The sequence below is a fragment of the Mesoplodon mirus genome, assembly GCF_964341445.2.
Source record: "Mesoplodon mirus genome assembly, chromosome: 11".
In the NCBI taxonomy this organism is placed as follows: domain Eukaryota; kingdom Metazoa; phylum Chordata; class Mammalia; order Artiodactyla; family Ziphiidae; genus Mesoplodon; species Mesoplodon mirus.
In genome coordinates this window covers 95146648-95278353 of record NC_138987.1, presented here as the reverse complement: position 1 = coordinate 95278353, position 131706 = coordinate 95146648, and the positions used below count along the sequence as shown (strand labels likewise).

Sequence of the window (131706 nt, the reverse complement as noted above, 5' to 3'; positions counted from 1 at the left end):
AAATATAAACATTTTATCAATAGTGATCATCATCCTATTTGCTTTTCTAAGGAGATGGGATGTTAGAATCTATTTTTATGGAATTCTGAAAATTAAAAAGATCCATACTCTTACATTAGTATAACTAGGACTCCACAAAATTCAAGTGTGTGTGTTTTGAATAGAGAACTGGTTTAAACTATAAAATTCAATATGAGGAGAAACAAGCACTCCCCTGTGTGAGGTATATTTAGTTCTTGACATACATTTTTGTATATGATCTGAAAGAGTGAGAAATGAAGATACCGTACATGACAGTCCTTAGTGAACTATAAAACTACAGATTTGTAAGATATTAAAATTCACTATTTACACTATTTACAATAGCCAGGACATGGAAGCAACCTAAATGTCCATCAACAGAGGAATGGATAAAGAAGATGTGGTACATATATACAATGGAGTATTAGCCATTAAAAAAAAAATCGTGCCATTTGCAGCAACATGGATAGACCTAGAGATTGTCATACTGAGTGAAGTAAGTCAGACAGAGAAAGACAAATATCATACGATATCACTTATATGTGGAATCTAAAAAAATGGTACAAACGAACTTACAAAACAGAAATAGAGTCACAGCTGTAGAAAACAAACTTAAGGTTAAGGGGTGGGGTAGGGATAATTTGGGAGACTGGGACTGACATATACACACTACTATATATAAAATAGATAACTAATAAGAACCTACCATATAGCACAGGGAACTCTACTCAGTACTCCATAATGACCTATATGGGAAAAAAATCTAAAAAAGAATGGATATATATATATGTATGACTGAATCACTTTGCTGTGCACATGAAACTAACACAACATTGTAAATCAACTGTACTCCAATAAAAATTAATTAAAAAATAAATAAAATGCCAATCATGATAATATTTATTTATTTTTTATGGCTGCATTGGGTCTTAACTGCAGCACGCAGGATCTTTGTTGAGGCATGTGGGCTCCTTGTTGTGGTGAGTGGGCTTCTCTCTAGTTGTGGTGTGCGGGTTTTCTCTTCTCTAGTTTTGACGCGCAGGCTTCAGGGCGCATGGGCTCTGTAGTTTGCAGCACACAGGCTCTAGTTGAGGCACAAGAGCTCAGTTGTTGTGGCATGCAGGCTTAGTTGCCCCGTGGGATCTTAATTCCCTGACTAGGGATCGAACCCATGTCCCCTGCAATCTAAAGCAGATTCTTTACCACTGGACCACCAGGGAAGTCTCCCAATCATGATGATAGACTATGAGTGATATAATGCCAGGTCAGAGTAAAATGTAATAATAAATTGTGTGAGCCCTTGGTAGTTGGTAAATGCTTGCTGAATTAATATAAAACTCTTCTGCTTCAATTTGGTTTCCTCTCTCGTTAGAAACTTTATGCTCTCTCCACTTCCATCCTGCACTCCTACACTGCCATAAATAAATATCTTCATTCTCTGCCAGCTTAATACGGAATAAATTAACTTACAATAAATAATAAATGACTTTTAAGAAGTCTCTATGTTACTTTTCACAGGCATAATTATACTTTTTGGATATATACCAAACCTATATTTTGGCCAAATGCCTAATGACTAAGTATAAAAATCCACATTTGGATGAAGCAAAATCACCATTGTAGTTTAAACTTCTGGAATAGAAGAATAAATCTGAAGCATTATCAAAACTTTATTGTTGGGCTTCCCTGGTGGCGCAGTGGTTGAGAGTCCGCCTGCCGATGCAGGGGACGCGGGTTCGTGCCCCGGTCTGGGAAGATCCCACGTGCCGCGGAGCGGCTGGGCCCGTGAGCCATGGCCGCTGAGCCTGCGCGTCCGGAGCCTGTGCTCCGCAACGGGAGAGGCCACAACAGTGAGAGGTCCGCGTACCGCAAAAAGAAACAAAAAAAACCCAAGAAAAAACAAAAAAACCCAAACATACTCATTAAAGAAAATTAAGGGAAAGACTCCTAAGATGAAAACAAGTTAACTATAAACAAATTATAGAAATATTCTAAAACAGTGCATGGCTTGTGTGCTTGAAATCTGTGTATATATTTTCCAAGTAAACTCTCCTTATTGATTCTCCATTTTTTCCCTTCTTTTAAAACTTTACACAGGCTACAGTAGGTGTTTTAGAATGTCAACGCCCTGGGAAATACTTCAGATAGTACATAATACTAGATCACACACTGTTAAGTTTTATTACTATTTTTTCAATCAGAGGGCACCCTTATTATAAGAAATATGTTTTTGAAAATCTCAATTTAAAACTCATTTAATTCATACTTATCTTGTTAAAAGATGACATGTGTTTTTGTGTACTATTAAGTATAGTCCCCATGTATCCAGAGCATCAATAACGTATAGTATACTCAGTTTGCTAACTTTAAAACTATGAAAATGGAAATATTTTTGTCGGTTTAAAAATATGAGGAGATATTTTCATTAAAGTTATACACACAGAGTGAGATTTTAAAAAATATATGTATTTTCCCATCACACTCTCTCAAAATCACCTAATTCAATTTTATATGTCATAGATATTTCTAGTAAAATAATGACCAGATAGCACAAAATTATCAAAATAGGACAATAAACTTCTTTCTTTATGGGATGACAGCAACTGTCAGTATAAACATAATACTCCTTTCTAGCCAGAGGAAGTGCTATCATTTACTCTTGTTAGTAAAGGTAACTGCAAATAAGCTCCACTTCTAATGCAATGAAGTTTAGAGGCTTGTTTTAGGAGCTTAAAACATCTTTCAAATTTTTGATGAAAAACTTTTTTCTCTATTTAGGTGCCCAATGTCTTTACAGATTTACCTGTGAGTAAATCTTTCAAGAAAGAAAATTGCTTATTGTCTTAAATTTTGTGTTCCAACAAGAATAAACACTTTAAACCAATGCAATGAAACTCCTACTGTAGAATTACAGGACTCCAGGACTATTACTGGTGATTTTCTTATGGGAGGGACCTCCTGCAACCTGAAATCATGTGAGGTAAAAATCTACTCCCAATTTCTTAAGGCCCGCTTTGTTGTCACTGCCTATAAGCTAGCAGGCAAATAAATGGTTATCCTGTCCTTGTTTCTGATCTCTGAGTTAAATTTCATTGTTTGCTTTTTCTTTGGTCTTGGCAAATTTGGGCAGAAGTGATGACAGCACTCAAACTAGGTCAGACTAGGTCCTGGAATAGCATTAATTCCAAATGTAGGATATTTCTGTGCAGGATAAATACCCAATGTGAAGCTGGAACACATACAGTCAAAAAATGCATCTAGATAATTTATGGGTCCTCTCTTTAAAATAATCTAAATGGCTAACTTTGCAACAACTTAGCCATCAATAACTTCCCATAAAATTTTTAGCCTGGATTGATGCTGTGTCTTTTGTAATTTCTCAGAGGGCCAGAGAGAGATGAAGGTCTAGATATCATACTGCAGATCTTAGTCACATAGGAAGCTACAACAATCTAAATGTGCTTTGCAATTTTAACACAATGCAATAGTTAATATCACAATATACTTTGTTTTTAAAAGCAACATGACACTGGGTAAACTATGAATATTCGAAGCATTATATCTCAAACACTAAAGGTCAATTTTTTTGAAAACTGAATATCCTCAATTGTGTAAGACTCTATTCATCTTTTGTGCTACATTATAACCCAGTGTCTTAGGCCCTCTGCTAGAAAATAGATGGGATGAGGAAAAAGAAACTCATTGTAATTAAGTTTTTATGTTTCTGGGCTGTTGGAAGTAGGCAGAGGTTGAAAAGACTCAACCTTTTCAACCTCTGCCTTCTTCAGCTCTTAGCAAGAATCCCAGAAATCTTCCAATTTTGTCCCTAGCCTTATTTCTTGAAATATTTCCTATCAGGAAAGGAAGCATATTATCAGTTAATAATGTCAGTTGCTAAGGATAATCTTCTTCAGCCTGTTTTCATCATTGTATAATCCCCCAATCTACAGAAAATAGCTCTTCAGCTCCATAGCCCAGGCTCTCCTGTAACTCTTTTATTCATTTGAACTTGTTTTCCTCCCTTCTGTTTTTTTCTCTTCACTGCAAATAAGTCTATCCAATTCTCATCTTAAGGCACGATTTTGAATTAATTCTACCTCTGTGCTTTTTCATGTGCCATTCATCTCATCAGAAATGTCTTCTTTTGACTGTAGTAATCTGTGCCTAAGAACTTCTTCTAGACCAAGGAGATGAGAAAAGACTTCTCAGCTTATTTCCATGCCATGCTGATCATTCTATCACTGGGCAATTCTTTACACACTAGAGTTCTCTTACCTGTTCTTGATACTCTTTATTGCTGTTTTACTTATAATTCAACTGTCAGCTTATAAATTTGTATATGCTGTCACTGAGTGATTCCAAAACTTGATTATTAAAATACAGTTTCCAAGGCTCCCCACCCCAGACTTATTGAAACTAAATCTCTAGCCTTTATGCTACATAACCTATATTTTCAAATCCCTTTGTTGAGTATGATTGACATGCAGAATGCCATATATTTAATGTTCAGAAGCTAAGTATATATCTGTGGGAAAAAAATGAAATGTTTCATGAATTTGTATGTTCTCCTTATATAGGGGTCATGCTAATCTTCTCTGTGTCGTTCTAATTTTAGTATATGTGCTGCTGAAGTGAACACTTCAATCTATATTTTTATTTTATATTTCAGGCAAACTTTGTAATGGATTTTAAACGACCGATTTGCTAGGCATGTATTGTGTACCATCAATTTAGATATCCTATAAATTATATTAGTTGAGTGTAATGAAATTTAGATGCACTCACCTTTCTGCCCAGGCTTGTAGATGGGTATCTGTATGAAAAAGACCATATTTTCTCGGGGCCTGATTGCTACCAATCTTCTCTCTTCCTGACTGAGCGTTGCTCTTTTAACAGAGAATGTAATGAAAGCCAGTCTGGCCTGAGGAAACTAGGGAGCAAATAAATACAAGATTGCTGTCTGTTTTATCAAAAAATCCCTCCCACTATGTTTTGGCAGCACTAAAAGTTTTAATTCATAACTTGTCGTATCTATTTTTTGAATAACCAATCTTGTTTATTTCTCTTGTTTTGTCACTTTCTTGTCTCATCTCATCATTTAAATTAATTCTTTTCCTTTCTTAAAACTTTCCTTCTCTGCATTGGAATATTTCCTTTTATCTACCTTCTTCCTGTCAACAAATTTCTGTCCTAAAATCAAATGGCTTTGGCTCATCCCCTTGTCACCATCTATGACTATACTTACATCATCCCAAACTGAGGACTATATTATTCTTTTAAAATTAAAAGAAGTTTACACACACAGAAAAATAGTCTGATATCTGTCTGTGGAAAGTCAGTTATATGAGTACATTTTGTACACCTGCAATATTCTTTTCCCTATGAAATAGAATGAAGTATTTATCTCCAAGTTGATACATTTGAAGAAATCCTGTCTGGTAACATTCTCTTCAAATATTTTGGTCTGGATCTCACCATAGTTGAGGGAGACAGTCAAAAAAACAGATTCTGTTTTGAAGATTGAAAAGCTATGCGTAAGCTTTACCTAAAGAGCTTTCTTGTAGAACAGAAAGGACGAGCAGAACATACGGTCTACAAAATTTAAGCAAGAACATTGAAATTGAAAGTGTCAAAGCAATGTTTAGCTACTTAGCAATTATTTTGTTAACTGAAGGATTTTGGAATTTAAGAAAAGTGCATTTTTTAACAATTTTATTTATTCATTTATTTATTTTGGCTGTGATGGGTCTTTGTTGCTGTGCGTGGGCTTTCTCTAGTTGCAGCGAGCGGGGGCTACTCTTCGTTGCGGTGCGCGGGCTTCTCATTGTGGTGGCTTCTCTTGTTGCAGAGCACGGGCTCTAGGCACATGGGCTTCAGTAGTTGCAGCAAGCGGGCTCAGTAGTTGTGGCACGCGGGCCTTAGAGCGCAGGCTCAGTAGTTGTGGCGCACGGGCTTAGTTGCTCCTCGGCATGTGGGATCTTCCCAGACCAGGGCTCGAACCCGTATCACCTGCATCGGCAGGTGGATTCTTAACCACTGCACCACCAGGGAAGTCCCAAGTGCATTATTTTTTAATGTTAGAAATACATCAGAATGCTGAATCTGAGGACTTGACATTCATGAAACAGAAGGATGCTGGCCTATGAATTACATTTTGCCGCCCCAACAAAGGAAATCCCAATAACGAAGCAGCAGTTGATTAAAATCATTAGTTTTATAAAGGTTAGCAGTGTCAGTCTCTTCATATGATGCTTTCCTCCAAATTGATAGTGCAAATTTCATTTCAGATTTGCCCACTCTTAGTTCAGCTTCTTTCCTCAGCAGCCCACTGATGCCTCTTCTTCAACATAAATACAACGCTAGAGCTCTTAATTACGTTCTGGATATTTACTAGGCAAACATGATAGTGCCTTTCAAGTTTGGAATTTACCATATGAATTAATATATTTTTGATTGTATCATGAAATGGTAATATTGCTTAACAGCAAATTACTGCAATAAAAATGTAATTAAGCTTGAGCTTTCAATACCAAGCTCTATTTGGCTTCCTCATGTAATGGTAAAACCCTATGCAATCATTTGCATTTTTGGAGAATGAGAGATGTAGATAAATGAGAAAAACACCCGGAAGTATTCTCATCCACATCAGGATCAAAATAGAAGTCACAGACTGTACTCACCAGATCCAGGCAGATCCAGGTACAGTGTGCTGGGAGCTCAGACATTCTCACTGGCAAGAAAAGCCTGTTGTGGAGTTTTATAGATCCATTCAGCCGCTTTTGTCATTCTTAAAGTGTAACACTTGTAACCTCGTTGGATATTTTCTTTGACTTTTGATCACCTCCCAGAACATGTCTATTACATGCCATTAGATGCAAAACTCAAATATCACCATCTCATTTATGAAAAAATTTACATTGACACTTAGACTTAAAACATGACACCTGTGGGTGAATTCTTCAAGCACAAATTAAATCTCATTTCTGTAAGTTCAATTATCACAAATGAATTTATATCTCACTACACTATTATTTCCTGGTTGAGCTCTAAATTTGTGTTGAAAACTTAGTACCCATTTCTGGTTGATAATAGTTCCATAGAGTTATTATTATGGGAGCAGTTTACAAGTAATGATAGAGAGTGACTTAAGGAAGTTGAGATTGAAAAAAAATGAATTATCTTGTATTTTTATAAGTAATTACTGATTTATTTTCTATATGATATATTTTTGCATGCCAAATATATTCTGAATATTCTAAATTAAGAGAAAATAAGTACCCCTGGACCTCAAATTTTTAATGTAACGAAGATAAGAAAAATAAAGATAACAACCGACACCATTTATTATTGTTGGAATTACCCTTTATTGCTCCAAATAGCTTATGAATGTAGCAAGGTACATAAAGTGACACTTATTCATTAATTTATTCAGCAAGAGAAACTGTCATCTTGAAGACATTCTTAGACTGTTCCTTTGAAATGGAGACAGAAAGTCACCTATGTAAACATAAGGCAAGCTGGCACCCACTGCTGCTTGGCAAGAATGCAACACAATGTTCACTAGTTGCTTTTTTCTTACTTCCTGCCCTCCCCCCATTACTTTTTTGAGGTTGCATCTCTTTTTAATTCCTTGATAAACAGAGCTCAGGGAAGTGGTGCAGCAATTTGCTTTAGAAACTTAAGAGGACTTCCGGGAGATAAAGAAACCACCTTCATGTTCACAGTTAGGGAAACTTGTTGAGATGGATTTGTGTGGACTTAGGTAAGCCTTTATCAAGGTCTAGTGATCTGTAAAATAAAGGTCTCCTGGCAGAACACTGAAGTATTACTTTTTTTTTTTTTTGCATTACATTCTCTTTTTTCGTTTTCCAAGAATATTGCCAAGTATTTTGTGTTACTTTATCTCTAGGAATTTGACTCAATATGAAATACTTGAAGACAATCTCATGATTGCTGTGATTACATTGCATATCACAAAGGAATCTTCTGCTGAGCTCTTCTCTAATATTGCCCTTTTACTGTAAATGGCAGGAAATCCATTCCACACTACCAATAGACCAACTCTTTTTTTCCTCTAAAATGCAAATTAATTATACGTGTCCTCTTTAAAAAATTTTGAATGGTCCATAATTACCTACAGGATAAATCCCAAACTCATTAGTAAGTTTCTCCTTAAGAAAGTTCTTAAGGTTTCCAAATTTAGCATCCACCACTTCTCCACAGACACTTTTTGTCTTTTTTCCATGAAAACATTAGCATTTTCCTACGTGAGCCACACATGTATATACATGTGTTAGATGTATATACCTGTGCCAAATACTCTGCCTAGAATGTCTCTCTCCATCATGACCTTTCTGCCAGGAATATACCTCCTGCTTCATGATTCACTTCAAACTTTCATGAATACCCAGATAAAATTACTTGGTGCTGCTTTGAACTCCCGTAACTTAGGTACATATCTTTTTTTTTTTTTTTTTTCTGTACGTGGGCCTCTCACTGTTGTGGCCTCTTCCGCTACAGAGCACAGGCTCCGGACGCGCAGGCTCAGCGGCCATGGCTCATGGGCCCAGCCTCTCCGTGGTATGTGGGATCTTCCCGGACCGGGGCACGAACCCGTGTCCCCTGCATCGGCAGGCGGACTCTCAACCACTGCGCCACCAGGGAAGCCCAGGTACATATCTTTATTACAGAATTTCATGTTCCACTATAATTGTTTGCTTTTATGTTATATCTGCACTAAGCTGTGAGGATCTTAAAAGCACTGCTGGTATGTTTTATTATGGTTTTATTACGGTTAACTTCCAATAGCTGGACTATTATAGGCCCTTAATGAATGCTAATGATATTTGAAATCTTCAATAAATGCAAGCGTCTTTTGAATCCAGTCTGGCTTTTAGCCAATTTATAATGTGTTTGAAGTAACCACTTTTTCTTCAGTTTTATTGAGATATAATTGTTAACACTGTATAAGTTTAAGGTGTACAACACAATGTTGACATACATATATTGTGGAATGAGTACCACAATAAATTTAGCTAGCATCTATCATCTGATATAAATGCCAAAAAAAAAAAAAGAAAGATTTTTTTTTTTTTTGTGAAGTTACTCTTAGGATTTATTCTCTGAAATTTCAAATATACCACACAGCAGTGTTGACTATAGTCATCATGTTGAATATTACATCCCTAGTATTTATTTACCTTATAACTGGAAGCTTGTACTGTTTAACCACCTTCATCCAATTTACCTCCCCTGACTCCTGCCTCTGGTAACTACAAATCTGATCTCTTTTTCTATGAATTTGGCAATTTTTTGTTTGTTTTTAGATTTCACATATAAGTGAAATCATACGGTATTCGTCTTTCTCTGTCTGACTTTTTTTCACTTAGCATAATAATGTCCTCAAAGTGCATCCATCTTGTCACAAATGACATGGTGTCTTTCTTTTTTTGGCTGGGGAATGTTCCATTGTATGTATATACCACAAAGAACTAAGTATTCTTAATCTCCAAACTTTTAAAGCAGAAACCCATTTCTTGGGGTGCTTTCTGTCCAAGAATCAGACACTGTTTTTTTGACGCAGAAAGATGCACCTTTCCAACCAATAATGCCTTCTGCTGGGTCCCACTGTTGCACATGCCAGGTAATTAAAAGGATTAAAGCTAAACATCATCTGATATTCAGAATGTGGTCAACTTAATGAGGTATTATATTGGTATTTTTTTTCTTATTGTATTTTCACCCAGTCCTTTCTAAAAAGACAGCCTCGTACTATATACTTCTTTATCGCAAAGGTTTTGGCCAAATCTGAAGAAAATTGTCTCTATCACTTGACTATGTCTTCATACCTTTAACTACTACTTCTCTATATCACAGATGAGAAACAGTTTCAGATTGGTGATCACTTATGTTATCCCAGATCGGTGATCACTTATGTTATTCCTTATGAAAAGCAATACCAAAAGTCTACTTCTCTCCATGTTTTTCCTTTACTGGTTCCATGAAGTTTCTTTGCCCCTTTGTCATAACACTCACTCAAAGGTGTGACCCTAAAATAATCACTTAATATTTGAAGAATATGCAAACAGTCAGTTATGTATTTACATCTAGAACATCTTTGTTAATCAAGATGCAGAATGTAAATCACACCAGCAGTGGGCATATCTGGAAGTCAAATGTTTTCTAAGACTTTAGTAACATGTTACAACTTGGAAGTCTAAATCTAACATCAACAACAGGAAATTTAGCGCAAGGAATTTCAAAAACACAAATTAATTGCTGTACATGTTTAAATTTGTTGAGTGGGAGAAGAAACTTGCATAACACTCCTTTTGAATAAGGTGAATTGAGTTTATATTTACACACAAACATGCAATCTGATTTATCTGATTAGGTGGAGATAATAATAATTGTTAACTATTTGAATACATACTCCTCTGATAAATATATGTATACTACTTTAAGTTCACTAAATTGACTCACCCATATGAGAATTCTCTAGATTGTCAATTAGCAACTAAAATTTGTTGTATCTACTCTTAGAATTTTCTATCTGGGGCTCATGTTTGGAATTTATTTTGGTTTATTTTCTCTTTCCATGGAATTGTAATACTTAGAGAATGATTCTCTTAATATTATTTACACTTGCTTCTGATTGTAATTCAGTTGCATCTGACTGAGAGTGATTGTGCTGATTGCTGGGAGGTGTCCCCATAGGACTTCCAAAGTGAATTTTGCACAGTAGACATTGTGTGTGTGTACGTGTGTGTGTGTGCATTTGTGTATCTCCTTAACACACCCTCAAAATTTGGAAAAGTCATCTAGCTTTTTACATGTTAAATTTAAATGAGAAATAAATAGTATTAATGACAGAAATATATATGTACACAAGAACACAGACATACACGTTTTTTAGGGTAAATGCTATGAATATGAATGTTATTTCCATAGAGAATGCAGAACAATTGTTTCTGATTCTGTTCATTGCATGAGGAAATCCCCTTCTAAGGTGGGAAAAGATTTTGCCATTTACTAGAAAGGAAGGATTTCATTAGTAAAGTTAGGGGTGTGGAGAAAGTGGATAAAATGATGGCTTGGGTTTTCCATCAGGCAAAATTGGTGTAACACTTCCAGCATATGGAAACCCCCCCCCTTTTCGATTCACATAAACACCAGCGTACATTTCCTCATCCTGTAAAGCACAGATATATTTCATCATGAAGTATAAAAGTGTAATGTTGGGATAAGTCCTCCTAACAGTTACTAGTAAGAAGAGTAACCAAACAAAATCTAAATTAATGTACTTAATTTCAAAATCATTGCTCTAGTCAAAAATGCATTTCGGATGCCTTTTATGGAAAATGTTTTCAAAATATATCACCACTTCCCTTTATGAAATCAAAAAAACAAGTCCAGTAACTATCAAGCTGAAATATAAATAAGACATAAATACAAGTCTCTGTATCTTGTGAATATATTACAGTAATATTTTTTGTGCTTTGATTTCCAGTTGATATTCACACATTTAATATATAAAGACATTTTATATCCAGATAATTTTGTCTACAGAGAAAAATGATTGAAGATTATATAGGCAATGTATACTCTTAAAAAGTAAGTAGGTAGTACTTACTTGTGAAAAGTAAAAATAAAAGAGAGAAAAAAATAAATTGTTTCCAATCTTGTAAAAAAATATCCCAAGTTCCAAACTCAAGTTTGGAGTATAATTTTTGTTCTGTCCTATATCCTTCTCATCTTTCAGGCTTCACTTTCTTTAAGGTATGGTTTCTTAGGTAGTATTTATAATTTTTAATATTAAGAAGATAGAAAATTTCTGGAAAGAACCCTAATCATTTTGCAACCTTTGGTGATAATCACTTTGATGACAGAGATATTGCTTTGCACAACATTCAGTGTTATGCAATTGTTTCCTCTTGGTTAAAGGCTAAAGGGCAAAGGGAAAATGTGCCTGGAATTGATCATGGGTTGTGTAATGAATGAGAGCATGTCCTTCCCTCTGTGGAACATGTTCTTGACGAAAATTCTACCCACAACCCCAGCAGGAAGACACATCCTGCAGCAGATGGTAAGCAATGCGCCTCTGTCTTCTCCCTTCAAACCCCTCTTTGTGTGAACATCCACAGGAGTATGTACCTGGGTGGGGCTGCGGAGCAAGCTCACAGTGTTCTCTTTGGAATTACCTTTACCTAAAAGAATAAGGTTTCTGTAAACTTGTTTTGATTTTGGCATCAAAGTTGTCACAGCAAGTTATAAAAATTTCCAGAATCTTTTTGCCAGCAGAGGCCGACTTACTCTTCCAGGCAGAGTGAGGTTGGGAATGAATGCACCCTGCTGGGAAAGCACTGCAGCAGATGCCACCCCTTTGCATCAAAAGTTATAATTTTGTTGTAGCCAAAAGGAACTACATTTACTCACCCTGTATTTTAAATATTAGTGTATTAAGAATGTAGTTTGTGTGTAGAATTTTCCTTCCATTCCCTGGATGGAACCTCACAGCCTGCTTTTGGATTCTGGTTCTATGACTTACCAGACAAATGGCCTCGGATGAGGCACATAAATTCCCTGTGCTTCCCTTTCTTTGTCTATGAATGGAAATAATTATAATAGCAATGATTTATAAGTTTATTGTGGGGATTAAATAAATTAATATATTTAAAGTGATTAGCACAGTGCCTGACACGTAGAAAACATTGGATATATCCCTTTTGAGATGGAATATTACACACACACACACACAGCCCAAAGTCCCAGTCATGGAGACCATTACTGTGAGCAATGGATGATTCATGTCAGCCAGGCATCTTACCGGCCCCTCTCCAAATGATTTCCTAGGATTAGTAATAAGAAAGAACTTTAAAAAGGAGATATCGTCGGTTCTATATGAAGATAAGATAGGAAAACAGAAGCAAGGAATTGGAGAAAAACATGAATGATAAAGAAAACTTTACCAGCTGTAAGTAAAAGAATGCCTAACTAACAGAGATTTTAAAATACCAAACATTTATTATCTCATTTGGCACAAATTCTGAGGAAGGTGGTACCTTCCTCAGAATAGAGCAGAAAGAATGGAAAAAGCTTTGATATAATTGTGTGTGTGTGTGTGTGTGTCTGTTTAAGAAGATGTCCTTGGTAAACTAGACCACCATTGAATAGCTCATGGAGGATATATAGCTCTGATTTGGATGAGGCTAGCGTTAGCAAAGCAAAACATGGTATGGCACTTGCCCCTCTTCCCTCTCCACACAGAAGTACTTGGACATAGGAATAACTCATTCCATCTATCATGTTCTTACAGTATAGTAATCACACTTTTTTTTTTTTTTTTTTGCGGTATGCAGGCCTCTCACTGTTGTGGCCTCTCCCGTTGCGGAGCACAGGCTCCAGATGCGCAGGCTCAGCGGCCATGGCTCACGGGCCCAGCCGCTCCGCGGCATGTGGGATCTTCCCAGACTGGGGCACGAACCCGTGTCCCCTGTGTCGGCAGGCGGACTCTCAACCACTGCGCCACCAGGGAAGCCCACCACTATATTTGTATCACCCATGGCACCACCTATGATTTCTCCTTCATATTGCATTGTATTTTAAATTGATGATGCAGTATTTGTCTTCTCTGCTTAAATATGACCTTCATGAGGGAAGACACTAAAAATCTATATTTTCTTTTGACTGTATTTTCTGTACCTAGGACCATATATCATATGGTAGTTGCTCAATAAACATTTTTCAACGAATAAATTATATTATGGCAGAACTGACCAAGCATCATTTATTCAATTAATAATTGTGAATTTTATTTATTTTTTTTAATAATTACTTTACCTTCTTTGATGAGAATAGGTTTAGGGAACCAAAAAGAGAAGCAGGGAGACCACTAAGAAGGCTGTAAGGGAAATACACATCCAGGTGATGGTAGCTTTGTACTAGGATGGTAGCTGGGAAGATTGAATGAAGAGGAGATATTTAGAATATGTTATGAAAGTGAAGTAACCTGGAGTTGCTGTGAAGAATGAAAGAAATTGAGGAATGAAGAACGAATCCTTTATTTTTGCTAGTGCTATTGAATGAATAGTTAAAACAATTTCTGAGATGGAGTGTGAATGAGCAGAGAATTAAGAGTTCTACTTTACACATGTTGTGTATAAAATAAAAATGCTTTTTTTTTCCAGATATAATGTACAGATGTCAAGTAGGCAATTGAATAAACTAGTCTGGAGTACAGGGGAAGAATGGGAGCTGAAGATATAAATTTGTAAAATGTGTGCCTCACTGGCATATAGTTAATATTCATATCAAATATTGGCCCAGCTGAGCCAGATTCTTTTAATAAAATAAAATATTTTAAATTAAAAAAATTACTTTAGGCCAATATTTTCTCGTATTGGAAAAAAATCGGGTTTTTTTTGAGCCTATTAGGGCTTAAGAACACTAATATTTATATATCTCAGAGGTCTATATACTATGCTTTGACCATAAGAATCTGTACCTCCCCTATTCTTTTCAGATTATGTTAAATAAAAAAATATTATAGATCATCAGATATGTTCCAAGAACTGGCCAGAATGCTTGAAGCACAAAGATGATTACAACATGATCCCAGTCTGTATTAGCATGAAAATATGAGCCATTGTGTTTTTTGTTATTTCAGTTACATAATCTTCTTGTGTTATTGTAGCAATTCCCATTATATAACCAAAGTACCATGCTCTAAGCACAGTGTTGTCTTAATAAATGTTCTAATCAAGTTGAATTACATGTTAACAAAACTCACTAACATTTTCATTGTATATTCAATTCTACCTCTTCTCCTGCCCAGGTCAACCAATATAAACTCATGGATGAATTACATCTAGAAGTGATCAGTCCTATCCTAAATAGTTAAATGAGTAACATGAGATTTTTAAGCCAAAATTTCATTTTGATGGGTCTATTTTTTTTTAATGTGTTTGCAAGACTGTCAGTCTACACTACAGCTGTACTAGCATGTTCCAGAAGTAACCTCAAGAGGAAAATAATCCTGTTAGATTATGTATAGATGAATAGTTCTATATAAATTTTGCCAGAATGATATATTAAGTTTAGGCAAATAAACATACACAGGTTATCATAAGAAATTAACTTAACAACTATTTTAGGACTAATTTATCCTGGAGGATCCATAATAAGTTATTTTTATATGGAGATGAATGTGTGAAATTTTAGCTTCAATATTTTGATAGTGAAGAATGCTGGTGTGTCAGCAAAGTACATCAAAATAAAAGGTATAATTGAGCAAAGTAAAGATATTTTATGAACAGTATATACCATGAAGACTTACTTGCTTGGTATTTAATACTGGCATTCTAAGAGATAATTAACTCCAGGTGCTTCTTCTACACAGAAGAACTATCAGCACTTCTAACCTAAACACAATTAATTGGATGAAGAATTATTGAATATTACAAAAAAGTTACACAATAAATATTCTCCATATTTTCTTGAGATCCTTTTTTTTTTTTTTTTTTTTTTTTTTTTTGCTGTACGCGGGTCTCTCACTGTTGTGGCCTCTCCCGTTGCGGAGCACAGGCTCCGGATGTGCAGGCTCAGCAGCCATGGCTCACTGGCCCAGCTGCTCCGTGGCATGTGGGATCTTCCCGGACCGGGGCACGAACCCGTGTCCCCTGCATCAGCAGGCGGACTCTCAACCACTGTGCCACCAGGGAAGCCCTTGAGATCCATTTTTATTGGATCATTCTTATCTGGGGATTAGGAACTTGAGAAGCTCAGAGCCATTATCCCAGAAGACCCAAGCTAAATCTCTACATCTAGTACACTATGGTTATAACAAATCCCTTTTACTTACATAAAATATCTTTGTCTTTAAATCTGTAAATCTATAAATCTATATGAATCAAACCAATGCAAGTTAAGAAAATTACTGGTTTGACTTGTAACAAATTATTGAGGCCAACTGTATGTAGAATTGGACTGTATCAGTCAAGTTTTTTCCAGCTAATGTGAACAGTAAAGGAATTTATTGAAAGGTTGTTAAGGAACTTTTCTTTTCTTGATGTCCCTTTTGCTCACAGTGAAGCCCACAGGTCATAAGAATCTTCACCAGTTGTGTGGTCTTCAGTTCATAACCTGAGGAATCTGATTCATTGATGGTTCTACTTGAATGTGGAGTTGCACCAGCCTCATGTTTAATATAACGACAGAACTGTGGTACATGGAGGGGCTCCATGAGATCATCATGGTTCCATGCATACTCCTGCCCTCATTGTTTATCAGTAAATCTATTGTTTTTGAGAGTGTGTATGTGTTATACCAGAGGCATAAACAAGGGAATCTCCAAATGGCCAGATAACAGCTTCCAATTCAGTGGAATTCGTAAGTGAATAATAAAAATAAATTTCATTTCTGGGTTCTAAAGCATCTAAACCAGAAAGGCCCATATTCCTGAAAATGGAAAATAAGTACTTTGTAATAGCCACTGCCAAATCTACATGTTGACTCCCAGAGTCATGTATTCTATCTCTGGAAGGAAGAGGAGCAAGCCCTTCCATATCACTCATTCCTAAACCTCCATCCCCCAATATATCTTTTTCTAAATCAATAATCATCTTGCAACACATTTGTTAAGCTTCATAAAATGATGTAGACCCTTATCGCGGGCCATTTGGTGGATGTTTTCATATACTTAGGTAATTTTCCCACATATGTGTTTCACTTCGAAGAATTTCGAAAACTCCATTCCCAGATTATCTTGACACCAAGAAGCAGCTAAGTGATGTTGGTTCAATCAATCCCATGCATTGTTATGAGTCTTGGAATCAGAAGTGAGTGAAATGAGGAGGTGGTGGGGGAAAGTGTGAGTGCAAGTGGGAACTTCTAATTCATTGAAGATAAGATAAGCAGAACTTTTCCCATCTAGTCCAGTGTGTTCATTCCACCACAGGAAGCCAAGGGTGGGGATTCTGATCATTGCCAGGCATTATCAATTATAACCAGACACCTGGGAACTGGATAAATAAAGAGGAGACAGATCTGGGCTTCATTATTTCTACTATGAAGCCAACTTGGATCAAATCTCCAGTTGTCCTTGATACTCACAATTCTCCACTCTTATCTCAGGTATTATTAAAGAGGCAGTATGCAATATTTTATAAAATATTTTGGTATTTTTATTTCCCAAAGCTCAGGTACTTTAGTATTCAAGCAACAAATGTTTGGGAAAGCTAGGAGGAAGATTACAGGTATGTGTTCTCCACCCTAACTGAGGAGGGAACCAATGGAATTCATGTAAATATGGATGGATCAAAATTCAGCAGTCCACATCAAACACTGATGAAAAAAATAATTAAATAATCTCCTGTTCGCCATTTATGAAGTGCCCATTGAGAGCAAGTATTTGGGGATCACATTGTACTGCTACAGTCTATACTGGGCTGACTACTTCTGAGAGTACTTGTAAAATTAAAGAAAAGGAATAACAAGTCCAGAACTCTAAATCAAGTCTTCTTTTCATTTTATTTTAATTTTTTTACTGAAGTGTAGCTGATTTACAATGTTGTGGCAATCTCTGCTGTACAGCAAAGTGACTCAGTTATACACATAGAGACATTCTTTTTTAATATTCTTTTCCATTATGGTTTATCACAGGCTATTGAATACAACTCTCTGTACTATACAGTAGGACCTTGTTGTTTATCCATTCTAAATATAATAGTTTACATCTATCAATCCCAAACTCCCAGTCCATCCCTCTCCTTCCCACCTACCTTGGAAACCACAAGTCTGTTCTCTATGTCTATGAGTTGGTTTCTGTTTTGTAGATAGGTTCATTTGTGTCTTATTTTAGATTTCACATATAAGTGATATCATATGGTATTTGTCTTTCTCAGTCTGACTTACTTCACTTAGTATGGTAATCTCTAATTGCATCCATGTTGCTGCAAATGGCTAAATCAATTTAATCCCTAAATCCCTAATGATGTAGTGAATTAACTTCTCTCCTCTGCATTCAGAATCGTGCTATGTATGTGCCATCCTTGAAAGTACTGAGAAAATAGTCACATAAATCATTCTCTCTGGGACTTAATCCTCTCATAGAACCCAGTCGAGGAAGGATGCTCTAAAGTCTTGGCTTAAAATAAGCACTGAAGATGACATCACCAAGATGGCAACATAGGAGGTTCCTGAATTTCCCTCCTTTCACTGATGCAAGAAATATACAGTTGATTTTCAATCAACTCCCTCTGAGAAAAATCCAGAAACTAGTTGAGTAACTCCTACACATAATATAGGGAATTATCAACATAGTTGAATACATTAATTAATATAAACGATTGAACATTTTTGGTTCAGTGCTTACAGACAAACAGGAATTTGTGTACGAGATAATTAATATGATTTGTCTGTTCATTAAGGACATCTTACACTTTATTAAGATGGTAATATAATATAGACATTTTTCTATATTAACAATATAATATAGTTATATTGTAATATAATATAGACACTATTCTATTTAAGATACTTATAAGAGTTGAATGTATTTTTATTTTTAGTTAAATTTATCACCTATTTGTATATTTATATATTTTATGTGTGTAATTGCATATGTGGAAATGTGTTAATAAATCCTTTACTGCAAAGTTTCACATAAATGGTACACAAGGGAAGAATTAGAATTTTCCTTTTTCCTGTAAAATGACTATTTTTCTGTGCCCAGATAATAGATACTCTTTTTGTCGACCAACTTATGCTGTTAAACTTGCTCTTGATGTATTTTAACAAAAATTTCCTATTAGTCTTTGCCTCTTGTTGAAATGTGTTTTTAAAACTCAGTGTTCTATTTATAGCTCATTTCCTTTGGCAATAATCAATTTTGTCTTTCTCATATTTAGGTCCCAAATTAGGAATAACAGAACCGTTAAGATATCTTGTTTTGTATAATCAATTTTGGGGTCTTGGAAAGGCCCCCTGGCAACACATTTGCTCCTTTATTTTATTCACAGAAATAAGGTAAGAAAATAAAAATGTTTGCCAGTCTCAAAATTTGATTATTTCACACTAATGTGAGAAGAGTTTTGTTTACCAAACTTAAGTTAAAAGAACTGATAAATCTGGAAAATGTACATCTTCCTAGATTTATTATTATAAATTAGGTAACAATATAAATATGTTATAATAATGGTGTACTTTTAAGATTTAAAAAAAGATAGTCATGTTTGAGCACAAAGAGGGGTATAATAATTATTTACAAAAAGATTTTGCTTCTACGATTCTAGATTTGAACACTCTTGTCAACTGAGGACACTTGGAGTTATATTAAAGTCTTCAATTATTTGTCTTCTTCACCACTGCAACATGCTGAACCCAGGAGAGCTCCTTCCTCTGCTTAAAAAGGAAAATCCCTCAATGGATTAATCTCTGTTAGAAAATTATCTTTACTTTTGTAAATTCCCTTGTATAATCCTGATTTAATTTTGTTTTATAATAGTTTACACCTAAAAACAAAAACTTGAAATTATCAAGCAGGCCATACAATTACAGATTCAAACTCAGTCATGGAATGTGAACCTCTCCCCGAATTTAAATCAGTCCATATGACTGAGTCAGTTTTCTTCATCTGGGTCTTCCAGGTAAAAAGAGATAAAGGTCAACATTTAAGCAAATAGTAATCACATTCCAGTATGCTTGGTCATTGCTTGTTTTGAGAGCTACCTTTCACTGAGAATGTCATGAAATAACTTTGTAAGGGTTTACTTTTTGCTTAAAAACTTCATTGTTCCTATCTTCAATCTTCAGTGAAAAGTACAGAGAATGAAAGGAATTCAAAAACTGAAAATTGGCAAAGCTCTCAGAGACTTTAGATCTTCCATGGTCTAAGGCATTGGCTGTAAGCCTTGATGATATGGACCCCTGATGATATGGACCCTCTCTGATGGATTAAGTACTCTATGCATTAGGGTACTTCTCTATTCAAACAGATATAACTAGATGCAACCAGTCTTATTAAACAGGTGCAAACAGCTTTGTAAAAATAATCACTCAAGCACATCCCTTCATAACTCAAACACGGAAACTTAGTCTTCTCAAAGAAACCCCATAAAAAATCCACCCCTACCCTTTGAAGGAAAGGACCTTGACAGGCACTGTAACAACTAACATAGCAGTAAAACTCCAAGGTGTTGATCCTTAGATGCGTGTTTTCCAATTAAGAAGACACACACAATCTTCTCTTAATCAGTGGATATTATCTTCTTCCGATTGCTGAGTGTCTATTCCATTTGGAGACTTTAAATTGAGGATTCTTCAGTGTCCTGTAAAAGCAGATAGTTGCAGGGAGTAGAAAACTTCTGCCCAAGATGATAGAACAAAATTAATTTTCTGGTTCCCCATTATCCTATTTCTTTATTTCCTCTTCTCTAACCTTGCCTACTATTGTATTTTAGCATCTCATATTGACCAAATGAATGATTTCTCAACAAGTTCCCTAAGGGAGCTTTTCTTTTTCTTCTTACTGTTGACACCCTATGGTCTTCTGTCACTCAAGGAAAAATAAAATGATACTGTGCATAATATTCAGACAATAGCTACCACTTGTAATTATCTGATTGGCAGGTCTGTTATGTCCTATCTGTTCCTGCTGTAAACCATCTGATAGCTGTTCCTTTAAAATGTGCATTCTCAAATAAAAAAGATGTGGTATATATATATATAATGGAATATTACTCAGCCATAAAAAAGAATGAAATAATGCCATTTGCAACAACATGGATGGACCCAGAGATTATCATACTAAGTGAAGTAAGTCAGACAGAGAAAGACAAATACCATATGATATCACATATATGTGGAAACTAAAATACAACATAAATGAACATATCTATGGAACAGACTCACAGACATAGAAAACAGACTTGTGGTTGCCAAGGGGGAGGGCTGGGGGGAGGGAAGAATTGGAAGTTTGGCATCAGCAGATGCAAACTATTATATATAGAATAGATAAACAACAAGGTCCTAATATAACACAGGGAACTATATTCAATAACCTGTGATAAACCACAATGGAAAATAATATGAAAAATATATATACATATAACCGAATCACTTTGCTGTATAGCAGAAATTAACACAACATTGTAAATCAACTATACTTCAATAAAATTAAGAAGAAAAAGGCAAAAAAACAAGAAAAAAATGCATTCTCAACAGGGGTGACATCACCCCCAAGGGGGCAAAAATTAGTTCTTATAGGTTGAAAATATCTTATGTATAAGCATGTTTATAAACACAGGATATAAACAGGTACACAGCAATCTATACCTACAGTAATAAAATCTCTTGGGTATGGCCATTAGAAACAAAATGTCTAAAAAGGCTAGTCAAGGAACAAAATTGAAAAAACATTGAGAAGCACTGTTAAAATATTTTAGAAGGTAGATTTTCTTTACAGGTCTCATGTGGTACTTAAATTACCCTTATGTTGTTAATCTCAACTGTTAATCTTATAAAAATTCAACCTTTAAACCATCTGCCCCCCACCAACAAAATATTTCTATTTATCCTTTTTTTTTCTTTTGGCCTTTTTTTTTTTCTTTTCACTGTGCAGCTTGAGAGATCTTAGTTCCCTGACCAGGGATTGAACCCTGGGCCATAGCAGTGAAAGTTCTGAGTTGTAAATACTGGACTGCCATGGAATTCCCAAAGTCATTGTATCCTTATCAACTGTGCAGGAAGTATTTAACTCTACTCAGAAAATCTGGCCACCTTAAGAGACCAATGATGGATTCTCTCCTATTAAAATGAAGGAACCTTATACTACCAGTCAGGGCTGTGCCCATCCCGGGTACCATTGTTTGTGTGGACATCATTTTTACTCTTAAAAGTCAACAATTCATCTTTTAAAATTAAAAAAATATATTGAAATATAGTTGATTTACAATGTGTTAGTTTCAGGCATACAGCAAAGTGATGGTTATCCATATATATCTATTCTTTTTTAGATTCTTTTCCCTTATAGATTATTACAAGATACTGAGTATCGTTCCCTGTGCTATACAGTAGGTCCTTGTTGGTGCAACAAATCATTTTAAATCCTTTAGCCGAATTGAGCATAGCTCATGATTTTTACCTTAAGGAATTCTCAAGGGGGTGTTTGTGTTATAGCAAACACTTCTTTCTGTACTTCATAAAAAAATACAAACAATCAAGTAAGCAGCCCATGACTAAGCTAAAAGAAAAAGCCACCTGGCTCTCTGAAATGAACCTAGAAGGATATTCAGACATGTTTTATCGGTCTGGGTTTAATGGTCTCGGTTCTGGGCTTTGTGGTCTATTTCAAGTACTAAAACAATTTTGTTGCTGATAGTTGTCTGTGTTGCCCTTGACTCTTTGCATCTTATCCAAAGTCTTAGGTGCGATTGCACATCCATGGTTACATCACATGATTCAACAACGTGTAACAGCATCATGAAGGACTAATTCTAACTACAAACAAAGTTCTCGGGAAAATCTCCTGATTCACAGAATGTTAGCAATGGTTAAGATCTGGATATCACAGATTAACGTCCTATAACTTGCATTCATCTGCCTTTAACCAAAAGCAGGGAATTAAGACAGAAAAATATGTCCCTGAGAGCTCTTAGCTGGTGTTCTCTGCTGAACATAATTTCACAGAATACAAACATTGCACAAGGTCACTCTGGGACCACGATAGAGTGAGACAAAAACAAGGTCACTCATTAATCATCTCTAAGCACAGACAGAAATCAGAACACTGTGTAACTGCAAAAATAACCAAATATTTCCCTCTCTTAGCTCACATCAGTGACTGCTGCTTCTTTTCCATTTATGGTTTAAGTCTTGGTATGTTATTCTTGTCCCTTGTATTAAAGCTGTTAAGAAACCTTCAGTGACTACACAGGGGTGTGCGTGTAAAAAGAATTTTAAAACTCCAAAAAGTATACTTAAATGGAAGTTTTAATAAAGGCGAAAGATCTGATACCACAGGAGAAAGAAAACACAGGCAAATATCTGGAAGGTCCTAGACATACAGGCACATCTTCCAGGGTCCCCTTTCTATCACACAGGACAAGCTTTGTCTCTAAAACATGAACCACCAAGATGTGTGTGTAATATCTCAGCCTCTGGGAAATCAAGGTACATGTTTGTTAAGAGATTTTTATTTCCCCACTGGTCACACAGCCAAAACCTGTCTATGTAACCAGGTTTACCTGGTACAGAACATCAATCTATACATTTTCAGCAAAAAATGTAGTCAAACTGATATAGAGCACATGCATATATTTTTGACACATTAAACCTCACCTTATAAATCATTAGTTCATCCATCCCTATCCTGCCCATGTTTTCTGGTGTCCCTGGAGGTAATCATAGAGTTACCATAAAATAGCTGCAAGTTAGCACTGTCCCTATACAATACTCAATAACCCCACGAACCAAATTGCCCAGTGAACCAAAATGCTGGTTTCTGGCATCATCCAATCCAGAGCAAGCCCCACTTTATCAAACTCTCCCCCAAATTTCCCAGCACAAGGCCAAGTCCTGTAACAGATGCTTCCTGATCCCTTCCTACTGATATACTCTGCAGTGTGAGATAAAGTTGACTTACAGCTGAACTGGACCAGAAAAGCTGGAGCCTTATCCCTGGTAATTTATGGTGGTCCGACTTTGACTCTTGGATAAAAAAGGGCAATAGAATTTATAAGGTACTGTTCAAAGTGTGAAACTCCTATGTGACCCTTAGGCCAGTTTGTTAATGGATGGTTTCCAACTGGCGCAACCAGTTAGACAGCCTCACTTGACAATGTGACTGTGGGAATAAGAACCCAGATGGGAATTTCCGTCTGGAGCTTTCCCAGAGCTATGATTCCTTGCATAGATCTTGGTAGTTCAATTGCCCCCGGAAGTCTCTAGCCTACCAAATATTTGCCTGCATTCTCTTTCTCATGCTCCACTGTATCCATGGCCTTTAGATAAAGGCTTTACATAAGTATGCTCTATGGAGTCTTGTGATTGCTTTCAAATATCCAAACTGGCAAAAACCTTGCACTCATGGATCCTCATGGTGTGTAGGATCCCTTGTTTACAGCACATAGTAAACTCAGATTTAACTCAGACCTGTTTTTTTAATTAATTAATTTATTTATTTATTTTTAAACATCATTATTGGAGTATAATTGCTTTACAATGGTGTGTTAGTTTCTGCTTTATAACAAAGTGAATCAGTTATACATGTACATATGTTCCCATATCTCTTCCCTCTTGCATCTCCCTCCCTCTCACCCTCCCTATCCCACCCCTCTAGGTCGTCACAAAGCACCGAGCTGATCTCCCTGTGCTGTGCGGCTGCTTCCCACTAGCTATCTACCTTACGTTTGGTAGTGTATATATGTCCATGCCACTCTCTCACTTTGTCACAGCTTACCTTTCCCCCTCCCCATATCCTCAAGTCCATTCTCTAGTAGGTCTGTGGCTTTATTCTCATCTTGCCCCTAGGTTCTTCATGACCTTTTTTTTTTTTTAGATTCCATATATATGTGTTAGCATACGGTATTTTTTTTCTCTTTCTGACTTACTTCACTCTGTATGACAGACTCTAGGTCCATCCACCTCACTACAAATAACTCAATTTCGCTTCTTTTTATGGCTGAGTAACATTCCATTGTATATATGTGCCATATCTTCTTTATCCATTCATCTGTCGATGGACACTTAGGTTGCTTCCATGTCCTGGCTATTGTAAATAGAGCTGTAACAAACCTTTTGGTACACGACTCTTTTTGAATTATGGTTTTCTCAGGGTATATGCCCAGTAGTGGGATTGCTGGGTCATATGGTAGTTCTATTTGTAGTTTTTTAAGGAACGTCCATACTGTACTCCATAGTGGCTATATCAATTTACATTCCCACCAACAGTGCAAGAGTGTTCCCTTTTCTCCACACCCTCTCCAGCATTTACTGTTTGTAGATTTTTGGATGATGGCCATTCTGACTGGTATGAGATGATATCTCATTATAGTTTTGATTTGCATTTCTCTAATGATTAATGATGTTGAGCATTCTTTCATGTGTTTGTTGGCAGTCTGTATATCTTCTTTGGAGAAATGTCTGTTTAGTTTTTCTGCCCGTTTTTGGATTGGGTTGTTTGTTTTTTCTGATACTGAGCTGCATGAGCTGCTTGTAAATTTTGGAGATTAATCCTTTGTCAGTTGCTTCATTTGCAAATATTTTCTCCCATTCTGAGGGTTGTCTTTTCATCTTGTTTATGGTTTCCTTTGCTGTGCAAAAGATTTTAAGTTTCATTAGGTCCCATTTGTTTATTTTTTATTTTTTTATTAGTTTCTGCTTTATAACAAAGTGAATCAGTCTGTTAATATACTATGGTACAAAAGAATATACATCTGTTCCCATATCCCTTCCCTCTTGCGTCTCCCTCCCTCCCACCCTCCCTATCCCACCCCTCCAGGCGGTCACAAAGCACTGAGCTGATCTCCCTGTGCTATGCGGCTGCTTCCCACTAGCTATCTACCTTACGTTTGGTGGTGTATATATGTCCATGCCTCTCTCTCGCTTTGTCACAGCTTACCCTTCCCCCTCCACATATCCTCAAGTCCATTCTTAAGTAGGTCTGTGTCTTTATTCCTGTTTTACCCCTAGGTTCTTCATGACATTTTTTTTTCTTCTTAGGTTCCATATATGTGTGTTAGCATACAGTATTTGTCTTTCTCTTTCTGACTTACTCAATTTTGTTTGTCTGACTAGCTCAATTTTGTTTCTTTTTATGGCTGAGTAATATTCCATTGTATATATGTGCCATATCTTCTTTATCCATTCATCCGATGATGGACACTTAGGTTGTTTCCATCTCCGGGCTATTGTAAATAGGGCTGCTATGAACATTTTGGTACATGACTCTTTTTGAATTATGGTTTTCTCAGGGTATATGCCCAGTAGTGGGATTGCCGGGTCATATGGTAGTTCTATTTGTAGTTTTTTAAGGAACCTCCATGCCGTTCTCCATAGTGACTGTATCAATTCACATTCCTACCAGCAGTGCAAGAGTGTTCCCTTTTTTCCACACCCTCTCCAGCATTTATTGTTTGTAGATTTTTTGATCATGGCCATTCTGACTGGTATGAGATGATATCTCATTGTAGTTTTGATTTGCATTTCTCTAATGATTAATGATTTTGAGCATTCTTTCATGTGTTTGTTGACAGTCTGTATATCTTCTGTGGAGAAATGTCTATTTAGGTCTTCTGCCCGTTTTTGGATTGGTTTGTTTGTTTTTTTGCTATTGAGCTGCATGAGCTGCTTGTAAATTTTGGAGATTAATCCTTTGTCAGTTGCTTCATTTGCAAATGTTTTCTCCCATTCTGAGGGTTGTCTTTTGGTCTTGTTTATGGTTTCCTTTGCTGTGCAAAAGCTTTGAAGTTTCATTAGGTCCCATTTGTTTATTTTTGTTTTTGTTTCCATTTCTCTAGGAGGTGGGTCAAAAAGGATCTTGCTGTGATTTATGTCATAGAGTGTTCTGTCTATGTTTTCCTCTAAGAGTTTGATAGTGTCAGACCTGTTCTTGTTAGTCTTAGGCTGGTAAGCATCAATGAGGGAAATCAAGGTAGAAATCTCAGCACCAAATTAGGTAGACATAATTTATATCAGTGGAGAGCAAATATCTATACTACATTCTACTTGCTGAACAAAAAGTTTGGAGAGAAAACATGTGAAACCATAGTACAGATGGTACAGTGGTTTGACAACAGTTTTTTGACTTTACTATGGTACAAAAGAAATATGCATTCAGTAGAAACACTTCAGTTTAAAATAGGCTTTGTTTTAGATGATATAGGCCAACTATAAGCTGATGTAAGTGTTCTGAGCATGTTAAAAGTAGGCTGGGTTCAGCTATGATGTTTAGCAGGTTAGCTGTATCAAATGCATTTTCAGTTTATGATATTTTCAACTTACAATAGGTTTATTGGGATATAGCCCCATCATAAATCCAGGAAGATCTGTATGTGGCTATGTTTAAATGCATACATTAAGGCAAAATGTTTGGGGATAGGGCTGGAGAAAACTGAACTGTTCTGCATTTTTAAAAAAGACTTAAATGGTTTTTTCTTCTTTGTTTTTCTTTTCTTTCTTTTCTCTGAATGACAGTAAAATAGGATGTCTAGAAAGGGTAGAGAAACACAGCTAGCTGGAGGGTAGAAACTAAGTAAAAATGTAGCCAAAGGAGTATTTTCTTTTTTTATTATTTTTTATTTAACAAATTTAATCAGTTATACATATACATATGTTCCCATATCCCCTCCCTTTTGCATCTCCCTCCCGCCCTCCCTATCCCACCCCTCCAGGCGGTCACAAAGCACTGAGCTGATCTCCCTGTGCTATGTGGCTGCTTCCCACTAGCTATCTACCTTACGTGTGGTAGTGTATATATGTCCATGCCGCTCTTTTGCTTTGTCACAGCTTACCCTTCCCCCTCCCCATATCCTCAAGTCCATTCTCTAGTAGATCTGTGTCTTTATTCCTGTCTTACTCCTAGGTTCTTCATGACATTTTTTTTTCTTCTTAGGTTCCATATATATGTGTTAGCATACAGTATTTGTCTTTCTCTTTCTGACTTACTCAGTTTTGTTTGTCTGACTAGCTCAATTTTGTTTCTTTTTATGGCTGAGTAATATTCCATTGTATATATGTGCCACATCTTCTTTATCCATTCATCCGATGATGGACACTTAGGTTGTTTCCAGCTCTGGGCTATTGTAAATAGGGCTGCTATGAACATTTTGGTACATGACCCTTTTTGAATTATGGTTTTCTCAGGGTATATGCCCAGTAGTGGGATTGCTGGGTCATATGGTAGTTCTATTTGTAGTTTTTTAAGGAACCTCCATACTGTTCTCCATAGTGGCTGTACCAATTCACATTCCCACCAGCAGTGCAAGAGTGTTCCCTTTTTTCCACACCCTCTCCAGCATTTATTGTTTGTAGATTTTTGGATGATGGCCATTCTGACTGGTGTGAGATGATATCTCATTGTGGTTTTGATTTGCATTTCTCTAATGAGTAAAGATGTTGAGCATCCTTTCATGTGTTTGTTGGCAGTCTGTATATCTTCTGTGGAGAAATGTCTATTTAGGTCTTCTGCCCATTTTTGGATTGGGTTGTTTGTTTTTTTGTTATTGAGCTGCATGAGCTGCTTATAAATTTTGGAGATTAATCCTTTGTCAGTTGCTTCATTTGCAAATATTTTCTCCCATTCTGAGGGTTGTCTTTTGGTCTTGTTTATGGTTTCCTTTGCTGTGCAAAAGCTTTGAAGTTTCATTAGGTCCCATGTGTTTATTTTCGTCTTTATTTCCATTACTCTAGGAGGTGGGTCAAAAAGGATCTTGCTGTGATTTATGTCATAGAGTGTTCTGTCTATGTTTTCCTCTAAGAGTTTGATAGTGTCTGGCTTTACATTTAGGTCTTTAATCCATTTTGAGCTTATTTTTGTGTATGGTGTTAGGGAGTGATCTAATCTCATACTTTTACATGTCCCTATCCAGTTTTCCCAGCACCACTTATTGAAGAGACTGTCCTTTCTCCACTGTACATTCCTGCCTCCTTTATCAAAGATAAGGTGACCATATGTGCATGGGTTTATCTCTGGGCTTTCTATCCTGTTCCATTGATCTATCTTTCTGTTTTTGTGCCAGTACCACACTGTCTTGTTTACTGTAGCTTTGTAGTATAGTCTGAAGTCAGGGAGCCTGATTCCTCCAGCTCCATTTTTCATTCTCAAGCTTGCTTTGGCTATTCGGGGTCTTTTGTGTTTCCATACAAATTGTGAAATTTTTTGTTCTAGTTCTGTGAAAAATGTCAGTGGTAGTTTGATAGGGATTGCATTGAATCTGTAGATTGCTTTGAGTAGTAGAGTCATTTTCACAATGTTGATTCTTCCAGTCCACAAAAGAGTATTTTCTTCCAGAGCCCTCCAAATATAAAGTAGAATAAAAAACAAACAAACAAAAAGCTTGCATAAGTATTAGAATCTAGAAAAAATATCTTCCATGCATGCATATATGAAATATAGTGCAGAAAGTTTAAAAAAGAAACATGCCGAGAGGCTAGATCGTGATTTGATGGTCTCAATTTAGAAGAGCAGTAGACAGGTGATATGTTCGAAAGACTTTTTCATAATCCCACTAATATTTTTTTAATTATAGGATAAAAGGTAGTACAGAAAACAAACAGATCGATCGGGGATGCCTTTGGGTTTTAACCCACACAAACTGAAAATCAGTAAGTAGTTAAAGCTCTTTTTTAAGAGAGATTGATAACCATTAAATTGCCTTTAAATTAAAAAAAATTTATACAATTTTAAAGGCTACTTTACATTTAAGTTATTACAGAATATTGGCTTTATCCCCCATATTGTACAATACATAAATTGCCTTTTTATTTTAAGGAAAGGTGGGAGGGCAGAGATGGGACTGGAGGATGGGGACAAGCAGGTAAGAATACAGATTTACTCTCCAGGAAGAAAACCAAGCTGGTATCTACTTCCATGTGATAATATATAACAGAAGACTGCAAGGGAAAATCTATAGTTTTTTGTTTGTTTTTAAAATTTTTCACCTAAGAATGCTACACTCAACAAAATTAAAAACTTATTAGTGGACTTATTGAAGTATGTCACATAACATCTTTCCTGGAAAAAAAAAAATCACCATTTGACACACTTCCTCTTTCTTGATAACACTTCTTCACTTGCCTAGCAGGGCAATGCCTTTTGTGATTTTCCTTCTCCTCAGTGGTGTCTTATCCACAGTCTTTGTGGATCTCGCCACTTCTTCTCAATTGTGCAGTTGGGCTAAGTCCCAGCCCCTTCTCCAGCAACATTCCTTCTCTCAGTGGTCTCATTTAATTCCGTAATTTTATATGCTAATAACCTCCATAAATCCAGCTTTCTCCTTCCCAAACTCATGCAGTGAGTTACATACCAGGAATCTTGAGTTGGATAGCTAATGGACATCTTGATCTCACTCATCCAAAATGGAGCTGTGAATCTACCCCCAAACCTGCCTTACCCAAAGCTTTCCTCCATTTCACTTGAAAACATCTCCCTTCCTCTTGCTCCATAAAATCTGGAGTCACTGTCAACTGTCCTTTATCTCTCACATCCCACACCAATCTGTCAGCAAATGCTGTTAATTTCACCTACAAAATACATCCAGAACCTAAGTACCTCTGACTACCCCCAAGGCTATCACACTGCTCTGAGCCTCCATCATCCCCTCCCTATTTTACTATAATTGCATCCTAACCTTCCTCTTTGATTCTGACTTTGCCCTCCATAGTCTGTGTCCATACAGAAACCAAATCGATCCCCTAAAACTAAAATATAAGCCTGATCAAGTCCTTACAGTTCTAAACCCCACAATGGCTTCCCATTTCCCACAGAGGAAAAGCCAATGTCCTTACAATGACTTCCAGGTATCACATGGTCTCACCTTGTCACCTTGCTGTGATGTCATTTCCTCAGCTCCGGCCATTTTCACCTTCTTACTGTTTCTGGAATGTGCCAGCTGTACTTTTGTTTTTCTTTAGCTCTTCCTTCTCCCTGGAACCCTCTTTCACTGTGGTATTATTGCCCAACTCTCTTATCTGTTGGATATTCTATTGGCTAAATCTCTCACCCATTTCTAGCCTTTGCTTAATATGTCTGACCTTGACCATTTTATTTAACACAGCAGTCCACACCTCCATCCCACACATCCTTCACCTTTTCTTACCTTTCTTTCCTCTCCTAGGTACTTATTACTTTTTATACGTTTACTTATTTTTATTGCTTATCGTTAATCTGAGCATTAGAGAATGTAAGCTCTATAAAGTCCGGGATCTTTCTATATTCTGTTCACTGATATATCCCAAGTGATAAAAATATTGGTGGGCATTGTAGGTCAATCACTATGCAATGAATAATTGATCCTGAACTTTAATGTAATACAAGTATAGATTAAGAATATTTAAAGAAATGTTCAAAAAATACAGAGTTAAATATTTTGTCATTATTTTAGGAATTACTAAAACATTTTAAGTCAAAAACTCAATAGTTGGAAGAAAGAAAATCAAGCTTCTAAATAATTATTGAACTGAAAAGAATTTCAAACTATAACTACAGAGTATTTATTTAAAAAATGATGTTGTCAGCATACATCTAAATGTATGAGATGTGGCCAAAGCCCTACCCAGAGCAAACATTATTGTCTTGAATGCTCTTATTATTGATGAGCAAATTAAATTTCCAAGAGATCTACTCACTTATTCAGGATCACAGAATTCAGGTGGCTGGATTAGGGCTTGAACCCATTTGTTTTCTCATTGCATGAACTCTTATTTAGAACGTACTTTTAGAAAAATAATAACAGCTAACCAACAGCTTCTTGGACATTCTGTCTCATTTTATTATTTTATTATTATTCTAAAGAATGGAAAATAAGAAATGAATTGGTGCTGATATTAAAAGTCATATAGTGGGGCTTCCCTGGTGGCGCAGTGGTTGAGAGTCCGCCTGCCGATACAGGGGAAACGGGTTCGTGCCCCGGTCCGGGAAGATCCCGCATGCCGCGGAGCGGCTGGGCCCGTGAGCCATGGCCACTGAGCTTGCACGTCCGGAGCCTGTGCTCCGCAACAGGAGGGGCCACAACAGTGAGAGGCCCGCATACCGCAAAAAAAAAAAAAAAAAAAAAGTCATATAGTGTTCCCATACACACTGAGACAGGATTTCACAGATTGACGTGTTTTGTTGAAAACGTGAATACTATAATCACTTAAACAATGAGGATAGGAGCCCCTCTAGACCAGGAAGTTCTTTGTTTTGTTTTAGGTAAACGAAAACAGGTGGTTATAGCAGGTATCTTTAGTGGCAACCGCCTCATGATTTGAAGTTGGAGATGGAGGAACAATGTAAATTACACTATCCCAGTTATCTATAGCTGAATAACAAATTAGTTAGTGGCTTAAAACAGCCACAGTTATTATTATTATTTTAATAAATTTATTTATTTATTTATTTTTGGCTGCATTGTTGGGTCTTTGTTGCTGCGGGCGGGCTTCTCATTGTGGTGGACTCTCTTGTTGTGGAGCATGGGTTCTAGGAGCACGGGCTTCAGTAGTTGTGGCTCACTGGCTTTAGCAGTTGTGGCTCACGGGCTCTAGAGCACAGGCTCAGTAGTTGTGACTCACGGGCTCAGTTGCTCCACGGCATGTGGGATCTTCCTGGACCAGGGATCGAACCCGTGTCCCCTGCATTGGCAGGCAGATTCTCAACCACTGCACCACCAGGGAAGCCCACACAATTATTTTTTATTGAATATATTTAACATATAACATTGTAAATTTAAGGTATACAATGTATTACTTTGATACATTTATATATTGTAATATAATTGCCATTGTGGCAATATTTATTACATTACCTAATTCTGGGACATTATTGTTGTCTGTATTCATCATAGATCACTGTGGCTTGTTTACTATTTGTCGTAAGTTTGTACCTTAAACGTCATCAGTCTTACCCTCCACCTCCCATTCCCTGGTAACCACTATTTTATTCTCCGTTTTTTTCTTTTGTTTTCAAGTTTAACTTTCTTAGATTGCACACATGAGATCCTGCGGTACTTGTCATTCTCTGTCTGACTTATTTCACTCAGCACAATGTGCTCAAGTTCCATCCGTGTTGTTGCAGATGGCAGGACCCCCTTCTGTATTGTGGCTGAATAACCTTCTAACCACAATGGCTGTGTTATCTCTTACAGCTCTGACAGGGCTCAACCAGGGGATTCTCCCTTTGGGTTTCTAGTGCAGTTGCAATCTGATGATGGCCCTGGGTCTGCAGTCATTGCAAAGCCTTCCCCACTTACACGTTTAGCAGTTAAGGATGGCTGTTGCCTGGAACTTCAGCTTGGGCTGTTGTCCAGAATACCACTATGTGTTGTTGTAACCGAAAGTGGGTTCCGGCTGCTCCCATTTCCTTGAGACCAGTTCTCAGAATTGCGGCAGTTTATGTCATGGCTACAGTCTGGTCATCATGTAGTTAACTTCTTCAACCTAGTGGGAGTTTCAATATCTACAATAGCCACTCAAAGGCTCAGAATATTATCTATAGCCCTTGAGGAGGAACTAAAGGTCCTTGACTTTGTCTAATGATTAAACTATTATTGTTTGGTCTCCTTTGACTATTTTCATTTGTTTCTGCACTTTCTTACTTCTCTGATTAAACTTATTCTTTGGCTCAAATTTTTCCACAGACAAAAGGCAGGCTGAGGGCGTGGTGGTGGGGAGGACCATAGAGGGTCCTGCTGTGTTTCAGTCTCACTTCTTCTCAGCTTAGAGGCTGAGTTCCAAAAGCAAGCATCCCAAGAGCTTCTCAATGTAGGCGGAAGGTACACTGATTTTTACGATGTAGCAATTGGTCGAAATAATGTTCAAGGCCATTGGCTGAAATCATGTTCAAGGGCAGTGGGCACAGACCTTTATTCTCAATGGCAAATGTCAAAGAAATTGAAGGTCACATTTTTAAATTGACACTAAAATTTTGAGGGAATAAGCAAATCACTATCCATAATGCAGTACATTCTATAATAAAATTGGCCTAGACTCTTCAAAAAATGAATGCCACAGGGAAATGAAAAAGAGCAGACAGACAATTCTTTAATGAAAGACACCAAAGTAATGTTGAAAACAAGACAACAGGCCCCAAATAGATTCACTTGTGCTAAGCTCCATGTTGCCAAACCAAGACTTAACTGAGACTTAATTACATGGCTTCCCTGGTGGTGCAGTGGTTGGGAGTCCGCCTGACGATGCAGGGGACACGGGTTCATGCCCCGGTCCGGGAAGGTCCCACATGCGCCTGCGCATCCGGAGCCTGTGCTCCGCAACGGGAGAGGCCACAGCAGTGAGAGACCCGCGTACTGCAAAAAAAAAAAAAAAGACTTAATTACAGTTTTAGCTCTCCCAGAATTGGAATCTTTTTTTTAGATGTTGGGGGTAGGAGTTTATTAATTGATTAATTTATTTTTGCTGTGTTGGGTCTTCATTTCTGTGCAAGGGCTTTCTCTAGTTGCGGTGATGGGGGGGCCACTCTTCATCGCGGTGCGCGGGCCTCTCACTGTCGCGGCCTCTCTTGTTGTGGAACACAGGCTCCAGACGCGCAGGCTCAGTAGTTGTGGCTCACGGGCCTAGTTGTTCCGCGGCATGTGGGATCTTCCCAGACCAGGGCTCGAACCCATGTCCCCTGCATTAGCAGGCAGATTCTCAACCACTGCGCCACCAGGGAAGCATTGGAATTGGAATCTTAAACCAGTCAATTAGGAATTGTCTGATCAGAACTAGTTAGGTCATCTGCATGATAGATTCCTACAATCCCTTAAAGGAAAGTAACTTTGCAATAACCAATCTACTTTTTTTTTTTTTTTTGCCTACAACAACTTCCTTGTTCCTGCTCCTTTCTGCATATAAAAGTCTCATATTTTGTAAAGCTCCTTGGAACTCCTTTCTATCTGCTAGATTGGATACTGTCTGATTTGAATCAATTTTTGCTCACCCTCTTAAAATTTTTTATATTCCTCAGTTTATCTTTAAACAGTGACAGTCACCAAATGCAAAGTGTAAACTTTGATTAGATCCCGGATTGAGGAGGCCAGGGGTTCTAAAGGACATTTTGGAAAGATTTGGATGTAAAATATATCTTAGAATATATATTCAATTATTTTGACTTTCTTAGATTTATTTATATACGTAACTTACTATTCAATGCATTCAGAAAAAAAAGGTAATAGAAAGCAAGAGAGAGAGAGGGTAAAGGATATGTGGGAAAATTGTAATAATTGTTAGATCTAGGTGAGGAAAATACTGGTGTTGAACGAACTGTTCTGGAACCTTTTTGTAAATGTGAAACTTTCCCCCATAACTGTATTTTTAAAGTTGCAGCTGCACATTATAGTCACAAGGTGGCGATAGACTCACTTTTGAATTTGTATAAGGACACTCCTGTGAAAGGAGCGTCCAGAAAAACATATTTCTTAACATAACATCCTCAAATGCTGGCTCTAGGAGGAAAAATGTAAAAATCCCAGAAGGCAAAAATCACTGAGAAAATTCACACCACAGCTGAGTAGTTAAGATTCAAATAAAAACGCTGGAAATTGGAGGAAACACTGAAGTAGGAAGTAGCAAGGACTGATGTTTGCTTCAGGGAAAAACCTAGTTCTAGTCCTGGCTTCATCAAGGTCTAATTTTGGGACCTTACTCAAGTTGGCTATGAGTAGCTCTCACATGTAAAATTAGGAAAATATCTGAAGAAAACGTGGAGAGCAATCTCAGTCAGAATTGGAATTCCATTTAGAGATTTTGTCTATTAGAGGTCTTCACTTAGAACTTTTTAGCCAGGTAGAGGTTACATAATTCCTATAGTAGAACACTGAAACTTTCCCATGAAGCACAAAGGATAAATCCAAATCACATTCTGATTATGCAGCATTCAAAGTTTATTTATTTATTTATTTTTGTTTGTTTTGTTTTTTGCGGTACGCGGGTCTCTCACTGCTGTGGCCTTTCCCGTTGCGGAGCACAGGCTCCGGACGTGCAGGCTCAGCGGCCATGGCTCACGGGCCCAGCCGCTCCGCGGCATGTGGGATCCTCCCGGACCAGGGCACGAACCCATGTCCCCTGCATCGGCAGGCGGACTCTCAACCACTGCTCCACCAGGGAAGCCCTCAAAGTTTATTTTGAAAGGACTCTAATAGATTGTCTTGATAGAGAATGCAATTTGATTCATATACCTGGGTGATCATATTTGGGTTCTAGCCCTATTAGTGGATCACCTTTTAAATGTTGACAAATCATTCTATGCTGCTTATATTATCATTTGAAAAATGATAATTTTAGAAAAACTGCTCCTGTAACTCAGCCACCTTGCTGAGGTTCCAGGCAATCAGCAACCACATACATGAGTGACAAAGGCTTTGAGCTAACCCGAGTCCCAGTCAGCATCTCATTCCAACTGCACTAGAGACCTCAAGCAAGAACCACCTAGGTAAGCTCATTCAGTAAACAAATTTGATTTTATAATTATTTGTTTATTTTTCAGGAAATATTTATTGAACATCTGCTATGTGCCAGAACCATGCATTGGCTAACAATACTAAGAAGGTTTTGATCTCATGGAGCTCATATCCCCATGGAAAGGGCCTAATAATAATAATAGCAATAGTGGTAATCAAATAATAACAATAATAAAATGATAAGTAGATAAATAATTATCTAATTTCATATATTATGAAGGAAATAAATAAGGTGTTGCAAAGGGACAAAATGGATAAATCTGATTGATATACAACTTTCTTTTTTCTTTTGTTCTGTTTTGCTTGGTCGGAAGGAAACAAGTGTAGCCACAAAAACAAACAAACACACACACACAAACAAAACCAAGTAAGTCCACAAGAGGGCAGAATGGAGTTAATCGCAAACAATTGCAGATGTAAACTTTTAACTTGTCAAGGGGTAAACTAAAGGCTATGACCACCAGATCAGGTTACTTCATGAGTTTATAGGTGTTTAGAACTTAAAATTTTTTTATAATTATCTTTTTACTTGTACTTCTTGGATTTTCCTTTCCCACACTGCTTGGTATGAAAGCCAAAAGTTATTCTTTATTACCCATACTAGCATTATAAAGGAAAAGAATATGATTGCTGGCTACCTAAACATCTGTGGATCAGAAAAAAATGGTTAAAAAACCCCTAGGCTTACCACCATAACTGTTTTTCCATGATACTTGGGGTTTTTTTTGTTTGTTTTTTTTGTTTTTTTGCGGTACGCAGGCCTCTCACTGTTGTGGCCTCTCCCGTTGCGGAGCACAGGCTCCCGATGCACAGGCTCAGGGGCCGTGGCTCACGGGCCCAGCCGCTCTGCGGCATGTGGGATCTTCGCGGACTGGGCCAGGAACCTGTGTCCCCTGCATCGGCAGGCGGACTCTCAGCCACTGTGCCACCAGGGAAGCCCAGATACTTGCTTTTTTTAAAACTTGAAGTACAGTTGATTTAGAATGTTGTGTTAGTTTTGACTGTACAGAAAAGTGATTCAGTTATACATATACATATATTATTTTTCAGATTCTTTTCCATTATAAATTATTACAAGATATTGAGTATAGTTCCCTGTGCTATACAGTAGGTCCTCGTCGTTTATCTATTCTATATGTAGTAGTGTGTATAGGTTAACCATGATACCTGCTTTTTAGCCCTCACTGTGTATATTGAAGAGCTCTGTGGAATGGGTGGGGCAAGAAGGTAAAATAGAAGGAAATAAACTTCAAATTCAAACACATGGCATAGGAAATAAACAGAAGGAATCTCACTGGTCCAGTCTCAAGGTCCATTTAATAAAACATACATAGGCCATTATTATGCCCTTACTCTTTTAACTTGAGTCAGAGGCTTCTCTTCCCTTCATTTTTCTGTCTTGGTACTTGTCCAACTCTAGCCAGGAGAGAAGTGGAGCCAGCTTTAAGATCATAAAAAAGACTAATTATAATACAGCCAAGAGAACTAAATCCTATTTTAGAAAAGTGGGAAGAAATAGATTTAAAAATTGTGAGAGCCAGAGAGATTTGAGGAAAAGTTCAGAAAGAAATTAACATTTGATTCAAGATTTCCACAATTACTAGGCTTTTTCGAGGCAAAGAATAAAGGGATTGTGTGATGAAAAGAGCATCTCACATGTATGGGACAACCATGAAATCATAAAACATCAGGATGTGTTTAGAGAGTGGTCAGGAGCCTGCATCTGGAGCATGGGCTGCGTAGAGGAAATGTAGATTGCAGATCTTGAATAACGTAGTAAGTTGACATGGCTTGGCATGGCAGTGAATTTATTGTCAATAAACGTTGACTCAAATACTGCAACCAAAAAATTTCCTTAGACCCAATATTTTTTAATCTGCATAGACTATAGTTAGACATGCCTTCCTCATGGAACTGTATCTTTATAGTTTGAGTTTCAGAGATGATCTCAGCAGTATCATATCCAAGAGTAAATTTACTTGATTATCTAATACTGCAATAGCAAATGACAGTGTAAGAACCTAACTTCTTGGGCTTAGTTTCATTGTAAAAGGTTCTTGCAGGTGTGTGTCTTAGGGGTGCTTGATTTCAGATCTAACAAGTATAGGAGAAGGAAAGCGCCATATTTGGAATGAATTCTGGACTAACTGGATGCACTTAGCTTTGTCCTGAAGGTTGCTTTGAACATCATTCCAAAGAGGTAGGAATGTACATGGTCAGTTGTGGGAATATTTTTTTTAAGATTTCTCTTCTTCACAGGTCTTTTTCCCCAAAGTAGCAAACACTTCAAAAATCTCACTTTTATCCTATATTACTTTGTAATGATACTCTTGTCTAGAATGTTTTCCTAAATAATTTATTTCCTAAGTAATTGGCACAAAATGAATTATACTTTGAATTTTTGATGTGTTCAAAATTTTATATTAATGAATATTGTAAATCAACATGCATGGAAAACAGGAATTAAAATTTTATTTTGGTCATTATAGTATTACTTGAATTTATATAATTATATAATTACTATACAATTATATAATTATATAAACATATAATTTATATAATTCAAGTTGGTATTGCATTATCAGAGTAAGTAGATGTCTATTTTTCAGGAATTTTATTATGAGTCTCCTTGTAGGATAAATTCAATATTATCATTTATTTGATTTCCAAAGAAAATCTGGCATGTGTTTTTAAAAAGTGAACACTCAAGAGATCTATCAGAATAAACACATCTCTTCTGTAACTTCAGCTTCCCCAACTGCAGAGTTGAAAAAAAAAATCACATTTTCCATTAGAATAATGAAAATTTTGATTACATATTTCCTACAGTGTGAGCCATAGAAAGAAGGAAACATAGAAGGAAAATAAAAAAGCAATGAGGAAATTAAAATGGAAACAGTTAAGGTCCCTTCCCAAACTCCTTTAGTAATGGGTCTCTGATATGAGTCAAGAGAATGGATTTTAATCAGTGTTCTGCCACAACCCAGTTGTGTGATGGTATTGAAAAAAAAAAAGCATAGGCTGTGGGAGAAACAGAGGACTTCAGAACTCATTTACTAAAATTTTTCTGGAGGTGAGCGAAGGCATAGAGGGGATGGATGAAGTCTACAGGATTAGAAACCATTTCCCTTAGCTGGTCTGGGCTTTGTTCCATAGAGAATCACTGTCTCTTAAAATGAGGTGTTTTCTTTATGTATCTGTTTTCTCATTTATTGAATGAGGAGATTAAACTTGAATGTCTGTAAGACTCACAACAGTTAGAATTCTCAGTGTTTGTTCCACTTTGTACCACAAAATGCACATTAGGCCATGCTAAGAGTATATACAGTTAAAATGAGAGAGACCTGAAATGGAAATTAAAGAATTGGAGAGGGGGGACCTCCCTGGTGGTGCAGTGGGTAAGACTCCACGCTCCCAATGCAGTGGGCCCAGGTTTGATCCCCGGTCAGGGAACTAGATCCCACATGCATGCCTCAACTAAGAGTTCCACCTAATAAATAAATAAATAAAGATTAAAAAAGAAAAAAAGAAATGGAGAGGGGATATATAGTCAAGTGGCAGAACATACTTTATTTTTGACAGGTTTTAGTTCTTTTTCACAGATCCATTTATTTTCTGTAGCACAGTTCTCGGAAAAAATTTTTGTCCTTGAGAGGTAAGCACAACTGTTTTCTTCAGCATCACCAGTAATTTGTAATCTGTGGAGCAGAAGAAAAGCCTTTCTTTAGTGTTTGTGATTTTCTCACATAATTCTCCTCATCCAGCCAGTATGTTCTGTAAGTTTCAGGAAACAACGAAGTGCTGGTTATTAAGCATGGAATAAGTACCCAGTCACAAATATAATGATATAAACTTTTAATAGAAAGCTAATATAAACCTCTGGAACTTGCAAGCTCATCTTCACTGGAAAAGAATTGTTCTAAAAAGAAATGTCATAATGATACATACAAAGAAGAAGCTTTGGAAACTGGGAATTGAATCTCCTATTAACATGTTTTATGAAAATTTCCTACTTTCACTGAGCCTCGATTTTCTTAAATATATAGGGTATATATATTTGAGGAGACATTGAGATCATGTATATGAAAGTGTGATCATGCTTAAACAAAGAAAGTGTTCAGTAAACGTAATAAGTACGTAGATACTCAGTGTCTACAGAATTTGAATATATCAATAGCCAGAAAAGGAGGCTCAGTACATATTATATGTAGTAGGAGGTTCCCTTTTTTCCCATTCCAAACAGGTTGGTGAGTGTCTGCTACAATATACGTACTATTAGTTCCAAAGAAGCAGAGTCTTGTGGCTCATTGCAGGTGGGGTATGAGTAGCAGTTAAACAGTGGGATGGCAAGATAGAGCTGGGGTGCCAGGATGGGGTGTGTGCAAGACATTCACCTATTTGTCCCAAATAGAAAGTGAAGTGGTGGCAGTGGGCAGGGCTCCATCACAGTTTTTCTTTGTTCCTTTGTTCCATTTCTTCTTGGAGCCCCTCGGCCCTGAGAAGCCAACCTGATTCTCTCGTAGTGTCTGACACCCTAGTCAAATCAGAATTTCTCTTGACCAAGCTATTGCAAAGGTCCCCTGTATTTTATCTCTTCCACCCTTCTGGTCCTTTCTTTGATTTTCAAGATAACTTTTTTACCGCTCATCTGGCCAAGTCCCCTTCCAAAAGGCCCTAGGTGACTTCCCAGGCCTTCTTTGACCAGATCTCTGCCTAGTTGTCTAACATTATCTCATTTAATCTCCAAAACAGTCCTGTGAAAAAAATTATTAACACCCTTTATGTTTTTCTTTACCTGAAAACCAAGGTAGAGAACTAAAATAAAAGCAGAGTCTAACTGATGCTCTTTCTACTATAATATGATACCTTCCAGGTTTACCTGCTCACTATCTTAATCAAATCATCATTTTTATCCTCAGAATAAAGTAGAGTGTTCAATCGAATTTAATCCATCATCTTTGCCTATATTTCTGCTCATAGACACTTCAGAGTTTTCCAGTTTTATTATAAACCTTAATAAAATAAACATAATGGCCCAATAAGAAGCATACACACACACAAACCAAAATTAACCTTTACTATGTACAAAAAAATAAAAATAAGTTAATATCAGAGTTGCACTTATGTGTAAGTAAAATATAGAAAAAAATCCCTAGAAAAACAAAAAAATCAGAGTGTAGTTTATTTACCAAAATATGTTTGCCTTTTCATACATTTATTCTAGTCCAGAACACCTTATTTTAAAATAATCTTCATTTTAAAGTACAGCATCTAAAAGAATATTTTAGAACATGGGTCAAACAATGTCAAAATGTGCTAATTAAACCAACGTTTCTTTTAATGTCTAAAAATTTTCCACACAATAAATCATTACTATATTTTAGATAAACTTGAACATGATCCTGTGTCCTGAATTTTAACCTCTTGTTTTTTGAATGATAAAAGAAATCCATTTTAACTGTTATTTATACAAATGTGAATAAAACATTCACAGACTCAAAAAATGTAACACAATATCATCTGTTCTGAAAAACTCATCAAAAGTTCTTTTCAGAAACTTGGTTGAATGTCTGCACACTTTCACTTTCTAGGGGAAAACAATGTCCTGCCCTTTGTTGTACAAACAACGATGAAGTCCATTAAGAATTTATAATTTAACTGTAACATCAATCCTCCTATAACACCGATGGTTAACTTGACCATCTTACACAAGAAACTATGAGACAACCAAAAAAACGGCAAATACCTCTTCTGTGGCTTATGCAGATTGACTACATCTCTTCAAACAACACTCCTTTTACACGGCTGGTTAAAATAAGCTACAATACTTGTTACAATGTGGGTAGTTTCTCTCTCAAATGTCTGGATACCCCACGCTGATATTTACTATATTTTTTCCTCTTATATTCATTGTGCCAATGCTGGTTGTGACCCACTAAGGTATGTGGTCCCACAGTTTGAAAAACGCTACTTAAACGATTCTTCCAGCCGATAGCTTCCAGCTAGAAATTTCTTAATTTTTAAATGTTATTTTAAAAACTGTTTCGTGTGCCCCCGCCCAAAGGAGTTAGTCTCTTCCTTGTCTCCTAAAACTCCATTGCTGGTAAAAATATATATTGTTGCAAAGGGTTGATGTCTTTTCATATGTGGAACTTTTCAACCAACTTCAGAATCATTCTTCTCAGACTATTCTGATCCTCCTGAACATTTCTAAACTAAATTAAAAGGATAAATCTCAATCTTCAATAACAATGTTACTATCTTGGCATGTAAACCTGATGTAAATTGAATATTCAAATTAGCTTATCCAATACTCACATATTAGAATTTAAAAAGGATCCATTTACCCACTTCCAGTTCTTTTCTGATAATGTAAAATTTAATCCAATCCAAAATAGGATTCCTCTTTTGTCTATCCGGTTTTGTATGAGCCTCTATAAATGAAACAGAAGACATGACTGAATATTGAATCTTTTTATCTATTACTGGTTTGCATCCTTCTACTCATCCTCTGAAACCCAGTTCAAGTATCACCTCCTCTCTGAAGCCTTTCCTAACTCCCCATCGGAGTTAATTATTCCTTATTTGTGATATTTCTGTCTGTATATTTATATATATCCCAATATTTGTATTTATGTTGTTGTATTCATTAAATTATATTTATTTTGCTTACATGTCCATTTAGTGTCTCAGATTGTGAGCTTCCTGAAGTCAAAATTAATACTTCCATCTGCATAGAACCCTCTAGGCTAAAGCACGAAGATCCTGATATGGTTAGAAGCAAGGGCTAAGCCCTATTAAAGTATTTTACTTAATTATTTACCAGCTCTTCCTGATCTTCAATAAGCAGCAGACGGGATTCTTTTGTGAAACAGTCGGCTAGACTGTCATTCCAAGGTTTGTAAGTGTCATAAAAAAGCAAGCATTTATCTCCGATTAGTTGCCAATTTGTTGGGCACTTTAACAGAACTGGTCTCTCTAAAGTAAGAAAGAGGAAGAAGAATAAATGTTATGTTTCTAACCTGCCCCCCACCCCACTAACACTAATCACACATGCACAAGTCATTATAAATTCAGGGAAGTCGTTGATCATCACAGTGAGAACAATGAATTTAATATAACTTTGAGGGTTTTGAGACCTACTGTTCATTCTGGTACTAAGAGTTGAAAATTAGTGACAAGTTAAAACCCTGACAAGTTCAAGTCCACACAAAGCAGATGCCGGTACAGTCAAAACTCTTTCTGAGATTCCTTAAATTCATTACAAGTGTTCTTTCTACTCCATGATGACAATATCAAACTTATCTAAAAAATGTCTACTTTAAACAACATGTAAAATGAAAAGCAAATAACAATTCATTTCCATAAGTTAATGGCAAATACCATGGAGAAGAATTATAAGAAAATTTCTAATTGCTGAATTATATATTTGCCTATTAATGGGATCTATTGGATAACATTTTCCAGAAGGATTTTCATAGTTTCTTAAAATTTCTGTTATGTACGAATGTATATAACAAATGATCACATTCTGTTACAGTCACTCAACAATAGTGTCTTTATTAACACACACTACTTAATAAGTACATGGACAAGATCAATGTCTTAATGTTTAATACAATAAATATTAAATAATTCATTGTATGTTGTGTTCCATTAATTAACTTCGGACCAGAGTTAGCTGCTTGACATATTCATTAAAATCATCAAATATCCCACTTAAATGCATATTTTACTTTATAGCTTGGTTTTTGGCTATTAATTATTGAATATCCTAGCAGCAGTCTCTCATAAGGCAGTGTTATCTGTTGGCTAAGATCGTAGGCTCTGAAGTTAGACCACCGAAGTACAATTCCCAGTGTCACCACTTAGTGCCTGTATGACCCTGAATGAGTTGCCTAGCCTTTCCATGCCTCAGTTTTGTCAAATATAAAATCAGAGCGATAATACTATCTTAATGTATGGGTTGTTATGAGCCTTAATTAAGATAATGCATGATACCTATCAAATTTTAGCCATAACTCTTAGGAAAGTCAAGCCACAAAATATACCTGTTGTTTCCTTCCTGTTCTCTTGAGCCTCCATGCTGCTTTTTTCTGTTGATGATTTTTGTCTCAAGAATATCACTAATAAATCAGGAGAAATCATTAAGAAGATTAATGCTGAATGGTACAGTGAAATGGATATGTTATATTTATCACTTCAGGAAATTTTTATCTCAACAAGCTTGAAATGAACAGAAGATAAGAGCAATAGCAGTGTAGTAACAAAGGGTCTACTTAGAAGACAACATAAACAAACACACACATAGCAAGTGAACACACACAGACATTGAGTTACCGGCTTCTACTATATAAGTAAGCTCCCAGGTGTTACTTAAACTCTTAAATTGCTTACACTCCTTGCCTCATGTTCCATCTTCAGAATAAGTATAATTGTGCCTACCCCATGGGAGAGATGACCTAGGACAATCTGAAATTTAGTAGGCACTTAAGGAACTGTAAATAATTGGAAATTTTTATTTTCTTTGTTACTGTCATGGTTTTATCATAACTGTGACTTTTTAAAAGTTCTTGGAGCATATGTGAAATCCCCCACGAAGCCTATCAGAACAGTTAGGAAGAGAAATACGACAAAGGATGAAGTTTGCTTAGTAGGTACTGGCTGAGCACTGTTAGAACACTGTTTTGTAACTGTTTTTGTTTCATGGGTCTTCCACTAAATTTGGGGTGGCCAAATGTTAACATACTTTAATATTTTTGGTAAAGTAGAATAAGTAGAACAAGAAATAAATGATCTTGCATCACTTACCTGAAACACTCAAGCCAATCACAGTCAAGGCAAGAAGAATAATCCCAGCACAACCAAGTTTCAGAGCAAATTTATGCCAAGGTGGACCCTGACAAACATCTGAGACATTAAGAAAATATACTTGATTAACTCAGTTGAGTTCATCTAATACAAAAAGCAGAGGTTGTTTGAATCACATAAGAAAGACCTAGATTCAGGTTGGGGGTAGGGGCAGGAAAGGACATTTATCAGTCATCTTAAAGTAGGGTCCCACAAGATGGAATCTCAGATCCAACTGAGAGTTTGCTTATAGATATAATAGAAATATTTATGCCTGTCTTGTGTATGAAGGATTGGTATAAGAATCAAATGAGATAGATGTGACGGTGTTTTGAAACATGCCAAATGCTATACAAAAATGAAACATATACCCTACTGTAGGAAGTAAGTCCAAGAATTTTGTCCAAAAAGGAAGGCCTTCATTCATTCAAGATATATTTGTTGAGGCTCTGTTTTATGCCAAACAACATGTTAGGTGCTGGTGGAATAACACAATCCTATTCTTAGACATGGATTTCTCTGCTTTACTGTTGTCTGGAACAATCATCTCCAATTTGGACCAAATGGAATTCAAGGAAGAGTATTTTACGAGCTTGCATGTTATTTTCAGTATTTCAATGAATATAACATAACATGAACCTGTGTCTACAACATTGCATAGTGTAAAAGATGTCAAATACCTTTGCTTTTCTCTGTATCATGTCAATAACAATGTACTGTATATCTCATGTTCATCAAAAGTTGTGATTATATTAATTAAAGTGGGATCATAAATTAATCATAACCTTATCAATGGATTTTATAGGGAAAAATAATCAAAGAGGAACTTATTAATGTAAAAAATTATTGGAAAACACTGAACAGCAGCTTTCAAAATTATATCAGCTCCGACAGGAATTATTCTGGTAATTTGTACTTTGGTTATTCTACTTGAAATTGTGCTTAGACAACTTCTATACCTGACTTAATTATAAGACCCCTTTTATTCCCATTTGGTTTATAATATGTTATATATATTACAATTATAAATTATTTTCTAAATTGTATTATTAGAGCCAAGGGCCTTTACAAGTAAAGGTTTAGTAATTTAACTATATCTATCATTTATTTATGTTATCTATTCCTTTTTATATTTTTTCTAATATTCCTCAATATAAAGGAATACATGCTTTGAGTCACCTGTTAAAAGCTTTAGTATCAGATATGTTAAAATGTTGTCTTTATTCTCATTAAATGTTCCAGATTGACCCACAAATCCATTTCTACTTTAGTTTTTTACACTCTCCCTGGCGATTAAGTTGTGTGACCCAGTTTTCAGACAACTACTCATGGTCTCTTCATTAGGACGTGGACATTCACAAAAGAGTTAGCTCTTTCTAAAATGTCCCTGGGGAGATGGAATTTAAGATAACTAAATGTGATAAAAGATTATGGGAGGAAACAGATAATAGATTAGATTTCAGGTAGTGACACCTGGATTATCATCTGGAGGGGAGAGATAAGAGTAGACAATTAGAGGAGCTCCAAGGTCCTGGGTGTACACTGAAAATGGGAGAACCAGACTGGAGAATATTGACCTAGAACTACTAATGCAAGCTCGTGTGACACAGAGCAACTAAACTTAGTGAACCTAAGACTAGTCCTACGTGACGTTTCCTCACAGGTGTATATACTATTCTACCATTTTTTCTTCCTCAGCCCTTCCTCCCTTGAAATTTTGAAAGATGGAGAAAGCCCCATATAGTCACTATTTTAACATTTAGTACCAAAGGATAGCAGTGGTTAAGAGCAGAGGCTCTCAAATCTAGCAGATTTGTATTAGAGCATGTTACTTCGGGCAACGTAACCTTCATAAACTACCAATTTCCTCACCTGTGAAATGTAGAATAATACTACTTCATGAGGTTTTGGAAAGGGTTATATGAAATAGTTCTTCTAGAGACGGTGTGTGATACATAATAACCGTGCATCTAAAATTTAAAGAACTGAGTGGAGGGTTCTGTGTTGTTTTTCTGCTGCACTACATTAGAACTAATAACAGCAATAGAGTTATTGCAGCAATAGAGTTACAATAACACATTGAAGAGGCCAGGTAAACTTTAGTGATCTGGAAGTACCCACATAAGGCTAGTTTTTTGTTTGGATATAAACAGTATGCCAAATCATCTCACTTTGTTTCTCTAAACATTTCCATGGCTTTCTCTCAAGCAGATCTAAGTCTGTACGTCTGTAGAACAGCCTACAAATCCCTATTCATTCCGGCTTCCCTTTATGCCTCTAACTTCATCTCCTGCTGTTTTCCATGCAGACGTGCTCTGTCATTTCACACTAACCTATGAGCTCCTCCTACAAGATGACAGGCATGTTCTTATCCCACGGATCTTGCACCTGCACTTGTCCATCTTCTAAAAGGCTCTCCTCCCAGGAGGCATACCTTTGTCTCTCAATTCTTTCAGGTCTTGACTCAAATGTCATCTTGTCAGGCAGGCTTCTATGATTATTCCATTTGATATCATACCCTCTCCAAAAGCTAACTCTCAATTCCATTTAAACATATTTTCTCTATTGCACTTAATATTATCTAACACATATATGTATACATATATATTCTTAGTTATTCATTTATTTGTAAACCTTCCTAGTAGTATAATATAAACACAATAAAGGAAAATATTTTTTCACTATTTTGTTCACTGTTGTATTCTCAGCACCTAGGGCATGGTTGACACAGGTGCTTATTTTTGGATGAATAAATAAACTCTAGAGGCATTTTTGCCAACACCTATCTACTTTTCTAAGAGACCAAATCCCGGGCCATAAACCAGATTCGTCACAACTCACATCTCTCTCTGGTTTTCCTGACTGCTTTTTTTTTTTTTTTTTTTTTTTTATTAGTTTCTGCTTTATAACAAAGTGAATCAGTCATACACATACATCTGTTCCCTGACTGCTTTTGATATAATCACTAACACTTACCATTTTGGCTAAACTGTTTAGCCAAAGGGCTTAGTGGTAGTTTCACAATAATTGTAATATCAGATCAATGTGTGGAGAAAGAATGTCACCTGCCATTTCAGTAAACAAAGGATGTTGCGACCTTAAAGCCACCAGCCAGTGCAGCTGCCTGGATAGTAAAACTTGAGGGAATTCAGGATGAAGAAAAACAGGATACTGGCCCTAGATAGTTAAGATGCATGTCAAAGGAATTATCTCAATAAGCCCAGACTTTTGCATCTTCCCACATATAGAAAAGCACTAAAATCATTAACTTGAGGTGTCTGTTTTTGTGATTAGCAGTAATCTTTTGATATTTACCTACTTTTTTTTTTTTTTTTTAGCAAAAGCTCCTGTATATCCCAGCTCCTCCCTTACCTCCTGGGGACATTTCCTCAGAACTATCAGAGAGACTGCCTTGTCAGCTACAGTTCTCTGTAAAGCCACCAAATACATAATTCTCAACTTTTAGGTCAGGCATTTTTTTCAGTTGACAAGCATTTTGTAGTCACACATTTTGTTCTGACTTTATTCTATGTTTTCTCAGATTTACTTTTAGAATGATATTTTGTGGAATAATGACTACAATTAGAATAGACAAATTTTCTGGCCTCATTGATTTGGGATCACAGAGAGTAGCTTTTAAGGAAAATCTCGCTGTCTTTCTCTATTTTCATTCTCCAATATCTTCCAACACCATCCTGCTTTCTCTCCACTTTTTAGATCTGAATAGGGAACAGAAAGCCTTTTTATTTCCCATCAAAAATAACCGTGGCTTGACAAATTCTCACTGTAGTTATCAAAATTCTCCAGTTTCCCGTAACCCCCAAATGAAGGGTATCATGAAACTATTTGATAACCCTAAGACTTTTCAATCTCCAATTTAGAACATTGATAGCTTAATACTTTCAAATTATACCAAACCATCCTAAAAAGATACAACCCACTTGCCAAGCACACTATGGAAGGAATATCAGGTTGGATAAAAATTGCAATATTATTGATGTTTAGTAAGTTTAGTTTGACTTCAGAATGTAATACTATGTCCTGATGATTTTATACATTTTTTTTTTCTGCTTAATTTGTAGTTTCTCTTCATCTATCCCCAGGACATGGAATCCATCACCTATGACCTCACATTAGAATTCCCCATCTCTTTCACTCAGAATACTAACTCCTCTGACATACAGAAAATTGCCAACTTCAACAAATATGAGATAAGTGCATCAGTGATATTCTCCTGTGCCTTGTGGCTTAAATCCTTCTAAACTGTTATACCTTTCAATTTAAAAATCATCAGATTGTTACTATATTCAAGTTTTTGATCTTGAATATAATTTTCTTTCAGAACATTTTTTTCCCTTCCTTTTGAAGGGTGAAGGATGTTAATCATTGAGCCTACACTTTGTATTCTGAAAGGAATGCCACAGATGCAAATGCATTGGAACTTAATCACAGTATTTTATAGAGGGATTTGAAATAAGGTAGGTTACTATTACAGCAAGGTAGTAAAAAAAATCTCTAAAAATATTCATTTGTTAAAAAAAAAACAAAAGCAAAAACAACAAAAGAGGGACTTCTCTGGTGGTCCAGTGGTCAAGATTCTGTGCTTCCATTGCAGGGGGCACAGATTCTATCCCCAGTCAGGGGGCAAAGATCCTGCATCTGTCATGGTGTGGCAAAAAATAAAAATAAAAAAATAAAAAAATAAAAATATTCCCTTGTTCATGCATGTAAAATATTTCTTCAGGATCCTTTAGCCAAGGCTCAGTAATAGGAACTATATTCATTTTTCACAAAAGTATCTTGATAAAAAAGAAATCTATAAGGTATGTGCTTTTTTCCACATTTGTGATTACCTACAGACAGGCCATGCTATATCTATTTAACATTAATATGGCTGCTGCTCATCTTCAAAGCCATGATTTAAAGCTACAAATTTAAGAGAAAAATCTATCTATGGAAAATATACAGATGCCAAAAGGAAAATTAAAGCCACTTACTCTGAGGAAGAGATGGGGGTGATGAGCGTTCAAGGCCGGCATTCCTGGATACTTTTAAATCAGCATATATCACCTGCCTGTCCATTGCAAAGAGAAGAATGTGGCACTAAACTTGTGTAAAAGAAAAAACTACAGTTCTATGAGGCAAGAGAAGCAAAAGGAAGTGCTCAGCCTTGAAAAGCTTTATTGTCTTTCTTACCTACCCACACTTCTAGCAGTGGGTTTTCTCTATAAATTAGTGAGAAAATCCACTTACTGGCTGTCCAGTATACTTAGATATGTAATATCTACTTTGTTTAATTAATTGGCCTGTTTGACAGAATTCTGGGAAGGTTTGTTTGTTGTCTTTGTAACCATCATCTTTGAGTACTTTTCTCAGTGCCAGGACCAGCGTGAGGGAAATGAAGCACTCTCATTTCCCTCCAAAAAAGTCAGGAATCAAGATAAACAATATTAAATGTAACGCTGTAAAAAGTAAACACTAATGCAAAAAAACTGCAGGATGCCTTTCAAAAGCTCTAAAGTCTTCCTGAAATATTTGTGCTCCCCCTAAAAGAGGCATAATGTGGAAAATGGAGTTGTAAATGTGGAAAAGGCTGCTGAATAATACAACAGAGAAAGCAAAGAGCTAAAGATCAAGACTACTCTTTGCTTAAAATAATGTTTTTAGTGCACTGAAGTTTAATTTCAAGTTATGAAGCATGACTGTGACCACTAGGAATCCACAATGGCCATGCTAGAAACAATTGATTGAGGAAAAAGTGTTCCCTTCAACCAGAAGCTTGCAAAATTATGTGAGCTCCAAAAGTATAAACTGGCTAGAAATATAAACCAAAGAAGAGCTTTCCCTTGTCCATATGTAGTATGAAATATATTGATGGATCCTTTTCTTTGTTACAACTGTCTTCACAATGATCTTCTATCACAAAAGATCCTTACTATGAAATCGTTATTGTATACATATAAAATAAATCCTTCATGAGAATTCACACCTGGAGAATTTTTCTCATTATGTTAATGCATTCATCGATCATCTAATTCCCTACATGACACTTTCTAAACACAGCATATCAGAATTCAGAAATTTACTGTCACTATTATAGATAGACAATAGACAGAGAGATAGATACAGAATATACACACACACATACACACGTGCATGGGACATATATGTTATTAAAGTTTTCAGAGGATAAAGGATTATAAGTAACTGAGATTTAGGATGTGGCAATAGTAGCTATAATATTGAATAGCTTAAGGAACAATAAAGATAGATTACTTTTAAATTTTATTTTATTTATTTATTTTTGGCTGCATTGGGTCTTCGTTGCTGCATGGGCTTTCTCTAGTTGTGGCGAGCGGGGGTTACTCTTTGTTGCGGTACACAGGAGTCTCATTGTGGTGGCTTCTCTTGTGATGGAGCACGGGCTCTAGGCATGTGGGCTTCAGTAGTTGTGGTGCATGGGCTCAGTAGTTGTAGCTCGCAGGCTGTAGAGCACAGGCTCAGTAGTTGTGGCACACGGGCTTAGTTGCTCCATGGCATGTGGGATCCTCCTGGACCAGGGCTTAAACCTGTGTCCCTTGCATTGGCAGGTGGATTCTTAACCACTGCACCACCAGGGAAGCCCCAATAAACATAGATTTTGATAGATTTTTGATTTTTACTATGTCATCTATCGTGACATTGAGATTTGCTGAGTTAATAGTGGGAGTTTGAGTGGATAGGAAAATAGAGTAAAATAAAAACAAAGGTAATTCTGAATATGAATAAGTACAATAGAGGCTGTATTATGGCTACGACATGGAGAAAAGAGTGATAAGAGAATCATTTGTGCAAGAAGGTGAAAATACAAAAGGCAACAAGTGGTGATCGTAAAACAAGATAATCCACTCTAGACTTAGAAAATGGTGACTTTAGTAAGATGGCAGACTAGGAAGCTATGCCCTCTTTATCCCACAGAGACGCTGAGTTAACAACAGTATGTGGACAGAATACCTTTGTGAGAGCTCTAGAGACCAGTTGAAAAACTACAGCACCCAGGCCTTTGCAAAACCAAGAAGAGATTCCAACAAAAGGGGTAGGAATCTCAGCATTTGGTGTGGAGACACCAAGAAGAAACCTGGTATAGCAGGGATCCTCCTTTGAGATAAAAACAAGAGTGGACTGTATATCCAACAGCCTGGATTGTCTGGTGGCTACTCAAGGGACTGGTTTCTCTCTTGCCTGACACAGAGTGCTTATAGGACCAGAAGAAGTTTGGAAGCTAGTGAAAGCTGAGGCAACGAGATGCAGAGCTGCAGTTCTGCAGGCAGACATGGGGAAAGCAAGAGGTGAGAAAAGGTTTGAGAAGTTCAGGAACCTCCAGCTGGGCTAACTGGTGAAAGGTCTTACTCTTCACAAAGGCTCTATACAAAGCCTAGGAGTGCCAATCCCAGAAAAAAAACACACACACACACACACACACACACCACAGAAACATGGCCCAATCAAAAGAACAAACAAAAGCTCTAAAAACTGAAACTGATTTAAAAAAAAAAAAAGTCAGATCTATGAGCTGCCAGACAAAGAATTTAAAGTAATTGGTGAGAACATAGAGAAACAACTTAATGAAGAGAATACTATGAATAATTGTATACCAACAAGTTGGATAACCTAGAGGAAATGGATAAATCCCTAGAAATGTACTAAGACTGAATCATGAGGAAGCAGAAAATCTGAACAATTCAACAATGGGTAAGATTTAAATAATATTAGAACACCTCCTAACAAAGAAAAGCCCAGGACCAGATGAATTCATTGGAGAATTCTACTTAATATTTAAATAAAAATTAACACTAATTCTTCTGAAAATCTTCCAAAAATCTGAAGAGGATGGAACACTTCTAAGCTCTCTGAGACCAGCATTACCCTGATACCAAAGACAGATAAAGACACTACAAGAAAAGAAGACTTGGTTGGGGTCAGAGGCAATGGCGCAGGACCACGAGCGCACCGGCTGGGCTGCGGAAGAGGAGCCGGCGCCCCTCGGGAAAGCTGACTGTAAGGCCTCTGAGGTAAAAGAATTCACAGCTGAGTTCTTAGAGAAGGTCCTTGAACCATCTGGATGGCGGGCAGTCTGGCACACTAATGTGTTCAAGGTGCTGGTTGAGGTCACAGATGTGGACTTTGTAGCCTTGAAGGCAGTGGTGAGGCTTGCTGACCCGTACCTCTGTGAATCTCAAGTCAGCACTTTTACTTTGGAGTGTATGAAAGAGCTCCTTGATTTGAAGGAACACCAGTTGCCCCTGCAGGAGTTGTGGGTGGTATTTGATGATTCTGGAGTGTTTGACCAGACAGCACTTGCAATTGAGCATATCAGGTTTTTCTATCAGAACATTTGGAGGAGTTGGGATGAAGAAGAAGAGGATGAGTATGATTATTTTGTTAGATGTGTTGAACCTCGATTGAGATTGCATTATGACATTCTTGAAGACCGAGTTCCTTCAGGACTTATTGCTGACTATCAAAATCTGTTGACTCAGTGTGAGGAGAGTTACAGGAAATTTTTAAATCTGAGAAGCAGTTTGTCAAATTGTAACTCTGATTCTGAGCAGGAAAACATCTCCATGGTGGAAGGGTTAAAATTGTATTCAGAGATTGAACAGTTGAAACAAAAGCTAAAACTCATTGAGAATCCTTTGCTGAGATATGTGTTTGGTTATCAGAAGAATTCTAATACACAAGCAAAAGGCATCCGTGCAAATGGCCAGAAGGTCACCCATGTGGTCTCCTCCCCCATGATGACTGGTCTGCTGCAGTCCCTGCTCAGGGATAAGCTTTGTCCAGAGCCTTGTAAGGAAGAAATAGAAGTTCAGTTCCACGGTGATCCATTGTCTGCTATAAATGCCTGCTATGAGGGCGACACTGTTATTGTTTGTCCTGGCCATTACGTGGTACATGGTACATTCTCCATTGCTGACTCCATTGAATTAGAAGGATATGGTCTACCAGATGATATTGTGATAGAAAAGAGAGGCAAAGGAGACACTTTTGTGGATTGTACGGGTGCGGATATTAAAATCTCAAGCATAAAATTTGTTCAGCACGATGCTGTGGAAGGAATCCTAATTATTCACCATGGCAAGACTACATTGGAAAACTGCGTATTGCAGTGTGAAACTACAGGAGTCACAGTACGAACATCAGCAGAATTTTTAATGAAGAACTCAGATTTATATGGTGCCAAGGGTGCAGGTATAGAAATATATCCTGGGAGTAAGTGCACCCTGAGTGACAATGGGATCCATCACTGCAAGGAAGGGATCCTCATTAAGGACTTCTTAGATGAACATTATGACATTCCCAAAATAACCATGGTGAATAATGTCATACATAATAATGAAGGTTATGGTGTTGTCTTGGTGAAATCTACAATTTTCTCTGACCTGCAAGAAAATGCCCAAGATGAAACTGAAGAAAATAAAGCATTTAAAGTTCAGACAAGTGGAGAGGCAGATGTAGCTGAAAGAGTGGATCTAGAAGAGCTGATTGAATGTGCAACTGGTAAAATGGAGCTTTATGCGAGAGCTGACCTTTCAGAGCAAGTCGAAGGCAATTGTGAAATTGTAAATGAACTAGTTGCTGCCTCCACACAAAAAGGCCAGTTGAAGAAGAAAAGGTTGAGTGAACTGGGGATCACACAAGCTGATGACAACTTAATGTCACAGGAGATGTTTGTTTCAGTTGTGGGGAACCAGTTCAAATGGAATGGGAAAGGGAGTTTTGGCACATTTCTCTTCTGACCACTGTGATGTAAATAGATAGCAAAATATTGGATTTTGCACATGCTGCACCCAAGAATCACTGCTGCTATCATACTTTGCTTCATGTCTATATTTTGTATCTGATATATTCGATTGGGTTTGAGTGAAACATAGATTTATTTCTGTCTGCAGGTGTTGCACATAAAACACTCTCTTTATAAAGAAGGTCATAAAAATATAAAATAGAAAATATTTGGAGATTTCTTATCTAGAAAGTCTTGCTTTTTCAAACACATAGTTCTCATATTAAGTCTATTATTAACTTTCCAGTATAAATACACTTTAGCACTTCAAAGAGGAGGAACAAAAGCAGGGAATGCAAGATGAGCACACAAAAATGCAATAGGCATCAATGTGCAGTATTCTTATAGTTGTCTTTTTAATCCCAATTATAGTGAGTCTGATATCCATGCTTTATTTGCATAATACATGTCTTAAAAGCTTTTATGATTGGGAGGTTATCTCCCTTATCAGGCTTATTATTGAGAACCTGAGTGGGAATGCCTTTTTATGTTGAACTATGTAATCATCAAAACAGTAATAGCATAGCAGGTTTGAAACAGAAATGAAACGTGTTATTCAGAGCCAATGCATACATAGAGCATTTTCACTACTGCTGAATATGAATGATTAAAAAGAAGGTGCTTTTCTTTCACCAACAGTATTCTGATCAAATTTCTTACATAGTCAAAATGATTACCTATACAACCTGTATCAGCTCTGTGTTCTTGATATCATATTGTAAAATACAGCTTTTAAAAGTATTTATATTTTTAAAAAGTATATGTGACATTGAAATTCCTATTGATTAAAATTATAATGATGAAATAATAAGTTGAAAAAAAAAGACAATAGACTAATATTCCTGATGAATATTAAAACAAAACTTTTCGACAAAATACTAACAAACTGAATTCAACGGCACATTAGAAAGCTTGTACATGATGACAAAGTGGATTTATTTCTGGAATAGATGACTGGTTAGCATAGGAAAATCACCAATGTAATACACCACATTAACAGAATGAAAGACAAAAACCACATGATTATCTTATCTGATGGAGAAAAACCATTTGACAAAATTCCACACACTTTCATGATAAAAACACTCAACAAACTAGGAACAGAGGGAAACTACCTCAACATAATAAAGGTCACTTATGAAAAGCCCACAGCTAACAGCACAATCAATGGTAAAAAATGGAAAGCTTTTCCTCTAAGGTCAAGAACAAGACAAGGACGCCTGCTTTCACCACTTCTATTCAGCATAGTATTGGAAGTCCTAGTCAAACCAGTTAGACAAGAAAAAGAAATAAAGACTTCTAAGTTGAAAAAAAAAAAAAAAGAGAAGTAAAATTATCCCTGTTCAGAGAGGAGATAATCTTATATGTAGAAAACTGTCCAGACTCCACAGATGCAAAAAACTGTTAGACTAATAAATGAATTTGGCTAAGTTTCAGAATAAAAAGTCAATACACAGAAATCAGTTGCATTTTTATACACTAATTAATGATCTGGAAAGGAAATGACATTAACTCATTTGCAATAGTATCCAAAAGAATAAAATACTTAGAAGAAACCTAATTAAGGAGGTTAAAGACTTGTACACAGAAAAGTACAAAATATTGCTGAAAGAAATTAAAGAAGACATAGAAACATGAAGAGTCATCCCATGTTCATGGATTGGAAGACTTAATATTGTTAACATCTGCATACTAGAACTACCATATGACCCAGCAGTTCCACTCCTGGGTATATATATTTAAAAAAAGTGAAAACACTAATTTGAAAAGATACATGCACTCCAGTGTTTATAGCATCATTAATTACAGTTGCCAAGATATGGAATTAACCTTTACAGTTGCCAAGATATGGAATTAACCTAAGTGTACACCAGTAGATGAATGGATAAAGAAGATGTGGTATATATATACAATGGAATACTACTCAGACATAAAAAGAATGAAATTTTGCCATTTGCAACAACATGAATGGACTTGGAAGGTATTATGCTGAGTGAAATAAAAAAGACAAATACTGTATGATATCACTTATAAGTGGAATCTAGAAAATATAATGAACTAGTGAATACAACAAAAAAGAAACAGACTCATAGAGAACAAACTAGTGGTTACCAGTAGGGAAAGGGAAGGCAAGAGGGGCAAGGTAGGGGTAGGGGATTAAGAGGTATAAACTACTATGTAAAAAATAAACCAGCTACAAGGATATATTATACAACACAGGGAATATGGCCAATATTTTATAACTATAAATGGAGTATAACCTTTAAAAATTGTGAATCACTGTGTTGTACACCTGAAACATAAAAAAATTTTGTTTGTTTGTTTGTTTTTTTGCAGTACACGGGCCTCTCACTGTTGTGGCCTCTCCTGATGCGGAGCACAGGCTCCGGACACGCAGGCTCAGCGGCCATGGCTCACGGGCCCAGCCGCTCTGCGGCATGTGGGATCCTCCCGGACCGGGGCACGAACCCATGGCCCCTGCATCAGCAGGTGGACTCTCAACCACTGCACCACCAGGGAAGCCCTGAAACATATAAAATTTTATGTCAGCTATACCTCAATTAAAAAAAAATGTGTATACTATCCACAGTGATGTTCAACACAATCCCTATCAAAATCCCAATGGCATTTTTTTTTCATAAATAGAAAAAAAAGTCATTCTAAAAGTCACATGGAATCTCTAGGGAACCTCGAATAAACAATTCTGTAAAAGAAGAACAAAGTTGGAGGACTCAACTTCCTGATTTCAGAACATATTACAAAGTGACAGTAACCAAAACAGTGTAGTAGTGGCATAAAAACAGACAAACCAATGAAATAGAATAAAAAGCCCAGAAATAAACCTCCAGGTATATGGCCATAGGATCTTCAACAGCAATGCCAAGACAACTCAATGGGGAAAAGACCATCTCTTCAACAAAGGATGTTGGGAAAACTAGATGTTTACATGCCAAATAATGAAGTTGACCCTTATCTTACACTATATACAACAATTAACTCAAAATGGATTAAAGACCTATAAGAACGTAGTACCTATAACTACAAAACTCCTAGAAGAAAACATATAGGAAAAGCTTCATGACTTGGTAATAATTTCTTTTATATAATACCAGAAACACAGAAAACAAAAGTGAAAATAGACTAATGGGACAGCATCAAAGTTAAAACATTTTGTGCATCAAAGAACACAATCAACAGAGTAAAAAGGTAACCTACAAAATGGGAGAAAACATTTGCAAATCATATGATAAGGGGTTAATATCCAACATATATAAAGAACTTCTATGACCCATCAACAAAAATCAAAGAGCCTGATTAAAAAATGAGCAAAGGATTTGAATAGATATTTCTCCAAATTGATATCCAAATGGTCAACAAACATATGAAAAGATGATCATCATCACTAACCATCTGAGAAATGCAAATCAAAAGCACAATGTGATATCAGCTCACACATGTTAAGATGATTAATATTTAAAAAATTACAGAAAGTAACAAGTGTTGGCAAGATGTGAACTTGGAACCCTTGTGCCTGTTGGTTGGATAGCAAAACAGTGCAACCACTATGGTATTAAAAATAGTTTTAATAAACATAGTTTCTCAAAGTTTAAAAATAGAACTATTAAATGATCCAGTAATCCAACTTCTAGGAATATATTCAAAAGAATTGAAAACAGAGTCTCAAAGAAATATACCCATGTTCATGACAACACTATTCACAATAGCCAAGAGTTGAAGCAATCCAAATGTCTATCAACAGATAAATGGTTAAAGAAAATGTGGTATATACATGCAGTGGAATATTATTCATCGTTAAAGCAGAAGGAAATTCTGTCACATATTGCAATATTAATGAATCTTGAGGCTACTGTGTTATGTGAAATAAGTCAGTTATAAAAAGACAGTATATTATTCCACTTATAAGAGGTATCTAAAGTAATAAAATTCACAGAAACAGAAAGTAGACTACTGGCTGGAGGGAGGGAGAAAAGGGAGGTACTTAATGGGTATAGAGTTTCAGATTTGCAAGATGAAAAAATTCTGGAGCTCTGTCTTACAACAATATGAATATAATTAATACTGTTTAACTGTATGCTTAAAAATTATTAAGAAGGTAAATTTTACATTATGTGCTTTTACCACAATAGAAAAAAAGAAAAAAATACAAAAGAAAACTTTCATAGCTGATGGAAAACTAGCGTTCAGTAATGATAAATAAGGGAAGGGAGGGTATATTGTCTAAAAATATTCGAGATGTAAGGGCAGTGTTTTCAATAGGATCTCTTCCCTCTCCCCTACCAGAGGATAGGAAATGGTCAATTGTTAGAGGAATGCAATGGGGCAATGGAGATGGGAGATGGAATAAAAGCCTCTAAGGATTACAATGTATAGCAGGGTCACCGCACTTATGTCCTAGATTGACACATTAACCTGTGTGCACCATGAACTAGCTTATTCAGATATGGAATCACAAACAAAATGATTCCTGCTAAATTTAAACAATTAAACAATACTTAATGCCTTCTAAGAAATATTTTAAATATTAGAAAATTAGATGTGGTTTCAGAGAAGATAAATAAATTCTAACCACTGAAGAATTCATCATGTAGCTATAGAGTATCACTTTGCATGACCTGCTCACTCATTAGCATCTAGCTGTACTGCTTAAGTATCAATTTTTGGTTTAAGTCTCAGTACTTCATTGTAAAATCAAATACATTTTATCCCTTCTTCTTCTGTGTTCCTGCAGATCTGGCACACAAAACATATTTGTGATTTATTTGCAATGTGGTAATATCAACTTATGTCTGTTTTGCTATTAAAGGGAAATTTTCCCTTGAATCATGACTGTTTTCTCATGCCAGAGAATAATTGTAACAGAGAAGAATAAACCTGACTTCATATTGGATCTATTCCTTTAGCTCTAACCATTATGTCCTATTGCCTGTGCTTAGTCATGTTGGCTGTGCACCTTTGAAAAGGAATGTTGCCTGAAGTATACAGAATATCCCTTTCTCAAGGCTCTGCCTCCCAGGCTTGACCTTTAAAGCTATAACATTTTTCATTGGTATAGAGATTAAAAGTTACAAAACAGAAAATAACATTTGTCTTGTTGGAGGTTTATAGGAACATCATGGCCAGACCTATGTGGACAGCTGCAAAAACAAAGGATTATCACATTGTCTCTGGGGTCTGGCCAGCACCAACAAGTCTGCAGCAAACAGCAACCCCCCTCCCCTTTTTGTATAAAAGAAGCCTGATATCCAATTCGGGTAAGATGGTTCTTTGAGACGTTAGTCCACCATCTTCTCAGGCTGCTGGTTTTCTAAATAAAGTCACTATTCCTTGTCCCAATACCTTATCTCTCGACTTACTGGCCTGTTGTGCAGCAAGCAGTACAAGCTTGGACTCAGTAACATAATTACATGGATATATATTGAAGGAATAAATGAATGTGAGCTGTATTCTACGCTTCACATTTGCAGTGGGGAACAGATCATACTGCAAAAATTAAAGACTTCTGAACACCAACTGAACCTACTGATTAACACCAGACCAAATACAAACTCTTCCAAAGAGTAAATGTACTTTCTCTAGCTTGTTCCATAATGGATTATACCAATATTCAGAACATTTTCAACATTTTGATGAGAAAAAGATACTGCACAGAAATTTTTTTTGTTTAAGGTTCAGAAATTTCCACTGCAAACAAAATTAGGTCAGTTGCCTTTATGCACAGGAAATACTTACCACAAATATCTCCCTAGAGACATTTAAGTATTTACACCTATGGTCAATAAGTGTGTCAGCTAGCAGAATCCCAATTTAGCATTTGCCTGAAGTTCAGTCCCTAAAATGTGTATCAATAGTGTTAAAACTAACTTTTATAATCTAAGAATTGCATTTACTTTTAGAGTACACAGTTCTCCTACTGTTTCTGTGTTGTTAAATACAGAGCATGTAAATGGAAGATAAGGCAGCTGCTAGAAGTTAAATTCTCAAAGTCCTTTTATAACGTGATCTGATCACCTTCTCATGAGGTTACTCATACAGTCATTCAGTCTGTGTTCATAAAACATCTACTAGGTTCCATTCCATATCATTTGTTGGGAGGGTTTTGTAAGTAAAATTCAAATATAAAGTACATATACACAATACAAACTTAGCAACAAAAAATGTAAAGTACAATCTAGGTCTTCAGAAAATAATAAAAGGGTGGGGTGCATTTCCAGCTAATATTGTGTGACTGCTGTGTTGGGGATGGTGGTAAAAATAAGAGAATTTATCTAAGGTGGAAAAAAAAAGTCTTAAAGCTAGAGGCCAAGAGACTTGGGTTTTGAGCATCATGCAATGTCAAAAATTACATAAAACAATTCTCTGTGTTGTTTATCAATAAATATTTATAGTGAATGCATGAAAAGAATGCATGTAAGTTATCTGTACCAATCTCAGATTAGATGTTCCTTCTGGGAGAGAAGAAAGGAGAAAAATGGCTTTAGTTGTATCTGTGAATTTTATTTGTTTATTTTTTAACTTGATATGAAGAAACTATGGGCAAAATTGTCAATATATGTTATGTGTGAGTCACATTGTTTTGAATCACTTTATCTGATTTTTTTTCATTTTAAGTCTCCAATATGCTCTTGGCCATAATTTTATTTTCAATATCTTTAGTCATTTTGCTTACATGAATTTCATGATCAGCAATTTTTATTTTATACAAACATCAACTTCAACTAGTGTGATTTTATCCCATTTATTTTAGTTCTATAACATATTACCCATTATTTTATCTCCTTATGTGTGTGTGTGTGTGTGTTAGACTTAACTTTTGCTATATGATCTATATTTTCTTTGTGTACTATATAGGTGTGCATTCTTCTTTTGGAAATTTGAAAGTTTTATAATCTTATTAAGGTCATCAATAAGCCTTTCCTAGAAAAATCAAAGTTGGCTGAACAAGCTGAGGGTATATGGCTGAGATACCTCTTCAGTTGCTTGATGGACTGTTGAAGTGGGAGTATCTGCATGAAGAGAGGACTAGTGTTTTATAAAACATAGATAGCTTCTCATTCTGCAAAGTGTCACCCTTCTCCTGCAATTTCATTTTCAAGCGATCAAGAACTTGTAGGACCTGCAGTTTATCTGTAGCAGGATTTTCAGGCACTTTGAATTACTGTCTTCAATCACTTTTTTTTTTTTAATGAGTGAAGGTTTTTTTTGTTTTATTTTATTTTATTTTTGGCTGTGTTGGGTCTTCGTTTCTGTGCGAGGGCTTTCTCTAGTTGTGGCAAGCGGGGGCCACTCTTCATCGCAGTGCGCGGGCCTCTCACTATCACGGCCTCTCTTGTTGCGGAGCACAGGCTCCGGACGCACAGGCTCAGCAGCCATGGCTCATGGGCCCAGCCTCTCCGTGGCATGTGGGATCTTCCCGGACCGGGGCACGAACCCGTGTCCCCTGCATTGGCAGGTGGACTCTCAACCACTGCACCACCAGGGGAGCCCCTTCAATCACTTTTAAAGAAACCTGGTCAGGCGGAGGCACCGGTGAGAGGGCAGGCGGGCAGGTTCAGCGTCAGTCCTCCCTCCTGTCTTTGATTCTATGTTCCTCGGGGGTTTGCATTAGTGTTTTCACATTTGAAGTAGCAGTCACCCTCTCCAATCTTTACTAGCTGCCTTCAAGTGAGAGATACTTTTGGTTGGTCCTGCTTATATGTTGAGGCTTTCTCCCATCTTGTATGGACACACTTCCTCCACACTTCCTGCTCCCTCTTCTGGCAGAATTCTTAAGCTTCTACGCCTTGTCTCCACCTTACAACACACCAGGCTGACTGTTGGTAACCTCCTTTTTCTCTTCTAGAAGGTGGTGCTGTAGCTCAAGATTGTGGTTTCTCCCTTGTGCTCAGACCATGCCCTGTTTTCTGTGCATCCTCTCTGTCTATCCAAGCTTGCTTCCAACACTGCCCTCGGGAGCACACACAAAGAACGAGCCACAGAGTGGGAGAAGGTGTGGGTTTGGCACTTGGGGCATTGAGGGTGCCCACAGGCAGTTGGGGGCATCCTCAAGTGAAGTTCTCCCAGAAGCTGTTGGGTGGGTCTCCTGCTCGAGTCTAGACCACAGTCAGTAGGCATCCCTTTAATGCCCTCTGATATTCTTATCTGCCTCTTTCTTTCATACTCTGTGGTCGAGAGCCGTTATGGCTGGGGAATCCCGGTGCTCACTCACCGACCGCTGCCTCTTTTCCCCTTGGGAGGGATTCTCAGCCTCCTTCTTATCTAAGCTGTGCCACCTTGAGGGAGGGGTGATGCTTGTAAAGTTCCTCTTACCCATTTCAGTGGTTTTTTGTTGTTGTTTGTTTTTTGCTCCTACGGAGTTCTAGAACTTCTTTAGAAACCTGAACATCTATAAAGGCTCTCTTGTCCAGATGTATCTGTGCAAGTCGGCATTTTCCAGAGGTTGGAGCCTGTTCCACAGTTTTATTGGGGTATATCTGCCTGTTACCCAATGCAGAGGTACTCTTCCTGAGTACCTTGGTGTGTGGTGCTGTGTACCACAGCTCCCACAGAGGCACTTTTGCTCACAGATAGATGCCAAATTTTAGAAGTTAAAGAGGGGACAGAGATCACGGGTGTCTTATGGCACCAAAATATCACTCTGTAAGTTTTATAATTTAAATTAATGTTCTTAATTTTTATATTTGTTGGTTGATCAAAAGTCTATCAAATGAATTCCTGCTTTTGTCAGAGGAAGAACTTAGTCACATTTATATTTCTTATATTTGTATCCTTTTTGGGGGGTAATAATAATTTCATCTGTGGTTTAGCCTCAGGTCTATACTTCATCATATACAGTGTAATATTAATTATGTGTTTACTTAAACTTCAATATTAAGTAGAGTCATTAGCCCTAGTGGGGAATCTAGAGTTCCAGTAATTTTGTACAATGTCTTCACATTTTTTGAGATTTTTATTTCCAACTATCCATTGGTTGTCTGGATTTCTTTGTTAAGTAGTTTATTTTCAGAAAGAGTCTATATATGTTGTATTCAGTAAGTTCCTAATGTTAGGCTTTGATTTTACATTTGCATGAGAACAGGATGTGTATAAGAGCTTGGCTCATTTGCTGTTTTCCTCAGACAAGGTAGACATTATTCTTTTATTTTCAGCCATTGATGGGGCTGTGACAAAGTCTAAGGTGAGGTTGATATTCCTCATTAGAAGCAGGATACTTTTTCTTTATACCTAAAAATAAGGGACATCACCAGGATGTGCTTTTTTTCTATTAATGCTCAGATTTAGTTGTCCTCTTATTTGGGTAGAGTTATCTTCTATTAATGCTTAACTTTTTTTCTGTGGTGTTCTAGTCTTCAGAAATACTGATTTTATACTTGTCAGATCTCTTCATTCCTTCTTTCATAACAATCACCTTTTAAAGTGCTTTTACTTGTTTGGCAGAGTCAATTTTACTTCATGATGTTTCTACACAATATCAGAAGGCATTCCTTTGTTTCTGATAAGGAAACACCTTTCACCTTCCTTTTCTGTGCTGAGAGATGCCAGCTCATTTTTCATCTCTGTATTATGTCTTATCCTTTTAATTTCATCTGTTATAAGCATTTTTTTCAGTCTAAGTTGTCCATGATTTCTTAAAGAATGAAGAAGTATTTTTATGAAATTATCTTATTTTTCCTGAAACATTTATTCAAATACAAATTCTTGATCTGCTTTTGGATTCTTTTTATCCTAATTGTGGTGGGGATGGCAGTAAAACGGTGCAAAGGGAGCATCTATGCATAGGTCCCCTGTAAATTATTTCTGGAAATTGGCTGTGTGTGGAGGAAGCTTTCTAAGCCAGTCATTTGTTCAAAGATAGTTTTGGAAGTGATGGGTATAGTAATATGGATGGGTCAGGAATTTTCAATTTTACACCAGGTATAATATGAAACTGTCAAAGGATTTTGAGGAATAGGTAAACTCTATATGCACACATGGAGAACAATGCAAGTAGAATCTGGGTGGAATACAAAAAAAGGGATTATACAAATAAATGTAATACCATTTTCAAATAACTGATAAGAAGAATCATTTGCTCTAAACACCCATGTAGAACTCTTTAATATCAGCTGATTTTCAGAAAATATTTTTCCGATGGTATTTAAACAGACTCCACCTTCAGACCCCTGAGTGAATTTTTAAAATACATAATATATCATTTAGGAGAAAAATATTTTAAGCACTAACAATAATAACATTCTAATTCAGAAATTTCATCAGTCTAGCTCAGTATTATCTATGTTTAATCCTCTCCTAACTGCACTCTACATTTTCCCTGTATTTGTTGACCCATGTTTGATGGTTTTATTGGCTTTATTACTGTTTCAAAAATTACATCCAGGGCTTCCCTGGTTGCGCAGTGGTTGAGAGTCTGCCTGCCGATGCAGGGGACATGGGTTCGTGCCCCAGTCTGGGAAGATCCCACATGCCGTGGAGCGGCTGGGCCCGTGAGCCATGGCCGCTGAGCCTGCGCGTTTGGAGCCTGTGCTCCGCAACGGGAGAAGCCACAACAGTGAGAGGCCCGTGTACGGCAAAAAAAAAAAAAAAAAAAAAAAAAAAAAAAAAAAAAAAAATTACATCCAAAATTTCACAGCTTAAAATAACAAGCATTTATTATATCACAGCATCTGTGGCTCAGGAACCTGGGTGCAACTTAGCTGGACATTCTGATGTAAGGTTTCTCAGTCAAGATGCCAGCCAGGAATGCAGTCATTTCAAGGCTTAACTGGAGGAAAATCTGTTTCCAACCTCACTCACACGGCTGTTAGTTGGCCTCAGGCCCCTGATGGTTGTTGGCTGTATCAGCAGTTGTTTCACACATGGACCTCTTCATAAGGTTACAGGAAATAAAGAGTAAGAGAGTTCACACAAGACAGGATTCACAGTTTTTTTGGTAACTTAATCTCAAAAGTGGCATGTATTCATTTTGCTGCATTATAGTCATCAGAAATTAGTTACTAGGGCCAGTACAGATTCAAGTAGAGGGGATTACACAAAGGCATGAACATAAGGATGCAGGATCATTGGGGGCCCCTAGAGGCGGTCTAGTGCAATTCATTCTCTGACGTGCAATAATTCACATCTCTCCTACATGCAAAGTACATTCACCCTCCCAAGATTCCCAAGCATATAATCCCACTAAAACATTAGCTCAAAGTGCAGAATCTTATCAAATAAATCAGATTCATAAGTGGATGTTCCTTTGGATGTAGTTCTCTGAGCACAGTTTCTGTAGAAATATAGATCAGAGAAACTAAAGAGACAAGCTATTTGCTCCCCACACACCCAACATACAAGGGTGGGATATAGAATAAGAACTATAGACATTCTTGTTGAAAAGGGGATAAAGTGGTAGGCACACAGGAGTGGCTGGTCCATAACAATTCTAATATCCAGCCAGCCAAACACCTGAAGCTCTTTGATTATGTTTCAAGATGTGGGAATAATGCTCTGTGTCTCTCAGCTCCACCCCCTGTGTTCTTTGTTCACCTGCTATGTCATCCTTCTTTTATCACAAAAGGTAGCACATATTTGTAGCTGAGAAATGTTCTCAGCCTACTTCACCAGAGTAGAAATTTGGGGGTCCAACTTTATTGTCAAGAGGCAATAAAATGCCTCTTTCATTTTATATTGTCGCTGACCTTTCAATCCAAATTGGTAGTGTTTCTGCTGATATCATTCTCTCAAAAACCTTGTGCATCTCCTGTGACTTTCATTAGGGCAATTGCCATTAAACAACAACAACTCAAACCTTTTTCTAACTTGGACCCCTGCTGACACACTGAGGGACAATGCTGTAAGCATCCTAGAAGTCCTGTTGTTTGGTTGAGAATATCTGTGGGTTATAGCCTTAAGCTCATTGAAGGACCTTTAGTGTGACTATAGTTCTCTAGGCATTAGTTGTAATTTTTCTGAAATCTAAACAATAGTTTTTACAGTAATATCCTAGGCTCCACTGTTAGACCACAGTATTCCTGGTATTACCATTGACTTGGTCTTTGTGCAGAAACCATTTGTTAATGTTACCATCCTGTGCCATATGGAGAGGCTGGGAGTTTTAAAATCCATAAAGCCCTGGCTCCATTTTGTTTAAAACATTCCTTCCTCGATTTCTGTCTCTTTTCTCTCATTTCACTCAAAACAGCAAGAAGGAACGAGACTTTGCCTTCAACATTTTGCTTGGAAATCCCCTTAGCTAGATCAATCCATTCAATTTAGGAGACTTTCTGCTTTCCACATAACTGCAGATAACAGAATTGCTAAACTTTCTGACAGTATTTAACAAGAATCTTCTTTCCTCCAGTTTCCAATAACATGTTCTTCACTTCCTTTTAAACCCTCACTAACAGCATCCACAAAATCCAGATTTCTATTAAAAATCTGTTCAAGGGAATCTGGACATTCTCTAATACATTCCTCAAAATCCTTCCAGTTTCTGTTCATTCCCAGTTCTAAAACTACTCCCACATTTTTAGGTCTTTGTTATGGCAACACATCCTGCTGCATACCAAAATATGTATAAATTACCAACTGCTGCCTAACCAATTACCCCAACCACAGCATAACAAAACAAACATTTATCGTCTCAGTCTCTATGGCTCAGGAATCTGGGCACAGAGTAATTAGGTGCCTCCGGCTCTTTTATAAGTCTACAATCAAGGTGTTGACCGGGGTTAGTGATCTCAAGGTTGGCTGGAAAATGATTTGTTGCCCAGCTCACTCATCTGGAAGTCGGGAGCTGTCAGGTGGCCAGAAACATCAATTCCTTGCCAGTGGGACACTCCATACAGCTATTCACAACATGGCATCTTGCTTCCCCTAGAGTAAGGGCTCCTATAGTGTTATGGGTTGAATTGTGTCCCCCTAAAAGATATGTTGAATTCCTAATCCCCACCACCTCAGAATTTAATCTCATTCAGGAATGGGAGCATTGTAGATATAATTCATTAAGACAAGGTCATCCTGGAGTAGGTTGGGCCCTTAATCCAAAATGACTGGTATCCATATAAGAAGAGGGAAAACTGGACACTGACACAGACACAGAAAGAAGAATACCATGTGAGGAATTACACTGGTACAGGCCAAGGAATGCCAAGGATTCCTGGTGATATCAGAAGTTAAGAGAAAGGCAGGGAACAGACTCTCCTTGATAGACTTCAATAGAGCATCATCTTCCCGACAACTTGATCTCAGAATTTTAACCTCCATAACTGTGTGAAAATAAATTTCTGCTGCCACTCAGTTTGTGGTAATTTGTTATGGCAGGCCTAGGGGGAAAATAAAAAGAGAAAAAGAAAAAACAATAAAAACAAGAAACCCAGCAATCCCACTCCTGGGCATATACCCAGAGAAAACCATAATTCAAAAAGATACACACACCCCAATGCTCATTGCAGCACTATTTACAATAGCCAGGAGGTGGAAACAACCTAAATGTCCATCAACAGAGGAATGGATAAGAAGATATGGTACATATATACAATGGAATATCACTCAGCCATAAAAAGGAACGAAATTGTGCCATTTACAGAGACATGGATAGACCTAGAGACTGTTATACAGAGTGAAGTCAGAAAGAGAAAAACAAATATTGTATAATATCACTTATATGTGGAGTCTAGAAAAATGGTACAGATGAACTTATTTGCAAAGCAGAAATAGAGACACAGATGTAGAGAACAAACTTATGGGTACCAAGGGGATAAGGGGGGCGTGGGATGACTTGGGAAATTGGGATTGACATATATACATGGCTATGTATAAAACAGAAAACTAATGAGAACCTACTGTATAGCAGAGGGAATTCTACTCAGTGCTCTGTGGTGACCTAAATGGGAAGGAAATCTTAAAAATAGGAGACATATGTATACATATAACTAATTCACTTTGCTGTGCAGCAGAAACTAACACATTGTAAAGCAAATATAATCCAACAAAAATTAATTCAAAAAAAAAAAAAACAAGAAAGAAAACATAGTCTTCTAACCTAATCTGAAAAGTTACATTCAAGATTTTTGCCCACAGCTTCTGGCTGGTGAAAACCTCACTCTGTGGTAGTCCCAATATGTGTTGCCTACACTCTGTGTTACAGCCACTATAAAATAAATAATAAATAATGCATACAAAGTATGTATATAACATTCTTTAGTCATTCAAAAATCATTGAAAAAAGTGTTATTATTTATTTTAAGTAATTTGTGAAGGAGGAAGAAAAATCATTATTCCTTATGTCGGATTTTTGACCTGAAAGGGATTCTTATTTTTAGTTTTGCACAGGAAACACTAAGCTTTATCACAGTGTATAAGGCCTGACCTGCTCAGTCAACAACTTGGGTTTTGTCTGTATGATATAAAGGTAGGTAGTTAAGTGAACTTGTTACCTTGGCCACTAAAATTCCTACCTTCTCCTGTGACCTGCTCTCTGCAGACATTGTCTTATTGTTAAAAGTTAAACTGAGGGGCTTCCTGATGGAGCAGTGGTTGAGAGTCTGCCTGCCGATGCAGGGGACATGGGTTCGTGCCCCGGTCTGGGAAGATCCCACATGCCGTGGAGCGGCTGGGCCCGTGAGCCATGGCCGCTGAGCCTGCGCGTCCAGAGCCTGTGCTCCGCAACGGGAGAGGCCACAACAGTGAGAGGCCCGCGTACGGAAAAAAAAAAAAAAAAGGAAAAAAAAGAGTTAAACTGAGGAATATTAAAAATTTAAAGAGTTTATTTGAGCAAAAATTGATTCGAACTGGGCAGCATCCAATCTAGCAGACAGAAAGGAGCTCCAAGGGACTGTCCAAAATGAAAAACTTTCAGACAGAGGGGAATAGCATCAAGGAACTTATACCAGGCAAAAAACGTGGATTAGTTAATGCAAAGTTACTTTCCTTTAGGTGATGACAAGATTACATAGCTATTGCTGGTCAGGTAATTCTTGATCAACTGGTGTAAGATTCCATTTCTGGGGGAACCAAAACTATAGTTAAGCCTCAGTTTGGTGAAATGGTTGCTAGTGACTTAGCACAAGTGACTGCATTTTGGGCTCGTCTTGTTTTGGGCTCGTCTTGTTTTTAACACCATGAACACCATTCCAGAACCCCTAATTCCCTCCACCTACTCCTGAAGTGCATTTCCCTTTATTCACCTCCCAGATACACCAGAGGCAGGAGGGAAGTACCCAGAGCATGTAGCCATCCCTTTCCAAATCAAGGAAGTCACTTCCCGGGTCTCCCTAAGTCACTTTCAAAGACACTAAGTTGTTCCTCTCCCCTTTCCATAAGGGCAGGCTCAGAAGAAGTGGAGTTTTAGGAAGAATAATTCCTTGGGCTTTGAAGAAGTCTGAGTAGAAATTCTGAAATCTGTCCCAGGTGAGTGGTCTGCCTCCCTTCTTGTACCTGAGTTTTGCAAAATAAGGGTGGGGGAGGGGTGGGAATGATGATACCTGAAAAGAAGATCTGCTTGCTCCTGGGGGCTGGTCCCCTCTTCATGTTGTGTGGCACCCTCTTCTTTACCCGAAGCAAACTTCCCCTGATCACCTCCACAACCTCCTGCTCTGGGAGGGGACTCTTCTAAGGTCTTCACGAACCTGCTCCTTTTACTGATCTGGCAGTGAGTGTTTCTGCCTGCACAGATGCCAGGGCTGGAAGTTGTTGGATGTCCCATCACCAGCAGCAGAGGCCTTGCCTGGGAGATTGTTAAAAATACAGGACCTCAGGTCCTACCTCGGACCCAGTGAATTCAAATCTGCAGTTAACAGGATCTCCAGATGATTCTCAGGCAGCCATATTAAAGTGTTTAAACCATGGCTGTAAATGACACAGCCAGAATCAGTTATTTTGAGGCTTTTATTCCAAAGCCCCCTTTGATGTGTGTGTGTGTGTGTCTGTGTGTGTGTGCATGTGCACAGGCTGTGGGAGTGGGAAAGGGAAGGAGGTGAACATTGGTGCTGCTCATTAAGAGTTTACATTTGATGTTTGTCCGCACATTTGAGGGTATTTGTACATAAATAAATGGAGTAGTGATTACTAGAGTGAAACTTGTGTAGCTGCTCCAAAAACTCAAGGGTTTTTTAGGTTTGTGTTTTTTTTGTTTTGTTTTGTTGTTGTTTGTTTGCTTGCTTGCTTTACCTGGGTTCATTTACTAAGAGTTCGTACCAGGGGGCGCTGCAGGCCTTTCTTTCTTTTTGTCCTTAAAACTTCTGTATACTGAAGTCAGAAAGCTCAAATTATTGGTAAATTCTTCAATCCACATTATTTCATTTGATACATCAATACCTGCATTATCCAGGTATTGGGTCTTTTGACTTTATGGATGAGGAAAGAGAAAGCCTGACCATCTGTCTCCAATCTCCAAAACCCAGGCTCTTTTTGCAGCCTACTGCATCACTTGTTGCTCTTATGATAACTTCAATACCAAGTTATACAGAGAAAGAAGAACTAAAATAAAATTTTGCCCAAGGCTGGGTAAGTGGTCTGTCTAAATTCGAGTGGATGAAAACAATATTTATTGTGTTGCTTTGCTAAGAGTCTTTTAATTGTTTGCAACACAAAATGCAACCCATATTGCAAATTCATATAAAATATTCTGTTAGGTCTTCTGCTAGAAATTTAAAGGGTATCAGGGTACCTCTGAACAAGATTGATGTATGTATATGATGACCTGGACAGCCCTGATATTTCCCTAAACTTGAATAAACTTTAGACAGGTGTCTACCTAACTATAGATCCCTCACTTCCCTTTTATTAGAGCATTTACCTTAGAAAACTTGCAGTTGTACAATTGTAAATTCTTTCTTTCAGCCTGTGTGAGAGGTAAATCTCATAGCCTCTTGCCTGGGTCTTTGGGCAAGACCCAGGAACGTCTTTCCCAAAGACTTGGGAGCCATCTTTTTGAAATATAATCATCAAGAGAAACAGTTTCCCTTTCACCCCAGTCTCAGTTGGAGAATAGGAGTCTGATTTCCATAAAATATAAAAGAGCTATATATATATATATATATATATATATATATATATATATATATATATCTTTTGTTTTTTCCTATAATGGTAAAGTTTTGTTTGCTTTATCAAGTGCGATAATCTGGATGGTCAGGATACTCTTGTTACCTCTAATTAGGTACCTTCAAGAAAAGGAAGTCAATTTTCCTTGCTCATGAAGATAATCTGTTCATTCTTCTCCTGACCTTCTCCTTCACATTCTCTGTTGTCAGGGAACAGCCATGTTGGTGCTCCTTCTGCTGCTCTTTGTTTGTTTACCCCACAGGTAATTCGGATACACTGCTTTGTAAGCTGGGCCTGTGTTGTAAAATAAACATCTTTAAAATTATATTTACCCTTCAGCAAGAGTAGATGGATGGGTAAAAATTCTCTTTCAAAAGTTACTGTGGTCATAGCAAAGCAAAAATACAGATTTCAGCCTCAATCTTTTTCTCTTGATGGGTTAGTGCTTTAATTTGTTTAGCAGTGTCTCCAGCAGTTTCTAAAGTGCCTTTTCAGGGACTTCCTTGGTGGTGCAGTGAATCTGCCTGCCAATGCAGGGGACACGGGTTCGATCCCTGGTCCAGGAAGATCCCACATGCCGTGGAGCAACTAAGCCCATGTGCCACAACTACTGAGCCCACGCACTGCAACCACTGAAGCCCGTGCACCTAGAGCCCCTGCTCCACAACAAGAGAAGCCGCTGCAATGAGAAGCCCGTGCACTGCAACGAAGAGTAGCCCCCCCCCCACTTGCTGCAACTAGAGAAAGCCTGCACTCAGCAATGAAGATCCAATGCAGTCAAAAATAAATAAATAAATAACTTTAAAAAGCAAAAAAATAAAGTGCCTTTTTCTGATTTTCGTTTAAAGGATTGTGGCAGCAAATGATCTTTGACCCTTAACTCATGTCATGCGTACAGAGCACACTCACTGGAGCTCTGTACATGTAACATGTATAACTTTCAGTTCTAGGTTAAGGATGAGTGTGGGTTCTTAAGTCACTGTGCTAAAAACAATTATAATGCTGACTAAAAGTCACCTGCTTTTTAAAATTAACAGACTTCATTTTAGCTTTATGAGAAAAAAAGCAGTTTAGGTTTGCAGAAAAATGTAGCAGAAAATAAGAGTTCCCATATGCGTTTCTTCCTCTTATGCATCTTCCCCTATTTTTAACACCTTCCATTATTGTGTTACATTGGTTACAGCTGATGAACAAATTTTGCTACATTATTATTAACTGAAGTCCATAGTCTAAATGAGGGTTCACTCTTTGTGTTCTATATGCTATGGATTTTTTTTTTTTTTTTTTTTTTTGCAGTATGTGGGCCTCTCACTGCTGTGGCCTCTCCCGTTGCGGAGCACAGGCTCCGGATGCACAGGCTCAGCGGCCATGGCTCACGGGCCCAGCCGCTCCACGGCATGTGGCATATGGGATCCTCCCGGACCGGGGCACAAACCCGTGTTCCCTGCATTGGCAGGCGGACTCTCAATCACTGCACCACCAGGGAAGCCCTATGCTATGGATTTTGAAAAACGTATAATGACATGAATCTGAAAGGGACAGAGTAAAGGGACAAAGTCGGTAATTAAATAGTTAATCCCACTAGGGGATTGTAAGTAAGAAAAGTATGGGAGACCCCTGTAAGTTAACGATCACTTAAGAAAGCAGGTTTGCTTAACCACAAAATGAAGCAGGCTTGTATATCAACAAAACCATGCAACCGAAGCATAAGACGTGCCCCAAAACAATAAAACAATGGTGGCATGAGACCCACATCCTGCTCAGTGAGCTCAGTAAGTTAATGACCCCTAGGACATGCTCTCTGCACATAAAAAACAATAATTTATGGAAAGGTGACATTGCATTGCAAAGTGAGAGACCCTCATTGTACTGAGACCTGAAATAATTTTTCCATAGTGCCATGACAGTCCTGGATTAACCACGTAGGGACAAGAAAACTCCCCAGCTGGACCTGGAGGAGGAGCTGATGATGGAAGCTTGATGTCTACTCAAGAATGAGGAAGGGTTTCCCTGGTGGCGCAGTGGTTGGGAGTCCGCCTGCCGATGCAGGGGACACGGGTTTGTGCCCCGGTCCGGGAAGATCCCACATGCCGTGGAGTGGCTGGGCCCCTGAGCCATGGCTGCTGAGCCTGCATGTCCGGAGCCTGTGCTCCACAACGGGAGAGGCCACAACAGCGAGAGGCCTGCGTACCGCAAAAACAAAACAAAAAAATCCCCTAGGCTCCACCTTTTCATCCCTCCCAACCTTCCCATCTTGGCCCCTTAGACAGACCTTTTCATTGTATCCATAGTTTTGCCTTTTCCTGAATGTCAAATCGTTGGAATTTTACAGTATGTAGCCTTTTCAGATTGCCTTCTTTCACTTAGTAACCTGCATTAAAGGTTCTTTTATGTCTTTTCTTGATTCGAGAACTTTTTTTAAAGTCTGTTTTGCCAGAAGTTTTACTTTTGTTTTAGTTTCGAAGAATTCGTTAACAAAGAGACAATTTCAACTTAACTTTAATAGAAACTAATTAAAAAGAAATAGAAATGAAAAAGGAGAGAACAGTAAAAGCGTGTACCTCACCAAACTGGGCCGACACCTACATCCAGACTCGAATGGCACTGGGAAGTCCTGAAAACAGCAATCTGGAGTCCCAACTGGGCAAGGTCCCGGGCAGTGCGTCCACTCCATGGGTGAGACTTCAAATTGCAGTTTAGGGGAGTCCCGCTTATAATACCAGGCTGCAAACTGATATCATCAGTTTGCCTACAAATACACAGCTTGGGGTTTCTTCAACGATGCTGTTTATCTCATTTCGTGTATCATAAGAATTTCTAGATCCCCGGGAACTGGCCAGGTCCCTGAGGCTCATGAAACTGCACGATCCACTCCCTCCCTCGTCTTAATGCGGCCGGACTTGCTGGCCACAGCTCCCAAACAGGCACGTAGTCCAGGCAAGGTCACAAATCAGTCAGAGGCCTAATATCGCCTCTGAAGCCTGAACAAGACGACTTCCATTTCAGTCCTCGTAACAAAGTCCCTGAATATTATGCCATTGTTTGGAGAGTCTACAGTGTGTTTAGCCATGTATATATTGACAGGCATCTTGGTTGCTTCCAAGTTTTGGCAGTCATGAATATAGCTGCTATAAACACACCTGTGTAGGTTTTGCATAAACTTCAGTTTTCAACTCATTTGTGTAAATACCAAAAAGTGAGATTGTTGGATCATATGATGAGTATATTAATTTCTTAAGAAACTGCCAAGTTGTCTTCTAAAGAGTCATCTGCTTTTTATTATCACCCCTTGATGAAACTTCTAAATCATTTCAGGGATTAAAATAAGCCACCAGAAAAAAAAATTTGTTGATCAAAGACCGATTTTTGCAGTTATTATATTGTTTTGAGAACATGTTCATAAATTCCTTTCCAACTGGACCAATCTCACTGTGGACACATCCTCAGCTTTGAGATCTGATCACCCCAAGAAAGTCCAAGAAAGTGTGATGGAGACAGGTGATGATATATTTAAGATCATTTAAAAATCAAAATGGAGTAACTATGGTTCACACATCCAAAATGGAGCCAGGTGGCCATCGGTGGATGTGGTTTCAGATGCATTCTTGCATCACTGAGAACTTGAACTTTCTGAACTGTATCTAATTCAAGAACACCACCAGCCATTTTCACAATATTTGCAAGCAGCTGCCAGCTGCAAACATTGTTTCAAAGTGCCCCCCTCCAAGACCTGCAACTGTATAACCATTTTGAACCCCAACAAATTCTTGTTTAAACAAGCACCCTTATTTCTTGCCAGCTCCAATCCTAATTCTTGACAATTTATGTAACCTTGCAGTTTTTTGCCTTTGTGAGCTTTCCTCCCCATTTTGTAGTCCTGGAACGCATGCAACTCAATGCTTTTTGATCTGTGCCTCCTGAGAGATGAGGTCCTAACAAACCACACATCAACACCTTTCGGGGGTGTGTGTGTGTGTGGCCACAAGCAGGGTTTTCTGTTCTCAGAAGTCTTGGTTAACACAGGTTAGACAGAGCCTCGTCCCCACCTCTGGTAGGCCAGTGTGGCAACCAGGCCGTGGAGCCTGCTGCAGACTTTCCCCTGCTTTGCCAGGAAGGGACCCGGTTTGGGAGACAGCCCGAGCAGCGGGCAGTCTTCTTTGATCCGCTGTTAGCCCACCAGAACCCCATCAGACGCTCCGCAAGTTTCAGTGTCCTCGGGTGACTTTGGAAAGGAACCAAAGACCCCTAACCTGAACGCATCCTGTTTACAACGGTTCTGACTTCCTCTTCTGCCTCGAAGCCCTGGGAAATGAACAACAAGAAGCAAAACTGGGTTAAAAAAAGCCAGGCGTGTGACATCTGGCCGTGGGATATCTATTGCCTTCTGGTCCACTGCCAGTGCTGCTTCCTGGCCTGCCCTAAGCGTTGGCAGAAGGTTGAGGCCTGGAAGCCAGAGATCGTCCAGGAGGGGCCGCGGATGGAGACGGATGTGGGCTCGGACCTGGAAGCTGGAGCCCCCTGGAGAGCGCGTGGGGGGGGGATGGGCAGAGAGTTCGCAGCCCTGAGACCAGCCATCCCCACTGGGCTGCCACAGCTCCAGCACCAGGTCACAGTGAAAAGAGAAGCCGCCAACGGGAGAACCGAGAAGAGAAAGAAGAAAACACCTTCCTTGGTTTCAGTTCTCCAGGGCTTTCCCAACAAGGTTGAGCGTCTGGCCTAGACAGATGATTTCAAAAAATCTGACCTGATTTCTCCCCAGATGCCTGGGCCCCTAAGCCGCCCTCTTCATGGGAGTTTGTGCAACTTTAGGGAGTGAGTGGGAGATTCCTTAGGACAGGCCCTGTGGTCTGGGGATTAAGGGCTTTGAAAGGCTGGGAGACTGCGTCAGGCATTCCTAGAGACCTGGTTCAGGGTCCCTCCCTCTTTTTATGTCTCAGTGCACCCCGACCCCAGGTTGGTATCTTAATTGGAAAATAGAGATCCCTTTGGAGCTGGCATGGCCCTCTCTGGAACTGGCCCCCTCCTTTCCAGGAACACAAATCTCCCAACTTTCTTGGGGAGAATTGCCTTTAAGCTGGGTCTGAATATCCTCAAGCTTCCTCTGGCAGAATACCGGTATGTTAAAACAAAAAGTTCCCATCCAGGTGTCATACAGGTTAATTGTGCCACTGTTTTCTTAACATACTGCTCTTATTAACTGAAATTTCAGAAACAAAGACCTGGTTGAGATAAAGAGGCATTTATTGGGGAATTGTTAGAGCTAAAGGCTGGAGACACAGATTCAGGAAGCGCTGGAGTTGTGACCTGCCAGACTAAAAAAATGGAGGAAGTTTATAAGAGACAAAAGCAAGAAGCCCTGGTTAGTTACAAAACTTGTTTGTCAAGAATTATCATTGGAGAAGTTGAGGGCGCTTGTTAAGCAAGGATTGGTTGGATTTGAAATAGTTGCATAACCACAAGGCCACAAGGCCACAAGGCAGGAGCGGGGAAACTTGAAACCAAAAGGAAGCAGGGCGGGGAGGGGTGCCCTTGAAACCAAAGGAGGGGCAGATGTTGCTCTGTCCTTGGATCTGGTACAATACAAAGAAAGTTCAAATTCTTTAGTTCTGAAATCAGGCCCTCAGTGTCCTCCAAAGTCCATTTTTGTATGCTGAACTGTGATGACTCCATTATAATTTCTTTTCTTTTTTATTACATAAATTTATTTATTTACTTTATTTACTTTTGGCTGCCTGGGTTCTTTGCTGCGTGCGGGCTTTCTCTAGTTGTGGCGAGCGGGAGCTACTCTTTGTTGTGGTGCGTGATTGGATGATAAATGATTAGGAATACAAAAAACATCAAAAAATGGGGCTGCCACTCTAACTAGATGCGTTACACAGCTGCTGCAGTAAATAACTCCCTAAATTTCATTGATAGCACAGTATATATTTACTTGTAACTCATGTAGCTGTGGAATATAGGAGTTACTGGTCAGAATGCAGCTTTCTTCCCTGGAAATTCAGGGACACAGGTTTCTTTTATCTTGAGGCTGTGCCGCCACCTCTAAGGTCTCCTTGATATTTTCACCTAAGTAGAGAAAGGGGAAAGCTTTTGTGAAGACATGTCTGAGCTTGGGTGTCCTCAGTCTGCAGCAACTTGAAGCAGGATTTTGGTTCCTGACCGGAGACTGAAGCCAGGTCGTGGCAGTGAGAACGCTGAATCCTAACCACTAGACCAGTGGCCAGTGACAAGGCCCTGGTCAGTACGGCTTTGCAGAAAATGAATTTCCACAAGGAAACGGAAAGTAGTGAAACACGTAAAGTGTTTATTAGGAGGAAAAAGAGTACGTGTGAATAGACGCACATGGGCAGGCTCAAGAGAGAGTTGCACCCTCGTGGTAGTTTGAATCACTTTTATGGGGCATTTCTTCTGGGTTTCCTTTGGCCAATCATCTTGCTTTGCCTGGTTCTGAGTCCATATTTGGTACATCTCAGGGTCCTCCCGTGTGTGTGTGCATCTCTTAGCCGAGATGGATTCTAGCCAAGAGGTCTATGGGTAGGTTGACATCACTCCCCTTTTTGACCTCCAAAGAGCCTCTCTGAGCATGTATAGTCGGGAAGGTCTCCTTGACCTTGAAAATGAGAAATATATGGTCTCTTATCTAGGCAGGGCTTAGCTCCTTCTCCTCTTCATCTTGGAGTATCTGTCCACAGGGGACAAACTCCAGCTCTTCAGCCTGGGGCCAATCTATCTCCTGCCTCAAGTCCATTTCTGGAAGGTCTGTGCCCAGTGACATAGCGACATACCTCACCTTGATTCACATTCACATTAGTGAGAATTATTTCTGTGGCCACATCTAGATGAAAGGGTTGGTAGAAATGTATATTTATAATATAGAAAAAATCCTCAAAACGCAACAGCAAAAATGCAAAGACTAATTACAAAATGGGCAAAAATCATAAAGATACATTTCACTGAAGAGGATAAACAGAACAAATAAACACATGAAAAGATGCTCAACATCTTTAGCCATTACGGAAATGCTAATTAAAACCACAGTGAGATACTACTCCACAACCCTCAGTACAGCTAAATTAAAAAACCCTGACATCAAATGCAGGGAAGATGTGGAGAATCTGATTCACTCATACGTTGCTGGTGGGAATGTAAAATAGTATAGTGACTCTGGAAAAGTTTGGCTTTTTTTTTTAAGTAAATGTACAATTACCATACAACCCAATCATAATTCTGAGTATTTATCCCAGAGAAATGAACATGTATTTCACACAAATACCTCTACACAAATGTTTATAGCCATTTTATTCATGATAATCCAAAACTGGAAAAAAGAAAGAGATGTCCTTTAATAGAGGAATGGTTAAACAAACTAGCATACAGCCACACCATGGAATACTACTCAGCAATAAAAAGGAGCGAAGTCTCGGGCTTCCCTGGTGGTGCAGTGGTTGAGCATCTGCCTGCTAATGCAGGGGACACGGGTTCGAGCCCTGGTCTGGGAGGATCCCACATGCCGCGGAGCACCTAGGCCCATGAGCCACAACTACTGAGCCTGCGCGTCTGGAGCTTGTGCTCCACAACAAGAGAGGCCGCGACAGTGAGAGGCCCGCGCACCGCGATGAAGAGCGGCCCCCGCTCTCTGCAACTAGAGAAAGCCCTTGCACAGAAATGAAGATCCAACATAGCCAAAAATAAATAAATAAATAAATAATTTTTTTAAAAAAAAAGTAGTGAAGTCTTAATACACATAACAATTTGGATGAATCACCAGAGGACTATGCTGAGTTAAAAAAAAGCTAATCACAATTTTCTATTCTCTTATCTTTCAGAGATGCTTTCTACTGGCAGTCATTAGAATGACCAGCATTCCAAGCGTAAACGCCAAAAGAAAAAATGGACTTGAGAAGTTTAAAACTTAAAATATAGAAAAAGAAAAGAACATATGAATTTTTTTTTTTACAAATGACATTTGCTTTCATTAACTTACATCTAGTTTCTTCCATCTATTCCATCTTACAAGCCACTGCCATACTAGATCTCAAAGCACCATTCTGATTATTGATGCCCCATTGCATGACTGCCTTTCAACGGTCCCCAGTGGCTATATCCATGGCCATTTACTGTCTCTAATCTACTTTTATTTTTATTACAATTAAACAAAGACAAATAGTAAACTACCAGAAAGAACTTAAATCAAGGACCTAGGATTTTTTCTCCATTCTTTTTTTTTCCTAACTTTTAATTTTATATTGGAGTACAGCCGATTAACAATGTTGTGATAGTTCCAGCGGCACAGCAAAGTGACTCAGCCATACATATACATGTATCCATTCTCCCCCAAATTCCACTCTCATCCAGCCTGCCACATAACACTGAGCAGAGTTCCCTGTGCTATACACTAGGTCCCTGTTTGTTATCCATTCTAAACATAGCAGTGTGTACATGTCAGTCCCAAACTCCTGAACTATCCCTTCTCCCCATTCTTCCCTCCTGTTAACCATAAGTTTGTTCTCTAAGTCTGTTAGTCTGTTTCTGTTTTGTAAATAAGTTCATTTGTATCATTTCTGTTTTAGATCCTGCATATTAAGTGATATCATATGATTTTTCTCTTTCTCTGTCTGAGTTACTTAACTCAGTATGACAAGCTCTAGGTCCATCCATGCTGCTGGAAATGACATTATTTCATTCTTTTTAATGACTGAGTAATATTCCATTGCATATATGTACCACATCTTCCTTATCCATTCCACTGTTGATGGACATTTAGCTTGCTTCCATGTCTTCACCACTGTAAACAGTGCTGCAATGAACATTGGGGTGCAGGTATCCTTGTGGGCTATGTTTTTCTCCAGATATATGCCCAGGAGTGGGAGCGCAGTGTCATATGGTAGCACTATTTTTAGTTTTTAAAGGAACCTCCATACTGTTCTCCATAGTGGCTGTACCAATTTACATTGCCACCAACCGTGCAAGAGGGTTCCTTTCTCTCCACACCTGCTCCAGCATTTATTGTTTGTGGATTTCTTGATGATGGCCATTCTGACTGGTGTGAGGTGATATCCCATTGTAGTTTTGATTTGCATTTCTCTAATAATTAACGATGTTGAGCATCTTTTCATGTGCCTCTTGGCTGTCTGTATGTCTTCTTTGGAGAAATGTCTATTTATGTCTTCTGCCCATTTTTTGATTGGGCTATTTGTTTTGATGATATTGAGCCACATGAGCTGTTTGTAAATTTTGGAGACTAATCCCTTGTTGGGCACATCATTTGGAAATATTTTCTCCCAATCTGTGGGATGTCTTTTCATTTTCTTTATGGTTTCCTTTGCTGTACAAAGCTTTTGAGTTTAATTAGGTCCCATTTTTTAATTTTTGTTTTTTATTTCCATTACTCGGAGATGGATGGAAAAAGATATTGCTGCAATTTATGTCAGAGAGTGTTCTGCCTATGTTTTCCTCTAGGAGTTTTATAGCATCCAGTCTCACATTTAGATCTTTAAACCATTTTGGGTTTATTTTTGTGTATGGTGTTAAAGAATGATCTAATTTCATTTTTTTACATGTAGCTGTCCAGTTTTCCTAGCACCATTTGTTGAAGAGACTGTCTTTCCACCGTTTTATTGTTTTGCCTCCTTTGTTGTAGATTAATTGACCATAGGTGCTTGGGTTTATCTCTCGGCTTTCTATCCCATTCCATTGACCTATATTTCTATTTTTGTGCCAGTACCATACTGTTCTGATGACTATAGCTTTGTAGTATAGTCTGAAGTCAGGGAGTCTGATTCCTCCAGCTCTGTTTTTCTTTCTCAAGATTGCTTTGGCTATTTGGGGTCTTTTGTGTCTCCATACAAATTTTAAGATTTTTTGTTCTAGTCCTGTGAAAAATGTCATTGGTAATTTGATAGGGATTTCATTGAATCTGTAGATTTCCTTGGGTAGTACAGTCATTTTGACAATATTGATTCTTCCAACCCAAGAACATGGTATCTTTCCATCTGTGTCATCTTTCATTTCTTTCTTCAGCATCTTATAGTTTTTGGAGTACAGGTCTTTTGTCTCCTTATGTAGGTTTATTCCTAGGTGTTTTATTCGTTTTGATGCGATGGTAAATGGGATTGTTTCTTGAATTTCTCTTTCTGATCTTTGTTATTAGTGTATAGAAATGCAACTGATTTCTGTGTATTAATTTTCTAACCTACAACTTTACCAAATTCATTTTATGTATATAAAAGATATATGTATTTTTTCCTATTATCTCAATTTGTTAGAGGCAATCAGGTCACTATTTAGTCTATGGCTAATCGTTCCCCACCACTGAAGCAAGATATTTATGAGTACTCTTAAAAAGCCCCATAAATGATGAGGTTTCCCAGTCTGGCTGGTCTGAACAGGCACTATTCCCATCTGGATGGGAACACTGGATACTGCTTTCTTTAGTCATTTCATATGTTTTGTTCCCTCCATCCTCATACACAAGTGCTGATCAATACACTGCTGAATACCCAAGGGGAACACTCTGTACATCCCCAGAATCCTCTGTCTGTGTATCTCTTTCTTTTCTGATACTCCATCTGCATAGCCCTTGTCTCTGAGCTTCCCCTCTTCACCTCAGGGAATCTCTTGGCATTTCTCTGGTTTTCCCCTGCTTAAATCACACACACAAAACTATCTCTGGGCAGTAGCTGGGGCAATTGCAGGACTCACCAACTTTGTTTTCAGAAGATCACTGCCCTTCATTGACTGATGCCCAGTGATTGAAAAGGATTTTTTTTTCACACATTTTCTTTTTTTTCTTTTTAGTTGATTCAGGCAAGAAAGTAAATCTGGTCCCTGTTATTCCATTTTGACAGGGAACAGAAGTCTGTGGAGTTGATCTTTCTTTCTTTTTTTTTAATTAATTAATTTATTTATTTATTTTTGGCTGTGTTGGGTTTTCGTTTCTGTGCGAGGGCTTTCTCTAGTTGCGGCAAGTGGGGGCCACTTTTCATCGCAGTGCACGGGTCTCTCACTATCGCAGCCTCCCTTGTTGTGGGGTACAGGCTCCAGACACGCAGGCTCAGTAGTTGTGGCTCACGGGCCTAGTTCCTCTGCAGAATGTGGGATCTTCCCAGACCAGGGCTCGAACCCGTGTTCCCTGCATTGGCAGGCAGATTCTCAACCACTGCATCCCCAGGGAAGCCCCCATCTTTCTAAGTTAAAAGCATTTGCGTTTTAAAATTCTAAAGGACTTGTCAACTTGAGTTGTTTCCTTTACAGCCCATTACTGGGCGGGAGTTTTGCTTCTTTTAGCTGACTTTTTTTTCACTTCACAGTTCCTGCTTTTGCAACTACTTTGAGACAGTGCCGAGTATTCCTGTTGAAGCAGAAACATGACTGTGGAGGAAACTTCTTTGAAGATCTTACAGACAGACCCTACCTCCAGAGAAAGCATGGAGGAGGGACGATCTGGTAAGATAAAATTGATAAGCTTTGACAAAACAAAACAGCTTTTATTCCACTGACCACTGACAACAGGATAGAAATTGCACTGCAGGAATATAATTCTTCACAGTTAATCTCCATAGAAGGAGAAATGTTTTGAGGGACTAGAGGTGGGTGAGAGGACAAGTGTGTAATTGTTGTGTCAGTGATTGTGTTACTATGTATGTTACTTAAATATTTCTGCACAGTGAATTAGGTTACAGGAGGTTAAGAGAAAAATGTTCTCTGGGTTTATTTTATTAGTCCTTGTATTTTTCCCAGGTTGCTGGCAACTTGCACCCTGGCAAGTCACATTATGATATTAAATAACAGATCATTATATCCCAGAGTCATGGCAAACAGACAACAATAGTTTTGTTTTTTAAATTTTTATTCATTTATTTAATATATCTTTATTGGAGTATAATTGCTTTACAATGTTGTGTTAGTTTCTGTTGTACAACAAAGTGAATCAGCTATAAGTATACGTATATCCCCATATTCCCTCCCTCTTGAGCTTTTCTCCCATCCTCCCTATCCCACCCCTTTATTTATTTATTTTGAGTTTTTTTTTATATCTAACAATTTTGAAATACATATACTAATAAAAGTTGCCAGTACCTACTGTATAGACAGGGAACTCAGCTCAATATTAGGAAACAACCTAAATGGGAAAAGAATTTGAAAAAGAATAGATACATGTATATGTAAAAAAAAAAAATTAACCATGACACCTCTTCTGTAGTCTGATTGAATCCAGTAATCATATACTTAGAATCTGTTATTTGTTAGACACCGGGCTACAAAGACAAATCATATTTACACCCTGAGTTCAGGGTTTCATCGTCTCAAGGACAGCCAAATGGGTTACTACAATTTGATGTGATTAGTGCTACAATATATTTAATGAAACCTAGGGAGTTGGAGATGGCTTCACTTCTGAAGTGAATTTTGACCTGGTGTCACATTTTCTGGAAGAAATAGGATTAAAACTCACAATTTTAAAAGAAATATTTATTGAAGTATGGTTGCTTTACAGTGTTGTGTTTGGTTCTGCTGTGCAGCAAAGTGAATCAGTTATACATATATCCCCTCTTTCTTAGTTTTCCTTCCCAGTTAGTTCACTACAGAGCACTGAGTAGAGTTCCCTGTGGTATACAGTAGGTTCTCATTAGTTATCTATTTTATACATGGTGGTGTGTATATGTCAATCTCAATCTCCCAATTCATGCCACCCCGCCCTTCCCCCCTTGGCATCTGTAAGTTTGTTCTCTACATCTGTGTCTCTATTTCTGCTTTGCAAATGAGTTCATCTGTACCATTTTTCTAGATTCCAGATATAAGTGATATTATACAATATTTGTTTTTCTCTTTCTGACTTACTTCACTCTGTATGACAGTCTCTAGGTCTATCCATGTCTATGCAAATGGCACTATTTCATTCCTTTTTATGGCTGAGTAATAGTCCATTGTATATTTGTAACACATCTTCTTTATCCATTCCTCTGTTGATGGACATTTCAGTTGCTTCCATGTCCTGGCTATTGTAAATAGTGCTGCAATGAATATTAGGGTACATGTATCTTTTTTTTTTTTTTTTTTTTTTTTTGCGGTAGGCGGGCCTCTCACTGTTGTGGTCTCTCCTGTTGCGGAGCACAGGCTCCGGACGCGCAGGCTCAGCAGCCATGGCTCACGGGCCCAGCTGCTCCGCGGCATGTGGTATCTTCCCCAACCGGGGCACGAACCCGTGTCCCCTGCATTGGCAGGCGGACTCTCAACCACTGCGCCACCAGGGAAGCCCCGACGTGTATCTTTTTGAATTGTGATTTTCTCCAGGTATATGCCCAGGAGTGAGATTGTAGTTCTGTTTTTAGTTTTTTGAGGAGCTTCCATACTGTTCTCCATAGTGGCTGTACCAGTTTACATACCCACCAACAGTGTAGGAAGGTTTCCTTTTCTTCACATCTTCTCCAGCATTTATTGTTTGTAGATTTTTTGATGATGGTCATTCTGACCAGTGTGAGGTGATACCTCATTGTAGTTTTGATTTGTGTTTCTCTAATAATTAGTGATGTTGAGCATCTTTTCATGTGTTTGTTGGCCATCTGTGTGTCTTCTTGGAGAAATAAAAGTCATAATTTTTTGTTCAAAAAATAATTCTAACTAAGCACAAAAGTATATCTTCTTTCCCTTGGGTACAAAAGTACCCCACAAAATTTCCTTTTGGAATCAAGGGTAAATCTGATATTCAGTGATATCATTAAATATTTCAGCTAAAATCTATTGAGGCTCATTTATGTGTCCAAATGATTTTCTCTTTGCTTCCCCCTTTGTCTCTCTCCCTCTTTATGTCTCTCTCTCTCTGTCTCACAGGCTCTGGTGTACTTTTATGTTCTCTCTCTCTCTCTCTTCCTCTCTCTCTTTCTCTCTTTCAGGTTCATTCCCTGGCCCTTTGATTATGGTGGATCTTCAGCTAGACTTATGTCATCCTATTTAGAGTACCTTACCAAAGTAGTTTATAAAATGTGTCTTACCAGAAATTTTCAGGAGTGATCATAAAAGTGATATGAGCATCTTTTAAACATAACCATTTTAGTTAAAGAGTTTTGATTTAATGAGAACATCAGTGTATTAAAACAACATAGTGATTGATTAATAAAAGCATTTGTTGAGATATAGTATCTATGTGTTTAATTTTGTTATTTATCAGCATCCATGCATTAAAAAAAATTATAACCTCCTTCTCCTCTCCCCCGTTGATGTTAGCTGAGAATTAATTTCTTACTGTTCTCTAAAGAGACTTTTGTTTAATAAAACCATGAATAATTATTGACTCAAAAAAAAAGTCCCTGCAGAAACTGGGACTATTGGTATATAGATCCTTTGTCATTTAAAAACCGATGTGGGGAGCCCGGAGGAAGATGGCGGAAGAGTAAGACGCGGAGATCACCTTCCTCCCCACAGATACATCAGAAATTCATCTGCACGTGGAACAACTCCTACAGAACACCTACTGAACGCTGACAGAAGACCTCAGACCCCCCCAAAAGGCAAGAAACTCCCCACATACCTGGGTAGGGCAAAAGAAAAAAGAATAAAGAGAGACAATAGGATAGGGACGGGACCTGCACCAGTGGGAGGGAGCCGTGAAGGAGGGAAGGTTTCTACACACTACAAGCCCCTTCGCGGGCGGAGGCTGCAGGTGGCGGAGGGGGAAAGCTTCGGAGTAGCGGAGGAGAGCACAGCAACAGGGGTGCGGAGGGCAAAGCGGAGAGATTCTGGCACAGAGGACCGGTGCCCTCAGGCACACACCAGCCCGAGAGGCTTGTCTGCTCGGCCGCCGGGGCGGGCGGGGCTGGGAGCTGAGGCTCGGGTATCGGCTTTCAGTCGGAGCGCAGGGAGAGGACTGGGGCTGGCGGCAGGAAGAGAGCCTGAAGGGGTTAGTGCACCACGGCTAGCCCGGAGGGAGTCCGGGGAAAGGGTCTGGAGCTGCTGAAGAGGCAAGAGACTTTTTTCCCTTTTGTTTCCTGGTGCGCGAGGAGAGGGCATTAAGAGGGCTTGCTTGGGAAAGCGCCGGAGACAGGCGCGAGCCGCGGATAAGGCGCGGACCTCGGAGACGGGCGTGGGCCGCCGCCGCCGCCGCCGCCGCCGCGGCCCGCCGCCGCGGCCCGCCGCCGCGGCCCGCCGCCGCCGCCGCCGCCGCCGCCGCGGCCCGCCGCCGCCGCCGCCGCCGCCGCCGCGGCCCGCCGCCGCCGCCGCCGCCGCGGCCCGCCGCCGCCGCCGCCGCCGCGGCCCGCCGCCGCCGCCGCCGCCGCGGCCCGCCGCCGCGGCCCGCCGCCGCCACCGCCGCCGCGGGGCCTGTGTGCGAGCGCGGGTCACTGTCCGCCCCGCCTTCCGGGGGGCCTGTGCACCCCGCCACTGCCGGGGTCCCGAGACCCGGGGACGGCTTTCCCGGGAAAGCGCACGGAGCGCCACGGGCTGCTGCAACGTCACGCCGGCCTCTGCCGCCGCAGGCCCGCCCCACACTGCGCGCCCCTCCCTCCCCTCTGCCTGAGTGAGCCAGAGCCCCCGAATCAGCGGCTCCTTTAAACCCGTCCTGTCTGAGCAAAGAACGGACGCCCTCCGGCGACCTACGCGCAGAGGCGGGGCCAGGTCCAAGGCTGAGACCCGGGAGCTGTGAGAGCAGAGACAGGGAAATCTCTCTGTGCAGCCTCGGAGGCAGCGGATTAAAGCTCCACGGTCCATTTGATGTGCCCTGCGTCTGTGGAGTGCATGAATGGACAGCGAATCATCCCTAATTGAGGAAGTGGACTTTGAGGACAAGATTTAAGACTTTCCCCCCTTTTCCTCTTTTTACAACGAATTATCCCAAATTAAGGAGGTGGACTTAGAGAGCAAGATTTCAGACTTCTCGCCCCTTTCCTCTTTTTACAACGAATTATCCCAAATTGAGGAGGTGGACTTGGAGAGCAAGATTTTTGATTTTTCCCCCTGCTCTCTTTTTGTGAATGTGTATGTGTAATCTTCTGTGTAAGATTCTCTCTGTATAGCTTTGCTTCCACCATATGTCCCAGGGTTCTATCGGTCCGTTTTTTTTTTTTTCAATAATTACTTTCTAATTTTAATAACACTACTATATTTCATACTTTATTCTATTTTACTTTACCTGCTCTTTCTTTTTTTCCTACCTTCCCTTCCTCCCTCCCTCCGCTCCTCCTTTACTTCTTTTTCTTTCCTCCCTCCCTCCCACCCTTCTTCTTTCCACTTTCTTTTTCTTTCTTTCCTTCCTCCCTCCCTCCCTCCTGTCTTTCTTTCTTTCTTTCCTTCCTCCCTCCCTCCCTCCTTTCTTTCCTTCTTTCTTTCCATCCTCCCTCCCTCCCTCCCTCCTTTCTTTCTTCCTTCCTTCCTTCCTTTCTTCCCTTCTTCCTTTCTTTCCCTCTCTCTCTCTTTCTTCTACTAATTCTTTCTTTCTACTTTTTCTCCCTGTTATTCTGAGCCGGGTGGATGAAAGGCTCTTGGTGCTGCAGCCAGGAGCCAGTGCTGTGCCTCTGAAGTGGGAGAGCCAACTTCAGGACACGGGTCCACAAGAGACCTCCCAGCTCCACATAATATCAAGCAGCGAAAATCTCCCAGAGATCTCCATCCCAACACCAGCACCCAGCTTCAGTCAACGACCAGCAAGCTACAGTGCTGGTCACCCTATGCCAAGCAACTAGCAAGGCAGGAACACAACCCCACCCATTAGCAGAGAGGCTACCTAAAAACATAATAAGGCCATAGGCACCCCAAAACACACCACCAGACGTGGACCTGTCCACCAGAAAGACAAGATCGAGCCTCAACCACCAGAACACAGGCATTAGTCCCCCCCACCAGGAAGCCTACACAACCTACTGAAACAACCCTAGCCACTGGGGTCAGACACCAAAAACAACGGGAACTACGAATCTGCAGCCTGCAAAAAGGAGACCCCAAACACAGTAACATAAGCAAAATGAGAAGACAGAAAAACACACAGCAGGTGAAGGAGCAAGATAAAAACCTACCAGACCTAACAAATGAAGAGGTAATAGGCAGTCTACCTGAAAAAGAATTCAGAATAATGATAGTAAAGCTGATCCAAGATTCTATTTCCAAGATCCATAATCTTGGAAATAGAATAGACAAAATGCAAGAAACAGTTAACAAGGACCTAGAAGAACTAAAGATGAATCAAGCATCGATTAAAAACACAATAAATGAAATGAAAAATACTCTAGATGGGATCAATAGCAGAATAACTGAGGCAGAAGAACGGATAAGTGAGGTGGAAGATAAAATAGTGGAAATAACTGATGCAGAGCAAAATAAAGAAAAAAGAATGAAAAGAACAGAGGACAGTCTCAGAGACCTCTGGGACAACATTAAACGCACCAACATTCGAATTATAGGGGTTCCAGAAGAAGAAGAGAAAAAGAAAGGGACTGAGAAAATATTTGAAGAGATTATAGTTGAAAACTTCCCCAATATGGGAAAGGAAATAGTTAATCAAGTCCAGGAGGCACAGAGAGTCCCATACAGAATAAATCCAAGGAGAAATACACCAAGACACATATTAATCAAACTGTCAAAAATTAAACACAAAGAAATCATATTAAAAGCAGCAAGGGAAAAACAACAAATAACACACAAGGGAATCCCCATCAGGTTAACAGCTGATCTCTCAGCAGAAACTCTACAAGCCAGAAGGGAGTGGCAGGACATAATTAAAGTGATGAAGGAGAGAAACCTGCAACCAAGATTACTCTACCCAGCAAGGATCTCATTCAGATTTGATGGAGAAATTAAAACGTTTACAGACAAGCAAAAGCTGAGAGAGTTCAGCACCACCAAACCAGCTTTACAACAAATGCTAAAGGAACTTCTCTAGGCAAGAAACACAGCAGAAGGAATATACCTACAATAACGAACCCAAAGCAATTAAGGAAATGGGAATAGGAACATACATATCAATAATTACCTTAAATGTAAATGGACTAAATGCTCCCACCAAAAGACACAGAGTGGCTGAATGGATACAAAAACAAGACCCATATATATGCTGTCTACAAGAGACCCACTTCAGACCTAGAGACACATACAGACTGAAAGTAAGGGGATGGAAAAAGATATTCCATGCAAATGGAAATCAAAAGAAAGCTGGAGTAGCAATTCTTATATCAGACAAAATAGACTTTAAAATAAAGACTATTAGAAGAGACAAAGAAGGACACTACATAATGATAAAGGGATCAATCCAAGAAGAAGACATAACAATTGTAAATATTTATGCACCCAACATAGGAGCACCTCAATACATAAGGCAAATACTAATAGCCATAAAAGGGGAAATCGACAGTAACACAATCATAGTAGGGGACTTTAACACCCCACTTTCACCAATGGACAGATCATCCAAAATGAAAATAAATAAGGAAACACAAGCTTTAAATGATACATTAAACAAGATGGACTTAGTTGATATTTATAGGACATTCCATCCAAAAACAACAGAATACACATTTTTCTCAAGTGCTCATGGAACATTCTCCAGGATAGATCATATCTTGGGTCACAAATCAAGCCTTGGTAAATTTAAGAAAATTGAAATTGTATCAAGTATCTTTTCCGACCACAATGCTATGAGACTAGACATCAATTACAGGAAAAGATCTGTAAAAAATACAAACACATGGAGGCTAAACAATACACTACTCAATAACGAAGTGATCACTGAAGAAATCAAAGGGGAAATTAAAAAATACCTAGAAACAAATGACAATGGAGACACGACGACCCAAAACCTATGGGATGCAGCAAAAGCAGTTCTAAGGGGGAAGTTTATAGCAATACAATCCCACCTTAAGAAACAGGAAACATTTCGAGTAAACAACCTGACCCTGCACCTAAAGCAATTAGAGAAAGAAGAACAAAAAACCCCCAAAGTTAGCAGAAGGAAAGAAATCATAAAGATCAGATCAGAAATAAATGAAAAAGAAATGAAGGAAACGATAGCAAAGATCAACCAAACTAAAAGCTGGTTCTTTGAGAAGATAAACAAAATTGACAAACCATTAGCCAGACTCATCAAGAAAAGAAGGGAGAAGACTCAAATCAATAGAATTAGAAATGAAAAAGGAGAAGTAACAACTGACACTGCAGAAATACAAAAGATCATGAGAGATTACTATAAGCAACTCTATGCCAATAAAATGGACAACCTGGAAGAAATGGACAAATTCTTAGAAATGCACAACCTGCCAAGACTGACTCAGGAAGAAATAGAAAATATGAATAGACCAATCACAAGCACTGAAATTGAAACTGTGATTAAAAATCTTCCATCAAACAAAAGCCCAGGACCAGATGGCTTCACAGGCAAATTCTATCAAACATTTAGAGAAGAGCTAACACCCGTCCTTCTCAAACTCTTCCAAACAATATCAGAGGAAGGAACACTCCCAAACTCATTCTACGAGGCCACCATCACCTTGATACCAAAACCAGGCAAGGATGTCAGAAAGAAAGAAAACTACAGGCCAATATCACTGATGAACATAGATGCAAAAATCCTCAACAAAAGACTAGCAAACAGAATCCAACAGCACATTAAAAGGATCATACACCATGATCAAGTGGGGTTTATTCCAGGAATGCAAGGATTCTTCAATATACGCAAATCAATCAGTGTGATACACCATATTAACAAGTTGAAGGAGAAAAACCATATGATTATCTCAATAGATGCAGAGAAAGCTTTCGACAAAATGCAACACCCATTTATGATAAAAACCCTGCAGAAAGTAGGCATAGAGGGATCTTTCCTCAACATAATAAAGGCCATATATGACAAACCCACAACCAACATTGTCCTCAATGGTGAAAAACTGAAACCATTTCCACTAAGATCAGGAACAAGACAAGGCTGCCCACTCTCACCACTCTTATTCAACATAGCTTTGGAAGTTTTAGCCTCAGCAATCAGAGAAGAAAAGGAAATAAAAGGAATCCAAATTGGAAAAGAAGAAGTAAAGCTGTCACTGTTTGCAGATGACATGATACTATACATAGAGAATCCTAAAGATGCTACTGAAAAACTACTAGAGCTAATCAATGAATTTTGTAAAGTAGCAGGATACAAAATTAATGTACAGAAATCTCTGGCATTCCTGTACACTAATGATGAAAAATCTGAAAATGAAATCAAGAAAACACTCCCATTTACCATCACAACAAAAAGAATAAAATATCTAGGAATAAACCTACCTAAGGAGACAAAAGACCTGTATGCAGAAAATTATAAGACACTGATGAAAGAAATTAAAGATGATACAAATAGGTGGAGAGATATACCATGCTCCTGGATTGGAAGAATCAATATTGTGAAAATGACTCTACTACCCAAAGCAATCTACAGATTCAATGCAATCCCTATCAAACTACCACTGGCATTTTTCACAGAACTAGAACAAAAAATTTCAAAATTTGTTTGGAAAAACAAAAGACCCTGAATATCCAAAGCAATCTTGAGAATGAAAAACGGAGCTGGAGGAATCAGGCTCCCTGACTTCGGACTATACTACAAAGCTACTGTAATCAAGACAGTATGGTACTGGCACAGAAACAGAAAGATAGATCAATGGAACAGGATAGAAAGCCCAGAGATAAACCCACGCACATATGGCCAACTTATCTTTGATAAAGGAGGCAGGAATGTACAGTGGAGAAAGGACAGCCTCTTCAATAAGTGGTGCTGGGAAAACTGGACAGGGACATGTAAAAGTTTGAGATTAGATCATTCCCTAACACCATACACAAAAATAAGCTCAAAATGGATTAAAGACTTAAGTGTAAGGCCAGAAACTATCAAACTCTTAGAGGAAAACATAGGTAGAACACTCTATGACATAAATCACAGCAAGATCCTTTTGGACCCACCTCCTAGAGAAATGGAAATAAAAACAAAGATAAACAAATGGGACCTAATGAAACTTCAAAGCTTTTGCACAGCAAAGGAAACCATAAACAAGACCAAAAGACAACCCTCAGAACGGGAGAAAATATTTGCAAATCAAGCAACTGACAAAGGATTAATCTCCCAAATTTATAAACAGCTCATGCAGCTCAATAGCAAAAAAACAAACAACCCAATCCAAAAATGGGCAGAAGACTTAAGTAGGCATTTCTCCAAAGAAGATATACAGACTGCCAACAAACACATGAAAGAATGCTCAACATCATTAATCATTAGAGAAATGCAAATCAAAACTACAATGAGATATCATCTCACACCAGTCAGAATGGCCATCATCAAGAAATCTAGAAACAAGAAATGCTGGAGAGGGTGTGGAGAAAAGGGAACACTCTTGCACTGTTGGTGGGAATGTGAATTGGTACAGCCACTATGGAGAACAGTATGGAGGTTCCTTAAAAAACTACAAATAGAACTACCATATGACCCAGCAATCCCACTACTAGGCATATACCCTGAGAAAACCATAATTCAAAAAGAGACATGTACCAAAATGTTCATTGCAGCTCTATTCACAATAGCCCGGAGATGGAAACAACCTAAGTGTCCATCATCGGATGAATGGATAAAGAAGATGTGGCACATATATACAATGGAATATTACTCAGCCATAAAAAGAAACGAAACTGAGCTATTTGTAATGAGGTGGATAGACCTAGAGTCTGTCATACAGAGTGAAGTAAGTCAGAAAGAGAAAGACAAATACTGTATGCTAACGCATATATATGGAATTAAAAAAAAAATGTCATGAAGAACCTAGGGGTAAAACGGGAATAAAGACACAGACCTACTTGAGAATGGACTTGAGGATATGGGGAGGGGGAAGGGTAAGCTGTGACAAAGCGAAAGAGAGGCATGGACATATATACACTACCAAACGTAAGGTAGATAGATAGTGGGAAGCAGCCGCAGAGCACAGGGAGATCAGCTCGGTGCTTTGTGACCGCCTGGAGGGGTGGGATGGGGAGGGTGGGAGGGAGGGAGATGCATGAGGGAAGGGATGTGGGAACAGATGTATATGTATGACTGATTCACTTTGTTATAAAGCAGAAACTAATAAAAAATTAAAAAATAAAAAAAAATAAAAACCGATGTGGGTGTTTGAGGGTGGGAGTTGGAGGCTAAACCCATCCACCAGCAAACCCTTTAGCATTTGTGGTTTATAGCAAATTTGATGAGAAAGAAAAAGAACATAGCTCACACGTGCTTGTATTTCAGTTCAGCAGAAAGAATACTTTTTACTGAACCTCTATTTTCTGCTAAAAACAAGCATTTCCTTCTTTCTTCTTTCCTTCCCCCTTCCCTGACTTTTATTTTTTATCAACAGGATATTGTAGTTCCTGAAACACAGGGTTCATGCTTAATGAAAAAGAAAGTTCTTAAAGAACGTAAATGTTTTTCTAGCTAAGTCAAGTGCTTACGTAACTGAAACTATTTGACCAGTGCAAATGTGAAAACTGTTTTTTTGAAATTTAAACTGTTCCTGTAAGTTAACTAAGTTTTCTAGAACATGAAAATGAAAGTTAAAACCAGTAGACCAGTAATACGGTTCATTTCTCTGTTCTTCTTTGAGATAATTCCTGACACCATTTTTCAAACTAGAAATTTGAAGGTTGTTGTGTTCAGAGTGTAATATTAGAGGCATATGAATTTAGAGGGAGACAAAAAGAGGACACACCAGAGGAGAGTGTCAGGAAGGAAGAAATTTTCCTCTGCTCTTCTGGCTGGTTTAAGAATTAAATTGACATGAGATAAATAACAGAAGAAAATCAAACAAAAGTTTAATAACATGTATACATGGGAGAGACACAGGAAAATGAGTAACTGACTAAAATGGCCAAAAACTTCACCTTAAATACTGTCTCCAGCTAATGACAAAAGATGTTGGGGGTAGTGGTTTGGGAGTTCAAAGGGGAGGAAGGTCATTGACATGGATATGGAAAAGCAAATGTTTGGTGAATAAATGTTTGCTGGGCCACACAGAGACAAGGGACACAAGAGTGGACTCTGATCTTTAGGCCATTTCCAGTTTCCCCCATCACACTCACCTCCTAATCTTTGCAGATATCTCTGGTGATAGCTCTATTCCAGGAACAGGCCTTCTATCTAAATTCTTTTAGGCAGTTAGGGGGATGGTCAAAGATTCTTCCTGAGTCTTTTGGGCCTTGATGGTTTTCAGCTTGAAATAATCCACATGCCAAAGAGACATTTTGGGGTGGCAAATTTTATTCCCCTGCAAAAAAGGAGAAGAGAAGTATTAATAAGTAAGCAAGAAAGAGAAATGGAACATGAAACAAGGGAGGGTGTTAGGAGCTAGATATAGGGAAATAAAGGAGAACAAAATGGGGGGACTTTTAGAAGATTAGTAAGGGGGCAAATAGGAGATTTATTGGAGAGGTGTAAGGGGAGATGTACGTCTTACTCTTCTAACAATGAAAAAAATTATGGAAGTCATAACATACTGAGTTTCTAAGACAGCTTTGCTTTAATGTAGAACCAGAAAGAATGAAGGTCGAGATTTTCTAATGGAACCAAAATCCAAATGTCACTGTATACTGTTTAAACAAGCCAACCCGATATTGTTTCCCCCTGCCTAGCATTTAAACTGAGGCTCCCTATCATTCTGGAAGATATATGTGAAGTGAGTGAAATGTAGTGGTTAAAAGAAAGTCAGCAGGAACTTTTTCAAAGTATAGTCGACATTCAGTAAAATTCGCTCTTTTGGGTTACATTTCTATGAGTTTTGACAAATACATATAATCATGCAACCACATCACAATCAAGATAGAGAACAGTTCCACACCCCCCACGCCCATGCCCTTTGTAAACATTTCTTTCCGGTTCCGCACCCTTTGGCAACCACTGATCTGTTTTCTGTTCTTCTACTCTTGCTTTAGAAGAATGTCTATCGAGTCTGTTTTTCACTTGGCATAATGCATTTAAATTCATCCATATTGTACTGTGTTATCAATAGTGTGGACTTAGTAAAGAGAGACATTATTCACAAGGAGTCTTACAATAGGAAAAGTGCTCTAAAAAGGTTCTCATGTGGGCTTCCCTGGTAGCGCAATGGTTGAGAGTCCGCCTGCCGATGCAGGGGACACGGGTTCGTGCCCCGGTCCGGGAGGATCCCACATGCCACGGAGCGGCTGGGCCCGTGAGCCATGGCCGCTGAGCCTGCGCGTCCGGAGCCTGTGCTCTGCAACGGGAGAGGCCACAGCAGTGAGAGGCCCGCGTACCGCAAAAAAAAAAAAGGTTCTCATGTTATAAATAGGGCAAGAAGAGGAACAGAACACCTGTGGGGAAAGAGAGCATGAGTGTGAAGAGCAGGTGTCATTTGCGGAGTTAATACTTCTCACTTATGTTCCAGGGACACGTGGTCACGAGCACACATGAGCTGTTATGCATCTCAGTGCTTTCTTTAGTGCTTGTTTGCATTTTCAGGCAAGCCAGAGTTTGGGGGTCTTTGGGGAGGAGAGGGCCTCACTAAAATTTATCAAGCCAAAGCAAAATAAGAAATGAAGAATTTTGAACATGTTACCGAGTGCCAGCTCGCTTAGCTCGCCGCATGACAGGCCAATGAATCGGAGAGGAGGTGTTGAGGCAGGGAATGCAACTGTCTGTCCTCGGAAAGCCGGCAGACCGAGAAGATGGCAGACTAGTGTCTCCAATAAACCATCTTGTCGAGGTCTGTATGCCAGTTTCGTTTATAGAATCAGAGAGGCGGTGAGGAAATAAAGTAAAAGGGCAGAATAGAAAGGGAGAGGTGGTGAGGGAGTAAAGTAAAAGGGCCACCAGGCTTGCAAAACATCTCCTGCAATGACCAGCCTTGGTGAGGGGATGTGTTAACTTCTTCTTTCTTGCAGCCATTCACAGGTGGGCAGGGTCAGACGGTCTCCCTGTGAGCCCAACCAAGACACTTTAGTATAACATTCAGGCAGAGGGGCAGGGTTCCCTGGGGCAAGCCATTATGTAGGATTATAATAAGAAAAGCAATAAAAAGCGAAGGTTAAAGTCAAAGAAACCGATTGAACATGGAGTCTGATTTAGCTTTTCCCTGTTACAGTTCCCCACTGTCAATTTCCATTCCACAGTCTTGTGGGATAAGGGGCGATGACCACTCTTAGCTACTTCCTGCCCTGTAGGGATGATGAGGGGTGATCGTGGAATGGAATTGATCAGCATTGGGCAGGGAATAATTCTTTTTGTTTGTTTGTTTTGCGGTATGCGGGCCTCTCACTGTTGTGGCCTCTCCCGTTGCGGAGCACAGGCTCCGGATGCCAGGCTCAGCGGCCATGGCTCACGGGCCCAGCCACTCCGCGGCATGTGGGATCTTCCTGGACCGGGGCACGAACCCGTGTCCCCTGCATCGGCAGGCAGACTCTCAACCACTACGCCACCAGGGAAGCCCAATTCTTAGAAGTTTTAGTAAGTAGTACAATTCTCACTTATTCAGAACTGACACTGTCCTGTTCAGTAGAACAGGACTAAACAAGTAGATTGATCCACGCTTCTCCAGCTGTAAGGAAATTGCAGTCTCAACACTTATCCTTTTTTTTTTTTTTCTTTTTTTGCGGTACGCGGGCCTCTCACTGTTGTGGCCTCTCCCGTTGCGGAGCGTAGGCTCCGGACGTGCAGGCTCAGCGGCCATGGCTCACGGGCCCAGCCGCTCCACGGCATGTGGGATCTTCCCGGACCGGGGCACGAACCTGTGTCCCCTGCATCGGCAGGCGGACTCCCAACCGCTGCACCACCAGGGAAGCCCCAACACTTATCCTTTTTTGAAGAGGAAATTTAAGTCTTCTAAGGGTTCATAAACCCACTGCTCTCTAGGCCTCTCAGGAGTTGGGTCGTTTTTTGATGACGGTGGTGCAGCTTTAATCTGAGCGTGATGAATCCAAGGCTTTATTCCAGCCAATTTGACAGATGAATGCGTGGTGAGCAATACCACATGTGGTCCTGTCCACCTAGCAGTCAGCTGGTGCTCAGGCCCTTATTCTCTCCAGGTTTTAAGGAGGACTCGATCTCTGGGTCAGAAAGGATGCAAAGCTACCTCAGTTGAATAGGCAGACCTGCTGGAAGCAAACTCATGAACAGAGGTTAGTATAGTGCCCAAAGCTTCAACATAATTAACAGCTATGTCTTTCAGAGAATTTACAGATTCCCCTGCCGGGGCAGACACCTGGAATGGCCTACCATACAATATTTCAAAGGGGCTTAATTTAAGCCTGCTTCTGGGAGCCACTTTGATCCAGGGTAGGGCAACTGGAAAGGCCTTATCCCAAGTTAAATTAGTTTCTTGACATATTTTAGCAATGCCCCATTTTAACGTATGATTCACTTTCTGTTTTTCCTGTTGATTGTCGTCTCAAGGATGAATGTAACTTCCAATTAATTTGCCGTGCTTTAGACATTTGTTGGGCTATGCTAGAGACAAAAGCAGGCCCGTTATCACTCTGAAGGCTGTTAGGTAGTGCAAACAAGGGAATAATTTCCTTAAGGAGGACTTTAACCACTTTGGAGGCTTTTTCTGTCCAGGTGGGATATGCTTCCACCCATCCTAAAAATGTGTCCACTCATACCAGCAGGTATCTGAAGTTTCCTGCAACTCAAGGCACTTGAGTAAAGTCCATTTGCCAGTCCTCGGTGGGGCAGGTCCCTTTGTGCTGAGTGCCCATCTGGGGAGGTCTGACAACAGTTTTGGGGTTATTTTTAGCACAAATCATACAATTCCGAGTGACTCACTGGATGGTCTTTTGTAGGTGAGGTCCCATTATATATTTTTGAATCCATTGCAGGGTGGCATCTCTCCTGTAATGGGTACTGTCATGAATGTGTTTCAGCACAGTGTCCAAGAGGGCCTCAGGAATCAAAACAGTTCCTTGTGCATTACATTTACAGCCAGGTGAGTTATGGTCAAGAGTGAAACCCCACTCTTTGGCCCTCTCCTTGTCCTTTTGTGAATACCCTGGCTGATATTTTAACAAGTCAATCTGTGGAAGGAGTGACCCTATCAAGGTTTAATAATCACCTTCCTTTGCTGCTTTCTTTGCAGCTTGGTCAGCTAACCGATTGCCCTTTATTGTATGTCTCACCTTTCTGGTGGCCTGGGAAGTGTATTACAACCACTTGTGAGGGCTTATGGACTGCTTCTAATAGTGACTGGACTTCAGAAGCATGTTTTATATCTTTATTGTCTGAAGTGAGAAGCCCCCTTTCTTTCCAAATTGCCCCGTGAGCATGCACCACAGAGAATGCATAGTGAGAGTCTGTATATATTTACTTGCTTCCCTTTAGCAAGGAGCAGGGCTCTTGTCACAGCAATGATTTCTGCCTTCTGAGCTGAGCTCCCTGGGGGCAGGGCTTTTGCTTCAGCCATCCTTTTAAGTGTTACCACTGCATACCCAGCACGTTGCCTACCTTGGTCCATGAAGCTGCTTCCGTCGGTGGACAATTCCATATCTGGCTCGGCCAGGGGTTGGTTGATTAAGCCCAGTCTGCTAGAGTACACTAGCTCGATGACGTGTAGACAGTCATGCTCCGGGGATTGTGCAGCATCAATCAGGAACAATGTGGCTGGATTTAAGGCTGAAGTGACTTGGAGTCTTACGTTGGGATTGTCCAGGAGAATGGCTTGGTACTTTCCCATTCTCTTGGAAGTCAGTCAATAGCCTCCTTTCTGTTCCAGCAAAGAAAAGACATGGTGAAGAACATACACAGTGGTGGGTTGCCCCAGGGCAAACTTCTCAGCTTCCTGAAGTACATCACAAGTAGCTTCTACAGCTCGAAGGCAAGGGGGCCACACTTTAACAATCTGTTCTAGTTGTTATGAGAATTAGGCAATGGGTCGAGGGATATTCCCCAGAGTTTGAATTAACACCCCAAGGCTTATGCCTTGTCTCTCACGGACATACAGTTTGAAAAGTTTCTTTAAGTCCGGTAGTCCCACAGCCAGGGCTGAGATTAACTTCGTTTTTATTGTTTCAAAGGCTGTTTGGAGCTCCTTAGTCTAAGGAAGGGGCTCAAGATCATGTCCCTTCAGTGCCTCCTAGAGGGACTTTCCTATGAGCCCATAGTTTGGGATCCTGCCTCAAGTACAGCATGTGTTCTAAATATACCTGCGAATATATCTTCATGACTACGAGATCCTGACTATTTGCTTACCTTTGCTTAGTTTCTGCTAACTTTCTCATAAAGAAAGCTAAATTTCCACAGAAATCTGGAAAGTAAAAAAAAGAAAAGATTTTATATTGATAAACTTACAAATGAAAGTTTAAGTTAGTGTAACTAACTTACAGATGAAATTTGAGTCAAACTGTGACCCTAACTGACCTAGTACTCTTTTACAAACTATTTTCCAAGCCATGTATCTAAAGCATGAATTCTGTTTCTTAGCTGTGACCTTTATAAATTACATAGCCCCTCAAAGCAGAGTTTCTTCCCATGGAAAATAAATATAAGAGTAGAGTTCCCTGTGCTAAATGGGAAGGAAACCTAAAAAAGAGAGGATATAAGTACAACAGACTCATTTTACTATAGAGCAGAAACTAAGACAACATTGTAAAGAAACTATACTCCAATAAAAATTAATTTAAAAAAAGAACCCTGCCATTCCCAGAAAGCCTTTCAGTTATCTGCGGGTCTTGGGTGCTCCCAAGCCTGCAATGGCTTGCTTTCCGTCAGGCAAAATATCCCACTGTTCTTGGGAGAGGACAAATCCCAGATATGTGAGTTGCTGTTTGCATATCTGGGCCTTTTTCTGGGAGATCTTATATCCACAATTGGCCAACTAGTTCAGGGTTCTGATGGTATTTTGTAGACATTTATCGTATGTAGGGCTCGCTGTAAGCAAGTTGTCCACATATTGGAGCAAGAGTACTTCGTCCAAAATTAAATTTCTAAGGTCTCTAGCCAATATCTCCCCAAACAAGGTAGGGGAATTCTTAAATCCTTGAGGCAGGATTGTCTAACAATACTGTTAGACTACCTGTATTTCTGGGTCCTGCTCTTCAAAAGCAAGTAGCTGCTGTGATTCTTCTGCAATAGGAATGAAGAAAAAACAGCATCTTTCAAGTCCAGGACTGAGAAGCATCCATATTCTCCTGGAATAGTTTTGAGCAGAGTGTATGGATTAGGCACCACAGGGTGTAAGTCTTGGACTACTCCATTAATCACCCTCAAATCTTGGACAAAGTGATACTCTGCTGAGTTTGGCTTTTTGACCAGGAGGATAGGGGTGTTATATGGGGACCTGCAAGGTTTAATTAGTCCTGTTTTCAAAAACTTCTCCAGGATTGGCTGAATTCCCTTTTGGGCCTCTTGTCTCAGAGGATGTTGTTTTAGATTAGTCATCCCAGTGTCCCTTTTCAAGGGGATTTGTATTGGTCTTGCATTTTTGGTCTTCCCTGGAGTGCCGTCAGCCCACGCTTGTGGCCTTACCTTTTCGTAGACCTCAGGGGGAAAGAGCTGTCTCCTTCTCTGGGGTTTCCATGAGCGCCTTTGGTAGGCTTAAATCATGCTCCAGTGGGACCCTGATGTTAAGCTGTTCTGGGGAAAAAGTTACTTGAGCATTTAATTTACGAAGGAGATCTCGTCCCAAAAGGGGAATTGAACATTTGGCATATATAAGAAGCTATGTCTCAGGCTGAGGTCCCCTAGTTGGCATTCTAGAGGCTGTAAAAATGAACGGCTTTGTACTTCTCCAGAAGTTCCTGTGACTGGGATAGACTGAGCTGTTTTCTGTGCCACTGTGGTGTTTACCACAGAATAGGTGGCACCCGTATCTATTAGAAAGTCAGGCAACTTGTTCCCCACTGTCAAAGTGGGAAAATTAGAATCAGACGCCTCAAGTCCAAGGGAGTCCCTGGGCCTCTTCATGCATTATCAAAGTGTTCCCCTCTTCTTATCATATGAGAGGCTCCTGTCTTCCTTCTATTATTCTTTCGTCTAGGGCAATCTCTTTTCCAATGCCCTTCCTCCTTGCGGTAAGCACATTGTTCCTTCCCCAATGGTGGCTTCCTTTAGGTTACTCACCTTCTGGGAACTTAATGCTGCTGCCAGAAAACGTGCATTCCATTTTGCATCTTCTTGCTTCTGTCCTTGTTCCCTGTTGTTGAATACTTTAAAAGCAACATCTACTCATTGAGAAGGGTTCATTCCAAATGCACCATCTAACTTCTGTACTTTTTTCCCTATATCTGGGGCATTTTGCCCAATGAAAGTCATATGTATCATCCTTACATTCTCAGGGGCCTCAGGGTCTGCATCTGTGTAGTGCTTATAAGCTTAATAAAGCCTTTCTAGGAACTCTGCTGCATCCTCATTTGGTTTTTGTTTTATCTCCTGAATCTTGTTTAATCTCTTTTGTCTGGGTACCCCCTTTTGAAGACCCACTAAGGCACACCTCCTATAATGTTCTAGAAGTGGCATGCCCCCATTATTAGGATCCCAATTAGGCTCAGCAATAGGGACTGCCAGATTTGCTTCTGGAGTTCCATTTGGATCCACTAGGTGGAGCTGGTGTGCTTCCTCTCTAGCCTTGTCAATGACCATCCTGCTTTCATCCCCAGTAAGCATTATATTCATGAGTGTGAATGTCCGCCCAAGTGGGATGGTGAGTGGCAAATATGGAGGTGAATGAAAAGTTCAGTCATATAGAGTGGGTCCTCTCACTAAGCAGGGTTATGGTTTTTCCAGTTAAGCAAAGCTGAAGTCGAGAATGGATTGTGTATCCATAAGAACCCAGGTGGTTGGCCATCTGCATTAAGGCCTCCTACCGGGTAGCAGCACAAGGGAAATTGCCCTGCTGTGGATGTGCCTCCCGGTTCAAATTCGGTGCTCTGTCAGGTCTTAGATTGTGATACTAAACCAGGTCCCTGTGCCCTGGGGGTGACCATAGAAACCTCTATTTGATCCCTATGGGTGGGGGAAACAGGAAGTGGTGAAAGGGATAAGTATGTTGGCGGCATGCGGAGCTCACTGTTGGAACAACTGCTGGTGCAGCCTGCTTGGCCAGTGGGGGAGCTGGATAGGCCAGAGGGGGGTTTAAGTTTTGAAATAATGTCCCCACTCTCATTTTCTCTCTCTTCCTCTTGTAGAACAGGTTCCCCCTTGGGTTTTCTTTCAGATCATTGCACCATAAGATGGCAGTCCTCTGACTCCTTTTCCTCCTGTTGCAAAAGCATAAATGCTTCTACATATGGAATCTCATCTTTTTTCCCTGTTCTTTTGCAAAACACTTCTAACTGTGAGATCATATAATAACTGACTGAGCCATTCAGGGGCCATCGTTCTTCTGATCCTAACATATATTGGGTCCACACCCTATTACAATAGTATATCATGTCTTTCTTAGTCATAGGCTCATGGCTATGTTTTGCTTATTTATCTAATATACACCCCAAAGGGCTTTCCTTCAGGATAGATGGAATATTTCCCATTTTTATAAGTTTGATAACACCAAAACACAAAAGACACAGATGAATTCCAACACAAAAGACACAAATTCTAGCATCGATGCACATGAAACCAAGACAAAACCATACCAAAACCGACGAACTAGTTCCCAGCGAACCAGTTCCCAGAATCAGGTAGAGTCCAACAACAATTCCGTCCTCCAACAGGGTACCCCAACCCCATTGGGGTTGTCCCATAAAGGAAAAGCCCAGATTGAGGGGGAATATGTGCCCATCATGAATGCTGGAGCGACTTACCCTCCAGAATTGAATCGAGTCCATTGACTCATAGCCCCAAATGGAATCGAAGTTCCCCAGATGGAACTGAAGTTCCCCAAATTGGAGTTTGTCGCTTCACTGCTTCAATTGCCAAGCGCTGGGGTGGCCAGTGCCATTTCAGGGAACTTGGAAAGGAAGATCCTCAGGAAAAGTGGTCCTGGCAGCTGCTAGCGCCTTGCCCCAATATTCCCTGACCAGGATTGGCTAGCCACAAGCAGCAAGGCTCCTGGCTGCCTCGCCAAATTTGTTACCAAATCAAAGCTCACTCTGCTCACCACATGACAGGCCAATGAATTGGAGATGAGGCGTTGAGGCAAGGAATACAACTTTATTCGGAAGGCTGGCAGACTGAGAAACTGGCCTCCAAACCGCGATAAGATGGTTTATCAGAGACATTATTCTGCCATCTTCTCGGTCTGCCAGCTTTCTGAATAAAGTTGTATTCCTTGCCTTGACACCTTGTCTCCGATTCATTGCCCTGTCTTGCGGCGAGCAGAGCAAGCTTGGACTCGGTAACAAACATAGGTTCAAGTTTTTCTTTTTTCTTAATACCAGGTGTATTTGTTTATCTTTTTACCAGCTGAAGGATACTTAAATAGTTGGCAGTTTTTGGTGATAATGAATAAAGTTGATATAAATATTCAAGTATAGGTTTTTGTGTAAATGGAAGTTTCCATTCCTCTTGCATAGATACCTAGGGATGGGTTTGCTAGGGCATATGGTAAGGTTATGTTGACCATACCTAACTGCCAAGCTGTGTTCTAAAGTGGCTATACTGTTGCATTTCCAACAACAATGCATGAGAATTCCATTTGTATCATTTCTTCACCATAGCTTAGTTTTGTTACTTTTGTTTTATCTGCCACTCTAATGCTCATATAGTGGCAGCTCATTGTATTTTAATTTATGTTTCCCTAATGACAGGTTACGTTGGTTTTTTGATTCATGGGAGCCAGCAGGGCAGTCACAGGAGCTGCCTAGGGCCACTAGAGCCAGCATTTGCTTGGGTGAAAGGAGGCCTGGGCTCCCAGGAGCCTGCTGGGAACCTGGTGTCATGGGAGTCACTTGGGTCACTGGAGCTGGGAGGCACTGGGGTGAGGGGGGCCTGGGTTAGCAGGAGTCTGCAGGGAGTCACACAGGATGCAGCACTCAGCCTGATTTGATGCTGGGGCAGGCAGATCTGGGATCTGTAGTGATGTCAGTCACTGTTTTACTATCCTTTTCCCACAGGGAAAGGGTCTCTCTCGTGCTGTACTGCCCAGTCCTGGGGGAAAGGTGTTGGGGGCCTGGGTTCCCAAGAGTTCACCAGGAGCCAGGTATCACAGGAGCCACCTGGAGCTGCTGGAGTTGGCAGGTGCAGGAGGGAGACAGGGGCCTGGGCTCCTAGGAGCCCACAGGAAGCCCTTTGTGGAAGCTGTCTGAGGCTGCTTTATCTGCCTGGAATTACTGGAGTAGGCAGGAGCTGGGATGAGGCATGGGGGTGGGTGTGCCTGGAATCCTTGGCTCTTGGGAAGATATTTTCATGTGCAGATAATCTTCAAGTTGATATTTCTACTGGGAGATGAGCGGATGTCACTTCTAGAGACACTTCACTTCTTTGCAATCTATATGCCTTTTATTTATTTTTCTTACCTTATTGCCACTGATAGAACATCTAGTAAAAAGTTAAATTGGATTGGTGAGAGCAGGCTTCCTCGCCTTGTTCCTGACCTTTGAAGGAAGGCATTTACTTTTTCACCATTAAGTATCATGCTAGCTGTTCTTTTTCTGTAGATGATATTTATCAGGTTAAGTCCTTCAATTCCTAATTTGTTGGGATTTGTTATCTTGGATGAATAATACATTTTTCACATTTTTTTCTATATTTATTGAGATGATCATGTGCTTTCTCTTCTCTTATTTTGTTAATGTGATGAATTATATTGAGTAATTTTCTAATGCTCCTTTCAGTACTTCTAACCAGATCTCCTATTTATGGAGGTAAACCTGGATCATTTGTATGTTTTTTTTTCAGCCTGATTTCTACTCTTTTTGATTCTTATTCTCTCATTAGCTCTTCTTCCAATAACTGGAAGATTCTCTAGGGGAAATAAAACTCAGTTTCTTGGGCCATGGTTCTCATTTGTGGACCTGGACCTTTTGTGAAGGGGGTTGGCAATAAGGGAGTTGAGGTACAGCTGACTTTACAGGTTGATTCTGTGATAAATTTAAGTTTTTCTTCCTAATACCTTCATGAGATTGAGATTATGACATTTGTATTTATAGGTAAAGATCTCCAAAGAAAATTCCTACCAATTACATCTCCTGTAATCCCACTTTATTGTTGCATCATCATGATTATGGTCCTAGCTACAATTGTGGTGGTACTTTCCACTTTTTTGGCAGGTAAGTTATCTGTCCTCCAAACTTTCAATGTTCTTCACACATTTATGTTGTCGATAAATACTTACTGAGCTCCATTATGTGCCAGGCACTGTGTGAAGTGCTTGAGGTATATCAGTGAACAAAACACACAAAAAATCCCTGCTCCCAGGGAACTCATATTGTAGCAGGAAGACACAGATACTATAATATAGGGGTAACAGTTTGAGGAATACAAGTGGCCAGGGTAAGCCTCATTGAAAGGATGACTTTTCAGCAAACTTTTGAAGGTGATGAAGGAGCCATGTGGCTATATGGGGAAAGCATTCCAGGTGGCAGGAACAAGCAGAATCAAAGGAGGAATCTCCTTGGTAGGTTGGAGGAAAAGCAAGGAGGCTTCTTCAGCTAAAGCAAAATGAGAATGAGGGAGAGTAATGGACTGGGGGTCAGGGAGATAATAGCCTTATGAGTCAGTTAAAGACTTCAGCTTTTATTTTGAGTGTAGTGGGGAGGATGAGGAAGAGGGAAATTGTAGGAGAGGAATGCCATGATCTGAATTTCATTGTAGAATAATCATTTTGACAGCTACTTTGAGAAAAGATTGTTAGAAGAAAAAGTAGACTCAGGAACACCTATTAGGGCAAACTTGTAGAAATCCAGGCCAGAGAGGACCGTGGCTTGGCCCTGATGGTAAAAGTGGAGGTGGGACTAGGTGTCAGAATCTATCTACTTTGAAAGTTGAGTCAACAGTATTTCCTATCAGATTGGATAAGGGAGGAAAAAGTGAGGTTATGGAAAAAAAACATCTATTCTTCCCATAGCCTACACTCTGAAATCTTGCTGGTTTCAGAGCATCTAACAAGGGCCCAGATATTTTTATATATATTTAACAGAAATATGTATAAAACAAAAAACTACATAGGAAAACCTACGTTGTATTTTTGGTACTAAAATCAATATTTGAACCGTGTTATGTTTTGTCTACTAGAAGGTTTTATACCCCCTAAGAAATGTACCATAGTAAAATCTAGGAAAGGCAAGGAGTTTGCCTTTCTTTTGTCAAGAGTAAGAAGGACTGATATTAAGGAAGATGTGGGAAAGGGAATCTGTATGATACTAGGAAAGAGTACTACAAAAATTAAATGCTACAGAAATTGATTTCCTTAAAGCCATTAGTGTCCGTGTACCCCTGGGAAGTCAGATACATAGGTACTCTGCTTGAAGTCCAGTGGACTGATGACTTTTGTGCCTGGGATAAGACTGTTAGTGATGATTTAGGAAGGCAACAATTGAATGTACGTATTTCAAGACTGACCTCAGGGGTAAAAGATCACCATACAAGGGCCTCCCTGGTGGCGCAGTGGTTGAGAGTCCGCCTGCCGATGCAGGGGATACGGGTTCGTGCCCCGGTCTGGGAGGATCCCATATGCCGCGGAGCGGCTGGGCCCGTGAGCCATGGCCTCTGAGCCTGCGCGTCCGGAGCCTGTGCTCCGCAACGGGAGAGGCCACAACAGTGAGAGGCCCGCGTAAGGAAAAAAAAAAAAAAAAAGATCACCATACAAAATATATACATTTATTCACATATTAGTTTCTGTAGACCATTCTGTTCCAAGGCAAATCCTCAGTATAATAAAATCATTTAGGAAAAACCAACTACTGCTAGTTTGCACTCAGCAAGTGCTCATGGATCTCAATATTGTATTCTCCCAGAAACCAAAAAAAGAAAAATGATCTCAGAAAGGCCTGCTCTTTTGGCAAGCAGTGAAATGCAATCATATTTCCACATATTGAGTAGCAGTTGGTATTTTATAAATGGCTAAGGCTGGTAGCATTCCAAGAGGCATTAGAAATATTAGTTGGTAGTGCATTACAGCTCAGCAATTCTGCACATAACCAAGAGTGGGGCAGCATCCACAGAGAGTATTTATTATGTAGCCAGGCACTTAAGAATATGTTTCTGGAAGCAAAATAAGATGATGATAAGGGAAATTATGTAATGAGTGGTGCCAAAATACGTATAAAGGAAAACTATTCATTGGGGAAAACAAACGCATTTGGGCATGGAAGACATTTTTAACAATTTGTCTACCTATAGAAAGTAGCCCCAGATGGATGTTGAGAGAACGAGAAGGAAGGAGAGAGAAAATGGCGTCCACAGATTACAGTACCTACAGCCAAGCTGCAGCCCAGCAGGGCTACAGTGCTCACACCGCCCAGCCCACTCAAGGATATGCACAGACCACCCAGGCATATGGGCAACAAAGTTACAGAACCTATGGACAGCCCACTGATGTCAGCTATACCCAGGCTCAGACCACTGCAACCTATGGGCAGACCACCTATGCAACTTCTTATGGACAGCCTCCCACTGGATACTCTACTCCAACTGCCCCCCAGACATACAGTCAGCCTGTCCAGGGGTACGGCACTGGTGCTTATGATACCACCACTGCTACAGTCACTACCACCCAGGCCTCCTATGCAGCTCAGTCTGCATATGGCACTCAGCCTGCTTATCCAGCCTATGGGCAGCAGCCAGCAGCCACCGCGCCTGCAAGACCGCAGGATGGTAACAAACCCGCTGAGACTAGTCAACCTCAATCTAGCACAGGGGGTTACAACCAGCCCAGCCTAGGATATGGACAGAGTAACTACAGTTATCCCCAGTTACCTGGGAGCTACGCCATGCAGCCAGTCACAGCACCACCATCCTATCCTCCTACCAGCTATTCTTCTACACAGCCAACTAGTTATGATCAGAGCAGTTACTCCCAGCAGAACACCTATGGTCAACCGAGCAGCTATGGACAACAGAGTAGCTATGGTCAACAAAGCAGCTATGGGCAGCAGCCGCCCACTAGTTACCCCCCCGCAAACTGGATCCTACAGCCAGGCTCCAAGTCAATATAGCCAACAGAGCAGCAGCTACGGGCAGCAGAGTTCATTCCGACAGGACCACCCATGGGTGTTTATGGACAGGAGTCTGGAGGATTTTCCGGACCAGGAGAGAACCGGAGCATGAGTGGCCCTGATAACCGGGGCAGGGGAAGAGGGGGATTTGATTGTGGAGGCATGAGCAGAGGTGGGCGGGGAGGAGGACGCGGTGGAATGGGCAGCGCTGGAGAGCGAGGTGGCTTCAATAAGCCTGGTGGACCCATGGACGAAGGACCAGATCTTGACTTAGGCCCACCTGTAGATCCAGATGAAGACTGTGACAACAGTGCAATTTATGTGCAAGGATTAAGTGACAATGTGACTCTAGATGATCTGGCAGACCTCTTTAAGCAGTGTGGAGTTGTCAAGATAAACAAGAGGACTGGACAACCCATGATCCATATCTATTTGGACAAGGAAACAGGAAAGCCCAAAGGCGATGCTACTGTATCCTATGAAGACCCGCCAACCGCCAAAACTGCCGTCGAGTGGTTTGATGGGAAAGATTTTCAAGGGAGCAAACTTAAAGTTTCTCTTGCTCGGAAGAAGCCTCCAATGAACAGCATGAGGGGAGGAATGCCCCCCCGTGAGGGCAGAGGGATACCGCCGCCGCTCCGAGGAGGTCCAGGAGGCCCAGGAGGTCCTGGAGGACCCATGGGTCGCATGGGAGGCCGTGGAGGAGACAGAGGAGGCTTCCCACCAAGAGGGCCCCGCGGTTCCCGAAGGAACCCTTCTGGAGGAGGAAATGTCTAGCACTGAGCTGGAGACTGGCAGTGCCCCAATCCGGGGTGTGGAAACCAGAACTTTGCGTGGAGAACAGAGTGCAACCAGTGTAAGGCCCCAAAGCCTGAAGGCTTCCTCCCACCACCTTTCCCACCCCTGGGTGGTGACCGTGACAGAGGTGGCCCTGGTGGCATGCGGGGAGGAAGAGGTGGCCTCATGGATCGGGGTGGTCCTGGTGGAATGTTCAGAGGTGGCCGTGGTGGAGACAGAGGTGGCTTCCGTGGCACCCGGGGCATGGACCGCGGTGGCTTTGGTGGAGGAAGACGAGGTGGCCCTGGGGGACCCCCTGGACCTTTGATGGAACAGATGGGAGGAAGAAGAGGCGGGCGTGGAGGACCTGGAAAAATGGATAAAGGCGAGCACCGTCAGGAACGCAGAGACCGGCCCTACTAGACGCAGAGACCCCGCAGAGCTGCATTGACTACCAGATTTATGTTTTAAACCAGAAAATGTTTTAAATTTGTAATTCCATATTTATAATGTTGACCACAACATTATGATTATTCCTGTCTGTACTTTAGTATTTTTCACCATTTGTGAAGAAACATTAAAACAAGTTAAATGGTAAAAAGAAAAAAAAAAAAAAAAAAAGAAAGTAGGCCCTGTTCAGATTTTAAGAAAAACAAAATGCTACTAGCAGAGGCCATAAAAGTACAAGAGTCTAGTTGATATTTGGCCATGTTTTTCTTCAAATCCCTCATTTTGGAATTTGGTTATACTGTACCTACACATACACATATACATGTATATATATATATGTATACACACATATGTAAAAAAAAAGACCTCAAGATGGTAAGTGGAAAAATAGATAAAAGGGATGAGAAAATGTATTTGTTATGATTCACTGTGTCTGTCCAACTTTTAGTGAGAAACACAAAGCCGGTCTCATATGTTCTGTATGTTACCTGCCCAAAAGAATGGATTGGATTTGGAAGTAAGTGTTTTTATTTTTCTGAAGACACAAGGAATTGGACATTCAGCCAGACATTCTGTACCTCATTAGAAGCTGTTCTTGCTCAGTTTGAAACCGAGGAGGAGCTGGTAAGAAATATTTTTGGATCATGTTCTTTGTTGAATACTTAGCACCCTGAGAAAGATATAGGCTGCATAGGGTGAAAGCTGAAAGATAAGGAAGGACCCCATTCCAGGCAGACTTGGGGGCATGGGATGCATATTAGTGCCTAATATTTGTTTGGGGTATATTCTCTACCTGGAACCCTGTGAGACAATTTAGATGCATTCTCTCATGTAATCCTCATAGTTAACCTTCAATTAGATGTATTGTTCCCATTGTACAAAGAAATATGGTAATCATGTAATTTATCATCCAAATGGGGACATTTTGGGAAGCGAAAGTGAGAATTTTAATATTATGCTGGAACCACAGGCATAACCTGGGACTTTCCCAAATTAGGATGTATGGTCACTTTAATGTAATTTAGGATTAGAGATATTTGAGTGACGTAAGCTGAGAAGTGGGGACTAGTCTCCCTCCAAAGTCTAAGCTTTTCAATTATACCAGGCTGCCACCCAAAGAGAGAAGACTGGAGGGAAGAGAGACTCAAGAGTAACTTGAAAGAGACACGTGTTTTTACTTTCTGTGTTTTATAATAGAACTTCCTGAAAAGATATAAAGGCCCTTCTGACCATTGGATTGGCCTTAGAAGAGAATCATCACATCATGTTTGGAAATGGACAGACAGCACTGAATATAATGTCACGTACGTTTTTAGTCTTCTTTTCCTTCTATTGTGTTTACATGTGGTTATGCGTGTGAGTTGTGTTTATGGGAAAGTAAAGTTAATAGCATGGAAGGCTTACTGCTCTATGAGGTACAAAATAGAAATTCTTTATATGCTCTTCCACTTATTAGCTGTGCCTTTGGAAAAACTTATTGTGATTTCAATTAAAATCTTTAGCATGATGATGACATTTGACATAGTTTTTCCACTTTCATCCACTGACTTAAACTGTGCTGAACTCCCTATTTAGAATGTAGAGGGAACAGCTGATGCACAGCAGGGGTCCTACAATCCTAAAAAGCCACTGAGGCATTGATATCCACAGACCCTCAGTCCACTCTCCCAGCGGCTGCGTCCATTCACAAAAGGGAGGTCGTCAGGGAACCAATGGGAATCCCCCCTAAATTTTTTCTGGAAGGAACTTAGTAATATACCTTGGATTGTGAACACTTCAGTGGGGGTATTTTGAATTTAACCATTACATTGGAGCAGATCAAATATAAGGGCCCAATCACTTCCATCAATCAAAGCTAAGCCGTTTTAAGAATTTACTATTAAGTAAATAGTTTTATTTTCACACTTGTATGAAACAGGTCAGGAGAACACTGAAAATAATCTTCACTGAAGACCACTGACAATGGATGTAATCAATAAACAGTCAATAATAAGAATAGAAAAGAGTTTTATTTGAGCAAAGCTGAGGACTAGCCCGGAAGCCTGCTTCGCAGATTACTCTGAGAAACTGCTCCAGAGAAGCAGCGTTTCCAGCAGAGTTTTATATTTTATATTTAATATCTTGTCAGAACAGAGAACATTAAACAAGTCAGGGTTACATTTCTTCAAGGTTTCAAATTGAAAAAAAAAAAAAAAAAAAAAAAGACCAGCATGTACACAGCCGGCCAGTATGGCCTTGGCCCCTGGGAAGGGAGTCTTATCATTGAAGGAGGACCAGCATTGGTGTCCCAAGAAGAGGGGCATTTAATCTTTGTTTTTAACATGGTCATTCTTTACTTCTGGTCAATGTGTCCTTTTCTTTAATAATTAAAGTGGATGTACAAATGTATGTTTGATAGGCCACAAACAGGCTATTTTAGATAGCATAAAATTCAAGTTAACTCATGTATAAGCCAGAATGACTTCCCTATATCTCAAAATGTGATCATTTCTTTTATCACCGCTGAAGGCAGCAGTTCACTTGGCTACAACAGCAAAAGCACTAGTTAAATACCTGATAAACAACATAACTGGATTTGGTATGGATGATGATCATCTTCTGATATTCAAGCAGGGACTTTGAGAATAGAAAAGGAATGAAATACAGACATGGTATATATTTACGAAGAAGCCATATGAATGACAGATTTTCACTTTTCTCTTGCTCACATTAAAAATACCTGGAGTAGGGGTGCTGAAGAATACAGAGGAGGAATGAACGTAGATGTCTGTCCAACCTATGCTTTCTTAATTTTTTTGTGTTTGGTTTTAGATTTCTTATCAAAGGAGTTGGGGAATGTGCCTACCTGAATGACGTTGGACTTAGTAGTGCCAGGAGCTACACAGATAGAAACTGGATTTGCAGCAAGACAAATAATCATGTCTCCATGGACTTAAATACTTGAAGGACTTTTTAGGGAATTTCACACATCATCTCCAAGAGATGCATTATAAATTGCTATATATAGTTGCTGCTGTATTTCTTGGCCTGCCAAAAATACCACCAATGTGCATTTGTAATGCTTGTTAACAGCAAAGAGGCAAGCTATCCTTGAATGATGTAATATAGGGATTTGGAAGAGCAGGACTCTAAATTAAGTAGGTGTTAAGTAATATGAGTTGATATTTATATTTTGAACCCGATAAATATGAACGAATTCCTCTTTATCTATACAAACAGCTCTGTATTTGTACACAGGGGACCATAAAAATGACTATGAGAGCTGAAACCATGCAAAATGATTTTAATAACCAATGAGAAAAGATACAATTGGTTAACACATTCAAAATTCTCTGTCAGTTAAAAATATATAGGGAAATTTTAAAAAGTACTAAGACTAGGGACGTCCCTGGTGGTCCAGTGGCTAAGACTCTATGCTCCCAATGCAGGGGGCCTGGGTTTGATCCCTGGTCAGGAAACTAGATCCCACATGCCGCAACTAAAGATTCCGCATGCCGCAACTAAAGATTCTGCATGCCTCGACAAAGTTTGAAGATCACAAGTGCCGCAACTAAGACCTGGCACAGCCACAAAAAAAAAAAAGTACTAAAACTAATATTTATTTTAGACTCTGTATTTTAAAACATTAGAAACACTGAAAAAGTGCTTTTTACACTTTAATTCTTAGTGTTTATGTTTTAAATTACCGTGTGCTAAATAAATATTATACCTATAAACAAATACCAATCTTTTGTTTACCCTTTATTGGATTTTAAAAATCCTGTTTTTATCCCAATTAAATCACAAATAGTTAGTTAATTCTACTCATTAGGCATTCAATACTCAACCTCAGAACTGCTTATATACAGTTGAGTTTTAGAAACAAAATATTTTAAATTTTTACTGCATTAGCTACACTGTACTGATGAGTCCCAAAAAGGATGAAACAGCAATTTATAATGCATCCTCTCTCTTTATGTACTTCCATTTCTCCCATCTCATTGGTGTATTTGTCAGCTGCTTCTTTTTTTTAAAAAAAGCTTTTTGGGGTCTAGTTGATTTACAATGTTGTGTTAGTTTTGGGTGTACAGCAAAGTGAATCAATTATACATATACATGTATCCACTCTTTTTTAGATTCTTTCCCCATATAGGCCATTACAGAGTACTGAGTAGGGTTCTCTGTGCTTTACAGTAGGTCCTTATTAGTTATCAATTTTATATATAGTAGTGTGTATATGTCAATCCCAATCTTCCAATTTATCCCTCCCCACCCCCTTACCACCTGTTAACCATAAGTTTGCTTCTGTTTTGCAGATAAGTTCATTTGTACACTTTTTTTAGATTCCACATGTAAGCGATATTGTATGCTATTTGTCTTTCTTGTCAGTTTCCTCTTGTAATTCTATGCAATTTTGTGTATATTTATATATATTATATATTTTTATTATTATATATACTTGAGATTATGTATTGGATGCTTTTTGGCTTACAGTTCATTTTATCTCAGGTTTTCTAAGAAGCAGGGACTATGTCTAGTTCACTTCTGTGTCCTTGGAGACTAGTATTGGGTTGGCCAAAAAGTTCGTTCAGGTTTTGTGAGATGGAAAAACCCGAACGAACTTATTGGCCAACCCAATACAATGCCTCAAGTACAGCATGTGTTCTAAATATACCTGTGGATATATCTTCATGACTATGAGATCCTGACTATTTGCTTACCTTTGCTTAGTTTCTGCTAACTTTCTCATAAAGAAAGCTAAATTTCCACAGAAATCTGGAAAGTAAAAAAAAGAAAAGATTTTATATTGATAAACTTACAAATGAAAGTTTAAGTTAGTGTAACTAACTTACAGATGAAATTTGAGTCAAACTGTGACCCTAACTGACCTAGTACTCTTTTACAAACTATTTTCCAAGCCATGTATCTAAAGCATGAATTCTGTTTCTTAGCTGTGACCTTTATAAATTACATAGCCCCTCAAAGCAGAGTTTCTTCCCATGGAAAATAAATATAAGAGTAGAGTTCCCTGTGCTAAATGGGAAGGAAACCTAAAAAAGAGAGGATATAAGTACAACAGATTCATTTTACTGTAGAGCAGAAACTAAGACAACATTGTAAAGAAACTATACTCCAATAAAAATTAATTAAAAAAAAGAAAACATGTTGAAATCAAACCTTTGATGGATATGAAACTATACCAAACTCACTTGGGAGCATGCAGACAAAGCAGTCTCAGAACCTTCACAGTTCCTGACAAAATTGTCAATCTTGGGTGGGGAGGGGTACAAGTAAGTCTAAATAATATTAAGAAGGATATTCTGTACAAATTGAGATGACTTTCTGACATAAGAGAACTTTTTCTTCTAAATTCTAATGTTTCTATATTTCATAGACCTTAACTCTAGTTTCAATCTGAAATAAAATCACACTTCAACCAGAAAAAAAATTTATATATATATGTGTGTGTGTGTATGATTAACAGTTTCACTGGCTAGTTTTAAGATTCAAATGAGGTAACAGATGAAAGTCTCTTGTCACTATATCTGACTTAGTAAATATTTAATAAATAGTTTTTCTTCCATTATTGCTCTATGGAAATAAAAGTAAAAATAACAGCAAATATTCTGCTACCAGTGTGGGAATGTCTAAGTGATGGTAAATCCATTGTCACTTTCCTGCTGCCACCAGCAGGAAGTCAGCGAGCTGTATAAATCAATTTCTAGTGCTTCAGTAGAAATCACTACTGGTTGAATTAATCATTCACAGCTCATGAGGAAAACATTTCTTCACAGGAACAAGCCTGCAAAAGTACCTGGAAAAACGTCTACATAATTTGGGACTTACCCATTCTTCCCCTTTAAACTCATTCTGATTCATTCGTTATATTGTAACCAGATGGATTATTCTAATCCAAAGTGTGATCGGGTCACTCCTTTAAATAAAATCTTTTAATGACTTCTCCTTTACTCTCAGTGTACCACCCAAACTCCTAATGCTAATCAGAGTCATATAATATAATTGTGTCACTGCCTCTCCAAAATATAAAAAACAAAACAAAAGCCTCCTAGAATTAATGAGTCCAGAAAGGTTGCAGTATACAAGTTCAAGACACAAAAGTTAATCACTTTTTATATACTAACAATTAAGATGTGGAAACAAATGAGAAACACAATATCACCTGTCATTCCAAAGAAAGTGAAATATTTATGTACAAAATTAAAACACATTCAGGAAATGCATGCTGAAATTTTAAAACGCTGATAAAAAAATGAAAGAAAACTGGATAAATGGAGGTACAGACTGTGTTTGTGGATTTGAAGACTTAACATAGTGAAAATATCAGTTCTTCCCAAAGTGATCTATAGGTTTAATGCAATTTATGTTAAAATCCAGCAGGATTTTCATAGACATAGACTATAGAAAAACTTATTCCAGAATTCAAATGGAAAGACATAAGCCCTAGAATAACAAAACAATCTTGAAAAAGAACAAATTGGAGGGACTCATTTTATATGATGTTAAGGTTTACTACATTGCTAAGGTCATTAAACCATGTTGGCAGAGTGCTGGACACATAGATTAATACAAAGGAACAGAGGACCCATAAATAGACCCACATAAATATGACCAACTGAATTTTCACAAGGGTACCAAAGCAATTCAGTAAGCAAATGATGCTAGAGCACTTGGACATCCTCTGGCAAAAAATGAACTTTGACCTAAACCTTACATCTGAAACCAATATTAGCCCCAAAGGGACTCTAGGCTTAAATCGAAAACATAAAACTAGAAAGATTTTAGAAAAAAACATAGGAGAAAAATTTTTGGATATAGAGCAAGGCAATAAATTCTTAGACCTGACATCAAAAGCATGATTCATAAAAGAAAAAATTAATAAACTACACCTCGTCAAAATTAAATACTTTTTTTGTTTGCCTAATACCCTGTGAAGACAATGAAAAGACAAGCTAGAAACTGGGAGAAGAGTTGGCACATAAGTTGTCTGACAAAGGACTAGTATCTAGAATATAGAAAACTCTCCAAACTCAATAATAAAAAATCCAACTAGAAAATAGATAACTTAAAAAAAAAAAGATTTTCTTTTAGGTAAATTTCAGGTTTACAATGAAATTGAGAGGACAGGTCAGAGACATTGCATATACCCCCTAACCAGACACATACATAGCTCCTGCATTATCAATAACACCCACCAGAATGGTACATTTTTCACCAGGGATGAACCTACACTGACACATTATAATCACCCAAAGTCTACAGTTTACTTAAGTGTTTATTCTTGGTGTTGTGCATTCTATGGGTTTGGACAAAAGTATATCGACATATATGCACAGTTACAATTTCACTGCCCTCAAAGTCCTTTTTGCTTTGTCAATTTATCTTCCTCCATTCCCTGACCCCTGTAACCACTGGGCTTTTTATTGTCTCCATAGTTTTACCTCTTCCAGAATATCATACGAGTGGCGTCATACAGCGTTTTCACATTGATGTCTTTCACTTAGTAATATGCATCTAAGTTTTCTCCATGTCTTTTCATGAATTGGTAGCTCATTTTTTATTATCTCTGAATAACATTTCTTTGTCTGAATGTTCCACAGTTTATCCATTCATCCACGAAAGATCTCTTGATTGCTTCCAAATTTTAGTAATTATGAATAAAGCTGCTAAAAACATCCTCGTGCAGATTTTTATGTGGACAGAAGTTTCCGGCTCCTTTGGGTAAATACCAAGGAGTGCAACTGCTAAATCATAGCACCAGTATATTTATTTAGTTGTGTAAGAAACCACCAAACTCTTTCCAAAGAGATGGTATCATTTTACATTCCCAAAAGCAATGTATGAGAGTTCCTGTTGCTTCATACCTTTGTAAGCATTTGTTGTTGTCAGTGTTCCAGATTCTGACCATAAAAGATGTGTAGTAGTACCTCATCATTATTCATTATTCTAATTTCATTTCCCTGATGGCATATGATATGAAACATCTTTTTCATATGCTTATTTGCCACCTGCATATCTTCTTTGATGAGGTGTCTGTTAAGGTTGGGTTTAAGTGTCCTTTGTATATATATTTTGAATAACAGTCATTTAGTGGATGTGTCTTTTGCAAATATTTTCTCCCAGTCTGGTTTGCTTTTAATTCTCTTCATATTGCCTTTTTGCAGAACAGAAGTTTTTTATTTTAATGAAGTCCAGCTTATTAATTATTTATTTCATGTATTGTGTCTTTGATATTGTAGCTAAAAAGACATCATCATACCCAAGGGCATCTAGGTTTTCTCTTATGTTATCTTCTAGGAGTTTTATGGTTCTGCATTTTACCTTTAGGTCTATGATCCATTTTATGTTATTTTTTTGTGAAGGGTGTTAGATCAGCATCTAGATCATTTTTTGATTGTTGTTGTATGTGGATGTTCAATTGTTCTATCATCATTTCTCCATTGTATTGTCTTTGCTATTTTGTCCAGGTTCAGTTGACTACGTTTATGAGAGTCTGTTTCTGGTCTATCTATTCTGTCCCATTGATCTATTTGTCTTATTTCACCACACTGTCTCTATTACTATAGCTAGATAGTAAGTCTTGACATCGAGTAGGGTCTGCTCTCCAATTTTCTTCTCCTTCAATATTGGGTTGGCTATTCTGGGTCTTTTGTCTTTCCATATAAACTTTAGAATTATTTTGTCAAAATCCATAAAATAACTTGCTGCATTTTTAATTGTGATTATATTGAATCCATAGATCATTTTGGGAAGAACTAACATCTTGACAATATTGAGTTTTCCTATCTGTAAATATAGAGTATCTCTCCATTTATTTAGTTCTTTGATTTTGTTCTTCCAAGTTTTGTACTTTTCCTCATATAGAACTTGAACATATTTTGTTAGATTTATACCTAAGCATTTCATTTTTTAGGGTGCTAATAAAAATAAATGATATTTTGTTTTTAATTCCACATTTTGCTTGCTCATTTTTGGTGTCATGGAAAACAATTGACTTTGGTATAGTCTCCTCTCACTCATGAACATAAGGCTAATATCATGTGACTCAAAGCCCCAACCCTCTTCTCACATGTACTCACATGGTTGTTCTTTCTGATGTGACTATCCTCACAATAGCATAAACTATTGTTGACTGGAAAATATGCATAACCTAAAAGTTGAGACTTCTGTTTTATTCGACAGACTTACTGAGGACTATAGCCCACAGTTGGCAGCCTCTTAGATAGCTCTGAGGGACTGTTCCAAAGGGGTAAGGGGTAAGGGGTAAGAGGTAAGGGAGAAGCCAGAATATATGAGTTTTTGCTGAAAAAAAAAAAGACCATGTAGTTGAACATCAAAAGGTTACTGCTAACCACATAAAACCCAGATATCTCAAATGAGTAATTTTAGTGCTTTTCTATGTATGGGAAGATGCAAGAGTCTGGGCTCATTGAAATTATTCCTTTGATATGCATCTTAACTATATAGGGCCAGCATCCTGTTTTTCTTCTTTCTGGATTCCTCTCAGGATGCACTGCTGGAGGCGGCTGAACTGGCTGATGGATTTATGGCCACAGCATCCTTTGTTTACTGAAATGGCCGGTGTCATTCTTTGTCCATGCTATCTAGCCAGGATGTTCCTATTACCTGGGAAAATCCAAAGGTTTAGAGGTTACCTCCAGGAACTGGGACAAAAGGTCAGACCTCACTTTGAGTAAAGTTAATTCTTCACCACACAATGGGCAAGAGACATGAACAGACATTTTCCAGAAGAGAATGTACAGAAGGCAAATAAGACCAAGAATAGATGCTCATGGTCATCAGCCACTAGAGAAATGCAAATTAAAACAACAGTGATAAGTAACTATATACATGCCAGAATTACTTTAAAAAAAAAGAATGACAATGCAAAATTCTGAGGAGGATGCAGAGAAACTGGATCATACATTGCTGATGGGAATATAAAATATTACAGACACTCTGGAAAATAGTTTGACAATTTTTTAAATTTTTTGTGGTAAGAACACTTAACAGGAGACCCCCTCTTAACCAATTTTTAAGTATACAGTATAGTATTTTTATCTACAGGCACAAGGTTGTACAGCAGATATCTAAAAGTTATTCATCTTGCATAACTGAAATCTTATACATGTTGATTAGCAACTCCAATTTTTCCCTACCCCTGTTTCTGGCAACCACCATTCTGTTCTTTTCTTCTATGAGTTTGATTACTGTAGCTACCTCAGGTAACTGGAATCATGCAGTGTTTGTCCTTCTGTGACTGGCTTAATTCAGTTCTCATAATGTCCTCAAGATTCATCCATGTGGTTGCATATTTCAGGATTTCCTTCTTATCTAAGGTTGAATAATATTCCATCGTATGCATATACAATGTTTTAAACTTTTGTTCATCCAAACCTCTGTCTTTGTTCTTGGTGGCCCCCAGGAGTTTAGAGGCTGCTAGGTTCCAGCAGGATTAGCATATGCTGAGCCTCCTTAGTTCTCTGAGACAGGCAAATTAGAAACCAGACCCTTGGGTAGCAGACAAAAAGGTTGTGGTACAAGTTGTGCAGTCCAACTTCTTCTAATGAAAAGCTGGGAGTGGGCTTTATCATCTTTTCATTCTGCACTGAGATGAAGGGAGGAGCTGTGGGAAGTGCCCTCATGCTCATTGAAAACAGCCCCTTTGCTAGAGTTCCCATAGGATCCAGCGACCCCAATCCTGAGCATCTATTCAAAGAAAACTATAATTTGAAAAGATACAGACACCTCAATGTTCATTGCAGCACTATTTACAATAGTCAAGACATGGAAGCAACCTAAATGTCCATCGACAGATGAATGGATAAAGAAGATGTGGTATATATATACAATGGAATATTACTCAGCCATAAAAAGGAATGAAATAATGTCATTTGCAACAACATGGATGGACCTAGAGATTAACATGCTAAGTGAAATAAGTCAGGCAGAGACAAATACCATATGATATCACTTATATGTGGGATCTAAAAAAAAAGGTAAACATGAACTTATTACACAAAACAGAAAGAGACCCATAGACATAGAAAACAAACTTATGGGTACCAAAGGGGAAGCAGGGGGAGGGATAGATTAAGGGGGTGGGATTAATATATACACACTACTGTATATAAAATAGATAACCAACAAGGAATTACTGTATAGCACAGGGAACTATACTCAATATTTTGTAATAACATACGAGGGAAAAAAATCTGAAAAGAATATATATGTGTACAACTGAATCACTGTGCTATACACACACAACATTGTAAACCAACTATACTTCAATTAAAATAAAAAACAACACCCCTTTGTTCTTTGCAGTCCTCAGGGTATTAGGTATGCCCAGCCCCTCAGGCAGCACCTGGAAAAGTTGGGGTACTAGATGTGCAGACCAAACCCTTTGCTCCTCGGGGGAATCTGGGAGCAGGACATGCCCTCCTGATTATATGTAGAGGCTCGCGGGATGGGGAATGTGGTGGAAAATTGTTGTCAGCATTTTCTACCAGTTTTGATGTGATTAGTTTCACACTCATCCAGGGTAAAGAAGCCTCTCTACCAGCTTCTGGATTTCTCACAAAGGAATTAATCTATGTGTGGCTGTTGAACTGGTGTATTGTGGCAGGAAAGAAGAGTCCAGAACCTCCTGTTTTGTCATCTTGTTGTGACACTGACAGTTTCTTTTAATACTAAACACACATCTTTGTTTGTAATAGCCAAAACCTGTAAAGAATCAGATGTTCTGCCATGGATGAATGATTAAGCAAAGGCTGTTACAACCACACAAAGGAATACTACTCAGCAATAAAAAGGGAATGGACTGTTGATACATGGAACAATATGGTTGAATCAATGTTAAAAGTCAAAAAGCCAATCACAAAAGTTTACATACTGTTTGATTTTATTTTTATAACATTCCTGAAATGACAAAATTATAGAGATGAAGAACAGGGGCAAGGGATGGGTGAAGGGAGAGGAAAGGGGAGTGTGGTCATGAAGGAGCTAGAGGATGGATCTATGGGATGATGGAATCATTCTGCATCTCCACTATGTCAGTGTCTTCATCTTAGTTGTGATTTCATACTGCAGTTTTTAAGATGTTACCATGGGGGACACTGGGTAAAAAGGACATTGGATCTTTCTGTAGTATTTCTTACAACTGCATGTGAATGTAAAATGATCTGAAAAGTTTTTTAAAGTTTAATTAAAAAATAGTGTTACCAAATTAGGTCCCACTGCTCACTGCTCCAAAAACCAATACTGGACAGAGGCAAATGTTGGTAGAAAGGAAAGTTGCTTTTAATCAGAATGCTGGTAATCTGGGGAGATGGTGGACTCAGTGTCCCCCAGAACCACCTCCAAAGATTCTGTTTGGCCATGAAAGTTTTTAAAGGGATAAAAGGAAGCAACCTCCTTAATCATTGAGATGGAGGGTCAGAATCATCACCATCCTCCACTGTGTGCAGACTTGTCCTGCAGGCTTGTTGACTTCCTGTGACCTTTCTTTCAATGTTATCTTGTTCACAGTTTGTTTACGAGATTACTGAAGGGGAAACTAGGGAAGAGATATGATCGTCTGGTAATTTGAGGTTAGTAGTCTGAGGTGGGTGATAAGACAGAGGAGTCTCCTGCATGTAAGCAGCTCTTTGCAGAAAACAGCCCTCAGCAGGAAGCTCTTTTCCTTGTCATTTTATCAAAGCCATATTGTAACTAACTTTTTTTTTTTTTTTTTTTTTTTTGCAGTATGTGGGCTTCTCACTGTTGTGGCCTCTCCTGTTGCGGAGCACAGGCTCCGGACGCGCAGGCTCAGCGGCCATGGCTCACGGGCCCAGCCGCTCCGCAGCATGTGGGATCTTCCCGGACTGGGGCACGAACCCGTGTCCCCTGCATCGGCAAGCGGACTCTCAACCACTGCACCACCGGGGAAGCCCCCTACATTTCTTGAGAGAGGAGACAAGTGGGCTCCAGGCGAGCTATTTATGACCAACTTCCTGTCTGCACTTTGAGACAGAAATAACAACAGGAACAGGGTAAATAGCTGGACTTTGTTTCCTGTCGACACTTTAAGGTAGCAGTCATGGCAAGGACAGAGAGGGGCTAAACGCTGTTTGAGCAAAAGATCAAGAGGTCACATATTTCCTATCCTTGGGGCAAAGGAGGCATCCCCAACTGCACATGCACAGAAAGGGTCTTTGGCGGTCAAAAAGGGGGGGCACCACCCCATAATATGTGATGCCAAGGCCCCCCATAGGCCTCTGGGCTGGAATCCATCTTGGAAAAAAGTTGCGCATACATGTTGGAGAGGGTCTTAGGGCAGATCAGGTGTGGAAAAAGAAACAAGATAATTGGCAAAAGATAAACAAAGACCCGGAAGAACTGCCCTGTATAAGTTAATTAACTGCCTCTTTACTGCGCTCCTCCTCATCAGGAAGGATGCCCACACCCTTGCTCTCCGGGTGTGCATCTCTGCCTTGCTTCTGTCTTAACTAAACAAACGGTTTCTTTCTGTGCTCTCCCACTTGTGCTGTGTCTCTAACAATAAAGTTTGTACCTGGCTTTACAGTTTTTGCCTCCTTGAGAAATGCATTTTTCAATGGGGCAAGAACCAGGGGAATTTTGTTTAGCCTCTAGCCCCTGGTGGACTAGTGGCTAGGTTTCCTGGTTTTCATCCAGGCTACCCAGGTTCAATTCCTGGGCAGGGAACTAAGATCTCGCTTCAAGCCACCGCTGTCTGCTGTCTCTCTGAGATCAAGTGGGCTTCACTCATTTCTCTCAGATCCTTTTCATGATACACTAGGATGAAATATACCATTTCTCCTACCCTTGAAGGAACACTGGTATTCAGAACATTTAAACCCAGGCACTGGCCAATCAAAAGAGTCTCTGGCCAGTGTTCTATTCTTGAGGGATATAGCTTTATCTGAGCCCTGAAGAAAAAGGTAGTAGATACTCTCCAGACCAAAGCTTCACCGGGAGTGGTGGGATGAATTGGGAGATTGGGATTGACATACATACACTAATATGTATAAAATAGATAACTAATAAGAACCTGCTGTATAAAAAAAAAATTCAAGGGGCTTCCCTGGTGGCGCAGTGGTTGAGAGTCTGCTTGCCAATGCAGGGGACACGGGTTCGTGCCCCGGTCCGGGAGGATCCCACATGCCGCGGAGCGGCTGGGCCTGTGAGCCATGGCCGCTGAGCCTGCGCGTCCGGAATCTGTGCTCCGCAACGGGAGAGGCCAGGGGGAGGCCACAACAGTGAGAGGCCCGTGTACCACAAAAAAAAAAAAAAAAATCAAAAAAGAAAAGTAAAGTTCATAATATTTCCTTAAGCCAGCATGAATAGTTGTGACTGAGCAGGCCATTATGGGGTCTTCCTGGGACAGACCCCTCCCCCCATGTCCTCTGCCTGCCTCTTGTTTGGAGAAAAGGCATAGTCTCCCAGGCCTCTCCTGAGTCACAAAAGCCTGGCTCAAGAATTAATGATTGAAAGGACATGAACATGTAGTGACAAAAGCAGCAGTTGGGCCAGGTAACAATTTAGACAGTAATCAGCCATATGGCAGTCATAGAACCTTTAGCTCCTCTCTGAATTACCTAGATGGTAGTATCTGATGCACATTTCCTGAGCTGTTTTACAGATGCTTAAACCCCCCCACCAAATGGCAGAAGTTAACTACTTGATGACCATGACTACTGGCCCCCAGACCTACTGGAGCCCAAGGACTGATAATGTTAACCCCTGCGACACCTCCCTGTTACCTGACTATCAACCAATCAGAATCAAGCTGACCACACACCCTGACACCCCCCTTTAAAAATGCTTTTCCCAAAACCCACCAGAGAATTAGGGTTTTTTGAGCACTAGCTGTCCTAGATTCTCTGGCACCTGCTAAAAAATTTTTTTCCTCAGTGAAATTAAAACAGCACTCTGTGTACTTTCTCCCCGCACACTGCAACTCCCGAGGAACCATGTAAAAACATGTCACTGTATCTTACGCATGGTATCAGGTATCGGATATAGGTTTTCATAAGAAAGTAAACAGGACGATAAGGTGTAGGAATTACAAAATTTGCATAGTTTAATACAGAGCATTTGTGTTATTTGGAAAGTTCTTTTCTCATACTTCTTTTATAATTTGTGCTTGAGCCGTCTTAAATGTCAAGGGGGTTTCCAACTGTGCTATATACATTCTCTTCTCTTTTGCAGTTCCCTTCAACTGGAACATTTCCCCTTTCAAACTCAAATGCCTCACTTTTTCATTTAGCCAATGCCTATTCAAGTCTTCAGTTTGCAAATTTATTTAACACTTCTTTCGGAAAATTTCCCTTGGTTCGGTATCTCATTAAGTGCTCTCATAATAACTCATTCCCCTGCCTTTTGTATCAATAACTTGTCACAATGAATCATATATACCCACTTAACTATTCCGTTTTCTATTAAGTTCCTCAAAGGAAGTGACTATTATCTTTTCATTATTCTACACTCAGAATCCACCATGAGGCCTGGTGACTCAAATGTATTAAGCTTCAAAAATATGTGATAAATGGCAAGTGAATAACCATATCATTATCCGGCCACTTAGTTTTCAGTTTCCTTTTCTCAGAATGAGGAACGGTTACAGCACTGTGAAACTGAAAGATTTTATAGTAACAGATTCAACACTGAGTTAACACTGACCGTTATTTACTGCCTTAATTTCAAACTAATTTCCAAATCAGATCTTTTAATCGTGGACTCTGTCACTAACTGTGAATTTAGAACAAATTTACTTGGTCCCTCACTCAAGGAGTTCATCTTAAAATAAAAGTAATAATATCAGCCTCATTATGTAGTTTGACCAATTAAATAAGACATATTTAAATCTTCTGTCCATGTTTCTGGATCACGGTAAGTGATAATAAACGGTAGCTTTATGTTGTCATGCCATGATAATAATGGTAAAAGTAATATTATTAGTTCTGTCAGCTGTTTGGGAATTCCAAGAAAATGTGAAATTTATTAAGGTTACTTCCTTTTCTCTTTGACAACAAAATCATGAAATGATGTAAAAGGATATACGTGCAAGTTCATATGTACTTCTGTCTATAATAATGCAAGTTGAGAGAGAGCAACCTGATGCTGAGAAGAATTAGAAGAGCCAGATTCAAACAAACAAACAAACAAATTTTAAAGGCACTGAAAAGTTTTTAAGGTAACTGGAGGTAACAGAAAAGATTCAGAGAAGTGAGTAAACGTTTTGGGAGTCACTCGTCTCCTGGAGGTATTTTGGTGAAGGGTCACCTGCTCAGAATCTGGGCAGAGGGCCATGGCTAGCAGGCACTCTCCTAGGTGAGATAAAAATTTCTGCCAATCCACTTGAAAGGCCAAAATCCTGAAGACAAAAGAGGACCAAAGAAGTGAGATTAATATTTTTCCTTCAAGCCATTTGCCAAATTATTAAACTTCACAGGGAAAGAGACTAAGAAGAAAAATGTGAAAAGCAGAGTGGAGTTGTGACAGTCATGTGGTGTTGAGGAGAAAAAAATTTAGATTCAGTCTCCAACAAGGAAAAAGAGCTTTAGTAATTATCCAGGATCTCAGACGGAATTTCTAGAAGATTTAGTCATAGGTGCTAGGATAAAGAAGAAGTGGTGAAATGGTAGGAAAAAGGTAGATAGAATTTTGCAGAAACTGCAGTTTAGACTTAATCAACTCAGTCACTGTTGGATTAAGACAATATCTATAGAATCTAATACTTACCAGAGGATAATGTGAATATTATCTGGAAGAAGGTTTCATATTTTATATATGTATAATTACAGTGAAAACAGTCAAGCAAAAATTCTTTTATTGTACCAAGAGGTAAAACAAACAAACAGACAAATGAAAGATCCCATGTGGTGCAACTAAGAACTGACACCGCCATAAATAAATAAATAAATATTGGGGGAAAAAAAAAGAAGCTTGGCAAATTTAAAACAAGATAGACTTTTGAAAATTATACCTAGGAACGTTATAGTAAAACTACTGCAAATTAAAGGCAAAGTTAAAAAGAAAAAGCAGCAAAAAGAAGGAGGTATAGTAAGAATGGCCAGTGCCTTTATAATGGAAACAATGAGAAAATAATATTTTTTTAAAGTGGTGGAAGAAAACAACAGAAAACCTAGATTTTTATAACAAGTGAAGATACGTTTCACTTGTGAAGTGAAGTCAGCACAAAGACATTTATGTAAAACATAAAAGGATTTATCACCCCCAAATCTACACTGAAAGAAACATTAAAAGGAATTCCTCAAGCAGGAGGAAAATGATTTCAGATAGAAACATGGAAATGTGGCCAAGAAATGAAAAGCCATGGAAAGGGTAATATAAATTAATATCGATTATACAAAGCAGTAATAAAAATACCTTGAGAAGTGCAAAGAGTAAAACTAGAATTAGATGCATGACAAAAATAAAATGTTGGGAAAGGAGTAATTTGAGTTAAAGTGTTCTAGGGTTCTAGTATTTCTTGGGAGTGGTAAAGTACTAAAATATATGAGACAACATGAAGTCAAGGATGCGATTTTAATCTTAGAATAAGCACAAAAACAATAGTAAAATAATGGTTGACTAATTGTCATATAGAGAACATGCTAACCAACGCTGAGTGAATACACATTTTTTTCTATGGAATTGGAAATGCTCAGAAAAATTGATTACCTGCAGGCTATCATTTGGGTCCCGGACAGACTGCCCCCAAATATACCTCAATGGATATTGACTATTTTGAATTAAAGTTACTTAAGATCAATTTGAATCTCCTGTCTGTCTCTGTGAAAGCAGAAAATAAATCTCTCATATGAAAAGTGCACTCTCTGCGTGCACGCAGCACACAGGCTCAGTACCTGTGGCTCACAGGCTCTAGAGCACAGGCTCAGTAGTTGTGGCACACGGGCTCAGTTGCTCCGTGGCATGTGGGATCTTCCTGGACCAGGGCTCGAACCCATGTCCCCTGCACTGGCAGGCGGATTCTTAACCACTGCACCACCAGGGAAGCCCCTTAAATCTTGGAAGTATAAGATAAACTTATTTTCAAAACTTTTTTTTTTTTCAAGATAAAGCTTACTGAACTCCCCTGCCCCACCATTTATTAAGAAATGTTGGTCTTTCTTTTACATTAGTTTGTACAAGTGGACTTTATCTAGTATCAATTATACAGTGAGGACTTCTAGTACATATTAAGGTGACTTATTTAGGAAAAAATAAAATAAGATTTGGAAATTGCTGAAATAACTTGATGTGGTTAGATACATACTTTGGTAGGTTTTTGTTTATGTTGTTATGTTTTATTCTGTGCCTTTGTATCAACTGTGCCTCTTCTCACAAACAAATGGAGAGACAGTCAATGCTCTCAGATGGGCTATTTATACAAATAAGAATTTTTTCAAATGTTATTGACTGTATTTTCTTCTTTCACATATTGTTACTTCATGTTTTCTTCCACTTTTCTACTGTTTTTTTTAAGCTGAAAGAAAGAGCCCATTATATATCAAGGCTATAACTCCTTGTTTTACATATACATTGCAAATGATTTCCATGTTATTTGTCTTTAAATTTTTGTTATGGTGTAAACATATTTTACATATGATTGTCAATAAATCCATCCATTTCTTTCTTTATTGTTCCTGTCTTTTTTTGACAGTTATAGAAAATTATTCTCTATATAATTTATTTCTCTTTTTGAATGTTTTGCTCCAGTCTCTAGATGACTAAATTGTTCTATGGCTGGACAAAGACCACTTTGCTCTACTTTCTTGGTCTTGGAGACCCTAAATTTCCTAATGCTTATTTTGATTTTTTTACCTATCAAAATGTTGCTTCCTCAGTAACAAGTAATTAGGAGGATATTATTCTTGGTTGAACCAAATTCACAGTAGATGATTTAAAAAGATGATTATTCACACATTAATATTCACTGGTAAAGTTTCTCACAGGATAAAACAAAATTAAATAAAGACGCTTAGGTGGTGTAGAATAAATATCTTTGGGAAAACTTTTTTCTTCAAGAAATGATGTATCCAGGGCTTCCCTGGTGGTGCAGTGGTTGAGGGTCCGCCTGCCCATGCAGGGGACAGGGGTTCGTGCCCTGGTCCGGGAAGATCCCACATGCCGCGGAGCGGCTGGGCCCATGAGCCATGGCCGCTGAGCCTGCGCGTCCGGAGCCTGTGCTCCGCAACGGGAGAGGCCACAACAGTGAGAGGCCCGCGTACCGCAAAAAAAAAAAAAAAGAAAAAAAAGAAATGATGTATCCACATGTTGAAGAGTCCAGGCTCTGCATCAGACAACATGGATCCAAATTCTAGTTCTAACACTTCAGTAAATGACTTGTTCTCTCTTGGTTTCCTCATCTATAAAATGGGGATAACAACCCTCAGAGAGTGGTTTGAATGGTTGAAGAAGATACTGTATCTCTGTAATATTGTAAGCATGCATTACGATTTTTAAAATAATAATAGTATTTTAAAAAGTAATATAAATCATGAAAATATTTATTTTTCTATTTCTGAATAGCTGAATACCTCAGTCATCTTTTCTATGATTGATGTATAACTGACATACAACATTATGTCAGTTGCAAGTGTACAACATAATGATTTGTTATTTGTATACACTGTGAAATAATAATAAGTCTAGTTCACATCTGTCATCACGCAGCTATAAAATATTTTATCTTGTGATGAGAAATTTTAAGATCTACTCACCTAACAACTTTCAAATATGTAATACAGTGTTATTAACTATAGCCACTATGCTGTACATTACATTCACAGGATTTATTTGTTTTATAACTGGAAGTTTGTACCTCTGACTTCTTTCACCCATTTTGCCCACCTTCCACCCCTGCCTGTGGTAACCACCAATGTGATCTTTGTATCTGTATCCAGGAGGTTTTTTTTTTTAAATTCCACATATAAGTGAGATCATATGATATTTGTCTCTCTATGTCTGCTCTGTCTGATTTATTTCACTTAGCATAATACTCTCAAGTTCCATCCGTGTTGTCACAAATGGCAAAGTTTCATTCTTTTTTATGGCTGAATTATATTCTATTGTGTATATACCACATTTTCTTTATCTATTCAGCCATCAGTGGACACTTAGGTTGTTTCCATATCTTGGCTATTGTAAATAATGCTGCAGTGAATATGGGGATGCATATTCAAGTTAGTGTTTTTTTTCTTTTGGCTGTGCTGCGTGGCTTGTGGGATCTTAGTTCCCCAACCAGGGATTGAACCCAGGCCCTCGGCAGTGAACGTGCGGAGTCCTAACTACTGGACCACCAGGGAAGTCCCTCAAGTTAGTGTTTTCATTTTCTTTGGATAAACATCTAGAAGTGGGATTGCCAGATTGTATAATAGTTCTATTTTTAATTTTTTGAGGAACTTCCATATTGTTTTCCATAGTGACTGCACTGATTTACATTCCCATCAACAGTGCACAAGGATTCTATTTCCTCTACATCCTTTCCTGCACTTGTTATTTCTTGACTTTTTGATAGTAGCCATTCTAACAGGTGTGAGGTGATAATCCTTGTGGTTTTGACTTGCCTTTTCCCTGATGATTAGTGATGTTAAACATCTTTTACTGTATCCATTGGCCATCTGTATATCTTCTTTGGAAAATGTCTATTTAGATTCTCTGCCCATTTATAAATCAGATTGGTTTTTTTTTTTTTTTTTTGCTGTTGAGCTGTATGAGTTCTTTATATATTTTGCATGTTAACCTCATATCAGGTATATAATTTGAAAATGTTTTCTCCCATTCAGTAGGTCACCTTTTTATTTTGCTTATGGTTTCCTTTGCTGTTCAGAGGCTTTTTAGTTTGATGTAGTCCCACTTGTTTTTTTTAATTTCATTTGCTTTTGGTGTCAAATCCAAAATATCATCACCAAGACTAATGTTAAGTAGCTTATTGCCTATTTTTAACTCTAAGAGATTTTTGGTTTCAGGTTTTACATTCAAGTCTTTAATTCACTTTGAGTTAACTTTGTGTATGAGGTAATATAGTGGTTTGGTTTCATTACTTTTTATGTAGCTGTCCAGTTTTCCCAACACCATTCACTGAAGAGATTGTCTTTTCCTCATTGTATATTCCTGGCTCCTTTGTCGTGAATTAATTGATCATACATGTGTGGCTTTATTTCTGGGATCTCTATTATGTTCCATTGATCTGTGTGTCCATTTTTATGCCAATATCATACTGTTTTGATTACTATAACTTTGTAATAAAATTTGAAATCAGAGAGTATGATGTTTCCAGCTCTGTTCTTCTTTATCAAGATTGCTTTGGCTACTCAAAGTCTTTTATGGTTCCATACAAATTTTAGGATTGTTTGTTCTATTTCTAAAAAATGACATTGTAACTTTGACAGAGATTGCATTGAATCTGCACATTGCTTTGGTAGTAGGGACATTTTAACAGTATTTATTCTTCCAATCCATAAGCATGGACTATCTTTCCATTTATTTGTGTTCTTTAATTTCTTTCGTCAATGTCTTATAATTTTCAGTGTATAGGTCTTTCAGCTCCTTGGTTAAATTTATTCCTAGGTATTTTAT

General features: G+C 38.9%; 3 protein-coding genes and 1 long non-coding RNA gene across 6 annotated transcripts; 3 read left to right on the top strand and 1 right to left on the bottom strand.

The window, feature by feature from the left end:
• Nucleotides 1-15687: 15687 nt before the first annotated feature.
• LOC309812203 lies at nt 15688-20894 on the top strand. 3 transcript variants are annotated; one of them, XR_014295299.1, is made up of 4 exons: nt 15688-17273; nt 18130-18296; nt 18927-19044; nt 19311-20894. It is a non-coding gene; the product is annotated as an uncharacterized lncRNA (long non-coding RNA). The 3 variants fall into 3 exon arrangements; XR_014295298.1 differs by lacking the exon at nt 18130-18296; XR_014295300.1 differs by having other exon boundaries at nt 15688-18296.
• Nucleotides 20895-39465: 18571 nt separating this feature from the next.
• KLRB1 (killer cell lectin like receptor B1) lies at nt 39466-50137 on the bottom strand. The gene is made up of 6 exons (XM_082634673.1): nt 50015-50137; nt 44979-45077; nt 44219-44293; nt 42991-43145; nt 42486-42601; nt 39466-39865 (listed from the first exon to the last, which is right to left on the bottom strand). Exons 1-6 carry the CDS (start codon nt 50097-50099, stop codon nt 39718-39720), a joined length of 678 nt encoding a protein of 225 aa, XP_082490799.1. The 5' UTR covers nt 50100-50137; the 3' UTR covers nt 39466-39717.
• A 2836-nt stretch (nt 50138-52973) lies between these two features.
• Nucleotides 52974-55651, top strand: LOC309812220 (SHC SH2 domain-binding protein 1-like). Its single transcript, XM_082635849.1, has one exon. The coding sequence runs from the start codon at nt 52985-52987 to the stop codon at nt 54794-54796; it is 1812 nt and encodes a 603-aa protein (XP_082491975.1). The 5' UTR covers nt 52974-52984; the 3' UTR covers nt 54797-55651.
• Nucleotides 55652-83170: 27519 nt separating this feature from the next.
• Nucleotides 83171-110705, top strand: LOC309812196 (RNA-binding protein EWS-like). Its single transcript, XM_082635831.1, is given in 7 exon segments — nt 83171-83328; nt 105889-106008; nt 108080-108846; nt 108848-108944; nt 108947-109668; nt 109672-109674; nt 109678-110705. Coding segments are annotated over 7 exon segments (2205 nt in total). The 5' UTR covers nt 83171-83249; the 3' UTR covers nt 110095-110705.
• Nucleotides 110706-131706: the final 21001 nt, after the last annotated feature.

Coding starts and splice junctions, on each gene's coding strand:
- LOC309812220 (XM_082635849.1), top strand. CDS start 52,985: ATGGCGCAGGACCACGAGCGCACCGGCTGGGCTGCGGAAGAGGAGCCG.
- KLRB1 (XM_082634673.1), bottom strand. CDS start 50,099: ATGGACAGGCAGGTGATATATGCTGATTTAAAAGTATCCAGGAATGCC. Junction 44,294..44,978: donor GATTGGCTTGAGTGTTTCAG/GTAAGTGATGCA, acceptor CTGATTTATTAG/TGATATTCTTGAGACAAAAA. Junction 42,602..42,990: donor TTGAAGATCAGGAAGAGCTG/GTAAATAATTAA, acceptor TTTCATTTATAG/AGGCTCATACAAAACCGGAT.